The following is a 121,896-nucleotide window of genomic DNA, read 5'->3' as shown; positions in this document are numbered from 1 at the left end:
ATTCTGCGAAGATTTTTGGACCTTTGCACGTTCTCAACGGCGAATATCGCAGGCGATGGAACGATGAGCTGTATGAGCTTTACGCCGATATAGACGTAGTGCATCGAATAAATATCCATCGGCTACGCTGACCCAGCCAGCCATCCGAATGGATATAAATGTCCTGCTCTAAAACTATTCGATGCGGTATCAGCTGGTGCTAGGAGAGGAAGAGGAAGGCGTTCTTTGCGTTGGAAACATCAGGTGGAGAAGAACTTGTCTTCACTTGGTGTTTCCAACTGACGCCGGTTAACACCAGAAAGAAAAGACTGGCGTGCTACTGTTAAACTCGGCCAAAATTGCATAAGCGGTTATTGCGCCAATTAGGAAGAAGAAGAAGAACTATACACCTATTTATGACTACATTTGAGGTGTTATCAAAAGCACGTTCTGTATCCAAGGTGGAACATATTACAGTTTCCTTCTTTTCCATGTTATATCTAATAATAATAATACTAATAATAATTAATTAATCGATAAGCCCTATAAGCGTGTCGTCATGAATTAATGTAAATGAAAAATTAGTCTGAAGTACTTAGGATGAATGGGTCCTTCTTTCCTGCCTTCGATATAAAGTAGTTCTAGAAGCAGGTCTATGCCTTTTCGGAGTAATGCCGGGAAGATTCCATCAACACCAGGTGATTTTAGCGGCTCGAAGCTGTTCATCGCCAACTTCACTAGGGTCGTACATAACATATAATATGTCATTAGTAATAATGCATTCATTCATGTTAACAATTCCAAGGGTTTCAGTATGTTCTGTTCCTGTCTCTACTGTCCTAGAGGAGCCTGGCAAGTGTGTCGCATAAAGTAGAAGAGAGGTGATTAACAGTTTGGAAGGAGTGGCTACTTTGCATTCTGTACATTGTGGCTGAGACTACAAAAAATGATCACGGCGGATCCCATGCGAAATGCATTGTTATATTTTGTAATAAATAACAGAAAACCAAAAGTTTGTGGAAGCACGTAGGCAAATACAGGAACTTTTTTATGAGAATTCTAAAACCTAGGCGTATATGTGATATTATATTTCAGGAGAGACATGGGAGAAGTGCTCAAGTTTTAAGATGAGTCGGCAATCATGTACGATTTTGTGCAACGAGACTAAAGTGACACAACCAAGGGATATTCATTAAAGGTGGTGGCACTAGAGCAACAACAATGTTTTGTACGTTTGTTTGTCATAGCAAAGTATTGGAAAAGTATAAAAGAAAAAATGAATTCATCTAGTTTCATTCTATGCTGACAGCCACATGGATACGGCGAAATAAAAAAAAAAACAAATCAGGTGATTTGCCGATATCACCTTTTATAAATTCGCTTTGGACACAACCCACTTCCTGAAAAACAAGTAACTTCCTTGCCAGCATCCATTTTTGTTTACTTTCACATTTGACATTTCTTCTCTTCTTCACAAAAATCGATAAAACTAGGTCGGACATAGAAATGCTATCGAAATAATATAAGAATATTTTAAAGTTTCGAATTAGCGAGAGAAATACGATTCTGAATTGTTCGCTTCCTAAAAGTATTGGTGAACTCGCTGGTGTAAACCGAATTTATTGAAGGTGACGGCAACAAAGTTTACATGTTTTTGGAATTATAAATATATATTAATAAATGTCATGAGAATGCTAACAAAGAAGCAGATCACTTTGCCACTCAATACACATGATTGCAAAATCAAATTCTCGAGTGCCTCCAGCTTGAATTACTTCGTCTGGCATTGGTGAGTGAGCTACAGCGCCATCTAGTATAGAGCTATTAAAAATAAATCTAATAAAATCATTTTTCGTACCAAAAAAAACCTTACAGAAGCATTTTCTGAGAATATTTTTCAAAAACTTAATCTAATTAAGCAACAAGTAGAGTGCCAGGAATTCAATTAAAAATATAGTACTTATTTGAGCTAATTAAAGAAAGCCATTAACTTAGTTTTATTGACACCTGCATATATCAATTGCAATTGGTTTCACTCAATACTGAGCTAACAAGTTATTGATTTTGCTGGAAATTAACGAGCCTGACGTCAGAATTGTCAAAATCGCGAAACATAAGTAACTGTTTTGGGAAGACGCCACCTTCAGTACTCAATTCGCCTTGGGATACAACAACAGAAAAACTCTGCGTTGTCGAATTTTCATTTACTTGATGCTTTGGTAATATCCAGGCGAATCTATTAAAAATGGTATTGGTGTGCTTTTTTTCTTTCGCCGTGTCCAGGCCAGAGCGAAACAAGGTGAATTCAATCGCTGTCTTCTACTTTTCCAATCCTTTCCTCGACAATCAAAAACGACGTACAAAACATTGTTATTCGCCTAGTGCCACCACCTTTGATGAATGCGCCTTGGGTAGTATAGATTGTGTCAGCTGACTTGGGTTTACATACCTGCGGGTTTATATTATATTTTTAACTACTTTGATTATAAAATGGCTACCATTTTCGGCCGATAATTTTCGGGCAAAAGTCAAACGCAAGAACGATGGAATACAAGATTGCCCTTCCGAATTCGCTGCGACGTCATCTCTGCAGATAAACAAACAAAAGAAAGAAATATTACTTGTTTGGGAAGATGAGGGCAAGCGAAAGCAAAATAAACTGCCAAACACAAGAAATTACACGCACACACACACTTTCTTGCCACGGCGTCATCGGCAAAAAACGAAAAGAAAATTTATTTGAAGGTACATATTTTTATAATTCGTGCTCTCACAATTTAGCACGCCGCAATTCCTTCTTGTTAGTTTGTTTATATAAAAATGGCAATATTAACAAGACATTCTCTGAATAACAAGAACAAATATCTTCGCTTCGTTCTGTTTATTCATCTGCTGAGATGATGTCATTTCGTTGTCAAAATCTAGAAAAATAAGGTAGCGATTTACGCAAGGCGCCACCTTTTGTATCCTGTACACTATGTCTTTTCACTGCTATTCTGTACAACTCTGCAGCAAAGAAATTTGTAAAGACAGAAAGCAAATTGTAAAAGCAGTAAGCGAAATTGGTTGCAAAGAAAGGTTTGTGTTTGTCAAATTGTTTATGTGTGTTGTAGACTTAGATGGGATTTCAATAAAAATAGTTTTGTCTTGTTTTAAATTTTTTTATACAGATTGGCCAGCTTGCAAAAGTTAAAAATTGTTCATGCAGGCTAGGTAGTCGCTGCCAATATGCAGATGGTGATAATTTAAGGTTGAAACCAATAAATCGATTTTGTGCACCAGAAAAAGTGAGCAACAACAGCAGTAGTCTGGGACAGAAAGAGTTCGTGTAGTGCTGCGAAAGCCAGCGCTGTGTGAAGATAGTAATAGCAAATCTGCGGAGGTATGGAAAAAAGCGATCACATTTCAGTAACTTTGTCAGGTGCAGGTGTGGGAGGCAGTGAAGAAGACAGTCTCACTGCTAAACAGCCCCAACGACGTAGCTTACGGAGGGTACGTATGCACTTTTTATTTATCAACTTCGAATATTGCACGTCATTACAAATTCTACAACTACAAAATACAACTATATTTCACTATTTTCCACAGTCTTGGAATCAACTGCCTCGTTGTCAGCGAAGCCTTATCATAGTAGCCACATTAGCGGCATGTTTAACATTAGTTCTCGTTTTATATAATGAACAAATTGATGCTCAGAATGGCAGATTAGTTAATATAAATGGCGCTTTTTCGTTCCGGGGCAGTCGGGAGGCGGCTATTGGTTCAGCGCTGGTTCGCAATGAGCCGCTACCTGTCAATGCGCTTAAGAATGGTAACAGCGCGGACGTTGTGAACGGTGTTAATAATATAGATAACAATGTGTTACCCGAAATTGGCCAGCGACCAATGCCGTTGTTACATGATAATGCACCTGAATTCAAAGATGTAAGTATGCATGTGCATAGGTTAATATAAATAAATAGGGGCGTAGCGATGACACTGATAAGTGCATAAAATGTCATATTATCTTATCAAACAGCACTATCAGCAATATCAAATAAGGCTTCAGCGCCAATCAAAAGGGTTTGTACAATTTGAGCAGCATATAAACAAATGTATATAATGTACATAAGCAAACCTCACGTGGTGATGAAAAGTGTTTATTTAATAAACGACAAGTCAATATTTTTAGAGATAAGGTACACAGTTGCTTAAATATTTACTATAGGCTAATAGCTAAATGCAAATGAAGTTATAAAAACAAACTATTTTTTATTTATTTTCTACTCTTCCTTACGCCGCTTTCTAATTACACTTTGTGTTTTTGATTTATTCCATCTGGTTACTTGTTTGTTTGGGCTAATCTCCGTATGGTTACGCCAAAAGCGATGTAAAGTGGAACTGCGATAACTCGTAATCCAAGGGACCAACAAAATATTTCGAGTTATAGGGACTTTTGCAAAACTGAAACTAAATGTAACGACTAAAATCGATTTGTGGTTTCCTAATATTTTAATATGAATAATAAATACGAATAATAGAGCATTTTTGTCAGACGAGTTTTACGAGTTCCAAGTTTGTACAATATTTGTGACTTAGGCATTTCAATATATATTTTAAGGTTCCAGTTGCAATATAAGGTCTTTTCATGTAAAAATTATCCATTAACCCTGTTCCGATGTTCATATGGGTCTGGCCAGACCCATTCGATCTTTAAATGTATGTAGATCTTTTATTTTTAATATCTGAGGCTTCTTAGTCCATGACTTCCTAAAATGTAGTGTGCTAAACACAATGAAGTAGCAAAATTAAGATTTTTGCTATATTTGTTGTAAAAATAATAATTTTAAACTAATTTCGTTAATTAAGCTTTTATTTTTAATATCTGAGGCTTCTTAGTCCATGACTTCCTAAAATGTAGTGTGCTAAACACAATGAAGTAGCAAAATTAATATTTTTGCTATATTTGTTGTAAAAATAATAATTTTAAACTAATTTCGTTAATTAAGCTCACATGGGTCTGTGCATACCCATATAAGCTTCTCATGTAAATTGGTTAACCGTTAGGTGTAAACAACTAAACTGTTAGCGGAGGCAGCGGCAGAGATAATTTTTTAGTTGACATTTGAAAATTAAAGTGAACACGCGTTTTTTAATTAGTGGGAAGTGTTTTTTTAAATAAAATGGAACAAGTAAATATGGATGAAGTTGATGTGATGACGCGTTTGCTTCGTAAGCTAAGTGCAGCAAATTTGAGTCCGGAAGAACGTCAGCGACTTCAGGCACAAATTGAAGAAAGAACGTAGAAGATGATGAATATTTTCCAGATGAAGATGACTTCGGTGAAGCATCAGATATAGAACAGGAAATCGAGCTAGAGGCTGTTCTGGATGAAAACAAGCCCTTCAGGCTTCAACCACAATGGAATCATGCAGCACATCTATTACCCAGGGCCTTATATACAGGTCGAAAGGTGGTAAGATGTGGAATTCAAATCCTCCACCACCTGGAAGCCCTCGTTGTCACAATGTTACAACTTTTACTCGTAAAGGGCCACTGCAAGGAGCGTCACCGAGTCATAAAGCTCTTTTCAAGCTATTGCTGTCTCCTGAAATCGTAAGTATCATTGTGCGGGAAACCAACAGAAAAGCCGTTGAAGCGTTTCGTCTATGGAATGAAAAGCATCCCAGCAATAAACAGCGTTCTTGGGTAATGACTAACGAAGACGAAATGTATGCTTTTTTTGGGATGCTACTTATTGCTGGTGTATTCCACTCGAATTCTCAGCCAGCGAAAGAATTGTGGCCCAGTTACAATATGCCAATTTATAAGGCCACTATGTCATTGAATCGGTTCAAGATCTTAACTACTTTCATCCGTTTCGATAACAGTGGTACTCGTGCTGAGAGGTTGAAGCAAAGCAAATCTGCTGCCCTGGACGATGTATGGCTCATGCTGATGGCCAATTTAGAGAAAGCATACACTCCGGATTGTCATGTAACCGTCGATGAACAGTTATTTCCATATCGTGGGCGCACTCGATTCACCCAATATATTCCGAGTAAGCCGGCAAAATATGGCATGAAAGTGTGGTGGATTTGTGACTCTGTTTCAAACTACCCTTTGAAAGGTATAATTTATACCGGAAAACCACCAGGTGGCCAGCGAGAAACGAATCAAGGTGAACGGGTCGTCATGAAATTGATGGAAAATTATATGGACAGCGGTAAGACTGTTTATGCTCAGAATTTTTTTTCAACATACAACTTGGCAGAAATGTTGATGGATCGTAGAGTGGCTTTCGTCGGTACCGTAAGAAAAAATAAGATCTTCATTCCGCATGAATTGCTTAACCCGAAGCGTGATGTTAAAAGCACTTTATTTTGTTATCACAATAATAATATCGCTCTGTGCTCGTATATGGCAAAGCCGGAAAAGCCAGTAATTATGTTATCCACGGCCCATTACCGTCATTGAAAGGATTCAAGCCAGATCAAATTTTCGACTACAATAAATTTAAAGCGGGGGTAGATACAATGGATTAAATGTTGACTGGCTATTCGTGCAAACGCTCGACAAACCGTTGGCCACTGGCAATGTTTTATAATATGCTTGATATTGCCGGTTTGGTCTCATTCATCATCTATGACGAGCTGAATCCGGCAAAGCAGAGTGATAAGAGGCGCTCATTTACCATTGAATTGGCACGGCAGCTAGTTATCCCCCATATGACGAAACGGGCGATTAACCCATTAGTATGGAGGTTTGCTCATATAAGACAAGCAATGAATCTTTTCAATATCAAGGTGAGTATGAATTATATACACACCTACATATATCTTCGCGAATAAATATATGTGTATGCATGTATTCATATTTAATAATTTAAAATAAATTATTTCGCTACTTTTAGGTACCGGAATCATGTCCATCGACATCAGATGCAGCACAGCAAAAATCATATGCTCAAGTTGCTTCAACACGGTCATCGTGCTACCATTGAGCTGCTTCTTCTTCGAAAAAGCGACGTAAAACTCGTTATAACTGCAGCAAATGTAATCGTCCCATATGTCTTAATGAATATTCCATGCAACTATATATGTAGTTGTAAGCCCAATTGCTCTTCGTAATTAATACTAATCCGTTCAAATAAATAAATAAAATAATTTTTAAAACCGTATTTCTTACATTATTTGAATGGGTCTGGGCAGACCCTTATGATGCACTTGCCGCATCATAAGGCACCGAACATCGGAGGGTTAACTTACCAGTAACTTAATTTTCGATAACTCGCTCTCAAAGAGAAAAATATCAAAAAAAGTACATGCACGTAAAACCAGTAACAATTTGCAAGTTTTACGCACAGCCGATTAAATTGTTGGGGAAAAATCACACAAAGTACACAATATTTTTAATTTAGCGAGCTCATATTGAATTAAAAAATAAAATAAAGCAAATAAAATGCAAAATAACGAGCTTATGATTTCATTTTGTCCACAATAATTTGTTCCACTTCATCCTCGCTGTCAGATGAAGAAAATTCCATTAGCAATTGTTTTGTAGTTGCAATCACAGCTTTGTTCATATTTTAATTGCTACCGTCTATGCATGTATGTATGTATATAGAAATATTGCTAAATTAGTTAATAACCAAGATGTACAAGCATAAAACACAAAAGATACCTCCGGTGGTTCAGAAGTAGATAACTTTACAACATTGGCTGATTGCTATTTAATATATGACTTCGAATCAATTTTATCTCCTCCCCCCTCAAAATGAAATGTCATTTTGCTCGCTCACTTTCCTCTACTTTGCAAGTTTTTTGGATACATAAACACCAAAACTTGATAAATTGTTGGGTTAGGTTATACTGGCTGACCGAAGCCAGGCATACATCATTTTGGCCCATAGTTAATTTGTAACAATTGTTAGAAATTATTTGCTTCATGAACAGACCTATCAACTTTAGATGACTTATTTTTCTTTTTAATATTAAATGTGATACTGTAGTTTGAAAGCATTTGAAAGATTTTATTTTTCCAGAAAACAGTACGAGTATTATGCACTTTTGTTTTCATTACAGAAGATCAATTACGCTTTCAAAACTCTAAGGAAACATAACTAAATATCACTTAAAAACACTACATATTTCTTTAAATATGGAATTCGCCAATTAATAAAAAGTGCACGAAAAAATAACCTCGCAGCTATGGTTAGCAATTTACTTTGAAAGAAGACTGCGACTTTATTTGCATGTTAGCGCATGTCAAAAATTTACAATTTAATAATATGTATTAATTCATAGTGTAAAATTATATATAAACAGAAATCAAATTACAAACATTGGGTCACTTTGCTGCCACCTTTTGTGTGGTCGAGGTGGTTTGAAGGGACAAGCCCGCGAGCCACGCTGCCTGGGTGGTTGAAAAGCATTCATTTTCAAACTACATCTTCACTTCACGTGCTTGTGTTGAAATATCCGAAATAATCATATGATAGGCAGAAAGAAACAATGCTTTTATCTTTGACAACACTTCATTAAACGCATTGGTTTCATACAAGACATTTTTTGATAAGCTTCAAAACGCTTTACTTTAAAGTCACAGGCAATGTAATTCCTATCTAATACTATGCTATTAACCTGACCCAATTTTGAAAGTGGCCTAAGTCATGTGTTTCTTGTTACGAGATAATTAACCCGTTCGCGGACGTGAATGCTATAGAATTCAAATTTTAAAGCTAAGTTTTGTTCATTTAATTTCATGTATCTTTAAGTTTTCGTAATTAATATACATTTCAAAGTAATGACCACTTGATTCATTTCATAGAACAGTTAAAATACGATGTCCTGACTACTCTTATAATATTATATATGTATAATCAGATTTGTCATATTACAACTATTTAGTTTCAAAAATAATTGCCTGTCTATTTTTGCAGCTCCCTGAAATTTTTAGGGGTGTTAAGTGTTTGTCTTTGAGTTAATTAAAAAATATTGTCTCTTGAGATATATGTTTTTGCGGCTTTTTTTGGTCTTGCATATTGAAAATTTATTATATTATGAGTCTTAAGTTTTGTACTGGCACAAAAAAGCATTTTTTAGGCTTTAAATTACTTAGGCTATTTGCAAAATCAACTAAATAACCAGTATACAAATTCTGCAAAGCAATAAAATATGAACTATATGAAAACACAGACAAATTTTAAAAGTAATTCATTTTTCATTGCTCATGCGAATTAATTTAGTGCACTAAATAAATTCCATATAACAACAAAACAGCCAACACAATCTAGTAATTCTTCACATCAGTTGCGTTTTTAGCTAGAAAAGGTAGCAACTCCTTTTCTCGTGTTCCTTATTAGTGTTGGTGTAGTGTTTTTTTTTGTTTATACAATTTTCATAAATAAAAATAAATGACTTTCGCATACTGTTTAAATAGTAAACTCTGTCAACAGCCACATTTTCGATAATTACGCAAAAAATTTAGTGAACATAATTAGGTTAAGGGGTTATATGAGGGGTGCCTTTTATATGTCGGGATTAGAGAACAAAAACAAATTTTAATCATTGAAAATCACTTTATTGTTTTTCAAAATATTCTCCATGAAGATCTATACACTTTTGCATGCGTTTTAACCAATTGTCGAAGCACTTTTGCCCACTCTGAATGAGGTACCTCCAAAACATGCATTCTGAATGCCGCAACCGCTTCTACAGGAGTCGAAAAACGTTGACCTCTCAGTTTGTTTTTTACGTACGGGAATAAAAAGAAGTCATTCGGTGCCAAGTCAGGACTATACGGCGGATGACCCATTAATTCGATGTTTTGGGTGCTCAAAAATGTAGTTGTTTGAGCCGATGTGTGAGAGCTCGCATTGTCCTGGTGAAGAGTGATCCGTCTTTGGCGATTGGTTTTCCTAATTTCTTGGAAGACAACTGGCAAACAAATGGTTGTGTACCACTCAGAATTTACTGTTCTGCGTTGTTCTAGTGGTACGGTTGCGACATGTCTAGTTTTTCCGAAAAAACAGGCGACCATTTGCTTGGAAGTGCTTCGTGCGCGAACAACTTTTGTTGGATTTGGCTCATCTTGAAACACCCATACTACACCCCAGTCGACTGCTGTTTACTTTCGGGCTCATACGCGTAAATCCATGATTCATCACCTGTCACGATGTCATAGACGTGTTTCGAAGCCCCGCGATCGTATTTTTTGAGCATTTCCTTCGACCAATCGACACGAGCCTTTTTTTGAGCGATTGACAAATTGTGTGGGATCCAACGCGAACAAATTTTTTTGACAGTCAAATGTGACAGTTCAAAATGCAATATTGAATGTATGCTGGTCCCACTAATGCCTAAGATTGTCTCAATCTCATGATAGGTCACATGACGATCTTGCAATATCAGTTCGCGCACAGCATCAATGGTTTTCGGAACAACAACTGATTTTGGACGACCTTCATGAAATTCGTCTTGGAGTGAACTACGACCACGATTGAATTCACCATACCATCGATAAACACTGGTCCTTGATGGAGTTTCATCGCCAAAAAATGAATTAAGTTCATCCATGCAATGTTGCTGAGTTAATCCACGTCGAAAGTTGTAAAAAATAATCGCACGAAAATGTTCATGATTTAATTCCATTTTTGGACCGAGAGGAATCTTTTAAGTTACTGTAAACAACACAAATAGCGCTGGTATTTCAAAACGTTCTGAGTACGTAAAAGCCAAAAAATGTCAAACTTTGCGATACAGCTGTCAGTTGCCAGATTGCAACACCAGGGTTGCCAAATCCCGAAATATAAAAGGCACCCCTCGTATACAGTTAGAGAAAGCCGAAAAAAGCGAGTTTTCCAGAATTTTTTCTGAGAAAACTTTTAAGTTTATTGATCTATAAATTTGCACACATATTATGTTAACTTTTAACTGTATTTCAAGACTTAGTATCAGTAAAAATATTTATTTGGAAAGGAGCTACAGCTGATCTCCGGGGGCTTCTCTCACACAGACTGAACTGGATCCTCTAAAATTAAAAAACCAAACAGATTTCGTTAAAATAATGTAAAATCTAGTAATTAATCGATGGAATAAGCAAAATACATTTTTTGACAAAATGGCGGTTTCTAAAAAAAATCGATTTTTGACCAAAATTTCGGCCTTAAATTGTTTATAAAAAAAAATTTATCGGTGAGAAAAAATCTTCAATTAATTATGCCGTTTGGTTTAGCCGTTTTCGAGTAATATTGGTCACCGACTTTGAAAACACCATATTCACCGGAACGATATTAAATTGTATTAAATATTTGTACATTTAGAAAAAATATAAAAAAAAAACAATTTTCCCAGAAAAATTTGAAATCAACGTTCGAGTGCTCCTCTGGCAGTTTAGGATTACTACCCATTGTCTGCTCGCTATAAAATACTACTCCTTCAAATCTCCTTAGCGAGTGATAAAAAGATACTGTAGATTAAAAGAAAATATTTTTTTTCTTAAATTTATTTGTTGAATTAGTTTTTTTACGATTTCTCAAAGCATCTGCAAAAGGTACTTAGTTATTCTAATTGATTAAAGTAGGCTACAGACGACGAACACACTAGCGAGCATGCTCGCTGTCGTTTGCCACTGACGGTGAACCGCTCATATGTGATTTTGTTCTGATCACGTAAAGAGGGATAGTAAAAACGCGGATGATGCGATTGCAATGTTTGTTATTTATGCTTAATCAGAAAGAAAAAGGGAAAGAGAGCAAAAGCAAAACGCAGAAAAGTATGGCAAAAGATTGGCTAATAGAAGAAGAAGAGAGATGCCATGTAAAGTTCGTCTTGATTTGTCGGTATGGACGTGGAGACTTATAAGTATTTTATACATTCTGGAATTGGTAATGCCTAAAATTGTTAAAAAAAAAAAATACGATAACAATTATCGTTAAATTGTAAGGCGTTACTTCTCTTCTGCGAAAAGGGGGTTGAGACAGGGCAAATGTGTACCAGGAGGATGTCTTAGAAGGCGTGGTGAAGCACTTGAGCAGTACTCTCTTTAATGGACAGCGGTGTATTTTGCAAAAAGATTCCGCTCCAGTCCATGAGGCAAAAACCACCCACATCTGAATCCATTGGAGTACAGTTTGCGGTCAGAATTGAAGAACATGGCCTGTCGACCTCCTCACAGAAATTTAGAGAGTCTCAAACAACATTTGGTGCGAGCAGCGATGTCAACATCCATGGATCTCGTGCGTGCTGCATTAGCTGAATGGCCTCATTTGAAGGCGTGTAAAATAAATAGTGACCATTTCGAATGAAAATTAAAATTTTTTTTTTTTTAATATTCACATGATTAAATAAAACTAACTTAATAAAAAAAATCATAATAATTAAATATAACGGACTTAACTTGTAATAGAATTTAAATATAAATAGAATAAATTTATAACTCTGAAATCATGTCGGAAGGGGTATTTTTTATTTTTTGTTTTGGAAGCTCTCACTTTTGGCTTTATGTTGTCTAGTACTTCTTGCATATGAATGAAAATATATCTAAACATATAGAATATCAATTTTGTATTTTTGATCAATCCCATGATTTATTTTCTAAAAAAAATATTTTAATATTTTTTGTTTAAATTCTTATGTTGTAGATTAACGTGCTCGATTTACCCAATCGTGTTCAAAAAACTGGTGATGGCATCGATAGTGGCGCAGAATTATTAAAAAATCAGAAGTCAAACTTTTTGCAGGGTCCCTTAGCTGATGTCCCAAATAAAATAAGTATACAAGAGATTAACCTTAATGACAATCGCATTGAAAGTCCCGCCGTTGATGCTCAATCGGGCGTTGAAGATGATGATCGTGCTGCTTTGGAAGCGGCCGTGCTAAATCCGCGTGCGGTTCCCGGCACCGATAACATTTTAATTGCCGACTATGCCGATAAATTGGATAGTTCTACGTTGGCACAAAAACAACATTTCCACGGCGCCACAAATGAGCGCCAGACTGCTGTTGTTGCAGCTTTCAAACACTCCTGGAATGGTTATAAAAAGTATGCTTGGGGTCATGACAATTTGAAGCCGTTATCACAGGGCTCGCACGATTGGTTCGGCTTGGGTTTGACCATCGTCGACTCTTTGGACACCATGTACATAATGGGCTTAGAGGATGGTAGGTGGTCAACATTATTATTATTTTGAAAAATTGAATCCTTTGTATTTTATTTTCACAGAATTCAATGAAGGACGTGAGTGGGTCAGCAATTTTCTTACATTTGACATCAATCGCGATGTGAATCTGTTTGAGGTGACAATTCGTGTGCTGGGTGGCTTATTGTCGGCTTATCATTTGAGTGGTGACAAAATGTTCCTAATCAAATCGGTGAGTGCTTGAACGCGATATATGTTTATGTGTGTGCGTTTATGTACTCAACTCTCATGCATTTTATGATTTTGACAACAGATCGAATTGGGCAATCGTATGTTGCCGTGTTTTCTCTCCGCTTCTGGCATACCATATTCGGATGTGAATCTTGCTTCAATGTCTGCACATTCGCCCAAATGGTCTCCGGACAGTTCGACCAGCGAGGTTACTACCATACAATTGGAATTTCGTGATCTTAGTCGTTCTTCCCAAATACCTATTTACGAAAAAGTATGCACACAAACTTAAAACTGATAGAAATAATAGTTGCTATCGCTATTTCCGTTACAGGTATCCCATGCAGTCAACAAGAAGGTACATACGCTGGAGAAAACCAGTGGTTTAGTACCAATATTTATAAATGCCAACACAGGCACGTTTAGAAATTACGCTACAATTTCATTGGGCGCACGTGGCGATTCCTATTATGAATACCTTTTGAAACAGTGGCTACAGACTGGACGAAAACCAGATGATTTGTAAGTATGGAAAGCGTTAAAAACGTGTGTAATATCGTTGCTACAGCACAAGTTTTTCAACGAAAACTGCATGAAACGATGGTTTCTACGAGTAGTATATATCGGGGGTTTTTTTAAGAGCTTGAGAACTTACAACGCTAATACGAAACAGAAATATTGTTGGAAGAATTTTTTGTTTTATAAACTGGTAGATCATTTCATGTCATTTATGTTCTGAGTATCATATCTGGCATATGTCCGCCGTGGCTACGAGCTACATAGTCCATTTGATCAGTCCAATTTTTGGGTACTTTTTCCCATAAATCTGACCGCATGGCGTCAATGGTGGGTTGAATATTGCAATAAATCGTTTGTTAAGCGCGCTGTATGGCAAGTTGCGCCATCTTGTTGGAACTAGATGCCGTCGATGTTTAGCTAATTAATTTTTGGAAACAAAAATTCTGTTAGCAGGGCTCGATAGCGCTTGCCATTTACCATAATGGCAGCTCCTTCCTCATTTCGAAAGAAATAAGGGCCGATGATCCGCCAGCGTGTAAATCGTACGTAGAATGGACGAAGTGATGTATGAACTTCGCGAAGAGATTTATTTTTTTCAAAGCAAATTTCCACTATTTGGAAGCGTTGTTATAACGTTAAATGATTAACGATAATTTGCCAAACTTTACTAAACAGAAATGTTAACACAGTTTGCTATTATCATGACCTGTGCATTTTCAAACCATAGTTATCGATATTGATAGTTCTCATGCGGCTAAACAACCACCCGATACCTCATTATTTCTATATACTAAGATTTATTCACGTAACACAACCCATAGAATAGATCTTATAGCCTAGACAGACGGCGTAGTTAATCGAGATTACCGGCGCAGTTAATCTGATGAAAATAGTAATGTGACAGATGGTTGTTACGTGGATTAGTAAACAGCTGATATGTTTTTTGGATAGTTTTGTCAGTAAAAGACGGATCGCAGGCGACAATTACGGGTATTAGCTGCCATTTTGTTCCTTTCTACATGTCATCTGAAATTGGAAAATCACATTTTTAAATTTAAAAATAAAACAAAAATGCTATAAAATACTTAAAAATATGTGCTCATCACATTTTCCAGAATTTTAATGATTCAATAATTGTTTTCAGCCTTTCTTGTTCTTCGCTTGAAAAGTTTCATTATTTTTCATTCACATAATATATTAACTGTCCTTTTTCGGCAATGTTGCCATCGATCGTTTTATTCTAATCTACTTCAATTATGAGAACTAAGTCTAGTTGTCAATCCGCATTAGTTGCTCTTATTTTCTGAGATAAATCCGAATTAAGTCGTTAATCTCGATTAACACCATCGTCTGTCTAGTCTATTGCTGTTTTAAATAGATTTTCTTTAGTCTTACATATTTGTTCTTCAGTCTTAAGGAATATGTGCTCAACTCTAACGGTTAAGGGGTTATATACAGTTAGAGGGCCGAAAAAAAGCGAATTTTTCAGAATTTTTTCTGAAAAAACTTTTAAATTCATTAGTCATATATTATGTTATCTTTTTGCTGTATTTTAAGACTTAGTATTAGTAAAAATATTTATTTGGAAAGGAGCTACAGCAGATCTCCGGAAGCTCCTCTCAAAAAAGACGGTTTGCGGTGCCCACTATATCTCTGAACTGGATCCTCTGAAATTAAAAAACCAACAGATTTCGTTAAAGTAGTGATGGGCAAACTCAGCACATTTGCACTGTGCAGCAGCGTGTGCTTCTGCGTGCGTAAAAGTGCTAGGTGAAGGGGGATAACAAAGCACAGGGAAGAAACAGAAAAATTGAGCGAGTTGTGTCTGTGTTTGTACCCTGAATGAGAGAGCAATTGTTCTTGAATTCTTACCAGGGATGCCAACTTTAACTTCATATCAACAAATTTCTAAAAAAATAGGTTTTTTTGGTACATTTTTCTTCAATAACTAAATTTAATACATATTACACTTTCTATTATAATAATGAATTAAGAGAATGAACAACAATAAACAAGCAATTAAACATTTCAAAAGTTCGCGTAGTACTGTTTTTTAATTGCTAGATGTAAAGAAGATTAAAGCCTCTGAAAATATTTAATTTGAGATTAAATTAAAATCTTACATATTGGAAAGCAATGTCAGTTAAATCTTCAATAATATTGATCACGGCATATACTGACGAATCTGTAAATTATTCACACTTATGTTATGATTACTTAAATGGTTTTTGAGATCGGATATATTTTTTTAAATTGAGCTAAGATATCCAGAAAATCAATTTTTTAGCAAATTACTTTATAAAACTGCAAACTCTCTTCAGCTACCGAAGTTTGTCGAATTTTTCAGAATTTTTAGCTACTGAATGATACCATTTTTTCTTTTATTTTTCACAAAAAGTGGATTGATAACTAATTTCGCCCATCTAAATCCAATACACTCTTATATGCACAACTGCAAATAAAAATAAACAACTATGAGTATACACTTATGTATATAAATTATGAATAATAAAATCAACAATACCCAGAATTGATTCCCACATTTAACAACTGCGGCAACTCTTACTCATAAGTTTTGACATTTCATAAATAAAATTAGTTTTTTCGTGATTTCTTCATTTTTCGACGATATTTTTTGAGACCGTAAGTTACATATTATTGTCGCATAAAAAACCACTAATATTAAGTGTATTTGTATGGTGTGGATGCAGTGAAAGTGCTGAAAATTCTATTTAAAAATTTGAAACGGCGAACGTCAAAACAAAGTGCACAGTGTTCAACTGCCGACAAAAACCTAAATTTATTTCTAATGTGTAATATATTACTCTGTTTTAACTTTTAATTTAGATATACAAAGTTAAATAAAATATTAAATATAAAACATTTGGTTCAGCGAAGTGGAGTGTAACTTTTTTATGCAAATATGTAGACGGAGAATCACAATGCCTTGTATGTGAAAAACGTGTAGTGTGTAAGGTTTTTAACATAAAGAGACATTATGAGCTGCACAGGAGTGATTATGATGAATATGTAGGAAAAGAAAGGAAAAGTATATACAAATCCTTAAGTCTAAACGAAGAGCCCGATTCGATGTGCCAAATTACAGAAGGTCGGAAAAATTGAAATTATTAAAATTTTTTTTTTTAATTTCTTAGGAAAGCGAAGATTACGATGTAGATGCAAAGCGTGCAACTTATGAAATCGCGTTAAACCTTGTTCGTGAGAATCGTGCATTTCCGGATGGCGAATTGGTGAAGTTTTGTATATTAAAAGCAGTAGGATTTTTGTCCCCTTATCTCGTAGAACTATAAGCAGACGGGTAGATGAAATGGCGGAAATTACAGAATCGCAGTTAAAAGAGCGTATAAAATCATTCACAGCGATTTCATTGGCAATTGACAAAAGTACAGATATATCCGACATAGCCCAATTAGCGATTTTTATCCGAGGAGTTGATGCCCACCTAAATATATGTGAAGAACTTTTGGACATTATTCCAGTGACAGGGACGACTAAAGGTGAAGATTTATTTCAATGTGTTAATGAATGTACTGAACGCAAGGGTGTATCATGGCGAAAAGTAGTTTGCGTTGCCACCGATGGTGCGAAATCCATGAGCGGATGCAAACAAATTTCTCTAATCATTTTTGTGTACTTTGTCATACTGTGCGCATTGCCATATGCGTGTGATTTGAATTTGAGAGCAACTAAGTATTCACCAAGAATACCCACTCTGCTATGATAATTTCCTCAATGTTTTTTGAAAAAATCCTCTATTTTTTAATGGAAACATGTATAAATTGTCCTTTTTAACAACATTATATGTATAAAATGCGTTGTTTTAATAAAACATGGCTGGTTGAGATTACTGTTTGCTGTTAAGACCAGCACTTCTTTAAAAAAATGCACTAACATAAAAACATACGATATACATACATACATACTTATATGTAAACGAAGACAATTTTTCCATTCAGAAAAATATACACCGATTTTTCAGTACAAATTTTTCTCCACATAGCTTAGCAACTGTGAAACTTTGACATGCGAATGTTCAAACTTCTTGATTATAAAATCGCCTATGCTTCTTGGTTACAAAAATTATAAAAGTAAATAAAATAGAAATTTGCAAAGATGATGTTAATATTCAAAGAAGCGTATCCAATAAAAAAAAACCAGAAGCATTTTATTATTTCATATGAACGATCAACACTTCGAAATCCGTTAACATGGAATGAAGTCCCCTTATCTGGTAACTTTGCTGTTGGCAAAGCTTCACTCTCTTTTTTCAAACACATATGCGTTGCTCAGAAGTGATTAATATACGTACACGCCTATTGCTTACCCTTCTAATGTAAGTTTGTCGCCCCCCCCATCTAGCACTTTGCTAGCACGCTCTGCTGCGAGCGTGCCACGCTGCTGCCCGTCCCTACGTTAAAGGAATGTTAAATCTAGTAATTAATCGAAGGAAAAACAAACTAATTTTTTTTTGACAAAATGGCTGTCTCTCAAAAGAAAAAAAACTATTTTTGACCAAAGTTTCGGCCTTAAATTGTTTATAAAAAAAAATTTTATCGGTGAGAAAAAATCGTCGATTAATTACTAAAAAATATATTTAAGAACCTCGTGTTAGCCGTTTTCGAGTAATGTTGGTCACCGACTTTGAAAGCAGCAGTTTGAAAAAAAACGCGTTTAAAGTTTGCCTTGTACTTTCAAGCACTCAGAAACGCCTTTTCATATTGCGTGTAAAATTAAATTTTCTGTGTGTATTCTTAAAGATATGTATATATATATATAATTGGCGCGTACACCCTTTTTTTGGGTGTTTGGCCGAGCTCCTCCTCTTATTTGTGGTGTGCGTCTTGATGTTGTCCATAAATGGAGGAACCTACAGTTTCAAGCCGACTCCGAACGGCAGATATTTTTATGAGGAGCTTTTTCATGGCTGAAATACAGTCGGAGGTTTGCCATTGCCTGCCGAGGGGCGACCGCTATTAGAGAAATCTTTTATTAATTATGGTTTCACCGAGATTCGAACGAACGTTCTCTCTGTGAATTCCGAATGGTAATCACGCACCAACCCATTCGGTTACGGCGTCCGCCTCTTAAAGTTATGTAGGTTAAGAAAAAAGTAATCAATATTTTGAAAATTCTAACTGCACATAACCCCTTAAGCGTAAAGCACATAACGATGCACAAAAGCATTGCCGTTGCTTATATCAAACTGCATTAATCGAAGCAATTTTAGCTATGCCACTCAATTCGTTATTCATTCATTTTAGTACGCAAATTGTTTTTTCCTTCATTCCATTAGGCTGTTACAACAACTATTATTAACTGTAGTGCGCTAAATATGCATCGGCTACAATAATCATACATATATTAATGTCTACTCACACTCGTATTACTTTTTTTACAGCCTTATTGTGGACTATATACGCGCCATTGACGGAGTATTAACAAAACTGTTGCGTCGTACGCCCAAAGAGCAGCATGTTTACATCGGCGAATTAATCAATGGCAAAGATTTCAAACCGAAAATGGACCATCTTACTTGTTACCTACCCGGTACGCTGCTGTTGGGACACAAATTCGGCATGCCAACCTCACACTTTCTGCTGGCACGCGACCTCCTCGAAACCTGTTATCAAACATATATGCGTCAGCCAACACAGCTGGCGCCTGAGATATCCTACTTTGCGCTGACCGAAAATGAAGAGCAAGAAATTTACGTAAAGCCCAATGATGCTCATAATCTGTTGCGTCCCGAATTCATAGAGAGTCTGTACTATTTCTATGCAATAACTGGAAATCGCACCTATCAGGATATGGGTTGGAATATTTTCCAAGCGTTTGAGAAACACACCAAAGTTGCTTACGGTTACACATCGATTGGCAATGTTAAACATATATTTAATACAAGACTGCGTGATATGATGGAGAGCTTTTGGTTAAGTGAAACACTTAAATATTTTTATCTTTTGTTTAGCGACAATCGGTTAGAAATCGATTTGGATAAGTGGGTGTTCAATTCCGAGGCACATCTGCTGCCACTAAGAAATCATTAAGTTCGTATTTGCTTGCATGTGGGTATGCTGCTGTGCGTGTGTGCGAAACGAATGTGCGTAACCATGACCATTATAATGCGAATCGAATTGAGTTGATCGCTCAATATGTAAATATTTACACTTATTTATACAGTCATACCAATCAAATCATACTTGTCGCATGCCTAGAACCTTTTGTTTTGTACTGCAAGCGTAGCATCACCACGAAACGATGACGAAATTTATGCGCGACGGTACATGTATGTGTGTACGTAGATGTGCGCTCAGGACAAAACTCAATTGAATCATGTTAATGTATGTATGTATAAAAAATATAATTTATTACTATTTATAATAATTTAGAGCATTAAATTATTGCATAAATAATGAATGACAGATAGCTTTCGATCAACATTAGGAAATAATTGTGAAACGTGTAAACCTTTAAGCGAATGCCAAAAAACTTAAACATAAAAAAGAAGTTATATATAAATAAAAGAGTCATAGGCTCGGGAGGCGTCCAACAACTTATACCCAATGCATAAATACATATGTATGTATGTATGTATGTATAATAGCGGTTATAAAAATACGGAACGTAAACAAAATGCGGCTTTTGCTGCATCTCATTTGAATTACTGGGTTCAATGATTTTTTTTTTTGTTTTTTTGGTAACTGTTATGCGAAATAATTGTTTAAACAACTGTTCGGAAATAAATATTCTCTACATTTCTAGTCGAGTGTAGCATTAAGCTGATTTCGTGCATTAAGAACATTTTTTATTGCTATAAAAAGGTTTTACTAAAAGCTTACGAAGCTACTTTAGATTTAATGACAGATTTTCTGTGCTCCCACATCAAAGCCATCAATTTTTGCAGTGTTTCTTTCACAATAGTACAACTTTATCAAGGATTCGATCCAACTGGAGGCAAAGTGCCAAATCTTCTTAATAAAAGGGTGATACATTTAGAGATATTGGATTTTAAACTGAAATAAAACAACGAAAATGCAAGTTGATTGGGCAATCTTTATTACTTTTATGTAGAACCATTCACGACATTTTTGAAGTGAAAACTTCTTTAGAATCGTTGGGAGTGATTTGAGACTCGATGAAACGAAAAAGCGACACTAAAAGGAGACATACATATAGATCTTATAGTATATATCCTGCGAGAGAATGAGATAGAACACAGTTATACAGCGTTCCCTATTCTCCGTCTCCTCTTTGTGCGGTGCTTCGTAGCCTCCCCACTCTTGGCTACGAAGCGTTATATGTTGATATACGTATAAGTATGTGAGAGGCTACGTACTGCTGAGCCCCGCTAGTATAGTGAGTATTGTAGTATGTATACTACACTGTCTATTACTTGCTTTGGTGTTTAGTTCAAGCGTCTTACGTATGTATGTTTGTATGTATGCTAGTACGTATGTGTGCGCGCCTGCGTATTACGGAGCCACGGTATGTATACCTATACTACACTACCTAATACTTGCTTAGACCAAGTGTCCTACGAATGTTTGTGTGTATGTTAGTACGTCTGTGTAATATACGCGTTACGACGCTCATAATAGCAACCACGTGTGCTGTATTGCGTCCGTATTTTTATATTCGTAAATATTTTCATTTTTAAATATTTACCGCAATTATGCCGAAAAATAATGCAGAAAAGTGTCGTGAATATCGACAGAAAAAAACAACAATTGACGCGGTATTCAAAGATATGTTGACAACATCGAAACCAAAGCATTTGTATCATATTTTAGCTATCATAAGCCACTCGTATCATTTGTTGAAATTGAAAACATTGAGGATGAATAATAATAAAATGAAGAAAATAAAATATGAACTTTATAGCAATATTATAATGAACCTATAATTATCCCGCTCCTAATGCTGCTTTCGTCTCATTCTCTCTCAGTTTGTTTTACGGAAGGTTTCACTTCTATCGCGTCTAACCGTTAGACTGGTATTTTTTTTTTTAAGATAATCGCTTTCAAATGTTGGCCGCGCCTGCGTTGTAATTCGGCCATACGTAAACAACAATTTTGAAGACTTCGTGACTAACTTTTGTATGTTGGCTTCTAATGTCTGAATCGAATCTGGTTTATCCACGAAGCATTAAAACCTTACATACCCCCACAAACAAAAGTCCCAAGGTGTGATATCGGACGTTCTTGGTGGCAAATCCATTTGTCCGAGACTGGCGATTAATTGCTCACCGAAAAGACGACTCGGTAAATCCATTGTTTCACGGGCTGTATGGCAAGTAGCGCCGTCTTGTTGAGGCGTTAGAACCAAATGTTGTGGACATCACTGGCTTCAATCTCCAGCGTCAAAAAGTCGTTTATCATGGCGTGATAGAGTTCTCCATTCACTGTTACATTGTTGTTAGCTTCGCCTTTTATAAAAATAAGCGACGATGATTCCTTCAGCCCATAGGCCGCACCAAACGATTGTTTTCAATCACTCGGCTGCGAAATGGTCAAATACACTTAAATATATCGTCGTTCACAGATTATTCTGCTCAGTTCTTATTCTCCAATCAATTGTAGTTCGATTTCGGTCTTGTTTGAAACAACGGCCAAATTGGCATTTATGGCGGCATGTCGTGCGGCATCTTGCAGTTTTCGACGCACTTTTGCATGCCAAACCTCCATAGAGCCTCGTTATCTAATGGACATATGTACCTCGCATTTCACTGTACAACACCACTGATTGTTCTGCATCTTTTAATAAATAAATAAATTTACAAAATATAATAATAAATAAAAAAATTAATAAATAATATTGCTGTCTCATGCCTTAACATCTAAGTTCACCGAATATCGTTGAACATCGAACATTCATACATACATCCGACCAAATATTTGAATTCGCAATTTCTTAACAATATAAAATTTTTATAAATACGTTATATTATATATTTCATAAAAATGCACTATTATTATTGTATATATATTTTATATAACTATTGTACATACATACATACATACATACATATATGCATTGGGTATGCAATTTGTTGACCAAAATGTTTGTAGTACTCTTAGGCTATGCTTATTGTAATGCGAATTCGTGTTGCGCGATGTGACTGCGTGACGTTCAAATCACCTACAGTGGCGAGCATTCAAATAGCAGTGGCCATAGGTATGGCGTACTTATTTAAAATTAAGTGGAGGAAAAGTTTAAAAATTAAAGTTTTATATATTAATCCTTTGGGCACGGAGCCGCTCGACGGGCGAGCGTCGCTGAGGATGAGAGGTATAGGTTGTGCACTTGTTAAGCGTTATGCAAACTAAGGCTTTATTTAACACAAGAAAAATGTTTCATAAAATCAAAAAATAATTAAAAACAAACTGCTATCACTGCTAATGTTGGAATACCTGAGTGGATTCCTTATTGCACGGATTTCACTTCCACTTGACGAAGTAATGCCGTCATCTTCCGTCTTATCAGATTCGAAGTAATATTCGTCAGAACTGTCACTATCTAACGTATCATCTCTAGATCGCTTAGCTATCGAGCGTAGGAAAAATATAAAATATACAAAAAGCGTGCTGATTCCTCTGGCCGTGGCAAGGAGAGACTGAATCGAAGAACTGAAATTCGTTCTGACTCTACCGTCGTCTCACATCGTAAGTTTACTTTATAGGGATGATAAGACATCATCGCTAATTACCCCTAAGGTCTTTTAATGAAAACGTGAAAACTATACCTATACGTATCTTATCGCTCAGAACGACAGACGTCGCGAGCCTTGCAGCTACGAACTAATTTGGGCGGCTATATGCCGACACGCGTCCGGAATGGTAAAACGGCTTGGGCGGCTATATGCCGACACTCGTCCGCAAAGGGTTAAACTTTAACTGTAGGATGGCTAGTACTTTGCTGTTTGCGCATTACTCTTTAAAACTGCCTGCTAGCGATGAGGCTGCCAGCCAACTAAATAATAGCTATTGAATAGTTTTGCATGATATACAGCTTCTTTTATGCTGCCTCTAAGATGTTCTGTTAGATTAAGGTCGGGAGGATTGCGCAGGCTACTCCAAAACCTTAATCCTACTAACCTGAAATCATTCCATAGCCTTTTGACTTGTGTGTTTTGGCTCATCCCTCATCCTGCTGGAAGATCCATTTTAGGGAAAATTGTGAGCGGAACTTCGGCGTCACTTGGGAGATACGAATTCTGCATGATCATTTCCCACATATTCGCATACTCCAATTAGTCGTTGTTCGTATATCAGCAACATCAACTTGTCGGCCTCGGTAGTCTAGCGTAAGTGCACTAGCCTGCCATCCTAGAGGTTGTGGGTTCGAATCCCACGAAAAGCATAGTCCCCGCACTTTTCCAAATCTACCTATTTTTCCTTTTTTTAAAAACAAATTTCATTCCTCAACCCCAAAACCTTATCCTTTGCATCCTTACTCCCGCAGAATAGTCAGCACTTAATTTGCATTGTCGCTGTCAAAACAAGAAAAACAAAGAAAAACACACAGTTATATCAGTGCATCAGTGGCGCCAGCAAGAGGAAGCGGCCAGCCGCGGTAATAGCGCAGACACATCAAATTTAGCGAAGTCCTCAATCATCCGTGCGATCCTTCTGCCAGAAAAATTTGAAACACAGATGGCGCACTAAGCAGTAAGAAGGCGTTTTTCCTAAGTAACGACAGGTGGGCATTCCCACTACTTAGGACTGGTAGTAGCAGGCTAATCACCTACCCTGTCAGAAATCAAAATAGATTGACGAAACCAACGCAAGACTGAGTCTTGTCGAGGCCCTATGCTCCCGAGAGGAGTGAACGAGGAAAAAAAGGAACAAGGAAACTTTAACCCCCCAGCTGATTCTGCCAAATTCATTCAGAGCCGAATAACGGTCTGTTAAAGAGCACACCCCTAAAAATCTTCACCATGGTTGGATTGATAAGCAGCAGCGAACGTAAGGTCTAGTGCCAGTATTCTCAAATGTAACAATTTTTAAATCATCAATTCACTGAATATTCGGCCAATATTATTGTAGGCCACTCGGCGTGTTTTCCAGGAAACTCCAAACGATTATCTCTAAGCTTTTTCGCAAGCAATGCCTTCTTTTTTGGATTTTAAGTAAAAAATTTTGTATTTGTTGTAAGCCTTCTCCTTGTACGTATGTATCTGCCTAGCAAATTTAACCCATTAACGTCCGGAAATAGAGTTCGTGACCCAGCTAGTTTTTATGCACCAGCTAGTTTTGTCTTCTATAAGGCAAAAAAACCTTAAAAAAATGTTCTCACCACACCCATTTTCCAGTCTTGACTTTGTATAAATTTTCTTCATTTATAATTATATTTGTTTATTCAAAGCACACGATTTTATTTTTATTGAAACATAAGCTCACATACATATATATGTATTTAAATGTATTAGAGTACTCCACCAAAATAAAATTACGTAATATAATTTTTTTTATATTTCAAGATATTTGCCGAAATATGTCGGAAAAATATTAAGATTTGCGTGAAATGCACTGATTTGAAAACACCTCTGAAAATGATTTTTTTTTTAATTAAATTAGTTCTTAAAAATATTTTTTCAAAAACCATCTCAAATGATAGAAGAGTTTAAGCTTGTTGTTGTTGTAGCAGCATAAACGTTCTCCATACACACAGCCATAGGCAAAAGTATTTACACAAAGATTCAAATTAAAAAATTCGCACAAATTCAAAATAAAAAAAATTAAAAAAATAAAAAAAAAAACTATTTACACAGTATGAAAGAAAAGCTGGTGGTCATTTCTGCAAGCCGATACAAAATAACATGTTTTGGATTAAACTGAAATATACCGTTTTTGTCTTTGAATTTGCACTAGTTATATTTTTCGTGCTTTAAATATTTCAACAACAACAAACAAAGGCTTTCTAGTAAACATTGTGAATACTTTTGTTTAAATATCTTCTTTTGACTATGGTTGTATAGGAGGAAAGTTGCTGGAGTAGGATTGTCCCTACTGGATATAAATCCGGATCTTTCCGTTAACGTAGAATCGACTGTCGTCGTGGGAATGTAAGGTTGCATAAAAATTAAAAAAAAAAATCTTATCAACGGAATAAAAGAGATTTTTTATGCCATTTTTACTTTTATTGGAAAATTGGTTAAAATAAAACATGACTGACTCAACCTAATTATTCAACCGATTTAGACTTCTTAAACATTACCGGAAAGATATTTTCCCACCCTTTTAATTTCTCCTTTAACACATTCATGGTGAAAAACAAAATTATGCGAGCAACTTCGGCTGCCACGTCACAGGAGTATTCGGAAGGATGATAGATTTACAAGATTTGGCCAATAACTGTGGTGAAAAAGAAAATTGTGAGGGGAACTTCGGCTGCCGCGTGACGAGCGATTCGGCAGCCGAATTCTGCACAATAATTTCGCACATACTCACACACTCGTCCAATCAGTCGTTGTTCAAACGGCAATGAACTGACATTGTGTTAATTTTTTTTTCGTATATCACCAACATCATGACCCCCGTTACGTCAGCCAATCAGTTGATTCTTTCAAATTCGCGGAGAGCCAGTTAACGGTGTGATACTGGCCACAACTTCTAAATTTCAATCACCGTGACATAATACTTTGAACGCCATGAGGTGGTGAGCCTCAAGCTTGTCTTATGACCGTTGGACCTACGATGGGAGCAAACTATTTTGCATATTTTAAGGCAGGACGTTTTGGCAAGCAATGCTGTGTTACATAAGAAAATAAACCATGCATCGTTGGATTTAAGGGAAGTTTTTTTGTTTTATTCACTACTGGACAGGTGTTTCTAATCGAAAGTAGTTATGCATACATATTTTAATGGCTGGTAACAAATCGAATTGATATCGTTGAATGTGAATTCGCTTACAATAAACTTGGAGTTTATAAATAAAATTCAATTGAAAATATGCGTAGAGAAATTACACAACAAACGATAAAAATAAAATTAAAAACCTATTAGCTCTGTGGTGTTTAGTTGATTAAGTAGTTTTTGTAGTGGCACTTTATGGCTCGGTGGGCGTATTAGAATAAAATATTTATACTTATAAATAATGATATTATAATTTATATGAATTTCTGATTTGTAGCAACTGTAAACATATCTGTGGATTTTTCAAAAGTCAACTGAATTTAACATATTTCTAACGACTTGAGCTTCCAGGTAGTTTCCTAAAATTCATTAATTTTCTACCGATTTATGGATAAAAAAGGATCCTCGAACAGGACGAAGGAAGGCCAGACCTGGGTGCCCAACCGGACCGGTTTTAACGGTCCAACGGAGAGTTAATATTTCAATTATAAAACATTTTTTTAGCTAGAACTATGATTCAGGGATGGTAATCAATCTCTACATGAAAAAAAAATACACATTTCGGTTTTGTTGAACTGCGGGTTGAGCGGATCATCTTTGCTTTTAAAAGCAGCTGGCTTTACCTGCAAGTGAAGGTGGGCCTCAAGAAGTTTGGATTATGTGGAAAGAAATATTTAATTTATGTTGTTGTAGTTGTTGCATAAACTTACTATGTTTATGCAGTTTAATTTGTGCAGTTCAAGCTGCTTGATTGTCAGAGGCCCGAAAAAATTATGATTTTCGATCTTTTTTTTTTTGCTAGTCAATTGCTTTATTTTACAAAAATAAAAACATAGCATTAATACATCAAATTTCAAAAAAAAAACCAAAAAAAAAATTGTAATTCTAAAAGTTTTCGCTGCCTGTGTGGAGCACGTTTCTCCAGAAGTCCCTTGCAGTGATCATCACAAATCCTTGGAGATTCACTTAAAATCAGTCGGACAAGAGAAATTAGTTTTATTATTAGATAGTCTTGTGCCTGATCGAGGTTTTTTTTCAAAATTAACAATATGGCAACCTCAGGAAATATTTTTCAGATTTCCGAGAAAAAACCGACAAGTTTTTTGGCGACCTCAGCAAATATTTTTCAGATTTCCGAGAAGAAAACCGACAAGTTTTTTATGTTTTTCAAGAGCAGTATGCATTTTATTGAAATCTACCAAGCGGTTTTTAAGTTACAGTGATCACCAGCTAAAAAAACACAGTTTTGAGAAAAGCGCATTTAAAGTTTGGCTACTTGCTTTCGAACGCTCCGAAGCGCCCTAACGCCCTTTGTTAATTGTTGAATAACTCGAAAAGGATTAGTCGGATTCACTTCAAATTTTCACACAATATTTTTAAGATATTATACTTCAAGAAAATGCAAAAAAAAAATTCAAGTTTTTGAAAATTCTGACTAACTCTAACCCCTTAATGCAAATATTGAATAATATTGAAGGGAGCTATAGCTGCCCTGGCGTTTAGCTTACCTCTAACTAACTAAAAGATAGTTCATAATGTAGAAGAAAATTCCTTCTTAGAGAATGAGAAACCTAGCACGTTAGAATTGGAGATCTCATTAAAATCACGAAGCGCACGTTCAGTAGGAGTATGTTTTTTTTTCTTTTGGTGGGTGAGATAGGTTTCAAATTGCCTTCGCACTTACAGCGACCGTCGTCTACTGCGTCGTGTGGTGTGACCACTAACACGATCCCTCCTCACCTTCTTGGGAGACACCTTTCCCGGAACTGTTTTCTGCATTACTCCCGGAGGGCCTAGAACGGCATCCATAAAGGATCAATTAATTCACCCACGTCTGGGTCCACCGTATTTGTAACCAGCTTTCATGCTGCAGGCTCGTCTTCCTATGTCTCTTAACTGTTCGGCTTCGCTTTGTTGCACTGTGTCGGGGTCTATTTTTTTTTTTGTAGTACGTCCTCGATGTATTTTTTTACCGCGTTCCAGCTGTCCCTGCGTTCGAGCATTTTGCTGATTATGTTGCTCGGTGCGATATCGCCAATCTGCTCCCTCAGAGCATTTCTTTCCGCAAGCCATCTGTTACAACTAAAAAACGTGTGTTCAGCGTGATCGCTCAGTTCAGTGTCCCATCGGCTTTGCCATCGCAGTATGGTTTAGCATCTCCTTTCTCAGAAGCTAGTGATGACGTATTTCTTCTTGGAGCCCAACGCATCTATTCGTTCCCGGACCATGAGGTCGACGGGTATCTGCCCGCTGATCACGAAAATTGCCGCTGTTCGTTGCACAGTCTCCAGTGCGTTGCGTTTGGCTTTGCAGTTTAGCACAATTCCCCATACTTCGCTGCCGTACAGGAGAATTGAGCTTGTGGCTGCCATAATTAGCTTCATTTTGCTCTGTGTGTTTTTCTTTGTTTTCTTTTTTTTCTTAGCGGCCGCAATATAAATTAGGCGCTGACTATTGTGCGGGAGTGAAGATGGAAAGGATCGGTTTGGGTTTGAGGAGTGAGTTTGAAAATGTTTTTGGGATGGAAAATTATTAGAAAGAGGGAAAGTAGATAAATTTAGAAAAGTGCGTGCTTCACGTGGGAAGACTTAGGTGCCCAAAATTCAGCGTTGCAAATCGATTTATAGAGTGATTAGAATCTGAATCACTATCGTTCTGAACAAAATTAGATTGGAAAAATTTTGCTTTGATTGCAACAATCTGAGAAATTCGTCACGTAATCGCCTATAACGAGTTGACTCAATAGGTAGGACAATAAATGATGTTCTGTTCTTCAATTAGATGGATTTCCCTGAATTAATTTCTTGTTTTTGCTTTTATCTAGATGCGCTCATATAGAAAACATGAAAACACATTTATCTCCATAAGCCAGTAATTGAGTACCTACTTTGCAGGCTTACCGCCTGTTATGTGGAAATACGTTTTTGTTCTGTCGAAAATCCGCAGATATGTTAAAGCACCGCCGCTAGAGGACATAAAAACTATTAAATGTAAATGTGCATACATACATACATATGTACGTGTGAATACCTGTACTCGAATATGTAATCTATTACATATTAACATATTTTATAAATCTCACCTGTTTGGTGGAAATCTCTATGAAAATGAAATTATTTTTATTCAATGCTTATTGTATTTTAACAGCATGTGTATGTATGTATATGTGTGTGTTATGTGAATTTTTGTTAATTATTGTCGATACAATTATTAAGTTAAATATTTATTTCAAAAAAATTGGTGATGAAATTTAGTCCAAAAAAAAAAACGTTGTTAATCTACTGCAGAAGTTTGATATTCGCAACGCTAAAATCTCATATCTGATATTTGTTGGATGAAAAATTTGGATATTTCTTGGATGCAACATAAATAATTTATTGATACCCTTTTGGTATATTTTAGACGCACTCCCCTTTATGTAGCGATTTTAAAAGTTTTACCACTGTTTACAAGTCAACATCTCCGCTGTTCAACGAAGCGAGATATTAATTATAACTACGTAGTGAATTACTTTTGGTAAGCTAGCACAGTTAGTATGCACAATGGGCCTAAATATTTTATTACGTTTTCTTTGTTTTCCTATTTATAACAAAAGCTTAGTTAACATCTATATATTGTAGATATTGTAAAGCAATAAAATTGTCTTATGAAAAGAAAAAAAAGAAGTGTTTTTATTACTATTTATCATTTTCTTCATCAGGCAGCGTTACAGCTCGGGGTGAGCTTTAGCTTCATTCACAATTTTCTTCCAGGCGTCACGATTTTTGGCTGTTTCCTTTTAGTTGTCTACGTACAGGCTCCGGCACTCGAAGTGTAACCAATTAAAAAGGTCATAAATTTAGTTTGGAAAATTACTTTTATTCAATTCAAAGTAAAAAATGTGTGAAAATAATACAAAATTAATAATCAAATTACTTTTGCTCGATATGACCACCTTTTGCCTTGGCTATGACCTTGAGACGGTTCAGAAACGAATCGCAAGCTGCCCGAATGTGACTTGCAGGTATTTTTGCCCACTCGCGGATAATGGCTTTTTTCAGCGCCTCGAGTGGGTGAATCTTTTAGTTCGGACCTGGCTTTCCAAAATGGCCCAAAGAGAATAATCCATCGGATTCGCGTGTGGTGAATTTGAGAGCCATTGTGCTGAAGTTATGAAGTTCGGAACGTTATTTTTAGCCATTTTTGGTTCACTCGAGCTTTGTGAGACGGTGCCGAGTCCTATTGAAACGTCCATGGTCTACCACCAAAATTTTTGTCTGCCCACGGCTTCAAAGCAACTTCCAAAAAACTTTCTAGATCATATTTCGCATTTACCTTGACGCCAGGCTCGATGAAAACGATTGGAGAGCGCCCATCTGCGGTTACAGCGGCCCAAACCATTACTTATGGCGGGTGCTGCCGCCCGGTGACCAATCGATGACTCTAATTCTCTTATGAACGGCTGGTCAAATACACCCTATCATTTTGGAAGTTTACGAATTGCTCAATTTGAAAAATGTTCTCGTCAGAAAACACAATGCCAAGTGAAACAACTCCTTCGCTCTCTCAAGTCTGACTTGCTGCTGCTTTGGTGTGAGATCATACGCCTTTTGCATCTTATAAGGCTTGACTTTGAGATCATTTTTCAGCATGCGGCGGATGCTACGGTCAGATATTTTCAGTTCTTTCGCCCTGCGATTGGCACTTCGTCGGGGATTTCGCTCAAGTTGCTTCTTCACTTTTTGAACCATTTCACGTGACGTTGCAGTCTTTTGATGACCACCTCCATGACGTTACGCGATGCTACCAGTATCGTTGTAACGAGTAATAGTGCGATAAACAGAAACTTTATTTACTTTAAGGTGCTCGAGCTCACGATTGCTGGTTGTGATTTTGCAGCCAAATATAACGCAATCACACTATTACGTTTGAATTCCATTACTGATTTTCTTTCTCCGCGTTTACTCTCGGCAAAATGCTTCCACGCGCTTGTAAAAAATACTCTGGACTGTCATTTAGCGGTCTGAAGTTGGTTACACTTCGAGGGCCGGGCCCTGTAGTTTTATTGCACTCACCTAACCTTAAAAAGGCAGGTGTTAAAATTTCATGGTATTCCATTCATTAATTCGTGAGTTATTGTGCTAAAAGTGGCGCTACTTTTGTTATTTTCAAAACAATGGATCAAAAAGAATTTCGTTTTTTAATTTTACACAGCTTCTTGATGGGGAAAAATACCATTCAAGCGAAGCAATGACTTGAAAAGTTATATGGGAACTCCGCTCCGTCAGAAACAACAATAAAACGATGGTTTGCTGGCTTCAAATGTGGTCGGTGGTCGTAGAAACACCGATGGTGCACAACGCAGCGGACGTCCAAATGAGGTGGTAACACCAGAGAACATAAAAAAAATACACAAAATCGTTTTGAATGATCGAAAAGTGAAGTTGCGTGAATTAGCTGATGTCGTGAAGATATCAAAGAAGAAGAGGTGACTTTACTTATACAAAGTGAAGTCCAAAATAAGCAAGAAAACAACAGGAGCTTTGTTCTGATAACTTCGAGTTTATTTATTCAAAATAGTCCTCTCTGGCATCGATACACTGTTGTGTGCGATCTAAAAGCTTTTCGAAAGAATGTTTCAGGTCATTGATCGGAATGTCCTTCAGGATGTCGGTACAAGCCTTTTGGACGGCCTCTACGGACGCAAAACGTTTTCCTTTCATGGCCAAATGTTATTTTCCGAATAGGTAGAAGTCACAGGGAGCCATATCAGGCGAATACGGTGAGTAATTGATGGTTAAAATGCGATTTCTAGTCAAAAGATCAGTCACAAGACTGGATCGACGAGATGGTGCATAATCAGGCAATAAGCGCCAGCTTCCTCTTTCACGGTATTCAGCGCAAATTCGACGAATGCTATGCAACAAATGCTTCAAAACGCCAAGATAGAAAATTGCATTTACTGGTTGGCCCATTGACACGAACTCTTTGTGGACGATACCCTTTGAATCGTAAAAACACTTGAGCATCGACTTGATTTTTGACTTCTCCAAACGCGATTTTTTGAGTGGTGGCTCGTCTGGGGTCTTCCATTCGGTACTTCGACGCTTAGTTTCAGGTTCATGTTGGAAACACCACGTTTCATCACCTGTTACAATGTTGTAAAGGAAGTTGTCGTCTTTTCTCGCCTTTTTAATGAGGTTTTTCGAATGTTGAATTTTGAGCAATTTTCGGTCCTCAGTTAAATTTTGCGGGAACGTGCACAGACCTTTCGTAAGCCCAAATGACCAGTTAAAAGGCGATAAATCGATATGTTGAAGATATTCAATTCCGATTCCATGAATTTCAACGACGATTTCGGTCCATTTTTGATAAATTTACGAACAATTTCGATGGAGTTATCGGTGATTACTGATTTTGGGCGGCCCGTACGTTCATTGTCACTTATGTCTTCACAACCATCTCATGAACTCTGCCACGAGATAGACAATCATCGCATAACGTAACCGTTTTACCGATTATAAAACAAAATTTAATATCAAATTGTTTTGTTCTTTATTCGAAATCCATTTTTGTACCGATGACACACAAACGTAGTAACTTCGCTTCCACTGAACTGAATGTCACCAAGTTTTCACTGGAAGTCAGCTCGAGATGTAACTTCCAACACACTAACTCATTAAAAAGATGGCGCCATCAAAAGCATCTTTATAACGCCAGCCTTGTATGTTTTGGATTTCACTTTGTATATTGACTATGAAAAGGATCTGTTTAAAGTGCGTGCCGCGTTTGCTCACCATTGACCCAAAACTAGTCAGTGAACTTCGAATTGCTTCCACGTCCTCCGTATTTGCCAGATTTGGCTCCCAGCGACTACTGGCTGTTCGCAAACCTAAAAAAATGCTCGCCGGTAAGAAATTTCGCTCGAATGAAGAGGTCATCGCCGAGACTGAGGCCTATGTTGAGGCAAAAGATAAATAAAATAAAATAGATAAATCATTGTACAAAAGTGGTATTGAAATATTAGAGCTGCGCTGGAATGTTTGCGTTTTTGATGGAAATTGCGTTGATAAATAAAGCTAATTTGAACAAAACAAAAACGTGTTTTCTCTGTTAGGTCGGAGACTTTTCATCCCATTTGTTATGGTTTTTGCTTTCATTTTGACTTTAAATTTTTGATAGCTTCATTTAATTTTTTTTTTCTTTTTCCTCATTTTGTATTTTATATTGCTTAAAAATACCCAATAAATGTTGCTTCTGTTGTGGTATCACTGACTAAGGTTATTAAAAATTCATATTTTGACAGCGCTTCCAAGAGAAAAGGAGTTTCGCAACTTTTCATCCTATGGTTCAGACTAAGAATGATAGATGACAGGGTTTGATCTTCAGCTAGGGTGAAAAACGAAATTGAGCTAGTAGCTTTGGCTGTCACGTCATTGGGCACTCGGCAACAGAATTCTATCCGCTCATTTCATACGTATTCTTACACTTGTCCGAAGACATGAGCGAAGACTGTGTTGATTCATGATGTAAAGAATAATGAGATGGCGCCTATCGTGGTATCGTTACTTTGCTTTCAGCGAATTACGTCGTGTTAGCACCAGTATGGCCAGATTACCATTTTCGTAACTTGATTTAGGATTTTTTTTTTGTTATTTAGTCTCGGAGTTTTAGTTCTTTCCTCATGACATTTTTCTAACCTGTTCTAATTAAAAGTAATGTTTATAATAATGTATTTATGTAAAATATACATTTTTTTTAATTAGTTCAATAATTCACTCAGTTTTATTTAGCTTTACTTTTTTTAACATCTGGTCGCATTGCCCGCGATTGCGGTAATTTTTGGTGTTCTTCTCCTTTCAGCAGTCAAATCTCTCTCTCGCTACTGCAAAGTTGCCTAGCTTTGGATATAAAAACGCACTAAAATGCCCATTTAAAGAAAATAAAATACCAAATTTTTATTGAATTACTTAAAAAACTTTGTATGCGTGACAAATCGTTTTTAAATGTGCGTCTTTTTAAATAAAAGTGTTAGGGTTATGTACAATTTAATTTATGAGGTTTTTGTTAAGAGAAACTCTTTTGTTAAGAGAACGACTTTTTTACTAAATTATTATTCAGGTTATGTAACAAGATAAGGTACTTTTTTTGTAAAAATGTCGTTATGATTTCTTCAGTAGTATTTTCTGGTATTTCGTTGCTTATTTTTACTATTTACACCTCTTGATGCCCTATGTCCCACTAAGGATTGAGGACCGGAAGAAACGATTACACCTCTATGGTTTTAATCCGCATTCAGTAAAATTCAAACGCTTTTTACAATGTGTAAACCAATACAATATGTAAATCCAACGTAGAATCTCTCTTGCCAACAAGTGCTACTTTGGACTAAGTAGGCAATTGAGTAGTAAAGTCCTCTCTCGACGAACAAAACTAACACTCTATAAGACTCTCATCATGCCCGTCCTAACGTATGGCGCAGAAGCTTGGACGATGACAACATCCGATGAAGCGACGCTTGGAGTGTTCGAGAGAAAGATTCTGCGTAAGATTTTTGGACCTTTGCACGTTGGCAACGGCGAATATCGAAGACGATGGAACGATGAGTTGTATGAGCTTTACGACGACATAGACATAGCGCAGCAAATAAAGATCCAGCGGCTACGTTGGCTGGGTCGTGTCTTCCGAATAGATACAAACGCTCCGGCTTTGAAAGTATTCGATGCGGTACAAACTGGTGGTAGCAGAAGTGAAGAGGGCGGCCTCCTCTGCGTTGGAAAGATCAGGTGGAGAAGGACTTGGCTTCACTTGGTGTGTCCAACTGGCGCCGGTTAGCACGAGAAAGAAACGACTGGCGCGCTTTGTTAAACTCGGCCAAAATCGCGTAAGCGGTTATAGCGCCAATTAAGAAGAAGAAAAAGGTGTTCAATGATAAGAGGCGTTGAGAGAAGAAGATTTAATATTCCTGCATAACATTAAAAGGAACAAAAAATTAAATTTGCAAAATCAACAAATTTTCATTAGCATTAAAATCTTCTCAGATTGACTTTTTTTAACATTCTTTTGTTAATAGTACAGTTTTGTTTTTAACTTACAGTTTCGGTATCTTTAAATTAAAAAAAAAGGAAACAAACATCAAACTTAACAATTTTCGCATTTTGGGTATAAAAAAGCACTAATTTATTGCGAAGAGCAAATGGTTGACACACTGCACAGCTCTGCTAATGCGACGTCATACATTCTTGTTTTTATCATTCTTTGTGTTGTTTTTTTTGTAGTATATTACCAACTCAGCCAATCAGCTGGTTATTCCAAATCCACTGAGAGCTGGTTAACGGTCTGATATTGGTCACACTTTCTGATTTTTCTTCATCATCGGTTCAGACGGCAGCGAATTAATATGATATAACTCTTATATCACCAGCACAATCTCAGTTTTGTCGTAATCAAACAACTGTCACATCTCCTTTTACGTTAGCAAATCAACTGATTCGTTCAAAATTGCTGGGAGCCCGTTATAGGTCTGATGTGGGCCACACCTTCTGAATTCTTTCAACCGCGAATTAGGTCAGATTAGGTTGCTGTACGAACAAAAGTAACACTTTACAAGGCTCTCATCATGCCCGTCCTATCGTATAGCGCAGCAGCGTGGACGATGACAACATCCGATGAAGCGACGTTTGGAGTGTTTGAGAGAAAGAATTTTGGACCTTTGTACGTTGGCGACGGCGAGTATTGCAGGCGATGGAACGATGAGTTGTATGAGCTTTACGACGACATAGACATAGCGCAGCGAATAAAGATCCAGCGGCTACGTTGGCTGGATCACGTCATCCGAATGGATACAAACGCTCCGGCTCTGAAAGTATTCGATGCGGTACCAGCTGGTGGTAGCAGAGGAAGAGGAGGCCTCCTCTGCTTTGGAAAGATCTGGTGGAGAAGGACTTGGCGCGCTTTGTTAAACTCGGCCAAAATCGCGTAAGCGGTTATCGCGCCAATTAAGAATAATAAGAAAAGGTTGCTGTGGCTGCCGCTCTTCACGGAGTGTAGATAGTAATTAATCTATCTATTTACGACCCTCATTGGGCTTAAGATAATTCGGCCCAAATACTTACCCCTTTGAAAAGCACTGCTTCCACAGTATTTCATTGAGAATTATTTTTCGCTGATAAAACATAGATGTCTTTTATAATTTATTTATTTCTTTATTAAATATTTATGCAACACCTGATAAGAGTGTTTTTATTATTCTTCTTTTCCTTCTATACGCAAGGTGTGTGTGTGTGTAAGTGCTGTGTAAGCGTATGCGCGTTTCGCAATTTAACGCCGCAGACTGGTACGCACACTCACACACAAACAAACAAACACGACTACTGCGATTGCTATTGTTTATCGTTTTGTTTTTTGTTTTGTTTTTGTTTTATACATATGTATGTATATAATATTAAGTCCAACTTGTATTCTTTGTTTTGTTTTTGTATTTAGTTTCACTTATAATTTACGACGATATTTTCACTAACTTAATTTACCAATAGATATTAAACTTGCTTATTTGTTTCAATGTTGGTTTTTCGGTTTTTTGTTTTCGAGATTTTTGTTTTATAAAATATTTGGGAGATTTTTTAAAATTTTACATACATACAATATAGTATATTATTGTTGTTGAATTGTTTTTAATTTTTAGTAGAACGGTTTTGCGTATTTCTTTGCTTTTATTCCTTCAGATATATTTAATTTAGTTTAATATATATTTAAAAAAATGTTTACATTCTTTATATCGCTCGATTCTTTACTCGCACATACACATTCATCAATAATTATTGACTTAAAATCTACAAATACAATTACAATTACATTTAATGCGTAGTTAAGTTGAATTAAGTTACTTAATTATCGTTTACGTTCGATATTTCTTTGTTTGCTTATTGCAATTATTTTATATGTACCTCAGTTGTAAGTTCAGTGTCCCTATTAACTAGATTTGTTGCTGTCGCCACGCGTTCTGCTCCTTTCTCGATGATTACTAACTTACAAACTCACATACATACACGCACTTAGACGAATAACTTGTAGCTTCACATTGATGAATGGTTCAAGTTACACCCACATACGTATGTATGTATATGCACGCCTGCATTCCCCTTTTCGTTTTTTTTCACACTGAATGGGGCGCACTTTCGAGGTTATGTCAGCGGTGGGAGCTTGGAAATCAAACAAAAACAAAAAAGGAAGAACATTTAATTTGAAAAGGTCTTCCATTAAACCCAGATAGCAAAACAAAAAATACTTCAAATCTAATAAAAATTGCAGTAATTAAACAAAATGCTTCGGGATATTCAGCGGCCGAATGACTGAACGAATGACACGAACTTCGAAATGTTATTTAGAGATGGCGGCACTTACAACGAGTGCGCTTGGAGAAGTAAGAATGTACCAGAGCTAAAGAACGGTTGTGTTATACGTTTTTCACTCGATTGGACGCTGTAAGTTATGCGAAAACGATTGCTGTAATTCGAGACGTGAACTATGCTATTTGAACGCCTCGTTTTTGCAATTATGTCCGCTCAACGAGTTTTTTGTTATACCGGCAGCATTTGTTAACGAACTTTTTGGAGTCTTTATGTTGTCGTAGCAACAAAAACATCAACATTTTTAAACGTCACTTAACAATCTTAAAAAGTTTTGTGAGTACCAAGCCTCTTGTTGGTATCCCCAAAACACAAAGGTGAGGGTTTGGGAGTTTGTAGCTGATCTTATTTTTCGATTAAGCGAGAATTTTAATTTATGTGCGATTGGTTAATAATTTTTCCTTTATTCGATAATGGAAATTTTTGAAATTTACTCTGAATACAATTTTTGAATTTTTGGCTGAATACAAAGGAGTATTGGAAAAAATTTCTAAAATGAAAAACAAAACAAAAATAATAAAAAAATAATGAAAGTATAGAAATAAAAAAATTAATAAAATAAAATTTAAAAAATAAAATTACACTAAAAAAATTAATAGTAAAAAAATAGTACTAATATAAAAAACAAAAAATAATGAAAGTAGAGAAATAAAAAAATTAATAAAATAAAATTTAAAATGTAAAATTACACTAAAAAAATTAATAATGAAAAAAATACTAATATTAAAAACAAAAAATAATGAAAGTAGAGAAATAAAAAATTTAATAAAATAAAATATAAAAGGTAAAATTACACTAAAAAAATTAATAGTGAAAAAATAGTACTAATATTAAAACCAAAAAATGAATAGTAAATAAACTAAAAAGAAAATAATAAAAAAAGAATACGAACAAACACAAAAAAATTTTTTTTAAATAAATGAGATAAAAAAAATTAGGGACGCAAACAAAAAATAAACGAAATGAAATAAATAAATAAAGCATACACATAAATACAAAAAAAAAATTAATAAATAAAGGTAACAAAAAAAATTAATAATAATGAAAATAAATATATAAAGGATACAACAGAAACAATAAAAATAAAAAAATAATAAATATAAATATAATAATAATAAAAATAGTAATAAAAATAAATACAAAAACGATACAATCAAAAACAAAAAAAAAAAAAACCAATAAATAAGGATAGAAACATACAAACAATCAAAAAAATAAATAAATGAAGTTAAAAAAACAAAATAATAAGAATAAATAAATAAAGAATACAAACAAAAAATAAGAATAATATAAATAAATGAGTAAAAGGTACAAACAAAAAAGGAATAAATAAAGGATAGAAACAAAAAACATAACAACAAAAAAATTAGAAATACAGAATACAGAAAAAATAATAAAAAAATAAAGGTAAAAAAATAAAATAAAATAATAACAATAAAAATAAATTAAAAAAAGGATACAAAAAAAAAAAATATATATATATACATGTGTATATATAAATAAATAAATAAATAAATAAAATCACAATTAGCAGCAGATCAGCTCATTTGATTTTTGTATCTATGTATATAAATAAATAAAGAATACAAACAATGAAAAAATAAATTACAAGCAAAGCACATTGAACTGAACAGTTGGTGAAAGTAGCAGCAGATCAGCTGATTTAATTTTTTTAACTATTTATTTGCTGAATTCGCCTCTAGATTCCGAATTTTGTTTAAACTACTCTTGACTGTCAATCCTTGTTTACAGGTTTTGACATTCTTGAACCAAAAGCAAAAGCAAAATACAATACTCGTGTACTTTTTGCTCTACGACTTCAATGCGTCCAATATTAAAATTTAATGCAATTTCACAATGAAACATATTTGATCAAATTTTTATTAATTTACTCATTCAACAGCATAAAAATGCAAATAAAAATTATTTTTTGAAAAAAAAGCAAGATTAAGCTTTACGAAAGCCCAAACGAAGATTAAAGGGCCTTCATGAAATCACAAAAGTTAAAATTTTAATTAGAATTTAAAATAAATCATTTCACAAGATTTGAAAAATCCTACTTTCAGAAGAATAAGAATAAGAACTTAATCAGTTTTGTCGAGATCAGAACAGAATATATAAAATTTAAAATTTTTAAGAATATTTTCTCACTCTGCTTTTGTTCTCCATCGCAATTTAAGGCAGACATTTGTGCACTGTCTTATTGGGCGACTGAATAAATGAAAACGATTACTTAATACTATATAATAAAATAATCAACAAATCAGGTGTGCTAATAAAACTCAATAAATCTATTTTTGTTTTGTTTTTACATATTGCATTAGCGTGTTTGCCTCCTACTTTTCCCGTGCAATTCGTGAGGAGTTAGTTATCCATCAGCCCAAAGTGCATATCATCGATTCAATCATTCCATTGAAACCGTAATTTTTATACTAAGTCTTCAGTGTATTTTTATATCTTTTTTTAACAAATATTTGAATGTACACTTTGAAAGCTTCTCTGTATGGCAAATGGGTTTCTATGTGAAGTGTTTCTATGGCAGAAATATACTCAGAGATTTGCAGTTAGCCGCCGAGTAGAGACCAAATAATTTTGAATATTTCGTACAAATTTCACAACTGAACGCTAACTTTTCATTTTCTTGATAATTATTTTCACTAATGAACTTTTAAAAGAAAAATATGAGCAACGGTATAGAGCTTTCGCCTCCAATAAGAAGTTTCAGGGTGGTTCATTGAACTGCCAGCATTTGAACTTTTGAGTTTTGTTTTTACTTTGACAGCTAAATTAACATCTGCAATGTGTCAGAAATTTGGGTTGCTTTTCATTTGAAGCAACTTGGGATATATAGAAAAGCTTAAAAGATAACAAAACGTCGACGTCAATTGGCCGTCTAGAAGCTGCGATTTGCCTTCATTCGACTATTTTTTGTAGGGCGCTGTTACGCATAAATGTTACGCCAACCATCCAGAGATGAATTATGAGTTCAACATGAAATCGAAGTTGTTATTGGTTACATAAGTCCCGAAAATTTACTGAAAAATTTGGTTGTCTGAAAGGGCCGCTATAAAACTAACTAAGAAAGTTACTCTAATGAAATTAGGTTCCATGTTTAATAGCAAAGCTTACACATTTCATTAAAAAAATGAAATCATTGAAAAATATGCATGCGTATTTAATTTATAGGTGATTTTGAATTAACCCTTTTGAATCATTCAACGGTATAAGCCGTGAACAAAATCTCTCCCTTATCACCAAGAGCGGAATAGTCCGCGCGCACAAAAAACTCTTTCTTAATTCTGTTCGCTGTCGATCGTTGAAAATATGCCATTGTTTTAGGTACATCAACGGATCCATTTCGTGGTCTAAGTGGCATCGTTGCCTCTATGTGCGATGCGGCTGCCAAACCTAACCTAGGTACACCAATTAATAGCCTATAGGAATTCGAATTACTTGCAATTTTTAGAAATGAAAGTAAAAAAATGTTTTTCAAGTATGAATTCGTATTTTCTGCAATTTAAAATCGGAAATCTCCCTCTAACATTCACCAAGCGATGTGCGCCTCATTCTTTGTTATATACGCGCATATTTAGTCACAAACTTATAACGGCTGATTTTTAGAGGTATAGAACTTTTGTCAAATAAAACAAAAAAAATGTCAATGAAATTGCCAATATTTTGGGACTGCGTAATATGAAGAACGTCTGGTCGACTTCCTGGTCGTCAAACGATGAGTTGATTTATCACCACAGTCAAAAAGTACTTGTAGTTCAAGGGAATGAAATTACATGCCTTAAGCAGCTAGTGGGTAGGCGTTCGCTATGATCAGAAAGTATCGGGAATGTTAAATTTAAACGAACCGCGCACGTGGGAACCGGCCCATATTTTTTTGTTATGTTGGTAGGACTGTAAGACACACATCTGTAACTTTTTAGCGCCATCGAATCATTAGTGTCTGCCTGGACGGCCGGCCGGAAATGTGGGCAAACAATTCAAGTAAATACCATCGTGCAAGCACCGTATTCACCTGATATGGCCTCGTGCGACTTCTTTTTGTTTCCCAAATTGAAGTTACCACTTCGTCGATAGAGGAGATCAAAGAGAATGCGACGAAGGCGCTGAAGGCCATCCCTTCGTCGGCCTACCACGGGTGCATGGAGGACTGTGTGAAACGTTGGCACATGTATGTGCGTTGCTTCAGACGGGTCATATTTTGAAGGAGATAAAATAAATTTGCCTGAAATTTAACTCTGTTTTGTTTTATTTAAACATTCCCGGTATTTTCAGATCATAGGGTATCTCGTTCGTGTGTTGACCCGGTCACCAAAAGTTCGTTCTAATAAAGAGAGGATTGCACCTGATTTATGGTATGTAGCAGCGTCTTGCTGAGACTATTTACCACTCAAACAATTTTTATTGACCTAAGCAACCAAAAAGTCACGAATTATTTGCCTAACGGCAACCATTGAACGACAGCCAGTGGATACAGATACAGAAAAGAAGGTGGGCTTGCTCGAGTAGCAAACTCAACCGGTGTGTGTTAAGTGAAACTACCTGGTTTTTGTGTATCATAGCCAGAAGGTGTGGCTCCTTCCACGGTGAAGAGAATTTAGAAGATTTGGCCAACATCAGACCGCTAAGCGATTTTGAAGAAAGCAGCTGATTTGCTGACGTAACAGGGAATGCCTGGTTTGACAGCGGTTTGTTTACGACAAAACTGAGATTATGTTGGGGATATAAGAAATAGAAGAAGTAAGAATACGTGTGAAATGAGCGGGCACAATTCTGCTGCCGAAACCCCATATAACGTCACAGCCAAACATATTTGATACAATTTTTAAAATTTTTATTTACCCATTCAACATCATAAAAGCGGAAATGAAACTAATTTTTGAAAAAAAAACAAGATAAGCTTTACGAAAACCCAAATACAGATTAAATGGTAAGAATACCTGTGAAATGAGCGGGCACAATTCGGCTGCCGAAACCCCATATAACGTGGCAGCTGAGGTTACACACACAATTTTACTTCGGATGGCCAAACCTTGTAATCGTTCATGCTTGGGCCGCTTTTTGAGGTGCGAAAAATGAGTGAACCAGCTTTGTAGAATATGGACCACAGCTCAAACAACACCAAACAATGATGTTTTCATGGTTCAGCGGTAGCTGATAAGCCACTTGTCACTCCAAAAAAAAAAATTAATTTCTTGAAAATGCAACGATTTTTCTTATACACATAATTCTTGAGCCAGAAGTAAGTATCATCATGTAACATTCAGCAGAAATTTTGTCACTCTCTCTCCATCTCGGAAAGAACGGAATAAGGGGTTCTCACCAAAGAACTTCGACACTACAGTCTATGCAGATGGCTGCAAAATGGATTGTGGTGTTGGAGCTGGTATATATTCTCATAGACTCAAAATTGAGAGATCTGTGCGTCCTCCTATCACCAGCAGTGTCTTTCAGGCGGAAGTACTGGCAATTGGGGTAGGCTACTAATCGCAGATCCCTCTTTTAAGGGCAATATCGCTATTTTTTCGGATAGCCAAGCTGCAATCCAGGCACTGGGTTCGGGTACAACAACCTCTAGAGAGGTGGAACAAAGCAGGCCTAGCTTTACCCCCTTAAGCGAAAACCATAAAGTTACGTTAATCTGGTCCCGGGACATCAGGCATTGAAGGTAATGAAAAAAGCGGTTGAACTGGCAAGAAGGTGATCTGCCATGAATAACTTTCTTGCAGAATCGGTATTCACGCCATTAGGTGCAGTCGAGAGTGCAATTTCCCTAAAATACCTCCGAGTCGCAGATTGTAGATGGAGAGATCAGAAGAAATGCAAAATTGGCAGAACGTTATGGTCAATCTACAACCTTAAGCAATCATCAACATTGATAAACATTAGGCCGGGTCGATTTGTGGGGAGTCAAAAAAAAATCGCCCATTGCTCTCTGAAAATCATACTCTAGGGATCAAAATAAGAAACTTTGCCGAAGGAACCATACCTCTAAAACGAATTCTGATGCCCCCCAATTTGGGTCGAACTTTTTAGTTTCTTTTCTCATGTAAAGGCCAAAAATGGTGATATTTTGAAATGATTGTATGTGGAACCCCCCAGGGGAGTTCCAGAGGGTGTGCCACTGGCATGGGTGGATCGGCCGTCCAAAGTTAGTGGGGGTCGATCATACATTTGGACTCGATTGGAGCACTCTAAATGGGTCAAAGTGGGATTTTTCGTTCGACCCAAATTGGGGGACATCAGAATTCGTTTTAGAGGTATGGTTCCTTCGGCAAAGTTTCTTATTTTGATCCCTGGAATACGATTTTCACAGAGCAATGAGCGAATTTTTAATGGACCCGCCCTAATAAACATGAAACGACGGGACGCCTGGAGGCTAACGGCAGTCATAACTGGCTTTTGGGCTGTGGAAGAACAAACAGCCAAAATGGGCATCCCTCACAACACATACTGTCACAGTTGCAAACAACCGGAGAAAAAGGAAACAATCTTCCATTTCCTCTGTGAATGCCCTGCCCTATGGAAGGACAGAAGGTTAACCCTGGGTAAACCGCTGTTCGAGAGTCTGGAACAGCTGTCTGGCTTAGATGTCAACAGCCTGATAAGGTTCCTGAATCGCACACATTGGATATAGTCATGCTGAAAATCGCTGGTAAACAAGTTGGTAACGAGGATGTGACAACAAAATGGTGCGAAAGCGCTAGTTGGATTCTGGAAGAATCACCACTTAAACCAACCAACCAACCAACCAAGTCACATCATTTCACATAATTCGCGCAATTGTTAATTTTTTTACTGATCACTAAGTTGCTCGTAACTTGTCAAAGTGGATTGAACAAAAATTTAGAAATTTGAAAAAATATATCGATATTGAAAGTTCTATACGTCTGAAAACATCCGTTATAACTAAATACTGTGTCCAACGGTCATCAATACTGGCGCTGTCTTGTATCTCTTTTATATACAAAGTTTATTATCATTTTTTTTTTTTGTAATTTTTTTTAGTTTGGTGAAGTTTTTAATACACATACAAACACTGATTATTATTATTATAAATTGTAGAAAGGAAAAGAACTCACATCTAGATTTTGCATGTTGTTGCTATCTTACAATTTTCACTAACAATTTCACTTAGTTTTTATGTACAAAAAATGACGAAATTAAACGGTTTGCTTTCGTCGTTGGCTTTGAATTCGCATTGTTGACTTTTTGCTCTAAGTTCCTTCACATTTTTTTTTTTACTTTTTTTGTTGTTTTCGCATTAATACATTGCAAATCTTTGAACATTTTTTTAACAAAGTTGGCAACGGGTTTACTCAGCATTTTTCATGCAAATTGCACTGCACAACATTTTTGCAACTGCATTTGTGTATTTGGTTTTTATGGGGCATCCAATTGTTTTTGCTTTAAATTTTGTAAATTTCAATTTCACTTGCTCTACTAATTTTAATTTGTTTTAATTTAAGTATTTTCTTGTTTTTTATAAATATTATTATTTGTTTTACGAAAGCCACATACATTTTAAACATAATTGCGTAGTTTACAACCAATTCGTTTGCCACCGTCCACTTGGGATTTGCTTCATCATTTTGTGGCCATTGTATTTTTAAAGTACATAATTACATACATACATAGTTTTTAAATTTTAAATTTGTAATAATTTGTATTTTAAATAAAATTTTGCTAATATTTTGTCTTAAAGCGATTTTAAGACATTCATTGATTTAGAGAATTCAGTTGCACGAGTTCGTTTGTCGTTTGTTTGTAGTAGCCTAAAACGGTTAAAATTGCGAATTGCTAAAAGTCATACGCGCTGAGCTTTCACAAAAGCTTTGAAGCGATTTCATCAAACAATAAAAAAAAAAAACAATCGTCAACGTTTTTTTGATGATGCGTTTGATATAGCAGGACATTTAATTGAGATTGCTTTCAAAGCACGTCTTGAGATGGGGAAGGCGCAACTAAATGTACAAAAAAGCCAAAACGAATTAGCGCCAATTCGATTCCTATTCGAATCATTTGTGGTTTACAGCTGGTGCACGCCGTTCGCGCATGAGTTGCACCTTCTCTGTTCTAGACGTTGTTTGGGTTGCTTCAAAGCTAAACGCTTTCAGTAGTGTTTGCTAAGAGGCGGAGCTTTGCATTATAAATAAAAATTTTATTCTTCAGTATTGTATGTTTTTCAGCTATTTCAAGTTTAGTTTTTATTGCTTAATTTTTTTTTTTCTTTTATAAAATTTGTGCCATTTTACAATTTACATATCGCTTTTAATTCAGTTTAATATGTATTGCTTTTTTGAATTATTTCATTAGTGCATATCTCTTGAGCTATTAAATTAGAAAAGAAAAAAATACCAAAAAAAACAATCAAGAAAGTAAATAAGTTTACACTTGCATACACCAGGAAACAACTTAACAAATTAAATATTATAAATTATCTAAAATATAAAACAAAACAATTCAACTTATAAGATCGTTCTAAAATACCATGTAAATTTATATTAAAATATGTGGTTTGTGGACCATCAACACCCGCGCCGGTGTACAACTTCTTGAAGTGGGTAGTAAAAGCGTGTAAAATTTCGCTTACGGTCACTATTTTTATTTAAAAATAGATTTTTGAATTTACTTTACGAATTCTCAGAACTGCCAACTCCCTAATTTGAACAAATGTCATAAATATTTACAGATAAATATAATTTAAATATATATATTTAAATTTTTTTATAGTGCTAAATACATTCATACATCTATAAAATAAAGAAAAGTGAAAACTTTCAACATAAAAGGTTTTGTAGCAAAAAATATGCCAAGCTCAATCACAATGGTAGAAGTGACGGGAAGGTTCGTCAAGTTTAGGGAAAAGGAAATCCATTATTTTTGCGCAAATGTTTCCACCCTGCGTTGGGCACCCGGGTCCGCACAGACTTTTCGACTTTGGACACGAATTTAGCATATTAACATATTAATTTTCTATCGATTTATGGTTATAACCTTTTGAAAAGCATACTCAAGCAGAACGAAAAAACTACAGACCTGGTTGCCCAACCGAAGGTTTTAAAAGAGGTTTCCAACGAAGGGTTAAAAATGTTTTATGGACGGTCTTTAGCTCCTGGGCCGGTTAACTTATTATTTCTGCGATTGTATCGACATTTTCGACACCGACGACATTTTCTTCATCAAAAATGCCTAAACGGAATCGAAAAAACCATAATTGCTTGTAATTAGCTGTTGCGGTATCGACACCATAAACACCATTCACAATTTCAGCGACCCGACTTGTGTTTTCGCCTTTGTCAAAGAACAACTTTAAAGTATATTGAATTTTCTCTTTGTGGACTTCGATTGTTAGCAACTCACAATTCAATGGAACAAACAAAAAACAGCAAACGAATTTGTTTAGTGTGGCGGTCAAGGTAACACCTACGAGCATAAACTTGTTTGAAATTGTTTGATCGATACTTTACGAGACATCGATCAATGGATTTTTTTCTCGATAAATTTTTTTTGCCATCTATCGATGGATTTTTTCCTTCTAAACTAATATATAAGTGGCGCTTACATTCTTTATTGGGTGCTTAGTCGAGTTTCTTCTCCTATTGTTTGTGCGTCTTGTTGTTATTCCACAAATGGTCACAGTTTTAAGCCCACTCTGAACCGCAAATGTTTTTTATGAGGCTCTTCTTCAAGGCAGAAATACACTCGGAGACTTGCGATTGCCTGCCAAGGGGCTATTAGAAAAAACTTGTTTCTATCATTTGCCGTTTCGTTCTCGGAGATGCAAATCTGTGCCCTTCGGAATGGTAGTCAAGTACCACGGCACGCGGAAGGTTTTTGGAAAGTGGTTCAAGATTAAGAATACTAGCTGTTGGCCCCTATTGTTGCCGTCACTTTTTTGGTTACATGCAAAGCAAGATATGCGTTTTGCCACTCTCTACTTCGGGCCTACGCATGAAAGTTGTGTTTTCTCAATTACATAAATTTTTGCATTTGAAGAAACATAAAAGAAAGATTATTCAGTGGATTCTACTGAATTTCTTGTATCAGTTATTGTACCTTAATTTTGAAGGGAATCTTGTAGGCGAAATCATTTACAGTTACATTCCCTTACAAGCTCTCCGAAGGACCCGGATTCATATTTAGCCAAATCACCACACTACGACAGCTGAGACGAACTTAACAGAGCGCCTCTGATTTATATCCCGCCAAAGCCTGTGACAACATCCGCATTGTACAAAAATATATGGGTTGTTGTTCTTGTTGTAGCAGCAAAAACATTCCTCATACATGTACGGGGAGTGCTGCTGGAGTGACACTTCTTGGCCGGACATATAGTAAGTCCGGGTCGTTCCGGTAAAGAAGAACCGACTGTCGGGGTCCTGATGTTTGCTATTAAAACAACAATAATGATATCTTTGCACACGTTTCTTGCAAGCGCATTAGTTTGTTACGACTACCAAAACATTTCTTAATTTAGAAAGTATTTTCAAATATTAAACTTGAAACTCAGCATATTTTCGTTACGAAGAAAAAAAAAAAAAAATAAATACAATAAAATTTAAAAAACAATTACTACTTTGTTCTTTTCGTTTCTTGTTTGCATGCGGCACGTGCAGAGGTAGGTTACTTCCTCACTCTGCAAATAGTGCGACTTACTTCACACATTCGCTCAGTCAAGCGCTACCTTTGCTCATAATTCTATATGCCGCACATGTCTTTCTAAGCATTTCTGTTATGACGCACAGCTCATAAAGCGCTGGCGTTGAACTCTAATATCACCCCTGAGTTTACAATATTGTTTCGATTGTTGCCTGCACCGTTGCTAGCTGTGATTGCTGTTATTGCTGCTGCTGCAGTTGTAGTTCTTGTTACTGCACGTTGTTTTGGTGCTGGCGTTTGTTGTTGTTGCTGGTCTGCTGCAGTAAGTTGTCAAGATGTCATTATCGACTTGACCGCCTCATCGACGAGACCAGCTGCGACGCAACTGAAATCGTTGCCCAACAACGACTGCTGTTGTGTTCGCTGCTGCTGTTGCTGATGGTGATTGAGTTGTGGCGGTTGTTGGTGATGATTGTTTTGTTGCATTCCCTGATGATGATTGTGATTTAGTAGGGCCTGTTGCTGTTGCTGTGCGTGGTGATGTTGACTGCTGTCCAAAAGTATGTGGCTTGCATTGTCGCCCGCCGCTGGTCCACTGCCGCCACCGCTAATCAGACAATCACCTAATTCGTCAACGAGATGATGCCTACGTTTTACGCCATCTTGGCAATTGAGTGACGCTTGCTGCTGTCGATCGTCAAGTATGCTGTCGCCGAGCAGTGAGCCCATCGAATGATCTAACGAGAAGTTGAGCGAGTCTGCCGATTCACTGTTTTGTAAATTCAGAATGCTGTCGATGGCATTCTGCACATGCCGACTGATGTCGTCATCGAAATCGCCACCACCAATGTGATTGTTATGCACATGCGCCTGTAAATGCGAATGCAGTGGGTGATGGTGGAGATTTTGTTGCTGCATGTTTTGTTGCAGTAGTTGCTGCTGCTGATGTTGTGCGCTGCCAAAATGCTGTTGATGGTGGTCGACACCATCCAACAAAGTACTAAATTGCTGCTGCGTTTGGCAGAAGACGGCCTGATGCTGTGCTGACATTTGTAGCATTTGTGTTGCGGCAGGCTCTACACGTATCCCATCATGCAATGAGAGTAGATCGGCCTCTATAATACTTTCGTGATGGTGTTGCGATTGTTGATGCTGATGCTGCTGCTGTTGTTGTTGTTGTTGTTGTGCTGACACTGGTGACGATGAACTGGACGAACCGGACATGGGACATATCTTCTTCGCGCCATCGAGCGTATCATCCGCTTCAGGCGACATCAATTCAGCATTCCAACGTCTTTTACGCGTTTCGCCACAATCGCCGCCAGTATTACCAATGAATTCACTGAAGGGTGCATCGATGTGTTGAATCCAACGTGTTGAATTGTTGGTAATGTTTAATTGTAAGCTTTGTTGCAAGTGCTGTTGATTGAGCTGCATTTGTTGTTGCTCATTTTCAAACAGCACACTCTCCTGCGTGTTTGCGACACGCATAAAAGTGTTCGCTGCCGTAAGTTCGCTATCCCATAGACGTTGTTGCTGTTGCAGGTGTTGCTCTTGTTTCGATTTTGTGTCCACGTTATTATCGTTCGATTTGCCATCGCCGAAAATATCATCCAACCCCGCTTCAATATCATGCGTATCACTGCCCCCACTCTTACTCAGATGAACAGGTGACTCGCCAAACATAGCCTCAAGACGCGTCTCCACAGATTTGTGCACATCTGCCATATCGTCACCGGAGTCGAAGAACTCATTGAGTGTTGACTGCATGTGATTGTGTGTGCTTTGCTCTTGTTGTTGGTGGTTTGGATGATTGTTATGTTGCTGCTGGTCGCCACTAAGCTGCAAATCTTGATCGCAGTTTTGGTGTTGCTGCTGCTGCTGCTGATGCTGAGTAGAGTCATTGCTGCTGGGGCTTGATTGGTTGTTTTTACTAATGCAACCATTCGGAAAGAGGTCTATCAATTGTCCAGATTGTGCGCTGCTTACTGTGCCCATACTACTGCCACTATCATTGCTAGGTGAGCTCTCGAAGGGATTAAGCGATTTCGTTGCCTGTGACTGATGTTGCTGCGGCAGATTATTTATCTGTTGTTGTTGCTGTAAGGACATTTTATTTTCTGTATGTATCAGATTTAACTCTTTCTGTAAGCATAACCAATCGTCTTCTTGTTGCTGCTGTTTTAACTGCTGTTGGTGCTGCAACTGTTGCTGCTTCGAGTTGTGTTGCAGATATTGTGCAACAAAACTATTGCTTGCTGGTGCACTTGTTGGTGCCTTCTGCTGCTGCTGTTGTGGTTGTGGCTGCTGCTCATGTGCCTTGCTGCGTTCGCTCTTTTCTCTGAGGTGTTTGTTATGCGTTTTGCCGCTATTCACTGGCGATGGCTGTGGCGATGGCAGCACTTCTTTATGCTCCACCTTTTTCATAATAAAACTCGGTGTTATTTCAGATTCAATATCGAAATTCTCAAACTCCTTCTTGACATAGGAACTCGTAGCTGGTAACTGTGCACTATCCCGTTTAGTTATACCGTTCAGCTGCTTGTTGCAAGTGGTGTAGAAATTGGACGCACCGAGTTTGCTTTTGCCAGCGTCCGTCTCAAGCGAATCGAAATTTAAATTCGTATATGATGCTGCTCCCGCAGTAGCTGCACTATGCCAACTAGCTTTTTCTTCTTTCCTTGACGACATCTCGTTTTGTAGCTTCTGCTGCTGCTGAGCTTGTTGGCTCGTCGCTGTACGCTGCTGCTTGTTGCAGCTGTTGTTTGGTGTGCTAGTGCTTGTGCTATGCTTCAACAAATCGAACTTGTCAACAACTGGTGATGGCGGTGCTACTGTTTTGCCTGTGTTGCAAATAAAATTAGTATTGCTAATAGTATTGTCGCTCGGTTCCATCTTAATCTCACATGTATTGAGCGTGGCATCGATGTCTAAGAGAGTTTTACTTGCGCCCATCTCCGGCTCATCCCTTACAGCTTTAAACTCCGGCTTTGTTTCTTCCGTTACAGTTGGCGGCAAAAGTTCCATCTTTTGTTCGACGTGCTCGCCTTCATTCAGATCTTGTTGTTGCTGTTGCTGCTGTTCGCACAGTGCTTGCTCCCGTCCAGCATTACGCAGGTGCTCAATTTCAGTCCTTAGATCGTCAATCATCAGCTGCTGAATTTGACAGGTTTCCGATGTGCGATGTGCCAGCTATAAATAATACAATAAAAGAAATTATTATAACTACATTGCGAAAAGGTGGCTAAGAGTGACTAAGACCAACGGCCAGAATTATCGTAGTAATTAGTAACTAGCTTTCTAGGGGTTACTGATTACAGAGTAAGCCCACCATAGGTAAATATTGAATCTCCCAACTCTTTAGAACTCTTAGCAGACTAATGACTACGCAATGAAGGGTCTGAGTGAGCTACGCACGAACGAATCTCAATGCAACGATCGAGGATGTCAACTCCTTCTGCTACCTGGGTAGCATTATTACCACCGATGGCGGAACTGGAGTTGATATTAATCACACACTTGAGAACGAGAGACAGCCTTTTGGGCGACCCAGTTTGGAGGTCCTCCTTTTTGTCAACACGCATCAAAATACAAATTTTGAACTCTAATATAAAGTCAGCACTCCTGTGCAGCTGTGAGACGTGGACCATGGCTGCCAGCGCTATAAAAAAAGTGCAAGTTTCTATCAACAAGTATTTGGGACGTATATTGCGCATTTTCTAGACAGAAGTCGTTACGAATAACAGACTACGGGAAATAACGCAACAAGATGCTATTAACGCTGAAGTTAGGAAAAGAAAATGGCGATGGATTGGCAACGGGCGACGTAACGATAATGGCCATCGAATGGAGTGCGCAGGGCAGACCGAGCTCGAAATTACAGCCCAAAACAACACCTGGAGAGAGATAAGATCCCTAGCTTATAACGGCACTATGTTCCTTGGAGGAGTAATGTGAAAATATATGTTATATATTAGGCGGGGTCGATTTGTGGGGAGGCAAAAAAATCGACCATTGCTCTGTGAAAAAAAAAATATCACCATTTTTGGCCTTTACATGAGAAAAGCTACTGAAAAGTTCGACCCAAATTGGGGGACATCAGAATTCGTTTTAGAGGTATGGTTCCTTCAGCAAAGTTTCTTATTTTGATCCCTAGAATACGATTTTCACAGAGCAATGAGCGATTTTTAAATTGACCCGCCCTATTATATAATATATATATATAATGAAGGGATTCAATTCGCAATTCCTGAGATGAACGCAAGCGGCTGAATTTAAAAATTTTATATCCCCAGAATTGATCCAGTGATGTTAAGGAATGTGACTGATCTTGGTCGGATATAAAACCGGCATGTTCCTGTATAGTAGATGCGACTATGGTGGGAACGATCTTGTGTAGGAGAAGGTATGAATCAGTTGCAATCGCTCAATTATCTAATCAAAGCCTGGTAACGCAACAGACGATTCAAAATTGAGTAAATTAGATAAATTATAAACTCATAATATACAACACATGCGAACAAAGCGGCAATTAATGAGTCCCAAACGATCAACTTCTTCTTCTTGATTGGCGCAATAACCGTTTAAGCGATTTTTACCGTGTTTAACGGAACGCGTCATTCATTTCATGCTAACCGGTACCAGGTGTACACATTAAGCGAAGCCAAGTCCTTCTCCACCTGAGCTGTCCATGCAAGGGAGCCGTTATTCTTCTTCTGCTACCACCGATAACTCATCCTCTAGTAATACATCGAACACTCGCACTTTCAGAGCCAGAGTGCTTGTATCGATTCGGATGCCATAGCCGTTAGATATTTATTCGCTGCACTATGTCTATGGGATTTCTATGGTCTTTTTCTCAAATACTCCAAGGGTATTGTTATCGTCGAAGCTTCTGCACAATACGTTAGAACGGGCATGATGAAAGCCTTATAGAGTGTTAGTTTTGTTCGTCGAGAGAGGACTTTACTTCTCAGTTGCCAACATAGCTCAAAGTAGCATTTGTTGGGAAGAGAAATTCTCCATTGGATTTCAAAGCTGACATTATTATCGGAGTTAATGCCGGTTTCTAAGTAAACGAATCCTCTTACAACTTCGAAATCATAACTGTCAACAGTGACGTGGGTATCGATACACGAGTGCGCCGTTTGTTTGTTTGATGTCAGGGGCACTTGAAGATGTTTGACGAGTACTTCGTCTTGTACTCGTTCACTACCACACCAATTCGCTTTGTTTCTTTATCCAGCTTAGAAAATGCAGAACTAACAACGCGTTTGTTTAGGCCGCTGGGTTTGCAAACACATGTCTTCTGTAGAAGTTGTCTAGATGATGACTTGCCATTGACCTGATCTACCCAAAAATATTATTACCATTTTAGGTATACAGTTCTTTAATGAATTGGAATATCTTAGTTCTGTGGAAATCAGGGATCTTCTAAAATATTTGAAAATAACGCGCTGGCTTTAGGAGAGGTAAGCACAAGTTCCCGACGCGGCATCACAATGGGCTATGAGCCTGAATGTGCACCACAGTGGTAAACCACTTCAATCTAACCTAGAATAAGTTCTGCGGCTCGCAAACTCTTTTCCAGCATCAGGTTAAAATTCAACTAATCATTGAAATGTCGGCCTTGTGGCTTTCATCTTTGAATTGAAAACTTCGCTACTTACCGTTGACTCCTGCATCAATATCTTTTGGTATTTGGTTGAAATTTTGTGGTATTTTTCCTGACAATGTACCGCCGTCTGCTCAAAGCGCTCTTCATCTTCAAATGGTAAATCCTCAACACTTTCGTACATGCAATGATATCTGCGAGCACAATAATTTTTGAGTTATAGTGTAAAAGTATTTACATAATAATAATTTCCCGTTTCTAATCTATGTATCTCACCTTATTAGCCGCTTAACAGCCTCCTCTTTATCCTGAAATGGGTTGAGATAGTCGGGTTTCAAGCACGCGTGCTGATCCAATTCCAGTTGACGCAAAAACCTGAAAATACCACATAAACAGATATGAGTTTCACTAAAGACAAGGTGATTCAGAGATTTCAAATTTTTAAAGTCGAGAATCGAGAAATGTGTTGAATACTGCGTATTTTCAACCAACTACTCACAAAGAAAGACGTGCAAGTTTCGGCTGGGGGGACAAACTCTCTTCGGATTTGATGAGATGAGTGCCCACGGAAGTGGATGACATTAGAGTAGCCGTGGTGGTGATGGGGCTGACTGTGCTGGTGCTAAACGCGTACGATGCATTACTTCCCTGTATTTGTAATTTGGCTTGCGTATCTGGTGTTGTCGTACTTGCGACTGCCGCAACCGCTGTCCCTAAGGTGGGTGCAGCTGTTGTAGTGGCGACTGTTGTCATTGCCATTGCGTCAGCAGACACACTCGTACAAGCAACGCTGCTAGCATTAGATGTTGATGCTGTTGCTGCTGTTACAATTGTCATGGCGCTGTTGGCGCTGCTTAGCGTTGCAACTGAGTTGAGTGGGGGAGCGCTGGGCGTAATCGTAGACAGGCTGCTAACAGGCGCTTGGGAATACGTATGCAACTGCTGAAGTGTCTGTTGGTGCTGCTGTTGTACGAAACAATTCGCGCTGGGTGTAAAAAGTGTAGCCGAAGACGTGCTGCTCGCGCTTGTGGAGGCTGCTGCCGCCGCAATCAAGGGGCTAGAGAACACTAATGGCGGTGGTCCATTCATGAGGTTTGTACTGCTGCTGCTGCTGCTGCTTACTAATGTCGGCTTTTGTAGCATAAATTGTTGTTGTTGTTGTTGCTGCTGCTGCTGGTAGTGTAATGCTGGCGCTTTGGTTGTTGCCACTAGTGTCGGCTGCTGCTTTGGTGTGCTTAAGGGCATCAGCGTGCTGTTGGTGCTCTGCGCTATTTGTAGTTGGGCGGATGTTGGAGTTTTTCCCTTTCCGCTAGCGTTGGTGCTGTCTTTGCCACGTGATGCTGGTGCTATTTGCAGCGATTTGGACTGCTGTTGTGGTTGTTGCTGCTGCTGCTGTTTATTTTGTTGAACTGTTTGATGATGCTGCATGGGATATATATGTATGCGATGCGTAACTCCTGCCTGTGCTTGTGTTTGCGTCTGCGTCTGCTGACCAGCCATTGCACCACCCATAGATGTTGCCGTAATCGACATGTTGGATGAGTGATTATTAGGCTGTACGATATTCGCCGGTATGCCAGAGGCATTCACTTTGCCAATGCCCACTTGCTGTTGCTGTTGTTGCATCGGTGGCGGCTGCGACATCAGCGTAATGCCAGCGCCATGACCCATTGGCGGCATTTGCAGATAGGCCTCCGGTGTAGGCATCTCTTTGCCGGCAGCCAAGATGCGCTGCTGCTCCGTGTAAAGACGCTGCAAGGCCATATTTATCTCGGCATCACTCATTGGTTTGGTATAGGCGGTTATGGCGGCCGGATCGAAATCTGGCGGCAGTGGCAGCGACGCCAGCAATGATTTATGTTGCAACTTAATAGTCAAAAACTGGATTTGCATTTGCACCTGTTTGAACATTTGCTGCTGCTGTGCGGTCAGTTGAATTGTTTGTACACGTGACACGGTGTGCTGCTGATGAGGCTGCTGTTGTTGGTGTTGTGCTTGCGACGATGGATGTGGCTGTTGTTGTGAAGCGTTCACGTTGCTTGCTGGATTTAGCGCCGAAAGGGAGGGTGGCTCATTGTTGCTGCTAAAACTGGGCGCCACAAGTGTTGACGAAGACGTCAATGCCATGCTGCTGTTGGTGGTGGTGGGACTGATGAGACTGCTGCTGCTGGTTGTTGTAATTGAGCTGCCTGTAATATTCGCGCTGCTAACAATGCTGCGCATATTTGGCGACTGCTGCATCATAGGCGCGCTGCTCGTTGACTGCGATTGTTGCTGTGGGTGCACCTGTTGCTGTAGTTGCAAGGGTGCCGTTACGGCCACCAACTTGTTCGGCTGTTGAAATGGTTGTTTGCTGTTATGAGTTGTTGTTGTTGTTAGGCTGCTAGCCGCACTCGCAGCACCAACTTGCTTGCCACTAGCAACATTCGGCTGCACAGCCAGCACAGGACTATTGTTCAGCTTCTGTGACAGTGGATCTAATTTAGGCATCGGCTTGACGACGCTCGCATTCTTTATGCCTGCTGTGCCGCTAGCCACATCGGCAGCTGTTGTTGTAGCCTTCGGTTTACGCACTGGCTTCTTTTTGGGAACTGCGCCAGTGGGCGCGGCAGCTTTGGCCGGCTCCAACTTGGCTTTACTCTGATCAATAATAGGTGCCACATTGGCCACCTGCTTAGTAATGACGTTCGGTACGGCACTAGCGCAGTTGTTGTTAACGCCACTGGTTGCACTACTTAGTGGCTGGATGGGTTGCGGATGCACAATTTGTTGCTGCGGTGGCTGTAAGCGTTGCTGCTGTTGCTGCGCTGCATGCTGGTTGGAGCTCAGCGTCGGATTCATGCCCATTAGGGTGGGTTGCGGCTGCGTGCTTGGTGGCAACGGATTTACATCGTTGAAATGTATTTGACCCAGCTGCAGACATTGCGCTAATTGCTGAGCATTGATGCCGGCTGGCGCAATAAGCAAACGTTCGGTGGGGCCAATGGATGCGGCAGTCTGTGTTGGACTAATAGGAGTGATATGATTCGTTTCGCTGTTTAGAGAAAATATTTGCTGTGATGATGCATTTATTTTCGGCAAAGATACGTAACGTTGTTGGCTTTGCGCGGTCAATGGGGCAGCACCAAGTAGCGCATTGATTTGCGGCGGTGGCAGCGCTTGGTTCACCTGTGGCAACATTGGTTGTTGCTGCTGATGCTGCATTTGTTGTTGTTGTTGCTGCTGCTGTGCAATTTCCGGCGTTCTGGCAGAATTGGCTGTGACTTGTTGTTGTTGTTGCTGTTGTAGGGCCTTTTGTTGCTGCGTCTGCTGTTGCGCCATCAGCTGTTGTGGTGACTGCTGCGGCAATTGTAATTGTAGGGTTGAGCCCATTGTCCCTGCAGATGCAGATGCGCCGCTTGACGCGGCTGATTGCGCAGGATTGAATTGCAACTGTATTGTAGACGTTTTTGTTGCTATGGCCGCCGCTACATGCGATGGCAGCGTGAGTTTACTTATAGCGCCCGTGCTAGACCCAATAACAGATTTAGCTTGCTGCGATTGTAAAGCACTATTCACTGAAGCCGGAGGCAGCAATTGTGGTACTGTTGCACTCAAAGCACCCAAATTCGTTCGGCTGTTGAGTTGACTGCTGATACCGTTACTGCTATTATTACTGCTATCCAATTTGGTTGGCTCATTGATTATTGCCAAATTTGGCAAAGCACCTTTAAGTAGAGCATGCAGAATTATCTGCGATTGTTTGTCCGGCGGCTGATTGGGGTCGTGCCGCAATATCAGACGCTCGCAGTGCTCAGAAACGGCCAAGGTCAGATTACCGGTAAGTTGTGGAATAAGTGCAGCTGCTGATGCTGGCGAGCCTACCGATATTGATACGCTGCTGGGCATACCGGTCAGCTGTGGTGATAGTATAGTGGCAGTTGTCGACGCTGACATGCTATTATTATTACTGTTGCCACTACTGTTGCTGCTGTTGTTTGGAGCCATTGAGTTGGTGGGTTGTTGTTGTACTGTTGGTGTTTGATTCGATGAAGCCGCCACCGCGGTGGGACCTGACGTTTGTGGTATGGCTACTAGTTGCACTTGACGGCCGTCCGAAGTTGGTTTTATAGTAACGGCGGGAGCTTCGTGTGTTTGTACGTTTGCCTGAGAATGTGGTGGTTGAAATAAAATTTGCTGCTGCTGTTGATGATGATGCTGTGGCTGTGGCTGTTGTTGTTGTTGTTGTTGTTGCTGCTGCTGCTGCTGATGCGACTGCGTTTGGTATGGCGAAACCGGCGGCTGCGTTGTTATCTTAATATGGGGCCCTGGAAGACAGAGAAGTTTTGTTAGAACTTTGTAATATTGCGAAAACGATGATTTTTAGTTTAAAAGTTTTGAACATAATAAAACAGACTGTGTTTATTAAAAAAAAATAAATAAAAATATAAAAAAAAATAAAAAAAAAAATAAAAAAATAAAAAAAAAAATAAAAAAAAAAATAATAAAAATAAAAATATAAAAAGGGAAAGTTCTGCGCTCCAAAGCGAATCTATTAAAGGTCGTGTTGGTAAATTAGCTGAGTTGTTTTTTTTTCTTTCGCCGTGTCCATGTGGCATTCAGTTCAGAATGAAGGGAGGCGAATTCATTATTTATTTTCTAGTTTCTCAATACTTTGGTTTGATAATCAAACGTAGAGAATATTGTTGTTGGTCTAGTGCCACCACCTTTAATGAATGCGCCTTGTCTGCGTTCTATGTTAGTTTTCAATCAAATGGACGAAATTAGCGATGACAAACATCAGAACGCTGCTGGTCAAATACAGGATGATTTTTGCCAATAAAGTAAGTATGATTTAAAAAACTAAAAAAAAATTAAACATAAACATTTGTGAATTTTTTCCAGTTCTAGACACTCAAGTTAATTTTAAGTTAAGTATTTATATATGAATTATTTTTAATTTAATTTTTTGTATTCAAGCCCAAAACAAAAAGTATTTATTATTTAACCAACCCAGTTTGCTTTCTTCATTGAAATATTTAAGAAACTGTTGACGAACGTTGTCCGCGGATTGTAGAATGCATCCGGACCAGACGATGCTAAAGAAGTAAGCCTCAAAAGCAACGAATGTTGTCGAAAACAATGTTGCCCGCGTGATCGCGAATGAACCATACATAGAGAATTTCCACTGCCTTCCTTCCAGATGCCACTGGGTGTAAACCGGCACATACTGAGCAGCAAAAAATAATTAAAATCTAAGTATTTGCGCAATTCACTCTAAACGATGCTAACTGGAATTGGAAGCACTCTGTTATTACTAGGTCCTTCAATGCTGGGGATTTCTATTAAATAATGAGTGTTTTCTTTATCGAAGCAGCATCCGGCATAAAAATCTTTGTGTTCCTGTGGAAAAGGCTCGTCGCACTCCTTGTTTGTTCTTCCGCAAATTTTGTTGGAAAATTATCAACCTAAAACCTGTTTTTAAGATTTCGACGTTTCAACCTCATTATAAAAATGTATATTATGAAACGCCCTTTCAGATATAAAACCTATTTCGTATGAAGCGGCAGACAGTTGGTTCTACGTTGCCGGATCGAGCCGGATTTAGTATATCCGGCCGAGGACTGCAACTCTAACAGCATTCCTCGTACAAGTATGGGTATGCTTATTCTGCTATATTACAACAACAGCAATAACTATTCTGCGCACGCCTCTTATTTTAAGTGTATGCAGGTGTCGCAATCGGCGGTCGCCGTAACCGAATGGGTTGGTATGTGACTACCATTCGGAATTCGGAGAACATAGGTTCGAATCTCCGTGAAACCCCAAAATGACCCTACGGCAGGCAATGGCAAACCTCCGAGTGCCATGAAAAAAAGCACCTCATGGACAAAAAATATCTGCCGTTCGGAGTCGGCTTGAAACAGTGCAGGGTTGCCAATATTCGACGGACCCATCTGGCAACCCTGTATCTTTTGACAGAAACGTCAGATCGCTTAATGACATACCGCGTTGGAAGCGTCAGTCCAAGCAGATTTTTACCATGGAACAGTACACGCCACGCGAGCGCTCCCAATTTGTTGATATTTACATTCAACAAAAGAAGTCAATTGTGAAAACTCAACGTGCATATAAATAATATGAAAAGTGCGCCTTCTAAGAACACCATTAAACGTTTGTACGAAAGGTTTTCGACTGGTAATGCTCTTTCGAATCCAAAGAGGCCAAATCAAAACCGACCAAGGCGTCGCCAAGGACATCCCAAAGCGCCGTTCTCAGCAGTTGGGCATTGCTCGGACAACGAATTATCCGCATTGATTTGCATTTATTCCCGTATAAGATTCAATTGACGCAGAGATTGTTGACTGCGGACAAGCCTCGTCGATTGGAATGGGCCCAAAGAGTCATCGAAATCCGTCGCGTCCGTCGAATATGGGCAACCCTGTATATCCCTCCATTTGTGGAACAACATCGAGACGCATGCCACAAATAGGAGGGGGAGCTCCACCAAACACACAAAAAGGATATACGCGCCAATTATATATATTGTATATAAATATATATATAGGTATCTCTTTCGTTCTTGTTACTTTATAGGCAATACATTTTTAATTAATTTTCTTTTCTTATTCAGTTCATAAGCAACTCACCTCCACCCGAAGCAGCCATACCATCCAAAATTGGCATAATTTGTATTTTGTTCTCTACGGTGCCACCTCCATTATGATTTGGTAGCATTTTCGTTCCATCTACTTGCGATATTTGTATATTGCCAATTTGGCTAGGAACTTGCGGTGCACCCGCCACCGTTGCGGTCAATGTAGGCGCAGCAGATTGTGCCGGTAGGGTTGCCGGCGCCGGTGTGAGCGGTGTACCTAAAGCGCTTTGCTGCTGCAGTTGAACCGGTGTTGTGAGTGACGCAGCCGATGCCGTTGATATGCCAGGTGTAATTGTGGCTGTCAAGGAAGGCATCACCGACACACTGTTCGTAGTCGTTGTGGTTGTAGTAATTGAGGTCGGTGCTGCGCTGCTTGTAGTGTTTGCAGGTGCCGCGGCAGGTGTAATATTATCCTGTTTTTTGCCATTGCGACGCACTGCCGGCTTGCGTCTTGGTTTCACTGTTGCTGTCGTGGTTGTGGTTGTTGTGGTTGCGGGTGTGGTGATGGCTATTGTGGGATTGCTATTGGACGTGGACAGTTGCAGAGAGGTGCCACCGGCTGTTATGTTAAACAGCTGCGACTGCGGCTGCGATTGGGACTGCTGCATGGACTGGAATTGTGAACTATTGCCTGCGGGCATGCTGAAACTCATTGTGGATGGCGCTGTCTTATTATTGGATTGTTGTGTTGCCGCTGCGGCGGCGGCTGCTGCTGCTGCAGCCGCTGCTTGCTGTGCCAAATGCTGTTGCGCCTGCTGTTGTATTTCCTCAGCAGTCGGCAGACGTGGTATGGAGATCGTGTAGGGCGTAGAAGCTGTGTCATTTTGGTCGATTTTGATAAAGATATTGTGAGGTTCAGTCGTATCATTACCACTATTGTTGGACGTCGCTGCAGCACTCAATGCTGCTGCCGCGGGTATTGTGACAGTAAAGGGCATGGAATCGGAGCCGTTTTGACTGGGTATAGAGATCATTATATCATTGGCGTTTGGTGGTGCCGGACCAGTTGTGGAAGAGAGCGATGATGTTGGCGCTGCGTGTGATTGTTGTGGCGGTGGTTGTGGCACGTTAGACGCTGGAGTTGAAGTGTTCTCATCATGTGTTGACATTGCGTCCATGTAATCTTCATCATCATCATCATCCTCCATTATGCCGCATAACTTCATAACATTGCCGAGATCAAGTTTTGGGCGTGCTTGCTCCTGTTGTTGCTGTGGTTGATTTGTTTGACTCTGTGCAGTGTTGCCGCTGCTGCTATTTGTAAATGCCAATTTTACGTTTTGCGGAGACGATTGCGAGAATTGGAGCTGTGGCATAACGCCCGTGGTGTTACTCATGCTGACGGGTGTGTTGAATTTGTGGGCTATTGCATTGGGCGCACTTGAGGATACAGCATATGGGGCATTCTTTGTTTGCGACGTAGGCGAGGGTGAAGGTGCCGTTGTCGTTATTGCAGGTGACTGCACCGAAGCTGCAGCCGATGATGCCGCTATGCTGGCAGTGGGTTGTTTCTTTTTTCGGGGCTTTGCTTTCTTTTTCGGTTCAGGCTGCGACTGTGCGGACTGCTGCTGTTGCTGGATTTGTATTGTGGCATTTGATGCACCACTGTTAGCAGCACCAGCGCTCATTAAGGAAGTTGCCTGGTGCCCATTGGTTAGTTGCTGTTGATTTATGGTTACAGTGGCACCGCCCGCATTCTGCAACAACGTGGGTGTAGGTTGGCGCATTGGTTCCGATGCTTGTGACGTATGCGTCAAACTAGGTAGCGTCGTGTGCTGAGCATTGTAAAGATCCACATTTGCGCTGGAACTTGTGGGCGGTGGTGGTGGAGTTTGAAAAGTCGCGCCCGCTGCCGCAGCTGCCGCTGCCAACTGTTGAATATTCGCTCCGCTTAATTGATTTAAGTTGATGAGTGACCCACCACCAGTTGCGGCATTGTTCAGGCTTTGCTGAAACTGCGCCGGTAACTGTGAGAGTATTGTTGCCGTTGCTGGCGATGGGCCGTTAGGCATTTGAATTTGTGTAATGCTGCCACCATTTGCCGCCGCGGCAGCCAAATGCAGATTTTGCAGCTGTGCGGCTACGCTCGGCCCTAGCAAGTGACTGGTGTTTATGGTTGCCGTTGTGGTGAACGGCTGATGAGATCGTTGCTGATTTGACGCCGAAAGCGCAGCGTGCAAGCCGGTCAGCTGCGTTATGGCCGAATTTTGGGGGTTCGTTTTAATAGTTTGTATATGATTTGCAGTCTGTTGTATGAGGTTAGCCTGTGAAGATACTATAAAGGTGGGAGTGGCGGCGGCCAGTTGCATGGTTGCACCATTTGTGCCCAGTATACGCAGCAATTGTTGTGGCTGTTGTTGTTGCAGTTGCGCTTGTGGACGCGCATTTTGGATCACCAATGATGGTGTCGCCGTTAGCTGGGGTGTAGGTGGCCGCAGTATTAGCTGCACGCCTTGTGGCGTATTCTGTTGCACCAGAAGTGGCATTTGATTGAGCAACAAAGGTTGTTGCGTTGTTAAGCTGGCTGTGGCGCCTGTTGGCAGAATTATCTGTTGTTGCTGCGCGGCGGCACCTGAGGTGGGCGCAGCCGAGACACTGATCTGTGCCTGTTGCGGCTGCGGTGATTGCGAGATCTGTGGCATTTGCGCCATATTACTAGTGTTGCTATGTACAGTGGCGGTTGCCGCATTACCACCACCGACTTTAGTTTTCTGATGTTGCTGCAGCGATTGTTGCTGTTGACTGGCATCGTTGCAGGACTGGTGTTGTGGCTTTGGCAGTATTTGTTGCGGCGGTTTAGTTGACTTTGTTGTTGTATTCGTTGTTGTACTGTTAAGACTACTGTACGACGTAGGCGCCAGATGTGTTTGAACTGTTGCGGTGCTGCCTATTAGACGTTGCTGCAGGGAATGTTGCTGCCCAGCTGGTGCCGCAACAATTTGCCCCTGCGGCCCCTGGATAATTTGAAAGACCTGTTGCGTGTGCTGCGCTTGATTCCCTTGATGCGGCGCACTGCCTGTTATCGTAAATTGTTGCTGCAACATTTGCATTGGTTGTGGTGTTGACGGTTTAATTGTGGCGGCGGTAATTGTATTGCTAGGACTCGGTATTGGACTGTCAGCTATCAGCGGACTACTGCTGTGATAGTGTTGGAACTGTTGTTGCTGCTGCTGCTGCTGTTGCTGTTGTTGGTGACTCAACGACGTCGACGTCGGTAGTACTGTTGCGGCGGCTTTTTTCGCTTGACCTTTTGGGCAACCAGCCACATTTGCTGCCGCAAACGAACTCGACGTATTGATCGCTGCTGCATGTGGTTGCCCATAGCCGCCGGCTACAGTATTAGAGATCGAGGACGCAGTGTGACAAGTTGACGGTGCAACAGCACTGCTGAATATTTGGTGATGTTGTTGAGCAAGTTGATTTTGTTGTTGTTGTTGCTGAGTGTTGCGCTTATTGCCCTTCTGCAAAAAAAGCAAATAAAATGAATACAAGGTTACGGTTAGTTGGTTAAGTTTACAATTTTCATGGATGCATGCAATTTTTAAAATGAATTCATTTGATTCATAAGCCGCAAATGTTTGTGAGGTAAAATTTGTGTGTGCCTCAATACTTGCCTTATTTAATTGTATATTATTGGATCCAACAAGTGTTGTGTTGAACTCATTACCGGCTGCAGGTGTGGTTGCCACTATCGCCGCACCTCCCACTCCGGCTGTCACACCGATAACACTGGTTGCTGCCGCTGGTGACTGCGATGGACTTGGTTGGAATACAACGGTACCGGCGTTCGGACTGCCATTAGTGAATTGATGTAACGATTGTCTACGTCCTGGTGTGGCAGCTTTACGGTCCTTTACATACAAAATGAAACAAAAATAATAATCAATAAATGTTCTTCATAATACATACGTACAGATATGGTCACTAAAAGAGGTACACGTTTCTAAGTTTAAATTAATAACAACAGACTTTCAATTGTATGTTTTTTTTATAGCGTCCGCCTTTACAAACTTGCCTGCTAACAATACTCCAGAGGATCTCCATTGGATTTAGATGTGGACGAACTGCGGGCCTCTTCAGCACAGAAACATTTTTCGACGCGAAAAACTCCTTTGTACGCTTAGCGCTGTGGATTGGAGCGTTGTCCGGATAATACTTCAAAGACTCGCCGTGAAATTCTTCGCCGAAATTCAATAAAAAATTATTCTGCCTTTATTTTATGTGAAATTAAACAAATTGGGCCACGATTGCTAAAAACACGCCAGGTCATAAGAGAGCCACCGTGAAAGTTTCGGTACAGACGCATTTGTCGTGGCTCGCGAATATCTCTCCCTTACTTTTGACAACCATCAGGCCCATCGAGATAACTTTGTCATTCATCATCCCAAAACGTTTATGATTATCATGTCCGTTAAGTTGGCCCCGCCATTTTTGAATTTCGTGTTTATTGAAATTGTGCTGCAATGTGCTATTCTTGTGCCGTATTGTGCCGCCAAAAGAAATTTTATATCTATTTTTTTTCTATTATTTTTTCAATTTTTAAATTATCAACCGTTAAGCTGGCCCCGCCATTTTCTCCGATCTGGAAAAATTAAGAAGCACTGAGTTCTGTTCGACTTGTGCTGTTTTGTGCCACTTTTTGTTTTCTCGTAATTGCCAAAATAACAGTGAAAATTTTTTTTTTTGTTTTTTCGAAACACACAAAAATTTTTTTTTGCGAAAAAATTACTTGTGCTGTATTGTGCTATGCCTGTGTAATATTTTTGCCCTCTAGCGTTTTTTTCTAAGACATCTAATTAATGGAGAAAAATTGAAAAAATGATTTTTGGGAATATAAAAATACAATGTAAATACATTTTTATTTTGATTTATTAATTACATAAATGCACATGTGTGCATGTACTAACTTTTTAGGATATATAATAGATGATTTGGGATTTTTGCTGTCTCCATCAAATAGTAGCCAGCGCTCAAACATCGGGATGTAAGCGACATAATGTCCAATGACACCGAGTTTAAACGCTCCAACATATGCAACAACACCTGCAAGTGTATAAGTTTCTTCTTCAAGAGTCAAAACTGGTGGAATTTTATTTAGCGTAATCTGTTCGCGACTTCCCATGTCGGTATCAACCAATAGCGTTGGTCCATACTTTCGTGACATGGTTTGAGTTTGGCTGCAACACTTGCGATTAAATATACTATTACGGATTGCCTTCTCAAGGTCTTTGAATCCTCCACATTTCATGTCGTTGTGATTGACGCCAACCACAGCGCTTGTGCGTTCTTCATGTTTACCACAAATTTGGCATATATGCGATATTGTACATGAGGGTGTCTTTGCAAAAACGGCAATTAAAAAGTTAGCAATATTGCTTTGTGCTTTAACTGTTATAATGTTTCCAGCTTCTGAACTTTTTGTTACTTCATGAAGGAGATATGCTCGTTGCTTAAAAAACTTAATCTTTTGTCCATCCTGGAGCAATATTTGCGCACACAAATGTATTGGGTTAGGATCGTTGTCAATAATTTCTTTATACGCTTTGTTATTTAATAAACATGTAGCCAAAATTTGACAAGTGCTGTCAAACGGGCACGTGTTTTTAACAATGAAAATCTTTTCCTTGTCATGGACATTTTGGCAATAGTTACCATTGATGATGACTGGTATCATCGTCGTTTTTGGTAGATCAGGGTCGAAATTTGGTCGTGGTTCACCGTACCTTCGAGGCCGCTTTGGTGCATTTTTGTTTCGCCAATTTGACTCATAGTTGAGATCAGATTCATCTGTTTGCTCGGATACCTCTGACATTTTGTCTTTGTCTTTTTTTGGTATGTGGAAATGATGCATCATATTTGGCAATCCAGCATTCCATTGGAATTGCATCATCACAATTCATTTTTGGCTCATGCACAATTTCTCCACGGAACTCAGCATCACATTCAGAACAATATCCATTGACGACGACTGCAAATCCAGACTGTGATGTTTTACACCTTTTAAACGTCAATGGGCATTTAACTTTTGTTATTTTAAAAATTTCGTCAAATATATAATTTGTCCAGTAATTGCGCCTGAGTGTTCCCACAGTTCGTGTTCGGTTTTTAAATATATATGACACCTCTTCCATTTGTATATCGGTCCAAATAGGCCTGACATTGATATTAAAGTGGATTTTATCTTCATCAGACTCATCACAGCTTGGATTGTATTTAATTTGTGGTAGATGATTAATGTTGTAGAAATCTAATAATTCTGTATGTACATTATATCTGTTGAGTTTGAGAATGGTATAAATATATTTCGGTTTTAGCCTTAATGCTTTATCCATAGCTTGAGATAATGCTAAATAGACAGGCGCTTTCGGTAGGGCTATTGTGCCATTGTTGTCCATAATATTTTTGTATGTGGGCAATTTTAAAAGCTCTCGTAGAACATCAATACTGGTTTGGACGCTGGTCGCCGCCATTTTCTCGATGTATTTAATCCGATCTAAAATAGTAATAACGTAAGTAAGTATATATGCACAAAATTTAATAATGTTTTGTTATCCGAACTCCAGCTGTAAGTCTACGCAGAATTGCACTATCAACATAAAACATACGGCATTTTGTTCGTTTTTTTCAGTACGTGAAAGACTCACGCCTTCGAATTTTGGCAAAAATCAATTTAATGTACTAAAAAGTCTTTGTAATGTCAGAAATATATCTCTGTATATATTGTGTCTCTGAATGTGTGTCTATATATACGTGTGTCACTCTGTCGACACTCAAGACACAATTGTGGGAACACAGATGAAAGTGTCGTACGGAAACACACCTATACCTATCAGTGTGGCCACACTGATTTCATTATTCATTTTTATTCACTATTCAACTGAATTTAACGTCGTTATGAATTCGAAGAATTAGATCATTCGAGAAGCGTTCTTACAACTACAAGACACATAAAAATTAGAGTTCTTTTACAAGTTAATATATTCATCTTAATCTTGAGTTTTATTGGAAATAAAGCGTGTTAGTTTTAATATAAAAATATATGTGGAGTTTTATTCCCCCACACAATGTAAACAGAAACACACATTCACAGACACAATATATACAGAGACACATTTCTGACATTATAAAGGCTTTTTAGTACATTAAATTAATTTTTGCTAAAATTTAAAAGTGTGAGTCTTTCATTTACTAAAAAAAACGAAGAAAATGCCGTATGTTTTATGTTGATAGTGCAATTCTACGTAGACTTACAGCTGGAGTTCAGATGACGAAACATTGCATACAATTTTATAGCTCATCGAATAAAGTTTTTTGCACTTTCAATTCAGTGAGCTATAATGAGATATAAATGAGGAAACTACTTACCAAAGAAAAGAACGCGTTTTATTTTTAAGATTGTGATGTTAATTTGTTATCCAATTTTATAATTTCACCGATATAACGGTGCACAAAACAGAAAACTATTGACGCACGTCCACTCACTTGGACTGCTCGTTTGATACAGTTCGAAACAAAAGAGTACATGCCCCTCCAAGATGTCCAAGTATAGATGAAGACTGTGTATGCTTGTGTCATCTTGATAGCGTAGGTTTCCTTTTGGAAAAAAACACTGCCGTATGTGTGCTAAATCTGTAGTGTTAGTGTTTTGTTTTGAAGTGTAAACTTTCAGGCGCGCCATATAATACACAAATATACCGGGTAGTGAACAAAACTGAGACGTGACACATTATTTTTTTAAGTTTTCTCCATAAATTTATCGCCTCAGAAAAAAACGCTAGAGGGCAAAAATATTACACAGGCATAGCACAATACAGCACAAGTATATATTTTCGCAAAAAAAAATTTTTGTGTGTTTCGAAAAAACAAAAAAAAAAATTTTCACTGTTATTTTGGCAATTACGAGAAAACAAAAAGTGGCACAAAACAGCACAAGTCGAACAGAACTCAGTGCTTCTTAATTTTTCCAGATCGGAGAAAATGGCGGGGCCAGCTTAACGGTTGATAATTTAAAAATTGAAAAAATAATAGAAAAAAAATAGATATAAAATTTCTTTTGGCGGCACAATACGGCACAAGAATAGCACATTGCAGCACAATTTCAATAAACACGAAATTCAAAAATGGCGGGGCCAACTTAACGGACATATGATTATCGCCGAATTCAAGCCTAGTTCTTTGTGGCGTGGTATAAGCTTCGATTTAGCCAGTCTATTTTGATATTTAATTTCGAGTTTTCACTCAAAATTTGCTGTATTTTTCTCTTCGTAAGATTGGGAGAAAGTTCACATCTAATTTGGTTAGGGCTGGTATTTTTATTGACAGACAATCGTCTTATCTCTCTGTTACACCTGTCGTCAATCTTAGGCTTCGGACCAGTTCTTTTAATTTTTCCATACCGATTAGGATTTTTCAAAAAGTTGTGTATGATATTTTTATTTCGATGTACTTTTAGCGATATTTTGCCAACTGAGACTCCCGATCTACTATAAGAATACTAGCTACTCGCTCGGCATCGTTTCCAAATAAATTTGTTTTTTTTCATCGCTCCAAAGTATGGTGTACCATTTTTTCATACCCTCAGGCCCATGCCATGACTTAAGTTCTTGAGCAAACCTTTTTCTCTCTCTAAATTGGCTTGTTTCAACAGAGGAACGTTACGAGCTATTCTGCCTGGTAGTATCAAGTTGTACAATTGACGCCGTACAGTTCTCTCCCTTTTGGCAAGGGTCACATTTAAATTTTCAGTAGTTCAAGTCGTTTTCTTTTTGCCACCTCGCCGTTCTGTGGAATTTTGGGGCTTAGAGCATTTACAACAAAATTATTGGACCATCATAGTGGCTCAGCGATAAATTTGTACGATTTTGTTTTTTTGTTTTCGAAGATTGACAGCAAGCAAGCCCCCGCTCCTCGGAAAAAAATTCATATTAATATAATTATTATTTATAGTGCCTCTTCGGAAGGGCTATAACATTACCAAGCTGGGGAGGGTTGAAAGGACTGCTTGTATTGACATCACCGCAGCATGCAGAACTTGTCAAAGTGCAGCCCTTAATGCCTTTTTGCATTCACTTTCCACAGACTTTTACTTTATTTCCATAGAAGGTAGGGAGGTATGAACCGATAGTCAAGCTACGATTAAGGCTCTGACGACGCCATGATACAGATCCTTGACCAGTCAGGAAGGGGTCGACTGTATTGGTTTTAGAGGTCTCCCACCCGGTCATCTGTATCCCCCTGACTGTTGTTAAAGGGGTATTGCACAACTTATTTCTCAGGAAAGCACAGATCAAATGGAGCTCCATTTCTTCCAGTGCTATTTCGAAAATCCTAGGATCCCAGCACAATAGACGCAGGACGCAGATTATTCTGGGAACTTCGGAAATTTCAATAATAGCTTTAAATTTTTTCGAGCGGCACAAGGAAGTCGATAGATAAAGGCAGCGTACCTATTTTAATGGCCATATGTGTATATTACTTATACATACAAATATTATATATGTACATATAGATACCTATGTTACTCAAGCGACGAAATGTCAAATACTCACCTGATCGTGTGTGGCGTTTGTGATTGTATTACCAGCTACGAGTAACACATCCTGCGGAAATGGTGACAGAGAGGGTGACGGTTGCAAACGTGGACTAGCTGATATTGATGGCGACGGACTGGGCGTTAAAAACGGACCCGGAGGAGACAGTATTCCTGCAAAAAAATAGAAAAATAATGGGATATTAGGAAACTATTTTTTTCTGTGTACTGTGGAAAAATTTCAAAGAAATATTTATTTAAATATTATATTATGGTGGCGTTTGAAAAAGTAAAATATATACTGAGATCGAGGTAATATTTAAGTACTATTTGCAAGTTTCAGTTCGGAATTTTCAAAGGTCAAAACTGAATTTTTATAAAACATAAACAAATAAATAGTACAAACTTGGCAAAATGTTGCGGTGTTTTCGGACTCCGTTCAAAAATATATCGTCAATGGCCAACCGGCGCCGCTTAGCACGAGAAAGAACCGACTGACGCACTTTTGTAAACTCGGCCAAAATCGCGTAAGCGGTCATCGCGCCAATCAAGAAGAATGGTTTGCCAAGTCATCGTGAATTATTTAATGACAGAGCAATGTTTCCAAATTGTGGATAAGACACCATAATTGTGGACGGATAAGACACCGAAAGGTCGATTCGTTGTCGCTCTCAACTGGTTGGCATGTGTCCTTCGACTATGTGGAAAAGTTTACTTAAAATGCATGAAATCACTTCTTACTTCAATGGGTAGGGCATCCGCCTAACAGTGCTTACGGGATATTGTTGTAGCAGCTTAGATACATTAGATTAGATTTGTCCCCCAAGTTGGACAAGTCCAAGCACTCAGTCAGGAGACCATTGTACTTCTAATAGATTTTAGTAGAAAGAATAGAGATAAGAAAGATAAACTGTGGGTGTTAAGACGGAAAAATTAGTTTGAGGTCACTCTTCCACAAATCTCTTGGATTCATTGATGAATCTTAAGAGATCCGGAAGAGGAAGAGTATGAACTTTATCCATACTCAGTATATCGCAACCCAATATCCTAAGTCTGACCGGACAGCTACAGAGAAAATGCTCGGCAGTGCCGTCATCCTCAAGACAGGATAGGCATATCGGGCTGTCGACTACGCCCATGGCAGCCATATGCTGACTCAGGTCCTTTCTGCTGAGTTTTAGGAGAAAGGTTGCTATTTTCAGGTTTGGTTCTTTCACAAAGCACTTGGCTACTCTGCACGAGTTCAACCCAGACCAACCTCCTCTATGGGTAGACTTTATGAAGTCGTCAATCTATGGTTGAATCGATGCAGAATTGACACCTAGAAAGGGTTCAGGGCCTAGTGGCATACTTGCAGAGCCTTCATTAGCCAGTTTATTAGCTAACTCGTTCCCCGTAATACCACAATGTCCAGGCATCCAAATAAGACTAACTTTGTTGTGTTTTGCAATACTATTCAGTTTTGTCTTCCATTCACCGCCTAATTTCGGAGAGCAGCTTGGGTTAGCAAGGACTTTAAGTGCAGCTTTACTGTCACTACAAGTTTCAATACTGCTACCCCGCCACTTTTTCTCAATTATTCAGTATGCCACATTCAAGATGGCATAGACTTCCGTAAATAATGCCATATGGCCATCTGTCCTGAAGCAGCTTACTAAACCCGGTCAGTGCGATGTAGTCACCTGTTCGTCGAACGCATAATGTTTGGGTCCAAAGAGAGAGAGGGGTGTTACGTGAGTGGGTTCAACAGGGCAAGTGAATAGATGGTTAGTGTCGTGCGGTGTGCCTGCACATGCTAGACATATGTATATTAGGTATGTCGGGCTAAATTCTGGATAAGTAGGAGTTTAACCTGCTATGATAACCAAAACGCAATTGGGCCAAAGTTACGCGGATCTCGCGAGGTAGCTGAAAATCTTCGTCTGTAAAAGGCGGTGGTTGGACTCTGATAACGGCATTCAGAGGTCGGGAGTTTAGGAAGTTGATAAGTTCATCTCCCGATGAATGTCGTTTCGTTTGGTTTTTGTCTGTACACTGTCCGATCCAGTAGTTGTAATTGTATTTTGTCCTGGATCTCGTCAGTGTAGTTAGTAAGAGATGTCTCCTGACGTGCCTGGAAGGTGGCTCAGGCTTAAGAAAATGTCTGCAGATATCACCAGCTGCGATAGAACCTCAGAAGAAACCGTTTGCTGAACATTTTGTTTACTACTGTTTACGCGTACACCCTTTTTGAGTGTTTGGCCGAGCTCCTTCTCCTATTTGTGGTGTGCGTCTTGATGTTGTTCTACAAATGGAGGGACCTACAATTTCAAGCCGACTCCGAACGGCAGATATTTTTATGAGGAGCTTTTTCATGGCAGAAATACACTCGGAGGCTTACCATTGCCTGACGAGGGGCGACCGCTATTAGAAAACACTGTTTCTTCTTTTTTTGATCTTTCACCGAGTTTCGAACCTATGTTCTCCGAATTTCGAATGGTAGTCACGCACCAACACCTTCGGCTACGGCGGCCGTTTCACTTACTTGTTACCAAATTAGAGATTGCAGATATTAGGGATGCCATATAAGCGCTAATGGTTCATCTTGCTAATGGTTTCTATTCTAATTCCGCATTGCTGCATGCCAGTTACAATAGAATGCAGCGAAAGTTGCATACCTATCGTGGATTTTCGCACTTCAAAACGGGAAAATATTGCAATTTGTATTGATAGAAACTTTTTTTCTATAAGATTTTATTCCCATTTTTTTTCTACACTTGCACAACTTGCAAGAATTATTGCCTTATTCCGGGATCCATATCACCTTTTCCTCTAGGTATTTCTAGAAGCCATTAGAAATATATGAACAGCACAATTTTACATTTTTTACCAAAAAAAGAAGGGACACTGCTTTGTATAATGAGCTTTCACAACAAGTCACAGCTGAAATTGACAACCGTAAATAATCGACAGTAAACGCTATTCCCTTTACGCTTACCCACAACCTCCTGCTAAATCTTTGTGTTGTAAATCTTCAATCCAAACCACAAAAAGGATCACGAAATACAAGTGGATATTTATTTATAGGTAACTGCGCACAATAGCAACAACATTTTATGTAAATAATCCAATTATGTAAAAATGGAAAGAAGAACAAAGCGAACAATGAACAAAGTACAAAAAAAAAAAAATATTTAAATGTAACTAGAACAAAATAAGGATAATGAAAGGAAGTAGAAAAAAGTTACAACAGCAAAAGAAAAAAAAAAACCAAAAAAAAACAGAAAAACAGTAAAAAACAGAAAACAAAATTTTGGCTCGAAGGAAAATAAAAATTTTGCTTTCGCTGAACCCAGAGCACACAAAATAATATTTATTGAAAACTTATTTGGCGTTTGTCGACAAGCAGCAAGTCCCTCTAGCTTTGGCATGCCAGAGCCCAACTCAGTGCAAGCTGGCTAGCAAAAGTGTATGTGAGGACGCTTGATTTCATGCACTTTGCCGCTTGTAAAATAAACGCATTGTTTTGCATCAACGCATTGCCACACAGCCAAGCTGCACACTGTATGAGAGGAGTTGATGCGTTGAATAGTGAAGGAACGGCTAGAATAGACTGCAAGTACTGGTGTACTCGTAGTTGTTGGTGTCGGTTTACGGTGGTGGCATATGCATATATTGTTGCCACTGTAGCCATTGTTATTTCTACTATACTCGTACATCACCCCAAGCGATAGTGATGCACCTCAACTTGTGCGCCCTGCTACATCGTTACCATCCAACCATATATCCATTTGCCGCCCGTTCGCCTTTGCCGTGAATTTATAAGATTCGAAATATTAAAAGACGTAAATAGTACATACATATGTATGTATGTATGTAGCAGCAACTCTTGCGGATGCAAAACATCATTTGAGCAAAACATCAGTTAGTTGATACGAGTGTGCTCCGATGACGATCAAGTAGCAAATGTAGGCGTGTATGTCCATGAATGTATATACAAATATATATATATACATATGTATGTGTGTAGATGTTTAGGCAATCATACAAAACTTGAACTTGCTTACCAGCAACTCGACATCATTTTGCTTTGCTTCTGCTTAATATTAAGTCGACTGTTTCCTTATCCTTTTGCTTATACGCTAATAGGTTGCACTACCATTGTCTTTAGCTATCCATAGCCAAAACTCCAACACTGATATTCTTCATTTATGTATGGCATCGGCGTTTGTCACGCTGTTATATATGATGAGCAGTCACAGCGACTACCAAAACAACCTTCGCTACTACAACCCATCAACTATCATCCTCCTCTAACAGCAGCCGCCAAGAGCTATCCACTAAGTATGGATGTTGGTTGTTATAGCATCAGCAACAGCATCTGCGTCAATATCAACATTTTGCGGTGCTTGGATTGGCAACCAAGCAGTAAGGCAACCAGCAGTCGGTAGGCTGGCAGGCGAACGATTCAATGCTGCTTGTGGGCTTCACATTTTCTGACGTTTTCAGCATTCTGTGTTGCATAGAAAGGATGGCAAGACGGTTGGTTGGTTGGTCGTTCGGCCGCCACTTTAGTGCAGGTTCGTCTTCGCTGTAACTGAACTTCGCTGCACGAACTGTATTGGAGTTTTTGGTGTTGCGCTACACTACATACATACACACGTACATATGTGGCTACTTGGTGACTGCTGCTGCCATGCAAAGGCGTTATAAAGGATATACCAACCTATGTGCCCTTTGTATGCGCGCACAAACATCTACACCTGCAAACGTCGAGCACCACAAGTTAGAGGATGGATTGTAGCAAAAATAACCGATGGGGGAAAAATGAAATCAGCAAAGATGTGAAACAAACGTTGAATGCACATAAAAACAATGCACGAATATAAAATAGCAAACGCAAACGCAAACGCAAACGAAAGCAACAACAACACAGCCAACAATTTAAAGCAAACAAAGAAAAAAAAAAATAGTCCTATAAGAAAATACGAGTACCACAGCAGCACACTTTGTCGTTTGCTACGATGCTGAAGTGTGGATATAAACAACAATAACAAGAACAATGAATGTAACAACAAACAGCCAACAAACCAACCAACGAACCAACGAATCAACCACCCAAACAAACAAATACCCGAATACGTAAAACTGAGGCGAAAATCAATAAAAGTGTATGCACATGCCTACAAGAGGGTAGATGGAACAACACTACGTAGTTTCTCATATAGCACACACACACACTCGCATTTGCACACATATTAAGTATGATATTTGCTAAGGCTAGAGTTATGCTCTATTATAATACCGAACTTACTCTTGAGGCTTAAACATTTCTTGGAAGTGCACAATTTGGTAGATGCTGTAGCGGACCTTTGACAGACATTACACACGCGCATACATAGCCTACACAACCTGAAGTGGTATTGAAACAAATTTCTTGTTTGGCAAGCAGAGATGCCATTGCAGCAAGTGCCTGGTTTCGCTAGTCAAAAAGTGGACGAAATGACAGTTTGGTAAACATATTGGAGTTTTCGAAAATTTCCATAATGATGTGTTCTCAGATTTTCTGTGGGGAGATTTAGAAAGGGATAAGGAGGTGGAAGCCACCGTAGGCGAATGACTTTAAGTGTGGCCGTTATTCGCTCGAACTCGGATTCGAAATCGATTGCGGTAATGGAATACCAAATGATAGAAAAAAGTGGTTTTTTACGACCTCGGCAGACAATGACAAACCTCTAAGTGTGCCATAGAAAATGCTCGTAAGAGAACCATCTGACGTTCGAGGCGACCCGCTATTTCGCTAGATGTCACTTTTGAAGCTGTCATTTTTTGCTATTTGACATGGAGAAACTACGCCATTAATAAAAACGGAACGATACTCGCTTAAACAACGCATTGAAATTATTAAAATTCACTATAAAATGGTGAAAATTTGGCAGAGACGGTTCGTAAAACTCGCACATTTTTGGGTCATCGTGAAGCACCTTTTCGGACCGCAATACAGCAATTGGTGAAAAAATGCGAGCTGTTGGGAAAAGTTAGTGAGGTGAAGAATAAATCCCGTGCACGTCGCTCAAGAACAGCTGAAAATATTGCGGTTGTAGTCGAAAGTGTTGAAGAAAACTCAATCATCAACAACGTCGTGTCTTTGCTAACTGGGTCGTTGAAATTTATAAAAATGATCCGGAATTCCATCGAAAAATCATCCATTTCCACCACGGTGGCTTCGTCAACAAGCAAAATTGTCGGATCTGAGGCTCAGAAAATCCAAGAGTTATTGTTGAAAAGCCTCTCTAACCTCAACGTGTGACTGTTTGGTGCGGTTTATGGTCTGGCGGAGTCATTGGACCTTATTTTTCGAAAATGAAGCTGGAGCAACAGTTACGTTAAATGGATTGCGCTATCGAGTGATGATTAACGATTTTTGATGGCCGGAATTGGATGGTATTGATGTGGACAACGTTTATTTTCAACAAGACGGCGCTACGTGCCACACAAGCAACGAAACCATTGATCTTTTATCAAAATAACACTTCCTATTGGAAAACCCTTTATATATATACAAAGTGGCGCAAAATTAATCATACCATTTGGTTTTTGAATAACTTTGTTTGTCATGCTTGTTGAATAGAACAAAAAGTAATATTTGTGATAGAAATCTTTATTTCGACTTTTACGCGCTCTTTTGCTTGTCTGTTTGTGTACAGCAGCTGTCTAGTTGATAAGTGTCAAAAATGATTGACGTACGACACCAAGTGAAAAAATTAGAAATCTTACGATAAAGTGATTAATTTTGCGCCACCTTGAATATACGTATCTATATATGAAATTCGGCAGCCTAAAAGGTTAGTGGGTAACTATAATTCGGTCACGTAGCTTCGAATCTCCATGAAACACCAAAATGAGGAAAAAGTTTTTTTCTAATAGCGGTCGCCGCTCGGCAGGCAATGGCAAACATGCGAGTGTATTACTGCCATGAAAAAAACCCATTTGTCGTTCGGAGCCGGCTTAAAACAGAAGGTCCTTTGTGGAACAAGATCAAGACGCAGGCCACAAATATAAGAAGGAGCTCAGACAAACACCCAACAGAAGTATTGTTGTTGTTGTTGTTGAAGTGGTCAAATATTTGTATTGAAATAATCCTAATCAGGGACCAGCACCGTTTTACTACCACTGTTTTAGTCAGATCCATTTCGTGAAACCAAAGCATAGCGGCAAATTTTTTATATCTGTGTCTGAGATTTCATTAATTTACTGTATGAAAGGCTTACCGAAAGAGCAACGACTTTCTTTCAACCCCCTCCGCCTGACAGCTTCTGCAAATGGGGTAGAAAGGAAGGTTAGGACTGGCTGTATGATCCCCTACCTTCGTGAGATGCTTGGGCGTGGTACTTCGACCGCTGGATATTTTACGACGGCTACAATGCTTTCTTGTTGTAGTGCATGTAATTAATTGCTTCCACCTTCTTTCGACTAAAGCATGGTAGTGTGAAGCAATGGATGTATTTTTGTGTTGCATGGGGTAGCAACTGCCACCGCCTCAGTTATGCCTTTTATTGCTAGTTTACCCGCTTTCTCATTACGCTCTATATTTCTATAATCGGTAACCCATATCAGAGTAATTTGAAGCTAATAACCAAAAAATGCTATACCTCTCTACACTGTAAGACAAGTTTGGATGAAATGGAACTGGAATTTAAGACCTTGATAGCTGCTCGACTGTCTAAAAAGATGGCTACTCTTGTGACAATTTCTTTGTAGTGAGTTTTAGTGATTTGCATGCTTCTCTGATTCGTAATAGTTGTGCCTAGTCAGGAAGTCTAACATTTTTTTTATATTAAATTAATGGAATATTTTGCTCAATTTTTCGATTCTTGTAGGATTGTGCACTTCACGGAGTTGCTGAAGGCCAAACTATTCGCCAATATTACTACCTTCACGTTCTTGCTAAGCTCCACAAAAAAATTAGGGAATAACGATCCGGATTGTGAAATTTTACGGATATGGGCCAGGCCGTTATCTGTCCAGATAGACCCCGCAAAGTACAACAACTCAGTGCTAAATCATCCGCCTTTTCCACTGCATCTTTCGCCGCGCTAATGGAAATTGTTTGCTAAGATCGACTCATCATTTTTATCATTATATCCAATCTCAAATTAAATATTCTAAGATTGCGAAGCTTGGTTTGCCCTAATGAAACTGCGGCACATTCACTTTATTATGAACTGTGGCATATAACTGCGTGTATTCTACACATACAACTGTTTATTTATCATTCAAATGAATGTAGTCATAAAATATTTAAGCTTTTAAACGCTGAGAGTGAATAGCCCTTGAAAGGTTATCAACTTTTTCATTTCGACAAACATTTAACAGATGTTTTCAAACGAAAATTTAAAATTTAATAACACCGCAAATTCATATTTAGCAACAACCAGTACAAAAAAAAAACAAAAAATTTAATAAAAATATTTGAATTTAGTTGCAGATGCTTGTGACCAAGATGTATACATGCATACGTTTACATACAAAGATGTACAGCTGTGAACATAGGAGTAGCAGCACAACTGTGCAATTTTCTTTCAACGATGAAGGTTTTTATGAATATTTAAAAAACAAAAATGAAAAATTATTAAAAAAAATTATAAACTCGAAAAATTATTAAAAAAAAAATTATTTCTGAAATCAAATTGAAAAATTAAAAAAAAAAACTTTTTTAAATAAAATTGAAAAATTATTAAAAAAAAAAAAATTATTTTTACAATAAAATGGAAAAATTATTAAAAAAAAAAAATTATTTTTAAAATAAAATGGAAAATTTATTAAAAAAAAACTGAAATTTTTTTTTTAAAAAGTAAATTAAAGTGAGGTAAGTAAGGTTAAACAAATTTTTATCTGGAGGAAAACGCAATTTTTGAGCCACTTGAAACTTGCACTTTATTTTATCAAAATTCAAATTCAATTCAATAAATTCCAATTAAAGTTTGAAATTTTGGTATAAAATTGCCGAATCTTTATTATTTTTTGCTATACAATTTTTTAATTGAAATAGTCAAAATTTGTCAATGTCGCTTTCTTTTGACGCTGACTCTATGTTTGTTAAAGTGGAAGTCGAAGGCTTGCAAATAAAAATAAAAAAAAAAGTAATAGAGACATTAATTTGGAGTCTGCCACAAAAAAAACCGTATATAATTTTTTTTAGAAGAAGTGGCACTAGTGAATATACGTAGGTATATGATGTTTACCCGCTACCATCCGTGGCCAAAACAACGATTTCCATTTATTTTTTACATTTTTTAATATGCAACTTTTTTTGAACTTCGATCATGTGGCGAAATTCTGAAATTAGCTGGAAATCATGTCTCAACCAATAGCTATAAAGGTCAAGTGGATTTTTTTCCCTTTTGAATTTGTATTTCATCATCGATTTAGCAGAAAGGTTAATTTCAGAATCAAACAGAGATCAAACCACGGGCAATAAAAACTGCCCGAAACAAACTAAAAAAAGAGTGAAACCAAAAATCCTAAAATCAACTGTTCATTTCATGTTAAATATGAATTTAAAAGTTTTTGTTTGGTTCGGTAGGATATAAATTCATGCTCTCTCTCTCTCTTTCGTGTTAGATCGTACGAGGACGGCTTGATACTATCAAGATTTCTTAAAAATTCCTTGTAGTATCATTAAATTGGTGATTTATAGTCATGAAAAGCAAACGACCTTGTGAATTTCAATGAATATGAAAAAGGTGAATTACGTATGCCCACTAAGAATAATTTTTTGCGTAAAAACCCACCCCGAAAACAAGAAAAGGCTTGGAAAGGGACTCAGCACTCTTCATCAATTGTCACCAGGGCTATGCCAGCAGTTTGTTTACGCAAAAAAAACTGAGATTGTGTTGGTGGTATACGGCAGAAATCCACAGTCATCGTTCACATTACTTCGTTGCCGTCTGAACAACGAATGATTGGATGAGTGTGTGAAATGAGCGGGCAGAATTCTGCTATCGAATCGCCGATGATTGATTTTCCCCATAATAAATAATTGAAATAATAATATGTTTCTAGAACGAGCGATAGCGATTGATGTTGCGAACAACATATTCAAATTTCAGACGATTCGGTTGAATAGATTTTTTTTTGACAACATCAGGCCGAAAAAAGTCGTTTCAAGATAAATGAGCTTAATGTTTGAGGTACAGGAGCGCGCGGACCGCTCTCTACCTAGTCAATGGGCTGTTGAAGCTATAATATTGGAAATTTCCCCATACAAATTTCACAGTATATTCTTAAGATGCTATGCTTTCGGAATATTGAAAAAAAAAAAACAAAAAATTGAAATTAAAATTTTTTGAAATTTCCAGACACAAACAGACAGAAAATATATTAATAAATAATAATAATAAATAAAAATAGGAGTAAAAAAATTTTTAAAACGCGTTGCGAAATGTATAGAGCCATAAGCAGATTATTCTTAGCAATCGAAAGATTTTTTGCCTTAAAAAAATTTTTTTTGTTCAAACAGCCACGGATTTATCAAACTACCCTCGTATAACGTTAAACAAAATCGAAAAATATTTCATCTTCAAAAATATTTACGTAACGACAGTGCTATTATATTTTCGTGCTCGCAACTGTACCACCAGTATAAATGTATATATAGTACATACGCATGTATGTATGTATATGTGCAAAAATTAATAACAAAGTAAAAATAAATACTAGCTAAAAATAAAATGAGAATTCTCAATGCAGCGACTGATTTGCATAAAACACGCACGCAAGTTTATCGTTTGTCTGCTTTGTGAAAACAAAAGTACACAAAACAAACAAGTGAAATAAAAAAAGTTCGCCGCCTTCATTACAGCCACAGACTTGGTCAACATCGTGTTACGTGCATTGGTGTAATTAAAGTGAAAACACAACAAAAAAGTGTTACACAAACGCAGAGAAGAAGAAGAGTAATAATAAAAATAAACATTAAAAATAATACGAAAAGTTGAAATAAATCGAAAAAATCACAAATCACTTAAGAATTACTTTTATAATATAGCTATGTGTGTATGTAGATGTAGCTAAGCAATACTCGTAATGACGCTAAATCGCTCCTAAAACAACAATAACTAGCGTCATCAGCGGCTATTAACGAACGACGAAAGAGAACACGAACGTGAACGAATCAAAAAGCCATTCAGACGAATAATTTGTACAAGTGTTACGGGTGCTTTGACACCAAAGAATTAAAAAGAATAAAGCTTTGTGCCGCTTAAGTGTTTTTTTGCGCCTACAGCGTAATTTCTGTTATTCAGGAGATTTGTGTGTTAAATACTGTTATTTTTTATGCCACTAAATGTTATTACCCTCGCGTATACGCTTACTCAGAATTATTAACACCACTAGGCCACAAAACGGTTGCTTTGATTTCTAAAACAAGCCTTGAGTGCAGGGTTGCTTTGAAGAGGTCTCCAAAAATAGATTCCGCGAGCGCGGCATTCTTTATAAGACACTTTGGGGTTGTGTTAAAATTAAATGCATTCAAAAGCTGACAAGTGGACGTGCTTTTATGTTTTTTTTTTCAACTCATTCTTCCATTCATTTATTCATTCAATTGTCGTTGTAAGCTCATTTATTGTTGCTTCAGCGGCAAAACAAAATTGGTTGTAATCCAACTGCTTCACTGATAAGTGTAAACAAAGGCATGAATAGCGTACAATAGCACCGCACAATTTTTGTACTATGCAAAAGAAATGGTCGAACGAGACGGTGCACAGTGAACCTTTATGGGATGAAACTCAAAATTGCATTGTAGGGAACCCCAACATATTTGATGTTGTTTTAAACGGAATAAATTAGTAAAAATAAAATTCTATTCGTATTTTAGTTCTCTAGAGTCGTTGAATTAGTGGCAAGCACTCTTTTTGGGTTTCAAAAATATTATAAAGTATCATCAAATATCCCAAAGACAAATAAAGCGGTTCATTTGGCTTCAACTACATATGTATGTCCGCGAACGCTGAAAAAAATCTGGAGATAACAAAAATATATGATATCTATCTGGACTTAAATATTAAGAACGAAATGTGGTAGCGTTGTTTATAAGATGAGATGTGTGCCCGGGGCAACCAGAAACTTAGTATTGACGAAATTTTCACATTTTTTTCTTATTTTGTCAAAAATAGCTTAGACTATGGTGAGTGATTCCTGTAATTTCATAGTGGGATCCCCATAAGAGGAGGTGTTTTTCAAAAATTAAAAAAAAAACTTTGTATTAAGAAAATTCTGAATTTAGAATTAATTTTTTTTAATGTAACTACTAAAAAACAAAATAAACTAAAAAAAATTTAAAAATTAAAAAAAAATTAGTTAAATTTTTTAGTTAAAATTTTATTTAAAAATAAAAAAAAAATTTTTTAGTTAAAAAGATTTTTTTTAGTTAAAATTTTTTTTTTTTCAAAAAGTATATTTCATACTAAAAGAAATAAAAAAAAAAAAATATTAATAATTAAAGAACTCCGTATCCCTATTATCAACATTGAATAAATTCCAAAATTATTCACTTTTATTCAACATTTTCGGTTTACTTCTAATCAAACTCAGGCCTACAAATAAACTATTTTTTTTGCCTTGAATTGACGACAATGATCAAAATACTTGGATAAGTTGATATGAAATCGCAAAGTAGTTCTAAATAAAGAAAAACTCTCCCCTCTCTCATACAACTGGTATCCCGCCGTATACCAAAAAAGAAGAAGCACCATTAAAATATACGAGGGCCGTTTGAAAAGTCCGTGCCAAGTCAGAGAGATGGTCCTACTTTCGGTTATCGAGATTATATTTAGTAAGCAGCATCTCTTGGACGAACACACATCAAGTTTCAGCCGGATGGGTCTATTTTTCCTTTTTTTTTCTGTTGGACACGCCTTTGAATCGAGAAAGTCGAGTAATTCTTCTTTTCTATCAGGACAACACATCAATCCACACCTCGCAAAATTAATGGAAATAGAGTTTCAATTCACTTTACATTCCCCCCTATTATCAAGACTTTGCTCCCTCGGATTGCAATTTCTTCTCCAATTTTATGAAATGGCTGACGGATCTTATTCAAACGAGTAGGTGATTGCAGAAACGAATAGCTATTTTTTAGGCTTAAGCAAATCCTATTATTCGGAAGAGATTAACAAATTAGAAAAGCGTTGGACGAAGTGTATACGCCTAAAAAGAGACTACGTCGAAAAATAAAAAACGTTTGCCCCAAAAAATTAAGTAATTTTTAGTTTTGTACGAGCTTTTCCAACGAACCTCGTATAACGTTTAGTTTCATTCGAATTTGTCTCTCTCCTTTTTACTTTTGAAATATAAATCTACATTTTACGCTATCATAAATCTAGCTGACTTGGTAGACTATAATGACAACTAGTGCTGTGAAATGCAAATTCTTATTAACTTGATTGATTGTAGGCATATGACGCCGAGAATTTCCTCCCATAGAGCATGTACGGAAGAAAATGTGCAAAACCTCAGAAAAAAAAAAATTATTATCAAAAATCAACCAGAATTTCGAGCTATTTGCAATTCACACTTTTTTTAGACTAATATTAACTGAGCTATAAACAAAACTTGCATACCAAGAAATTCATGAGAATTTCTGACTTTTCTAAAAATTCCAAATAAAAAGTAGCAAACTGTGTCCTTTTTTTTTGGAAATTTGTGAACTTTGTACAAAGTTTGCAGCTTTAAGTTATACGGGTTTTGTTAGAGAATTCACAAACTTTTTTAAAACCCAAAAACGAAAAATTAAATACAAAAAACAAAATTGTTAAAATTTGATAATTCCTTGCGCTCCTCTTATTTCGAACTCATATGCAGCACTAAGGAGCAAAATATATTTTTTATTTTATAAAAATTACTCTAAAAAACTGCGAATTTAACACAAACGTCAAACAAATATTTTAAATTATTAAAATTAAATTTATTAAATTCAAATAAAATTCAATTTTATTAAATTATATTTTTGCCTGCTCTTTGTATCGCGCCGGTACACTGTGTGGCAGCGTTGCAGCGCCTTGTTTACCGCCATTTTCGCCTTAAGAGTGTTGCCAAGTTCAGTGTAACGACTTGGCTTTCTGTTTGTTTTGTTAATGAAGCGGCATTGAAAAGGGAGGGAGAAAACTAAACTACTCGCATTAAAACACAATAGCGCATATGTATAAAGTTATGCCGTTGCATAATGCATAGCAAAAGGTGGCGTAAAATGAATCACAAATTTTCTTTTTGAATAACTTTTTCGGTTAATAAAAAACAAAATGATTTTGAGACAAGGAAATCTCTATTTTGATCTTTGCGCGCTCATCTGTTTCTACACTGCAGCTGTCTAATTTGAAGTGTCAAATACATATTATTGACGTACGACGCCATTTGCATAAATTAAAAATCTTTCCCTCCAATTTAGGATACGTAATTTATTGCTGTTTTACGAATGGAGGAGCATACGGCTTCGTGCCGTTTATAAAACCGAGAGAGTTTTTCTAAAAAACTTTCTCATGACAAAAATACACGCGGAGCTTTGCCATTGCCTGCTGAAGGGTAACCGCAATTAGAATTTTTTTTCTGCATAATTTGATGTTTCATACGGTTTGCACCGCACTTTTGATTAACCAACCGAACGGTGGTCAAGTACAAAGTCATTCGACTTTAGCTTCATAGTATAAGTAAAATATAGAAAATGGGAGGATAGGGGATTATGCAAAATCACGCACCGCGCTAAATATTTAAATTAACTTACACTCGTATGAATTTATTTATATAAAGCTAGTTGGTCGTAGCTCAACAGCGACCAGTTTTTTACACGTTTCCCAATTTGCTTTGCATTTTTGTTTTTAATCAAATTTCCATGCACATTAATTAGTCGGTCAAGCGTTCAGTTGAAACATTGAGTGCTCGCTTTGCTCTATAGATTTAAGCGCATCGCGATACCATCATTCACAAAACAAATACATACGTACAAACACATGCATAAAAATAGGTAACAAATGTACGAGTAACGAACTTATAGTAAACTGGTTGTGCGCTACAAACCAGCCGAATGTGCCGAAGGCATGTGCATGACGATGGCCGAGAGCCGCCGAATGGGACATGATGTTATCGAACCGTTTCAACGTCACTTTTGCTTGCCCGCGCGATGCGTAGTACAATGAAGTGTTGAAATCGCGCCGGATATTTGATTAGATTTATGACTCTTGCGATTCAAGTGCAATTGGACTATTTACGTTTTTGGCTAATAATGCGTATTGAGACATTACTATAAAAACGATTACAACAGCTGATAATGACATGAGTTGTATTTTTTTTTGCTTAGCAAATGGAGAAGTTTACACGAAATATGATGGCTCTATAGCCTGATGGTGCTTTGATAGATAAAATCGATAAAAAAGGCAATTGACTATTAGGTTTCGGCCATTGAAATCAAAGGTACTTAACATTTTTAATTGCATTGCTTAATTAAAGTTGCTTAAAAACAGTTGGCTCAGTACATATCTGTGCTCTTTTGACAAAAAAAAAAAAACTTTTACAAATTTAAAACTTCTCAACTTTAGTGTTTCATAGGATTTTAATACAATATCTTAACTACTAATCATTTAATGCTCAATTCAACTGTTAATAATATGGACAATTAAATATTACCAAAAGTTGAGTGAAAATAATTTTTTTTTATGAAATATATGGTTTTGGGATCTAAAAGTAAAACCTGCTAAAGCTATACATGTTGTTGTTACAAAAAACCCACTGATCTGTACAAATGAAAATAGCGTATGGAGCCTAGGCATATATGTAAATACACTACAATCAGTGGTTTTCGTTAACTCAATCCAAATCAAATCAGTTGTTTGACTGATGTAAGTTTTCACCTACCTCAGCACTATACTTCTTGAAATGAAAGCGCTTACTACGATAATTAAATAAAATTTTTAGTAGAAAATTCAGTGCACAAAAATACTCGAAGCTCTTTGAATCGGCTCAAACTGTAAAAGATTTCAAGGAATTTACGTACACCAGAAGACGACTTAAAATTTTCTGGAGTTTTCAAAACCTAAATTAGTTTGGAAGCAAAAAAAAAAAAACAAAAAGGCTACGTCAGCGTAATGCACCAAGTTATGAGGCTCCAAGGAGGTTCAGGCTACTCTTAACCTTCTCTAAGGATTAACTGGGAATGCTCACGGGTATTCTCCATAGCCATTGCAGATTACATAGTCATCGGCAAATAATTAGAGTCCTGAATCCTGTCGTTTCTGGTCTGATCAGTTCTCGGGGACTCCAACCCACCTTATCTTTGAATGTGACGCTATAGCGCGGAGAATGCTGAGGTATCTCGACCGGAGACGGTCGGAAGAAAGGCACATACGCTCAGTCCAACCTGGCTCTATTTGCATTAAGGGGTTAGGGGCAGTCAGAAAATAAAAAAAAACATTTTTTTTTTGCATTTTCTTAAAGTATAATATCTTAAAAATATTGTGTAAAAATTTGTAGTCAATCCGACAAATACTTTTCGAGTTATACAGCAAATAACAAAGGGCGCTCGGGCGCTCCGGAGCGTTCGAGAGCAAGTAACTGGATGCTGCACGTATGAAAGTGGCAAATAAGCGCGCTAACGGTAACACACGAGAAGGTAGAATGCTACGTAGGCAAGAGCAAATTGATATTTTGGAAGCTGCTATGACGGTTGAGGAACTATTGCATGGCCCACGAATAGATGACACAGTGTAAGTATTTAAGGGGACATATACCTGTAAAATTTCGAAAATACAAAAAAAATGTTTTTTCATAAAATGTTAATATGATCCTTCAAGAATATGTCAAAAAATTTTTAGAACGTAAATTTAAGTATTTCTTATATTACAGATCGTCAACCGTGACGACTCTATTCTTTGCGTTCGAGCGCTGGGAGAGGAGGTTGAATTTTCATGTATTCCAACTTTAGACGCGTTTTTATGAAAACTATATTTTTCGACTATTTATAGCCGAAGGCCATAGTAGCCAGTGCTTTAGCTCTTTAAGTGGAATAGTTATTTATAATTGTTACTCTTTTAATAAATAAAAAATAAATAAAAAATATTTTTCGAATTGGCGTACACGATAACTCGAAAAGTTGTTGACCGATCTCCCTGAAATTTCGCACACATCTTTTTTATGTTATTACTTTCTATTTGAATTTACAAGTTTTCGAAAAAATAATTTTTTCGAAGCAAAAATAGTAGAAATATTCGCCCCAAAATTCAATTTTTTTTAAGCATTTTATTCCGCGAATTTTTATTTTTTTTATTTTATTTTATTTCTAATCTAATATCTTCTATCTAATAAACAAAAAAATTATTGGTTTTTTTGTATTCAGATCACTGACGCCGATGCTACAATGTCCGCCGATTGAGAAGCCCCGCTGCGACCTTCCTGGAAGAATTGAGTGTACATCCGGCATTTTAAATGATTAAAATATAAAAAAAAATTTTATATTATTTTAATGTATAAATAAACTGTATGCTAATTTTGAAAAAAATATATTGACTTCTTCATTTTATATTGTATCATTTCAGGGAAAATATGTTCCGTTAAATAAGTCGTATAACTCCTCGATAAATCGATAGCAAAACTTTAAATGCGTTTGTCTCAAAGCTATGTTTTCTGAACTGGTGAACACTGTAACTTAAAAATCGTGCCTGATCGAAGGATTTTTTTTTTTCAAAATTCCGATTTTTTATAAACAATTAATTGTCGGATTTTTCTTGAAAATCTGAAAAATATTTCCGGAGGCCGCGATATCGTTAATTTTGAGAAAAAAAAGCTTCGATCAGGCGCAAGATTATCTATTAATACAACTAATTTCTCCTGTCCGATTGATTTTAGAAGAATCTCCAAGGACTTGTGACGATCACCGCAAGGGACTTCTGGAGAAACGGGCTCCACACAAACAGCGATAACTTTTACAATTAAACATTTTTTGTTTGAAATTTCGCTAAAGTCAAGTCGAAACATGATGTATTAATGCTCTGTTTTTATTTTTGTAAAATAAAGCATTTGACTAGCAAAAAAAAAAATATTGATTATTAATCATTTTTTCGGACCTCTGACTACCCCTAACCACTTAAGAGAACTCGGTTTGGATTAGGTACTGTGATGAGTCGAGCGCACGAAAGACCAGAGCTGAAAGCTCAAACTTCATTTTCAATAAAATTTGTGACCAATACCTCCTTTTAGACGAGTAAACCAGATCAAATTAAAATAAGAAACTTTAACTTTTCCTTTTTCTCTTCCGGTTCTTCATTGCGCTAGGAAAGTGCCGAATTTTGGCTTCAAATTGTCAACCGCATTGATTTATCAGCACAGACCAGTGACTTGACTGCAAACAAAAAAAAATTCCAAAGGAGTCAAATCGTTTGAATTACCCCGCATTTGATATAAAATGTTCAGCAAAATTTCACCTGGACAAAGAGTTGGTTTCACGGGTTGTTAGGTATGCTGCATCAAGATTTGCCTATTGCACAATTCATGGTAACGCGGGACTCCAGTTTTCAGAAAAAGTAAGAAAATACAATGCCACTGGCATGCAAACTACACAAAACAATGAATTTTTCACTTGAGAATTGGGAGTTTAACAATTTCGGTTATTCACAATTATCATTGATAACAAAAAATTAAAATAAAATTTATATTATATGCACAGATAATCGTTTCAAAATAAAGCTACTAATATTTTACTTTTATTTTTATTTTTTCGTGTACTTTTCTTCATCGTAAACATCAACCAATTAACATATACTGACTCATCTCATCAGTGCCTCTTAACCAAATGCGATTGGTACGATGCAAATTTCGTGACTGATGTCATTGTAAAGCAAATTGATTCATTTATCACGAAAATCCATTCAAAACTGTACAACTCCACTTCAATTTGGGTAAATATTTCGTTTATTGTGAACGGGGATAAATAAGACGATCATCGGGCCAATTTGGAGCTCAAAACAGAGGCGCACATTCAGCAGGCCATTTTTTATTATAAATTGATGAGTGAGCGCGTGTGCTGCTATGAGTTTGAGCGAAATAGCAAAAAGCAGTGTTACATGGTTAAATAGAGGAAATTACACATTGTAATGGGCAGTTAGAAAAGTGTCTTGTAAGGTGGCTGCCTCACAAAAATGGTACATAGATAGTTCTAAAACGCTCCAAGGAGTAGGAGCGGGAATAGTGGGACCTAGAGCACACAAATCCCTATCACTAAGTACAGACACCACGATAAACTAATATCAGGGAACACTGGAACGGCACAAGGGGCCTTAATCAATCCAAACATTTTTTGAACTTCAATGCCAACAGAGCAAAATCTGCTCTAATCCTAGATAAAAATGGCCTCAGATTAGTCTGTGGAATACTTACAGGTCACTTTGCCTGTAATAAACACTTTAACACAAAAGGGTTATCTAGTACAAGATCATGCAGCTTCTGCTGTGATGAAGAGGAGTCTATGGAAGATTTAATCACCAACTGTGACGCATTAGGCCACAAGAGACACAGAATCCTGGGCTCATACCTACTAGAGGAGGAACACCTAAAATTGCTCCCTTCTAAGGAGCTGGTTCAATTCCTCGGTATACTAAATAATTATAATTAAATAATTAAGGCGCGTACCCTACAACCATTACCATTACCAAGGTGGCTGACGTGTTGGATTCTGTCAAACGTTGTAAACCAAGAGAATGCCCCCTCTCGTTCAGCAGTGTCTGACGAGAGACCTCGAACGAGTTCAACTTTTCAGTGCTAGACTTCAGCCTTATTCGCGGGATCTTTTGCCGTGCAACTTGTTTATTTTTCTTAAGGTGAAATTTGCATCAAAAGGAAAGAGATTTCAGTCCGTGAAGAAGAAAAGGGTGTACTGACAGATTTCCAACGGCACAGACTGATTTGTTTCGGGGCCATATATTCCAGCGCTTATGCCTACCGGTGTCTTCGAGCCATCTGCATAGTATATTCAGTAATCCAGTCTACTTAATCGTACAGCTCAATTCTGAACTTCTCAAATTTAATGAATTTAGTGATATCATTCTTGTATAGCTGGGCAAGTGGGTGCGGCAGTCCCAGCGATTGCATGCCCTTGGATGCCATCACTTTCCCTTTACCGAAATTTTTCCTATGTAGTAATGTTCAATAAATAACTATGTGAAGCGGTGTCAGCTTGAGCATCACCTACACCGCAGCTGTAGGGCAGGGCAGGTTCGCATCGCCCCGTGCACGGAGTCATATTACGGCAAACAAAAGTAATACCGTTACGACCGAGATGAAAAAATTTGTATTTTTATGGACCCCTGTACAGCATTGAATGCTGCTGCAAATTCGTTCTGCCACTATAATAATTCCGTTTTGATAGGTTACTCGTCGAAAATGCCGAAGAGATAAGTTGAGCACTTGAGCACTTATTCCATTGTCAAGAAATTGAAAACTAGTCAGGAAATTGTTTGTAACCATTGCAGAGAATAATTATAACTTTGTTAATTTTATCACCGAAGAAAGATTGAGAACTTAAGAGAAAAAAAATAAAAAAGTGAGATTTGAACTTCGCCCTTAAAGTCCTTGGTGCCTTCTACTCATCCAAACCTAGTTGCATAAATAAACTTGCTGATAAAATGAAAGCTAAAGATAAACCTTTTCTTCTGGCCATACCAGGCTGAGCTGGAGTAGGACTTCATCTATGCAAACCTCACGGTAAGGATCCAGCTTACGTCTTGTAGTCTTATCTCATCGCTTCTAAGCTATTTCTTAATAGTATGTTGTCCTATTAATAATGAGGTCATACCTTGTCTAGTTGTTGTTGTTGTAGCAGCATAAGCATCCCCCATACATACACGGGGAGTGCTGATGTAGTCACAGTCCCCGGCCGGATATATAGTAAATTCGGATCGTTCCGGTGCTTCGCGGTTCAGAGCATCCAATGCTTCGTTCTCAGTTATACCCATAGGTCCGAGAACCTATATGAGCCGGATATGATTGTGCACTCCTAGTAAATTGCATTTTTCCATGCACAAGGTCTAATGAAGCCTTAAGTACCTGACTGCCGCTGAGAACAGCAATTCGCTCATTACGGAGGATTCTACCGAAATTGATGTTTCCACATAGACATATTTCATACACTTCTGCCTTTGATTCCCACCACAGCCGGTTCTACATAACCCGAACGACCCGGATTTACGGTGGTGGCCTTATAATTAGAAACGATGTGCTAAGAGAAATAAAATCACTGTGCATATTTTTGGAAGACGTGCACTGTGAATTATGAGCACCGTTATTCTTAGAATAGGCGATGAACATTGTAGTTAGAAAAACACGTTGATATTTGATGGTTGATTCCTGAAAAAATTCACGTTGTTTCTCTGATTGTGTTTCTTGGCTGGCCACAAAATTAGAAACGCGCAGTTTTTTCTTGAATTTTCTATATTTATCTTGGAGTTAGTGTTAAAGTAAGTATACTGAAAAAATCCATAGATTAGCTTTTCTAATTTTAGTTCATCTCAATTGTTAGAATGGGTAAGAAAAAGTCATGCTACCCGAAATTGAGGGAGCTAATTGTACAGTGTTACAAAAAGGAAAAAATTTCAATGTCGGCTATCGCACAAAGGTTTGGCTGCTCCAAAAAAAATGGTATTCGGAGCAATTCATTTGTACAAAAAAACGAGGAACTTTGAAACCCCAGCCAGGAAGCCTAGACCTCGAAAAACAACTCCAGCGGATGATAGGCATATTTGTAGGACCAGCAAGAGCAACCCTTTTATGTCTTCGCATGATATAAAAGCCGAAGTTGCAGAGCAATTAAACGTAGAAGTCTCCGCTCGGACGATAAGAAGGCGCTTACAAGAGTCGGGACTACGTGGGTGCATCGCACAAAAAAAACGATTTGCTAAGGAAATGCTCAAAAAAGATTTAAGATTCTGGAATAGAGTTCTCTGGAGTGACGAATCGAAATTCAATTTATTCCAATCTGATGGAAAAACATATGTGAGGCGTCCTCCAGGCAAAGCTTTGGACCCCAGGTATACTGTGAAAACAGTGAAACACGGTGGTGGATCTATTATGGTCTGGGGAGCATTTTCTTGGCGTGGCGTGGGCCCAATTGTGCGCATTGACGGAGACATGGACCAATATCAATAAAAAATCATTCTGGAAAATGTAATGGAACCATATTCCTTTGAGAACATGCCGGTTAACTACATTTTCCAGCATGACAATGATCTAAAGCACACTTCAAGGTTAGTAAAGCGTTGGCTTTTGGATCAAAATATTGATGTTTTGGGCTGGCCACCGCAAAGTCCTGATCTCAACCCAATTGAGAACTTATGGGCAATTGTGAAACGAGATCTCAAGGACAAAAGTCCGAGAAATAATAATGAATTGTTTCAATTGGTGCAGCGAAGCTGGGACAGCATATCTGTTGAAAGATGCCAAAATTTAATACAAATCTTGCCGAGAAGATTGCAAAATGTTATAAAAAATAAGGGTTCTCCCAATTATGCAAATTTTGTTGAACCTTTTGAAGATATTTTTAAGTTTTCCTTGTCGTTTCTAATTATTTGGCCAAGATGAATTTGTGTTTAGTATTAAGTTTATTCTTTTTTTTAGGATTGTAGTAATGGTGAACATTTTTTAATTATGTTAAACTAAAAGACTACTTGTTTTTGTATTATTTCTAATAAAAAAAAATGATGTGGCGAAATAAATTTTAAAATTGTATTAGTAAAATCTAATGTTGCTATCTCGTTTCTAATTATAAGGCCACCACTGTATATCCGGCCCAGAACAGTCACTTCAGCAGCATTCCCCGTATATGTATGGGGAATGTTTATGTTGCTACAACAACAACAAAAATAACATTGCTTGGAGACTATACATTCCAGGCCGCTTGACCTCGGGTGTTTTCGAGTTATCTGCAAGCCAGTGCAGGGTACACTCTGGGTGTTTTCTTTCGAAGGCAGGTGTACTCTATGAAAATGAAAACAGTTGGACAATTGGGAGCTGCAGGCTCAACGATTTCCATATTATTGGAAGAGATCACTTTTACTTTGCCAAAACCTTCCCTAGTTAAGGCGTTAGGGGTAGTCAGAATTTTCAAAAAATTTGATTTTGCATTTTCTTAAAGTATAATATCTTAAAAATATTGTGTGAAAATTTGAAGTAAATCCGACAAATACTTTTCGAGTTATTCAACAATTAACAAAGGATGCTCGGGCGCTGCAGAAAACAGCAAAACTTTAAATGCGTTTTTCTCAAAACTATAGTTTTTTGAACTGGTGCTCACTGTAACTTAAAAACCGCTTGGCAGATTTCAATAAAATTTATTAAAAACATAAAAAACTCGTGCCTGATCGAAGGTTTTTTTTTTCAAAAATTTCTATTTTTTTTTCAAAGAAGGTCGATTTTTTTCGTGAAGATCTGAAAAATATTTTCTGAGGCCGTCATATTGTCAATTTTGAAGTAAAAAAGCTTCAATCAGGCACAAGATTATCTATTTATAAAACTAATTTCTCCTGTCCGATTGATTTTAGATGAATCTCCAAGGACTTCTGATGATCACCGCAAGGAACTTCTGGAGAAACGGGCAGCGAAAACTTATTACAATTATAATTTTTTTTTTTTGAAATTTGATGCAATAATACAATACTATGTTTTTATTTTGTAAAACAAAGCAATTGTCTAGCAAAAAAAATTATTGAAAATCATCATTTTTTCGGGTCTTTGACTACCCCTAACTCCTTCAATTACATACGCTGCGCTTGAGTGATTGCTGAGTGGATATGAAGTGGCGTCAGTTCGAGTACCACCTCCAACGCGGCTGTAGGATAGCGCTGTCCGTGCTTTCGATAGAGCGGTGCCCGATACCCATTCAATCACTCCGTATATTATCGTTGGTCTAATTATCAAAAAATGAAAATATTAAATTAAATTAAATTATACGAATTTCCAACCTTTCTGCAAATTAATTGACAAACAAGTGTGGAAAATGAATTAATTAGAAGAGTTGTGGCACGTGATCAAGATTTCTTTTTGATGCTAAGTGAGTGAATTAGGTCAGTTTTCTTTGTATTTATTTATATTTTATTGCGCATAAATATGTAGGTGTATCACATAATAATTCATTCCACTTCAACACACAAACATACATACACAAATTGGTACCCATGAATGCATACGCAAATTTGAACTTGTGCTTGTCACCTAAACAACGCGGCCAGCTGGGCAGATATTGCGGCGCCATCAATGCGATGTGGGCATAATCCATACTCGTAATGGCCCACACAAAATACAAAATAGTTTTACAAATGTTTACACCATAAATATACACATTTACGCCCATGCATAAAACACAAATGCACGCGAATACTCGGCGTGAAGTAAAGGCGGAGACGGAAAAGACGTTTTGCACACGTTTCGACGCGTATGTGTGTTAAAATAAAAATAAATACAATTTCATTTGGTGCTTACGAAAAAGTGAGTAAGAAAAATATGCGAAATATACCTACATACATACCTATGTACATATTTACACTTGGCTGCACGAATAAGTAAACACATTAACAATGTGCGAATTCAAAGGCATAACCGCAAGCGATAAAGCAAAACACCGATCAACCGACAGACTGTGTCATTAACACTGAAATTATTTTTTGCAATCGCTGCTAAAGAATAAATAAATGACCACAGTAATTGCCGCTCTTCTAATTTTTCAAGTTATTAAAAACAGCCGCATCACAGAAGACAATTGAGTGTAGAGTAAGGGAATATTTTAATATTTGAGATAAGGCAGAAAAAATTTGCATGAAGCATGAAAAATGAAACGAGTTAGAAGAGGTGTTAAACAACGGTAATAGCATTTATTATAATTACGGCCACGGTTGCGAATAAACACATACATACATACGCGCATACATATGCACGACTACATAGTCGGATTAGGAATAGTAGGGTTAGTAAACTTTCATTCTAATTTGCTTTTGTAAATTTTGAAGAAATTTCAAATCCTCTCAAACAATCTCTAATTAATGCTTCGTTTGAGATAACATTTGCGTTGTAAGTAGTAAGCAATTGTTGTGATCCAGTGCGCCAACCTTTTCGGCAAGATTAAATAGTTCAGTCAAAAACAAAGGCAACAAAAAAACGCACCTCAAATGCAGAGAGTTAACTAAGTGCTTGTGTTGTTGTAGTAGCTTACTAGGCATCAAGGCAGCTTCTTGCTCTATGCTGCTCATGAGAGCCAAATGGATACCACACACATTTGGGGGAAAATGGAACGCAATGTTGCCATTTCGGCTAAAACTAACCAAAAATGGTTATATTTGTTGTAAGTGGGAGTAAGTGAATTCCCGCTTGATTTTTATGCATAATAGTTTTAGTTAAGCTAAGACTGAAAACATACGCGCATAATAGCTCACAACACTGATAAAAAGTTTGAATAAATTGTGTCCTTTTATTATGTTGATTCTGGGTTAGCTAGTTTTTTGAATGATTTAAAACCTGAATGAAAAAACAGTGAGTTTTTAATTTCCAGTGATAAGTATTGCAGCTTGGAAAAAAGGACTACTGCTTCACGTTAATATCCTGTTTTGCGGGATAGAAGGAGACTCCTTTGCATAAATTAGATCGACTTGGCTGAATAAATTTCCGCTGTTGTAGCAACATAAACATTTCCCAGACATACATATACGGGGAATGCTGCTGAAGTGACATTCGGTGGCCGGATATAAATCCGGGACGTTCCAGTTATGTAGACCCGACTGCCGTTTTCTTTTTGTTCTTTTTCTTTGGTGAAAAAAAAAAACTGTTATATTAATGTTTGTATGCACATGTGGATAAGCATCAAAAAGAAAAATGTTCTTTGAAATTATTGAACTAAGAGCTTGCACCCTGAAATGTAGCTTCGAGCTGGTGAATTAAAGTAAATGAGCAAAAATGTAAGCATGTGACATTTACGAACAAAACAAACGCATGCCCGGCAGCTGTTTTGAATAACGTAACCATTCCCTAAGATAACAACCCTGTGTACCTTGGTATACACTTGGATAGATGCCTCACATGGGAAAGCCACATTCTTGGCACAAAGACACAAATAAATTTTTAAACTCCAAACTAAGATTGGTTAATGAACCGGAAATCTGCATTCAGTGCCATTATAAAGTCGCAATGGATGTATGGTGTATAGTTTTAATAACATCGATATCATACAAAGCGTATATTCCAAGGTACTAAGCACAATATCAGCTGCATCACATGGTGCATACGTCAAGAACACGAACATTCACCGAGATCTTTAAATACCTTTGGTCGATAACGAATTAAAAAATAGCAAAGAAAAATATCTAAAAAAAAGTAAACTGCGGACCCACTTAAATCTTCTGCGTGCTCTCGCACACACAATCGACATATCACGCCTACAACGAAAAGATCGTCCCGCGTTAGTTGGGCTTAGATAAAAACGAACCCATACGAACGAATACTATACACGAACTGTTGGTCTTGGGATAACAAAACTACTTGGATTTAATTGCAAATATTTCCAAAGTAAATTCCAATTTTTCTTCACTTTCCATCAGCTCTAGATTAATTGCTGTTGAATTAGTTTCAAAATCATTTTAAGCTATTTCAGTGTTGTAAAATATTTTCTTTCAATTCGTTGCTGCGTAAAACTCTAGACAGCTTTAACGAGTTTGGCTACTCCAATACGTTGATATCACTTTTCTCTGCGTTCTCGTTATATTCTTTTAAGAACAAATCTCTATTCCGACGCTGAAATAGAGAACAGCCAAATGCCAAGAATTCATTTTTGTGCAGTTTTATCCTTCTTTGAGCATTGAAATTCTTGAATTCCGCTTCACAGAAACAGCATCAGACGTAAACTTTTTTCAGGTGCTTCATTGTGTGTAATGTCGAAGGACACCACATCCGGAGTTCCGCTAAGGCTCAAAATCTTCTTAAACAGTAGTTTTTCCTCGTTCAGGATCATCCCATCAAATCCATAACTCACAAAACGATCCGACTTTCGGACATATTTCGATTTAGCTGCAACAGATGTGTTTGGTCCCCGCAGAGGAGAAAGTAGAAACAAGGCTTGAAAATGAATTTTATATGGAACACTCATTATTAAATATGTCGAAAATACGTTTTGTCAAAATCGTGCTTCAAATGACGACATACAATTTTAATGCACTTTGGAGTAGGTACAATTCTAATATTAATAAAAATTTGATTTTCGGCGATTGACGGGTATGCAACAGCGATGTACTCGATTTTTTACAACACAATATAACACAAGGGTTGAAAAGTTCCGAGCATAACACATAGAAGGCACTAATTTCATTGCATTCACCTCTTTTTCAGTTAGTACTAACCTTAAAAAGACAGCTGTTAAAATTTCATGATATTCTATTCATTAGTTCGTGAGTTATTGAGCTAAGAGTGACGCTGCTCTAGTTATTTGGGTTGTCCTATTTATTAATAATTCTGCTCCTCATAAAATATATCTGCCGTTTGAAATCGGCTTAAAACTGTAGGCCCCTCCATTTGTGGAACAACATCAAGATGACGGCACAAATAGGAGGAGGAGCTCGACCAAACAACCAAAAAGGGTGTACCCGCCAATTTATATGTTATTTATATGTATATGGCTATTTTTGGAGCGCAGTTTTTTATTTGCAGCAGCGTTGTTGACACTAAAACAACCCCTTCATTTTAAAAATATACTGCGTTCATGTTTTTCTATGGCATATTAAACACTTTCTCAGCAGATACCAATTCTTAATAAATTACATTAGATTAGTAAATTTTTACGTGGCAACACTAAACAAGTGCGAGAGAAGAGAGAGTATGAGATAAGTGACTAGACCATATATTGCACAGAGAAAATGAAATAAAAAGGTGACCATCTTTCACAAAATAAATAATACAGATTCGGAGGAATTGTTTGGAAAATCGAAACTAAGCCAGAGCGCAAGCAAAAACAACAGTAACAAAAAGGATGCCAATAATGAGAAGATGTACAATAATAATTGTGGGAAAACAAACAAATAATCACCAGTGCCAAGTATGTTAAGGAGCCAGATTTGAAAAATGGATTAAGAGCGAAAAGCATAAACAGAGAAAGCAAAGTAGTAAAAACAATGAAAAAAAACATCTAAGTCATTATTTATAATAATTATGTAATGGATGCTCAGTGAAACGGAGTAAAGTAGTGTTGGAGTAATATAATTAGCAAAAACAACAAAACTAAAGGTTGCAGCAGAAACATCAACCAAAACAGTGTTGATAAATAGTTCCGAGGCAAAAAAGTCAGAAATGAATTTGGCTAAAAATAAGTACCAAAATAACAACAATAAGTAAGAGTACCAAAAAAAGCTACGGCACAATGGCTTAGCACATTAATAGCGAACTCGAATTCCAGCAACAACAACTAGCCAACTGCAACAGTCGTTGACTTTAGCGGCCACTAACAATAACAATAAGCTAATAAAATCAGCCAAAACTTGAGCATTAACACTGACGTTAGGCCTGATCATGATGATTCCTATCACAATAATGATGTTAAAGTTGTTGAAGAATCACAGAACGAAAATGCGATAGGAAACAAACATGACTGAGTATTCGACATACGAATACTTACACAAGCACAAACACACCGTCATGTACACACACTTGAGAGCCGAAAAAAAACCTATTGGGGAAAAATGTATCTACTACGTCTTTTTTGTTCTTGTCCACTACTTTTGCTTTGAGGTATATTGCTATTGACATGACTGTAAATGTCTCCTGTTGTTGTTATTGTTGCTATTATTATTGTTGCTGTTGGTATACTTTTGTAGCAATGAGTTTTTGGCCTTTACACCATCAACATTTGAAGTCTACGTATGTATGTAAGTATGTGCATGAGAATATCCAAATGAATGTATCTAAGTTTGTTCATTGCACGGCCTGTATATCGGTAGTTTGGATTTGTATAAATGTAAGTATGCATATAATATATTTTTTTCAACTTGTAGATAGATTTATATACATATACTCACTATAGAATTGAGGAAAAATTTTGAAAATATTTTATTTCTCAAAAATTTGCAAAATAGTTGCTTTTTATTTAACCACTTGCACACACAAATTCATATAGTTAATTTTGTTTCAGTAAATCTTAGGCACGCACACCCCACCATTATTATTATTTTTTTGTTTTTTTGCTGCATTAAATATATATTTTTTTAATTTACTATTTTTTACGCGCACTTTATAATATATGTATTTTCCAATCAATAAGCACACACTATTTTTTCATTGTTATACACAGCAGTAAATATGTTATATTTCATACCATATTAAATGGAAACATATCATAAATATTTCTATTAATTTTTTATTATTCACTTTGATGCTCTACTTTTTCACCACCAAATCAAATTTGCATTTCATTATATTTTATAATTATAAATTCAATATTATTTTTTATTGCTTGCCTTTCACTGAAAAAGCTGCAAATTTCTTTTCCATTTACTCACTACACTTTGCCGATATTCCAATAATTTTTTTCTACATTTGTATGTCGCGGTTGCACTTCAACACATTTTTTCGCCTTTTCCATACATTCTCCCATTATTTGTTAGTGTGCTTTTTAATAAATGTTGTATTTGTGCAGATTTTGCTTGTGCATATTATTTCATATCACATTCATACAACACCACTAACAACAAATAAAGCACACACAAAAATTATATTACACGCGACGACGATGACGACGAGACAAATAGAATTTTGCTGCCATTCATTGCTCCCCGGCACGTAATACTATTCAGGCTAACCACACAAAAAATTTCATATCCCGTCGTCGTCGGCGACATTCGACGTTCTCATCGTTGCCATCAGAATACAAAAAAGATCTCTGCAATAACAGCCAAATACTCGATTATTGTATACAACAACAGGAGGGAGAACTAACCAAACAACACAACAACATAACAGCAGCAGTAAACAGTACAAACAGTACACGGTAAGAACAGTGCGGTAAAAAGGAAATGGCAAAAAAAGGTTTGTTGTGTACGAAACGAAATGAAATAAAAGAAACATATAGCCGACATCATATACGGTATCCGTTCGTACGTGTGGTGCGCCATACACGTAAAATCACTTAGCCCAGAGAGCAACAGCAAACACACAATCAAAACTGACAGCATGCAATGCAGCAGCGCGGCAGTGGCAACGCCAAATACCAACTAACTAAAGCAAAAACAGTAACAACATTATTTAATAGTAACAACAGTTCGGTATAGCTTAGCATATCAACAGCGCGCGCACAAAAAGTGACAGTCTTGCCAGCTAATTTTTCTTCCGTTCCTTTTCATTCATCGTGACTGCCACTTCCGTTACGAGGATTTTGGAATTTAACATACCATATGTTTATGTAAATCAGCATCAGAATTGAAGAGGTAAACAAACGTGATAACGCGAGGCGAATTAATTTATGTATGCACGGCGTGTTTCATTAAGAGGTTTAATTTTTTACATTTTTTCTAGGTTGTGCAGCAGGTACTAGTAAGATGCTACCAGTTAAGAATAAAATACAAAATATGTATTAATGTATGTTCAAAAATATTACAAATTTTGTAAAAATCTGGAAAATCACAATCAATAGAGCGAAACGTGCCAAAGGATGTTGCGAAAATGAAAACAAGATCTGTAAGGACGTGCAGTGCAAGTACTTCATTACTTATTAAATTTAAAAACAAAGTGCGTGTAGCGTTGTACACATAACAGAAATGAAACTTTCAAGGCAGACAAAGGAAGAGGAAGAGACCCGAGAGAGAATGAGAGAGAGAGAGAGAGAGAGAAAGTATATGTATCTAAATAAATTCAAAACATTTGCAGATAATATAATTAGACAAAATTTACAAAAAACGAAGAAGGGCCGACCGGTGTAGGCAAACGCGGGACACAAACCGTGGCAACAACGCGCACTACTCCGAGCGTTTATTACCCGCACAAACGCAGCAATTTCAGGACCACAGCAACGGTACAAATTACCGCAAGGCAATACCAATAAATCCGACGCCGGAATGGATAGCACTATATAGTACGCACAAGCGCTAGCCAGGAAACGGAAATAAGCGCCAAAAAATAGGCACCAAAAAAAAAAACGCCAAAAAAATTGGTACTAAAAACGCCCCAAAACAGTAGGCAAAAATTTATTTCCTACAAGTTTGCACCAACAAACAAGCGCCAAAAAGTAGGCAGTGTTATTTCTCGCTAGAAATTAGCAACCACAAGGAAAAACTCAGGAAAAATAGCCTAAAGTGTATTTAAGATATATATAAGCTCTCTCTCCTTTTCCTCTACGTTATATTTTTTTTCTCTTTCGCGGAACGAAAATGCCCAAAACGTTGCATGGCCTTGAAATTTTACTCTCCATTCTCGCTCGTCCATCGACGCCTAAGAAGTTTCACTCCAAAAATGATGACATTGTTAAATAACTGTAAATGCTTAATATATTTAGAGTGGGCAAAACTCGGGTTATATGCGATTAAAGCAAAATGCAACAATATTAAATTATTTCAATAAATTCCTAAGGCATTAGCATAATTTTTACTTATGTCTGCACTTTATTCGAAACAACGCAAGTTCGCACACCAATTTCATCCTGAACAATGGAGTGATTTTAATCAGTGTGATGAAGAACTTTTTAGTAATCCTTTAATCGTTTTCAAAAATATCACACGCTTCAAGATTATTAATAATTTGCGTTGTGTTATAAATTGATTTTTTGTTTTTTTTTTTGTGGTGTAATATTAATTGACTAAAGTTACCTAAATACAAATATAATGTAGGAGTACTTACGAATATGAATAATATGAAATAAGTGAATTTTGGCATAAAATCTACTGCTTTTAATTCCCACAAAATTAAATGCCCTCCAAATCGAAAATTTCTATCAAATTAATGCATACTTAAAGTGTTAAAAAAATTGCATTGCAGTATCTAACATTAAATATGATATGGTTTGCCTGCTCTGTAGTGTAGATGAGATAAAAAAGCATCATATTATAATTAATTAACAGTAATGCATTTCGCCAATTGATCTGGCAACTTCACTAAATTGACCAAACCAAAAAATGAGTTGAATGTTGGCAAAGAATTCACAAAAATGTTACAAAGGGAAACGTACTACGAGCATGTGTGGCTTATATATGTATGCACATACATACATACATTCATACATACATCTCTCGCACGCAATAACGTATTCGCACCACCATGCAGTTGCTGGCTATTGCTTTTGTATGGATATGAAGTTAGACGTATCGCAATGAGATTAATGCCCTGCGTTTGCGTCTCGATGCGATGCGTTTCAACGGCAAGCCTCTCTTCACCGCTCCCGCACAACAACGCTAGATAGCCAGCCAGCTAACGTTTGTCAGTGATTCCGGTTTTTTGATATTTGCTGTTAGCACTGGTAATCAAACTCTGATATTGTGTATACACAGGTACGAATGTACGTACATACATATGTATGTATGCACTTATAGACACACAAAGGAAAGTCGAGAAGACAAATGGTTATGTGAATAGAATGCAGAAACAAAAAATATTACTAAAAAGTTTTGAATATAACTTCGACAAAGCGTACGTGCAGAAATAAACTTATGTTAGTCAATATTAGAGTAAAATTAATGACACGTCATGTTTTGTGGAGCAAGAGAGTAAAAAAAAAGAGAACGAGTGTGGAGAGCGTATGTGGTGTGCATATCTTAAGTGGAAAAGTTATTTGTTAACGCTACATGCATAGATATAATGTATACAAAAACAGTGAGAGAGTCATATAAACAACACTAAAGTGAATAAAAGAATTTGAGAGGCATTGATGAAGATAGAGAGCACGACGACATCATCTCATCGCCGACGCTGAGAATGAGGTTGAGGATAGTGATTATGGTAAACGATAAGGAGCAACCCTTGACAATTTCACAGAGTATAAGCATGAATCATAGTAGAAATGAGGAAGCAGCACTCAACGAGTCAGCCATCCAGCATTGTGGTGCACCACTTTTGGGTAGCAAGAAATTCCAGAAAAAGAAAAAAATTAAAAGAGATGAAGAAAAATAGGGCACATGCATATCCAAATTTTTTGGTATAAGAAAATGCGGTACAATGCGAAAATTGAGAGTTAGTTTACTTGCATGAATTTCTTGAGACCTTTTATTTTATTTTATAAGGTGCGCATAACATTAAAGGTATTGTACGTAAGGGGGGAAAAATACTAAAATATGCTTAGCGATGGATGAATGTATGAATGAATTGCAGATATCACAAGAAATGTGGGAATCAGCTGGCAAAGAAGGAGAATAAACAGTTGGTTAAACGTTTTTTTTTTGATATTTCAAGTAGAGATATTTGATTTGAAACGATTGGAAATTCAATACGGCAAACCAAATTTGAAGTAATAAGAAAGCGGAAGTGCGCAGAGGGTCGCTGTCGAAACACACACACAAACACACATTCATACAAACACTAAAACAACAAATACTATAAGTACTTGTAAATACATTAAAGGCTTTGTGGTGTACACAGTGTGCAAGAGCAAGGGAAATCAAACAACAGGTCAATAATAAACGAAAACGGAATGTGTCTGTAGAGGCAGCCAGCACTTCAATTAATTTATCGACTTGATGCCGCACATTCGAGTCATTGCATGTACACCACCACACAATTCAAACAAACGTGCGGCCGATTACAAGGCTGCCGCAGAGCGCAAAGTGTTAGTGACAGATATGCGATTTTATCGGAAATTAAATAAACTAGTTTATTGAATGCGTGAGAAAAAAAGGCGAAAAAGAAAATGTGATAGAAAAATGTATACAGTAATTGAAGATTTGGTGGCTAACGCGCAGGCACAATTATCACGTCTCTAAATAAGTTCCGAAAGCAACAACAGCGCAATAACAAATTCATAGCCACTGCGCGTATCTTGATAGCTAGGTGCGCGTACACACCTTCTTTTCGCTGCTTGTCTGACGGTGTATCAACAAGCTCCACAACAACAACAACAACAACGAAAACTCAAGTATATCTAAATAGCAACATCAGCGGCCAGAATATTAGATAGACATGTACATATGTATGTATTACACACACACACACCTATATAGTAGTATCGTATGGTTAGAGCATCAGGCGATTTGCTTGCTCATCGCGCGTCATCGAGCGAGTTGAATGCGCTCGCATGAAACCGCATCCATTTAACAGCACAACAAATCTGTCGATGGCATCGCGCTGAAATGTCGGCAAGAAAGGCGAGAGAGAGAGCACTTCGTGGGTAGCCAAAAAGCAAGTGAACGGAGAATGACAGAAGGAACAACAGCAAACGCTAAGGCAGCCACAATGCACCAGGCTTAGTGGATATGTTTGTGTGTGCTACGGTGGTTCCGCAGGAGCTCAACTTAAAACGTGCAGCAGCCTTTTAGGATATTCTCACACATATATCGGAAATAGAAGGCGGATAGGTAATGCAACTCGCGACGTACAATCGCACATATCAGGCAATTATAACTGCAAGGCGGCCAAAACTCGACTACTAGGGGTTTCCGTGGCAGACAGTAAATGTAAACTAGTAAGCTCAGCATGCAACAAACGTTTAAAACAAGCATACGCGATGTACCTATTAGATAATGGAACTTTCGCTGCTATAGAAGAAGTACACAGATGCGAACGGCCAGCTGTTTAGATGCCAATGCTTTATGATACCTTAAGATTTATTCAAAACAAAATTTTACTCTATTTTATAGGGACTCTGAAAGAACATAACATAAAAACAAAAAAATAAAAATATTAAAAAAAAATTAAAATTAAATTCAAACCTAAATTTTACTCTATTTTATAGGGCCCATAAAATAAAAGTCCCATAAAATAAAAAAAAATAAAAAAACAAAAATTAAAAATAAAATATTAAAAAAAAATAACAATAAATTAATATAAAATTAAATTCAAGACAAAATTTTATTCTATTTTAAAGGGACTCTAAAAGCCCATAAAATTAAAACCAAAAAAAAAAAATTTAAATTAAATTCAAACAAAATTTTACTCTTTTTTATAGGGACTCTGAAAGAACATAAAATAAAAACAAAAAATTAAAAAAAAATATTCAAAAAAATTAAAATTAAATTCAAAACTAAATTTTACTCTATTTTATAAGGACTCTGAAAGCCCATAAAATTAAAAAAAGAAAGAATAAAAAAAAAAAAAAAGAATTATAAATAAAAAAAAAATAAATAAAAAAAAATTATAAATAAACAAAAAAAAAATAACAATAAATTAAAATTAAATTCAAGACAAAATTTTATTCTATTTTATAGGGACTCTAAAAGCCCATAAAATTATTTAAAAAAAAAATTTATTAAAAAAAAAAAATTAAATTAAATTCAAACAAAATTTTACTCTTTTTTATAGGGACTCTGAAAGAACATAAAATAAAAACAAAAAATTAAAAAAAAATATTTAAAAAAATTAAAATTAAATTCAAAACTAAATTTTACTCTATTTTATAAGGACTCTGAAAGCCCATAAAATTAAAGAAAGAAAGAATAAAAAAAAATAAAAAATTATAAATAAAAAAAAAAATAAATAAAAAAAAATTATAAATAAACAAAAAAAAAAATAACAATAAATTAAAATTAAATTCAAGACAAAATTTTATTCTATTTTATAGGGACTCTAAAAGCCCATAAAATTATTTAAAAAAAAAATTTATTAAAAAAAAAAATTAAATTAAATTCAAACAAAATTTTACTCTTTTTTATAGGGATTCCGAAAGCCCATCAAATTACAAAAAAAAAACTATAAAACAAACAAAAAATAAGTTTTACTCTATTTTATAGGGACTCTGAAACCCCATCAAATTAAAACAATAAAATAATAAAAACTAAAAAAAAAATTAATTAAAATTAAATTCAAAACAAAATTTTACTCTATTTTATAGGGACTCTGAAAGAACATAAAATATAAAAAAATTTTAAAATAAAAATATAAAAAAACAGGAAAAAGTATGTATTTTTTTTTTAAATCGGTATAAAATAAAAATATATTTCACACTTCTTGTATTCCAGTAAGAGAAAGTGAGAAAAAGATATGAAAATAGAGACATAAAAGAAGCTGTGTTAGCGGTCGCCACGTCTTTTTTTGGTGGATACATATTAGTAAGTCAACTGTCACCCCTGGGTAAAAGCTTAATTAAAGGGTGTTCCAATAGGGGGTTTTTTGACAGATCACGCCTGACTATGGTCAAACTAAATACATAATTTGTCTCACTATTCACTGACATTTCATCATGGAAAGACTTACGCCTCAACAACGTTTACAAATTCTTAAATTCTATAACGAAAATTGACGCTCTGTAAAGTTCAGTGATGAGGCCCATTGTTGGCTTAATGGCTACGTCAATAAGCAAAATTGCGGTATTTCGGCTGAAGAGCAACCCGAAGTCATTCAAGAACAACCATTACATCCAGTGAAAACAACCGTTTGGTGCGGCCTATGGGCTGGAGGAATCATTGGCCCATATTTCTTCGAAGACGAATGTAACAGTGAATAGCCAACGCTATCACGGCATTATAAACAACTTTCTGATGCGGGAAATTGAAGCCCGTGATGTCCACAACTTTTGGTTCCAACAAGACGGCGCTACTTGCCACACAGCTCGAGAAACAATGGATTTACTGCGGTGTCGTTTCGGTGAGCAATTTATCTCTCGTCTAGGACCAGTAGATCATGTGACATCACACCTTTGGACTTTTATTTGTGGGGGTGTGTAAAGTCTAAATGCTTTGTGGATAAACCAGCTCCGATTCAGGCATTGGAAACCCAGATTACTAAAGTTATTTACGAGATAGCGACCGAAGAAGCCCTCCAGCAACATTCGAAATTGGTGTTTACGGATGCCCGAAATACGGCGCAGTTGCGGACAACATTTAAAAAATAAATGCCACAAATGGAACTACACAATTAGTCAGCGTACGCTGGAAGTTTGGGTAATATTTGAAACTAAATTCCAAAACCTGCTTTCTAGTGGACGATAGCCACGGCCACCGCCTTAAATGTGGCTAAAGTGACGACAATCCATCGACACGATATCGATATGTACAAGACTCGCTTACAAGTACTCAGCTACTACTGACCATCCATCGCTTCGAAGCTTGAGTTTTAGGGCAGTCCCAAACTTGTCGTTGAATTATGTTGAAAATATTTTTTTGTTTTTATAAGGCGTGTTTTTATTTCGGGTACTATGGTTATCGAGAACCGGTGGCAACTTTGGGATTTCAACGAAAATGCTGCTCGGTATGAAGATAATGGTTAAATGGCGTGTGCCACCGCGCCATGAATATCGACTATATGCAAAGTAATTTCAGTAGGACCACATGGCAGTACGCCACACCACGCACGCTAATTTCGCTAATCATGTCATTAACCGTTTAAGAGCATCTAAATGACTGACTAGGCGTTGCAGTGTCATCCTGTTAGAGGAATTGCCGAGTTCGCTAAAAGACTGATATTATATGGACAATTTGAGAGCGATGTTGGCACTTGAGGCGAGCACAGAGAGCCAAAAAGAGTCTAACAAGATTTCGAGATATAATTTCATGAGGAATCAAATCGAGGCAGCAGCCCATGATTAAAAGATTTTGCTGTGCGTATATATCGAAACGGTTTTCTTCACATAAAGTGTTAAGATACGGAAATAATTGGTTTTTGAATCATAAATTCATAGAGTTCCAGTGTGGAAAATATGGCCACAATGAATTTCTTCCATTCTCTTAACTTCATTCCAGCTGCATGGCGCGGGTTTCTGACTCTTTGTGATGCCTTCCAAATTGTTTGCAGGGAGCCAAATGCCGCCACAGTTTTCTTTACTCGGCTTTTGATATCATTGCTCGAACCTCCAGAGACCGATATAACGCTGCCTAAATAACAGAAAGATTGCACATCTTCGATATGGATACCATCAATTGAGAAATTGTGCACTTGCCCAGTGTTTATACGCATGACTCTGGTTTTCTGGATATTGACCTTCTGGCCGGCTTTCTCAGCTGCTTTTCGCACTGCTTGAATCTTAGCTGCCATGTTAAAATAGTTGACTGACGTGAATGCGTGTGATTTTATTAGCTTAATGCCCCCTCGGCAGGCAATGGCAAATCTCTGAGTAGGGAGGAGGAGCTCGGCCAAACACCTAACAGAAGTGTACGCGCCAATTATTTATTTTATTTTTTTAACATGCTAGTTATGTTATAAATTAGTTCAGAAGTGAAAGTCAATCGAAATCACAAGTTACTCATCTCGTGTTTGTTTCTATTTTCACTCAGAGGCAACATTCCTTGCTTCATTTCGCCCTCACGGCAATTGGAGAAAATCCTTCCCCTCTTTTCGGTATGGCATCAAGCCATAAGACTTGCACACCAAATGCCGGCACATAACTTTGCTTGAGTTTTCGGGTGAAAAAAAGCATAGAAATAAAAGTCAAAATACAACTACTTATCCTATCCAGGTCTCACCGAATCGTTTATAATAAATGTATTTCCACACCATAAGAATTCACATCCTAACACCCACTATTATGCACGTAGATTCCTTCAGTTATTATTCCATTCGCAAGAGAATCGTTTCAATTACCAATACCCAATAAACAAATCGATCGAAGAAAAATACGCGCTAACAATGAATGTAGCAGAGCAGGCGGCAACAATTGTGGCAGCATGCAACGCATATTCAATGGAAAATAAAACACAGGTAGAACGAAACGACATTTGCAGAGTCAGCAAGCCAGCATCAGACTGTGTAGTTGAAAAACTGAAGGAGACGACCGCAACAGCACAGGCGGTGAAGCACACACGATTGCTGGATGAAACTTACTGGATGAAAATTACTATTGAAGTTGAGAACCCCCCACCACCCTACACCAACGAACGCACGAACGCACGCATTGTCTCTAGCCAGTCAGCTAGTCATCACGTCAGCACAGTGGGGCGTACAAAGCAGGACAGACAAAATCAAGATGGCGTGGAACACATTTTTTTTTTTTCGTATGCTGGGGGAAAAAAATCATTTCTTTGAGGACGGATTCTGTCTGTTCCAAAGTACGTGTGCTGCGTTGTTTTTGTGTGCTTGCTAGACACGTAGGACAAATATGCCAGCCAGCCAGGATGTCACAGTGTCGCAATTGACGTTGCCGCTGTCTCTGACTCTGTGCTTCTGCCCCCACCTCTGCCTCTGGCTGAACCAACATCAACAACTGCTGATGCTGATGTTGTTAAGAAACTTTTCCTTTGTCGCACTTTGCGTCGTTCTGCTCTCTGTCACTTGCAAACGGTTGATGTGGCGTGGTTTTTGTGTATCTATTAAAAAATTGAACGGTTTTTTCGTGCATGTATTTGAAATTATGTTGACGACGGGGAGATTTCGGGAACGGAAAAGTCACGGCAACTGGCTGTGGTGATACGTGCGCTGTGGTCGGCCTACCGACCCATCCACGAGTATGATATGCGCGTTCATTTTGTCATCTGCCCATGCACTTAACTGCACTAAAAGAGAGCACTTAATGCTGTGTGGGTAGTGGGTTGTGGTAGCAACAATTTTTAATTTCCTTTCATTCATGTGTGTGTGACTTTTCTTTAGGATGGTGCAGTAATTGAGGACAAATCTCTTAGTATTGTAGAAATAATTAGGCTAATAACGTGGAACCACAGAAGTGAAGCACAAATAATTAGACCGAACTGCTTGGAATTAGTTAGAGAGGTTGGTAGATAATCTGGTTATCTGGATAGTATAAGCAAAGTTGCAATGGATTCAGCGGTGCTAAGTAGCCACGCCTTTGTCGAGTTCGTTGATTAAATTATACAAAACAGCGATATAGAGATTATCCTATCATTTCTGATACAAACCTACATTTAGTTTTGTAAACAATTTTTTTTTTTACGTCCCTACTAGCCGAATGATGGTTACGTTAGATTGACGTGAACGGCTCACTTGGGTCAAAAATAGTGGCTGTTAGTGATAGCACAGCCGCTTTTATTAAATTATCTAATATATATATATAATTGGCGCGTACACCCTTTTCGGGTGTTTGGCCGAGCTCCTCCTCCTATTTGTGGCGTGCGTCTTGATGTTGTTTCACAAATGGAGGGACCTACAGTTATAAGCCGACTCCGAACGGCAGATATTTCTATGAGGAGCTTTTTCATGGCAGAAATACACTCGGAGGTTTGCCATTGCCTGCCGAGGGGCGACCGCTTTTAGAAAAATGTTTTTCTTAACTTTGGTGTTTTCACCGAGATTCGAACCTACGTTCACTCTGTGAATTCCGAATGGTAGTCACGCACCAACCGAATGGTAGTCACGCACCAACCCTACAGCGGCCGCTTAATTATCTAATAACCCTGCTGAATTTCGCAAAGTTCGTGTAACCAAATGCACCCCACCTGGTCTAACATATCGAAAAATTGTGCTCCGAGTTGCCGAAGTTTTCCTCTTCGCAATGTAGCAAAACAAATGCGATTTCTCCCTTCTCTTCAATCATGCAACATCTGCATCATCTTAGTAAAGGCATTTTCGTGATTTTGTGACAGCTTTCCTTTTGCAATAAAACACACAGTTTTTCTTTCCTTTCCTAATTCAGCCGACAATCTTCTCTTTGATCCCATCTTTGACGAGATGGCGTAAAAATGAATTTCGTAAGTGGCATTCGGCAAGGGCAACTGCTATGCAGGTTTCTTCTTTAACCCTTCGGCCAGGGAGTCAAGTAACATGGAGGCTCTTAAGTCGTCTACTGCAGAAATGGGTGAAACTCAAGCGGATGTCTACAACGGAAGTCAAAGAGGATTGTGGATCTCTAATTACAGCTTCGCCGTCACTAAACTCTTTCTAAGTTTTGGTTTCGAGCTGTTCTATAGTCTGCTTGGTAGCTAAAACTTTAGACTTAAAAACACGCTGCAGCGATGACGCAAGGAAGGGCGATTCGCGAGAAGATACCGACTAGAACCAATTGCAAATGACTATACTAACGAGTTAAGAAGCACCCACCTTGGCTCTTTGGCACCACAACATCTACACAGATTTCTTCGGAGCTCGGGTAGATTTAAAGAAAATAAAAAGGGAACTCGAGTGCAGTACAATGGGTGCTTTATTTGCTAATTAATCCGAAAAAAAAAATTCTAACGAATGGAAGACAGCACCACCCCTCTTACTATTAGGTTAGGTTAGGTTATGGTGGTAGTCAGTATGTACAATTAACTCACTTCGACCTTACAGGCCCGTTGTGATACCACCGTGTGGCACGAGAACCTTATTTATTTATCTCCGCGAAACCATTTTGTGGATTTTATGAAGCGCAAGATTGATTCGATCCGGGCTGTTCCTAGAAAACCCGCTCTGATTTTAGCTAAGGCTGAACAAATGCAAAGAAGTGCTCAACTGTGTCTTCATCTTCCTCATCTCTACAACTTCTACAATATTCATGGGAGAAAACTTCTGGTCTCAGGCCTCTTGGACAATGTTGTTTCTGTTGTTCACTCAAATGGTACTCCTATCACTAAGAGTTACACCTTTCCTCGCTAGCTCATCGGCATTACAATTTCCCTCAATATCTCTGTACCCCGGAATCCAGATGCGGCTGACCTTGAATATGACGTTAATATAATTTAGGGTTGCCCGACATTCCTGTGCAAGCTTTGATCCGCAACATTGTTTGAATGACCACCTGGGTATCCTGAAATATATTTATTGTAGTTTTTGATACGGCACGCGTTTTTAGACACGTAGCTCTTGCTTGTATAACTAGAACTTCTGCCTGATAAAGGATGCAGTAGTTTGGTAGTCGAGTAGGAGTAATGAGTAGTAAAGCCATCTCTCGACGAAGAAAAGTAATACTTTACAAGGTACTCATCATGCCCGCCCTAACGTATGGCGCAGAAGCTTGGATGATGACAACATCCGATGAGACGTCGCTTGGAGTGTTTGAGAGAAAGGTTCTGCGCAAGATTTTTACACGTTGGCAACGGCGAATATCGCAGACGATGGAACGATGAGCTGTATGAGCTTTACGACGACATAGACATAGCGCAGCGAATAAAGATCCAGCGGCTTCGTTGGCTGGGTCATGTCGTCCGAATGGATACAAACACTCCGGCTCTGAAATTATTCGATGCGGTACCAGCTGGTGGTAGCAGAGGAAGAAGAAAGCCTCCTCTGCTTTGGAAACATCAGGTGTAGGACTTGGCCTCACTTCGTGTGTGCAACTGGCGCCGGTTAGCACGAGAAAGAAACGACAGCGCGCTTTGTTAAACTCGGCCAAAATCGAATAAGCTGTTATCGCGCCAATTAAGAAGAAGAAGAAGTTTGATAGTCGTACGGACAGTTCCAGTTTTAATTCCTTTGAAAATACTCCATATCCAACGCTATCGTCTAGCTTCGAACCATCAGTACAGAAGTTTAATTCCCCCCCTTTTTCCATGGCCTTGTTGAGTGCCATTCTCTTCTTGACGGAATGCTCGTCGTCCATTTCTTGTTTGTGACTGTTTAGAGTATGCAAAATAGAAGCGTGGCCAAACCGCCGGCCTTTCCATGGCATCATACTTTTAAGTTTAAGCGCCGAGGCGGCGGCCACGTGTTTGTCTGAGAGATTTATTACAGGCAAGTTGATTAGCACTTCCAGCGCTTTGTTTGGGGTCATCCGCAAAGCTCCAGAGATGCACAAAAAAGCTGTTCTTTGGACATTACGCATGGTTTTAGCGTAACTCGCCTTCTGAGCAAATGACCACCATACAAGTATTCCATATATTAAGAATGACCTAACTACAGATGTATAGAGCCCATGAGCCCTTACTATTAACTGGTAGGGATATTTGTATTAAAGTTGCTCTAAGAAACCGAGCTCGGAGCAAAAGCTAAACGTTGCGTGCACGTACAAAGAGAGAAAGGTTTCAGGTGGGATGTCTCTCTCAAGTGCAATAATTACAGCCATCGGTATCAAAATCTAGAGGTAGGAGTTTTAATATGGTGCTTTGAGCTTCACTTTTTACGGCTTCAAACACCACACTAATGCAAATCTTACTAAATAATTACTGACTTTTTTTTTGCTTAAGAGCCAGACCATCCAATTTCTATGTAAAATCAGTCACTGAGCTCGAAAATCACTTCCTTTTTTTCGTCATGTTCCGTGGCTTCCGTAGCCGAATAGGTAGGTACGAGACTACCATTGGGAGATGCACACGTTCGAAAGCTCGGGCACGAAATACCAAATGATAGATACGATTTTTTTCTATAATCTGTCGCGTTTCCGCAGTCAATGGCAAAGCTCCAAATGTATTTCTGCCAGGAAAAAATGCTCCTCATAAAAACCATCTACCATTCAGTGACGGCATAAAACTTTAGATCGCTCCATTTGTGGAAAAAGATAAAGAAGCACACCGCAAACTAAAGAAGAGCTCAAGCAAACACTCAATAAAGGGTGTGAATGTAAATGAACTCCTAAAAATCCAAAGTTATAATAAGATTTAAAAATATTGTCTGCTTTACCAGCCTATTTGTGCGAGTAATACCTATAAATTAATTATTTAATAGTTTACAAAATGAATGCAAGAATTTAAGTGCACCACCCCAATAAGTTGGCGCAGTACCACCGGAAGTGGTGGCTGACAAACACTTAATTAATGAGTAGCAAATTGAATGCATCGAAAAGTTTTCGTAGCCACAGCCAAGAAGAAGTGCATATACGAATGAATAAACGAACGAGTGAATGAAAATGCATTCGCAGTTATAAATAATGCACACAAAAGGATATATTTTCAATAAATGCTGCAGAAGTACACAAGTGCTCGGAGGGCGTAGTGGCGCAAAGGGACCGAGAAAACAAAAGAACATAACTCGGAACTGAGCGCTAAAAGTCATCAGAAGCGCATGGCTGCCAAGAACGAGAATGATTTTCCTACACAAATGCAATATAGAAATACAGCAACGGTCAAATAGTTAACAACGGCATACAGGTAAAGGCACTTTTCTGGGCACAAATCAAGTTTTGAAAATAATTAGCACGCCATTTCAAAGGAATTTTTTTAGGCAAAAAAAAAAAATATTGAATTAAATTTTCAAATTAGTATTTGCTAGTTTGGTAACATTTTTAGGTAAAATTAAGTACCACAAGTTTTTTGTCAAAATCTAATATTTCAATAAAGCAACATAAGCAAGGTAGGTGCTAGACTAATTTCTCAGTACTATATCGTCACGGCATAGCGCGAGGCCTCGAAATATTGCGCACTTACTTCCAAATTTAATGGCATTTCAATGAATTTATATGCTGCACCAGTAATCGAGAAGCTGCTTTTCCAGTTCATATAAACAGTGTCACTAATTAGTTGCCCGTTGCTGTATTTGTTCCGTTGCATTTGTACACTTATAGTAGGTTTATCGACTCACTCACACGCTGCGTACACTCCGTACACGCGGATGTACGGCTCACTGAAAAACTGGTGCATCTGCTGAAATAAGACGGTGATGAATAAAATAGCGACAGTTGCTGACACAACGCACGACGAATGAAAAATACAAAGCCGCTTCACTGGCATATTGGCAAGCAGACGACATACACAGCAACAGTTTGGTGGAGAGAAGAGCGATCTATCTATAAGTCGCTCGTGCCCTTAAAAATTATAACTAAAAATAAATCTATATAAAATTTACGACTATACATGTGCTCTGACTTTTAAATTGAGGATGCACAACACTCAGAGCATGCATCACTAGTAAAACAACAACAACACAAAGCTTCCTTCCTATACACGTATTGTGTGCCGCCTTGCATGGTTGTTCCCCTCGTCATGGGGAAGAATGCAACAACTCAAGCGCATAAATAAGACACTAATACTTATACGTTTATTGACATTAAGTCATTCGAGTGTGCAGTTGGAGGGGTGAGGTGGTAAAAGAAAATATGCCAACAAAAAATTGAGGGCGCAAGAAAATAACAATAATAAGATTTACAAAGCAGCAAGAAAAAGGGAATTTCTAAGTAAGAAAATGAGGACGAAAAGGAAAAAGTTTTTGGAGCACATTTAATTGAGTTCAAGTTCGATACGAATGCCTTTGCTAACAAACGCACACGTACATGAATATATAATTGGAGAAACGGTGCCAGGAAAAAGTGCCGCAAAGTTATTGAGACCAACATTTAAATGGTGGAGGGGGGAAGTGAATGCCAATCGAATCTGTTCAGTTATCTATACATAGAAATGTGTAAGTAGATTTCTAGCTTTTATTTTCCCTTTCGAAGTATTCCTTTTTCCCCACTCCTATTTAAGTATGCAGTGAATAAGAGGACACCAATAAAATTGGGTTACTCGTAAGTTGATATGAGTGAATGTGTGGGGGTGGTAATTTATTTTTGGAGTGTTCATTATTAGGTACAAGTGGCCGTCGGTCATTAGGTGCTGCATATTAAGTTGTGTTGGCGACAATGGTTACCATGCAACAATGCTTCGATTGAAAATGGAAATAAATGCCAACACGTCAAACATTTCAATGATTAATTGGTCGGTCATTGGTTAGGTGAGACGGTATGTACATACGAGAATATGCATGTCGAAGGTAAACTTGTGCTTGCCTAATGACTAATGGAAGGGCTTACTGAAAGTAGTTGTGAAAGATGTTATCGGAATACTTCATGATTATGGATATAAGGACTTGCATGACATAATAAAAATTTGTAGGGAAATATGCATATATACTATAACTATAATATAGGGTTTTTTAATAGGTGCGCTTCAACTTTTTTCCGATAGGGAGGGCGAACGACGCACTATTTTTTATTTTTCGCTTGTCATTTGTAAACTTCATTAGTATACATTTCATCATGGAACGCTACACACTTGAGCAACGATTGCAAATCGTGCACATTTTTTATGAAAATAATCGTTCTGTTGCTGATACTTTAAGAGCATTACGACCATTTTACGGTCCATTTAACAAGCCGTCCCGTTTTGGGGTTATGTGAAGTCATTGGTCTACAGTAACAAGCCGGCGACGATTTGTGAGCTCAGAGCCAATATTGAACGCGAAATTGCTGGAATTTCGGCCGATTTATGCAAAAGAGTGGTCGAAAATTGGGTTCAACGATTGGACTTCGTAAAACGTGCACGCGGTGGTCATGCAAAAGAAATGGAATTTCATAATTAAATGTATATGTTCAAACTCGATAATAAAAAAAAAAAATAGTTAATATAAAAAAGTCAAACCGTTTGTGTTTTATTCAAAAAAGTTCAAAAGTTGAAGCGCTCTTACTGAAAAACCCTATATATATACACATTTATATATGTTTGCATTTTATTTAGTGAATACGGCATTATAGAGTTTAGTGGAGCGAACTACAGAAATATTTCAAAAGTTGCGGTATAGCTGTTGGTTGCAATATTACAGTAATCCACCAAAAAAATAGGTGTCCGATTCAGGCGGTATACTACGAATTTAGAGCCATGGAAACTTACAGCGACTCACACGAAATTATGAAAAATCAATAGGGCAGTTCACAATTAAGTGCAAATAATCCGACATCATTTATGACAAATATTCACACTTTGTTGCTGGTTTGCTATAGTAATTTCAGGTAATATGCACTTTATTGTAATCTGCTCTTATATAGACATGATGAGAGTATTGAGTGTGAGAGTGGTTGGATGACTTTCTTTGTTTTTGGTTTTCTGAGGGGAAAGGAGTAGGTCAATAATCCCAGCGCAATTTTTCAACTGAAGGAGCAGCTGGCACTATGAAAACAGGTTATGGAACATTTTGCGAAAATAACCAATGCCACGATGCGGCCAACTATAATACTTATAAGGTATTTCATAACTATAAAAATAGGAGAACTTCCCAGAAAAAAAAAAACAACAAACACTTGGTTTTGCTTCTAAATTTCAAAAAGTACGTTTTTAATGGGAGAGAAATACTCACAACTGCTTGGCAGACGGGTTGTCTAGATGGGGAATTCGAGTGGTGATTTCTTCGTGCAAAGAGCGGAATTGAATATGTAAATTTTGTACTTTCTAAATAATGCAGAAACAGAATATATTGCTACCACTACTAAAAAAATGCATATGAAAGGCACTTAGCCTCTGGGGTACGGATTTATTTGATAAAATATTTACGTGTGGAACGGATTTCACTTTTGGAATATATTAAAGCAGTACATTTTATGTAAGAACTCATTTATTTCTAAAATATTAGAGGCATAGGTAGTATTAAGATGACTGCAGGTAATTGGAATTACAAAACAAGAATAAATAAATAAAAACAAAATACGTTATCCGCTTCTAGAGCATGACGTGTCTCAGATGTACAAATGTACCGAAGGTGGTAATCACTTTGTGCAAAAAATAATGTGCAACTCACAAAATATTGCAGTATTGGGTTCACATCGGACAATTTTTTTTTATTTCATTCGTACAACGCGGGCAACTCGCTTTATTATTTCGTTCCATGCATTGCCATGGCATCCGCCATCGTAGAAACAGACTTAAAACCGATGAACGTTCGTAATTGGAGAAATGAGGTAAAAGAGAGACTGAATTGGAGGAGGATTGTTGATGAAGCTATATCGTCCAGCACAGACTGTGAAGCTAAGAGAGAGAGAGTGAGAGAGAGATTGTCATTAAGTTGTCTGACAACCTATTTGATATTTCTTCGAAAATAAATAATTTTGATATTCAAATTAGAAATTTTGATAAAAATAAGTGGGAGTTAATAAAGTTCTCGAAATTGGATTGAAATGATATTTGAACACGACGGGCAGAAAAACACGCATTAAGCTAAAGGGCGTGGCACCTCCCATTTTTTCAAAATTTTACTTGTGCCATATTTATTTTCTTGAGGTCATCATTTGTATCAAATTTGAGTAATTTTACTTCATTTACAATAGAGATGTCACGTTTTGTTGTTGTTGAAAATTATAATTAAATGGGACGTGGGCGTAGCTATTGACCGATTTTGCCTATTTTCAATACCAATATACACCAATATAGCTTGAATGTAGTAGATGTGACAGTCATAGTCAAGTTCATTGAGCTTGAGTTTCATTGGAGGATTATATGATATTTTTCCCGAATAATAGGGCGCACAGACAGACAGACAGACTCTCCAATCATAAATCCCCTGCATTTTCGTATACATAAATGACTATATCCAACTCGATTCCTTTATGCTGTTACATACAACAAAATTTTAATACCCTTGTGCACAAGTGTGCGGTTATGACAAAATATAAAAAAAACTATATATGTATTTACATAAAAGCTAATGCAAATACATCAATAAATAGCCACAACATTCATTCGGGTGACAGCTAATGCACTCGCTCGGCTTAACGACTCTCAATGCTCAATAATACTCGCATACATACATACGCATGTAATTTCATTTGATGGCATTGCGGATATTTGGGAAATATAGGCTAATGGATAAGGGAAAGGCAAGGGAAGAGGAACCGGGGACAGACAGAGCGTACACAAGAGTCAGAGATAGCCGGTAGTACGTGTGCATAAATTACCATCTCTACTCCACCTCTCTTCCGATGTATTTGCTGCCTACACACTAAACACATTAGATCCCCTAGCGGCGAATGCACACACAATCATGCACACACACATCCGTACACTATAAAGTACACAACGTGTAAAAATATGTTAAATAAACACTCCAAACGACCCGCCTCGTAACGATCATCAGCCCATTGAAGTGGAAGTGAGGTGAAGTGAGTAAAATGATTGGGTAAAGTTAAGTTTGGTTTGCTATTAAATTAACATTTAATGCATAAATAAACAAATATCAATAATCAATTGTTATACAGTGCCTGTGCGTGTGTGTGCGTGGGTGTATGCGCGTACGTGTGCCGCTGATCAAATTGATTGTTTAGTTATTTTTAAAATTGTATAATATATAAATAAACTGCGAAAATTGCGACTTGTCCCGCACGTGTTCGGGATCAGTTGCTAAGGATAAGGCGATCATTACTGGCACTTTTGATCTCTTTATATCTCCCAACGCCTTTAGACTCTACAGCTGTTTGAGTGGATTGGCTATTTACATTTCCTTCTCAGCTTTGCTACTTTCAAACTTCGAAGAAGTGACTCGAAACTGTAAAATAATAAGTAATTGCACATCACGGAGACTAGTCTCGGAGTAGTCTTTTTAGAGGTTACTCGCACTATTTTTTGCAGGGTAAATACTTTGTGTATGGAGATTTAGATGTTTGCCACGCTTTTAGTAATTAAGTGTTTTTGTTGAAAACTTCAGATACCGTCAGACGCTTCAAGAAAATAGCTTTCAGAAAGTATGCCGAATTGAAGAGTTAGTTTCGAAAAGTAGTTGCAAGAGCAGCAGTCAGTATCTATGTCAAGTATTCAAAGTTGAAAGTAACTTTACAATTCCTACACACTTCCAATTTCGTCTACAATTCCAATTTTCTAAAATTACTTTTCGATTGTTCATAGCCAAAAATGTCTAGCAATTTTTTTTTAATTAAACGCAAATGTGAAAGTGGCCCTATTGTTATTTCTACTCTGTCACAGAGATGTTAATTAGAGGCGTGAAAATGAATAACCACAATTTAAATAATGTCACCCTCCACGCCATTCAATTTCCAAACACAAAGCTGTGTTTTTCAGTCATTGAAGATCGACATACACGCGGAAAAGCCAGGTTTACCATTTAACCCTCTTTGCAGAAGCTATGGGGACCTTTCAGAGAAGCAGACTGTTGAGGATTTTCTCTTCGTTAGTTCGGGGCGCGAACCTAAATGCCATCAATATTCTCTATTTTATTAGCACCTCTGGCTGGTTGTAGATATCTGCGTGTTAGAGGTCTCATAACGGCATCAAAAGGACGCTTTAGAAGCAATTTGCCATAGCTCACAAACAGCGACTAAAAAATGTTCAGCTGTTCAGCTTACTTCGGCTGAATTCTTCTCGAAGACGTTTAAAACTCAAAAGAACTAGATACAGAGTCCGGCACTAAAATTAAAGGGCCATACATTTAGTTGGGAAAATTACTTTTATTCAATTCAAAGTAAAAAATGTGTGAAAATAGTACAAAATCAAGAAACAATTTACTTTTGCTCGATATGACCATCTTTTGCCTTGACTATGGGCTTGAGACGGTCTTGAAACAAGTCGCAAGCTGCTGAATGTGACTCGTAGATATTTTGGCCCGCTCGCCGACAATGGGTTTTTTCAGCGCCTCAAGACTGGTGAATCTTTTAGTTCGGACCTTGCACTTCCAAATGGCTCAAAGAGAATAATCCATCGGATTCGTTCGCGTCTGGCGGCTTTGAGAGCCATTGTGTGGAGACTATAAAGTTCGGAAGGTGTTTTTGTGTAGCCATTCTTGGTTTACTCGAGCTTTGTGAGACGGTGCCGAGTCCGGTTGAAACGTCCATGGTCTGCCACCGAAATGTTTGTCTACCCACGGCTTCAAAGCAACCTCCAGAATACTTTCCCGATAATATTTTGCATTTACCTTGACGCCAGGCTCGATGAAAATGATCGGAGAGCGCCCATCTGCGGGCGCTTACGTTTGAAATCCATTACTGATTTTCTTTTTTCACGTTTACTCTCGACAAAATGCTTTCGCGCTATTGTAAACAGTACTCTGGACTGTTAGTTAGTCAGCTAACAGACAACTGATGTTTGTGCATCTGCGAGCGGTCTGAAATTGGTTACACTTCGAGTGCCGGACCTTGTAGTAAAATGCTTTCTTAAAACACGTTAAATCACCAATTAAAATTGCTTATTAGTATCCTTTTATGTTATCTATCTGAGTTGTCTTACACTAAACGCGAACTTTGTGCGCTTCCAAAGGAATAATGAAAAAAATTGTATTTCACACTTCGATATACTAAATATTTATACAGTCTAAAAGGAAATCTTAGTATTTTTTCATACTTCCAAAGTAAATCGTCTAAATTAGACCATTTTCGGCCGCTAGAATGGAGGTTTCCTTTATACACAAAAGGGTTCCGATGAAAAATTTGCGCTCCGAAGACGAACATTTTTTTCTAAAAATTTCTCAAGGTTTCCCAGAAACAACTTGATTTTTTGTGTTACAAATGCATATCCTAATAAAAGCACATTGAAAACCTATTGATGTCCCACATCAATCAACTAAGAACAGGACTGTTTCCTTAAATTTATTTGCTTTCTTTCGACATTAATTATATAGGTATATTTATAATTGGTAAGCCCTTTTTGGGTGTTTGGCGGAACTCCTCCTCCTATTTGTGTTGTGCGTCTTGATGTTGTTCCACAAATGGAGGGACCTATAGTTAGAACTATAAAATGTCTGA

General features: G+C 37.6%; 2 protein-coding genes across 6 annotated transcripts; one reads left to right on the top strand and one right to left on the bottom strand.

Annotated features, from left to right (window-relative positions):
* Positions 1-2,995: 2,995 nt before the first annotated feature.
* Positions 2,996-79,051, top strand: LOC128855495 (endoplasmic reticulum mannosyl-oligosaccharide 1,2-alpha-mannosidase). 3 transcript variants are annotated; one of them, XM_054090447.1, is made up of 8 exons: positions 2,996-3,057; positions 3,150-3,471; positions 3,568-3,903; positions 12,602-13,121; positions 13,183-13,331; positions 13,413-13,604; positions 13,665-13,852; positions 19,269-20,287. In XM_054090447.1, the coding sequence occupies exons 2-8, from the start codon at positions 3,364-3,366 to the stop codon at positions 19,915-19,917; spliced, it is 2,142 nt and encodes a 713-aa protein (XP_053946422.1). In that variant the 5' UTR covers positions 2,996-3,057; positions 3,150-3,363; the 3' UTR covers positions 19,918-20,287. The 3 variants fall into 3 exon arrangements, 2 of the variants coding, with proteins under 2 accessions (XP_053946422.1, XP_053946421.1); XR_008453733.1 differs by lacking the exon at positions 2,996-3,057 and adding an exon at positions 78,967-79,051 and having other exon boundaries at positions 3,070-3,471; positions 19,269-20,211; XM_054090446.1 differs by lacking the exon at positions 2,996-3,057 and having other exon boundaries at positions 3,070-3,471.
* LOC128855492 (mucin-5AC) lies at positions 43,923-70,676 on the bottom strand. 3 transcript variants are annotated; one of them, XR_008453732.1, is made up of 8 exons: positions 70,525-70,676; positions 64,591-64,827; positions 60,969-64,437; positions 54,839-58,646; positions 54,616-54,714; positions 54,395-54,533; positions 48,703-51,917; positions 43,923-46,454 (listed from the first exon to the last, which is right to left on the bottom strand). XR_008453732.1 is itself a non-coding variant. In XM_054090441.1 (8 exons), exons 3-8 carry the CDS (start codon positions 64,024-64,026, stop codon positions 49,056-49,058), a joined length of 9,903 nt encoding a protein of 3,300 aa, XP_053946416.1. In that variant the 5' UTR covers positions 64,027-64,437; positions 64,591-64,827; positions 70,525-70,676; the 3' UTR covers positions 46,552-49,055. The 3 variants fall into 3 exon arrangements, 2 of the variants coding, with proteins under 2 accessions (XP_053946416.1, XP_053946415.1); XM_054090441.1 differs by lacking the exon at positions 43,923-46,454 and having other exon boundaries at positions 46,552-51,568; positions 51,632-51,917; XM_054090440.1 differs by lacking the exon at positions 43,923-46,454 and having other exon boundaries at positions 46,552-51,917.
* Positions 79,052-121,896: the final 42,845 nt, after the last annotated feature.

Source organism: Anastrepha ludens, chromosome 2, assembly GCF_028408465.1.
Source record: "Anastrepha ludens isolate Willacy chromosome 2, idAnaLude1.1, whole genome shotgun sequence".
NCBI lineage: Eukaryota > Metazoa > Arthropoda > Insecta > Diptera > Tephritidae > Anastrepha > Anastrepha ludens.
The sequence above is the reverse complement of the archived record's forward strand: the minus strand, read 5'-3'. Positions and strand labels throughout refer to the sequence as shown.

What these genes read in the sequence shown, in the direction of transcription:
- LOC128855492 (XM_054090440.1), bottom strand. Translation starts at nt 64,026, where the DNA reads ATGCAAATGTTGCAGCAACAATTTACGATAACAGGCAGTGCGCCGCAT. An exon ending in TATGGCTGCTTCGGGTGGAG is followed by an intron (nt 58,647 to 60,968) that starts GTGAGTTGCTTA and finishes TCTGTCTTCCAG; the next exon opens with GGCCCCATATTAAGATAACA. An exon ending in TATTGATGCAGGAGTCAACG is followed by an intron (nt 51,918 to 54,394) that starts GTAAGTAGCGAA and finishes TATTATTTATAG; the next exon opens with CTGGCACATCGCACATCGGA.
- LOC128855495 (XM_054090447.1), top strand. Translation starts at nt 3,364, where the DNA reads ATGGAAAAAAGCGATCACATTTCAGTAACTTTGTCAGGTGCAGGTGTG. An exon ending in AACGACGTAGCTTACGGAGG is followed by an intron (nt 3,472 to 3,567) that starts GTACGTATGCAC and finishes TATTTTCCACAG; the next exon opens with TCTTGGAATCAACTGCCTCG. An exon ending in CATAATGGGCTTAGAGGATG is followed by an intron (nt 13,122 to 13,182) that starts GTAGGTGGTCAA and finishes TTATTTTCACAG; the next exon opens with AATTCAATGAAGGACGTGAG.